Source organism: Ceratotherium simum, chromosome 5 (genome assembly GCF_057802395.1).
Source record: "Ceratotherium simum simum isolate JZ-2026a chromosome 5, ASM5780239v1, whole genome shotgun sequence".
NCBI classification, from domain to species: Eukaryota; Metazoa; Chordata; class Mammalia; order Perissodactyla; family Rhinocerotidae; genus Ceratotherium; species Ceratotherium simum.
The window spans coordinates 86,063,148-86,207,326 of record NC_141904.1 but is presented as its reverse complement, the minus strand read 5'-3'; the positions used below and the strand labels follow the sequence as shown (position 1 = coordinate 86,207,326).

At 42.0% G+C, this 144,179-nt stretch overlaps 2 protein-coding genes across 11 annotated transcripts; one reads left to right on the top strand and one right to left on the bottom strand.

The window, feature by feature from the left end:
* The first annotated feature begins 30,868 nt into the window (after positions 1-30,868).
* Positions 30,869-105,753, top strand: RAF1 (Raf-1 proto-oncogene, serine/threonine kinase). 7 transcript variants are annotated; one of them, XM_087431531.1, is made up of 19 exons: positions 30,869-31,195; positions 31,923-32,027; positions 77,351-77,583; positions 84,206-84,318; positions 86,226-86,328; positions 86,642-86,799; positions 88,440-88,538; positions 90,941-91,094; positions 91,933-91,992; positions 94,446-94,473; positions 94,581-94,708; positions 95,059-95,176; positions 99,874-99,958; positions 100,731-100,907; positions 102,199-102,245; positions 103,529-103,647; positions 104,048-104,179; positions 104,322-104,456; positions 104,702-105,753. In XM_087431531.1, exons 3-19 carry the CDS (start codon positions 77,377-77,379, stop codon positions 104,843-104,845), a joined length of 2,007 nt encoding a protein of 668 aa, XP_087287657.1. In that variant the 5' UTR covers positions 30,869-31,195; positions 31,923-32,027; positions 77,351-77,376; the 3' UTR covers positions 104,846-105,753. The 7 variants fall into 7 exon arrangements, with proteins under 7 accessions (XP_087287657.1, XP_087287656.1, XP_087287659.1 ...); XM_087431530.1 differs by lacking the exon at positions 31,923-32,027; XM_087431532.1 differs by lacking the exons at positions 30,869-31,195; positions 31,923-32,027 and adding an exon at positions 75,691-75,783.
* MKRN2 (makorin ring finger protein 2) lies at positions 105,647-141,897 on the bottom strand. Of its 4 annotated transcripts, XM_087431538.1 has the most exons (9): positions 141,765-141,873; positions 140,280-140,338; positions 123,253-123,381; positions 122,018-122,199; positions 120,506-120,810; positions 119,002-119,216; positions 116,398-116,508; positions 107,347-107,491; positions 105,647-107,192 (listed from the first exon to the last, which is right to left on the bottom strand). In XM_087431538.1, the coding sequence occupies exons 3-9, from the start codon at positions 123,372-123,374 to the stop codon at positions 107,055-107,057; spliced, it is 1,218 nt and encodes a 405-aa protein (XP_087287664.1). In that variant the 5' UTR covers positions 123,375-123,381; positions 140,280-140,338; positions 141,765-141,873; the 3' UTR covers positions 105,647-107,054. The 4 variants fall into 4 exon arrangements, with proteins under 4 accessions (XP_087287664.1, XP_004443209.1, XP_087287662.1 ...); XM_004443152.3 differs by lacking the exon at positions 140,280-140,338 and having other exon boundaries at positions 141,765-141,897; XM_087431536.1 differs by lacking the exons at positions 140,280-140,338; positions 141,765-141,873 and adding an exon at positions 131,936-132,017 and having other exon boundaries at positions 123,183-123,381.
* Positions 141,898-144,179: the final 2,282 nt, after the last annotated feature.

Genomic DNA, 144,179 nt, shown 5'->3' with positions numbered 1-144,179 from the left:
ATGTCTAATATCTGTGTTTCAGTGATCTTCTCTTACTCCGTGGCTCATGTTTTCACTTTTTATGATGTTAAAATCCCTAATCTTACACTCTACAATCTCTTTCCTCTGAAGGAATAAATGAACACTGTATTAGATTGATCTTGGGATTGAAAATGATGCTTTGGAGCACAGCATCACTTCTATGATATTCCTGCCTCAGCGTATAAACTGAATCTGATTGTGAAGAAATATCCGACAAACCCAGATGGAGCGACATTTTATAAAATAACTGACCCAGGGCCCGGCCCCTTGGCTTAGCGGTTAAGTGCCGCGCGCTCCACTGCTTGCGGCCTGGGTTCGGATCCCGGGCGCGCATCGACGCACCGCTTCTCCGGCCATGCTGAGGCCACGTCCCACATACAGCAACTAGAAGGATGTGCAGCTATGACATACAACTATCTACTGGGGCTTTGGGGGAAAAAATAGATAAATAAAAATTAAAAAAAATAAATAACTGACCCATACTCTTCAAAAGTGTCAATGTCATACCAAAAAAAAAAGACAGAGGAGTTGTTACAGACTAATGGAAGCTAAAGAGATGTAAATGAATGTAAACATGATCTTGAATTTTCTTCAGTTTCAGAGGACATGATTGGAACAATTGGCAAAATCTGAATAAGGTCTGCGGATAAAACATTAAATGTGTCACTATTAAGACACTATTAATGTATCAGTGTTAGTTTCCTGGTTTTGACAATTGTCCTGTGGTTATGTAAGAGAATGTCCACGTTTTTAATAAACACACTGAAGGATTTAGGGTAAAAAGGCATCATGTCTGCAACTTGCTTTCAAATTCAGAAGAAAAAAGTTACTTACAGAGAGAAGGATAACATAAATGTGGTAATATGTTAACATCTGGGAATCTGGTGAAAGAGATACAGGATTTTTTTTTGTTATATTCTTACAACTTTTCTATAAGTCTGAAATTATGCCAAAATAAAAAGTAAAAAAAAAAAAAATCTGGACTGCTGAAATTAGAGATTAGCCAAGAGCAGGAACTAGAGGTTTCTGCTACAAACACAAACAACCCAAAAGAAAATGGACAAAAAATTTCAATAGACACTCTGAGTAAGAGGAACTCCAACTGGCCAATAAACATATGAAAATGTTCTTGATCTCATTAATTATTAGGAAATACAAATTAAAATGACAACGAGATACCACTACACACCCACTAGATTGGCAAAAATTAGTGTCTGACAATAGCAACTGTAGCCCCATGGAGCAGTAAGAATGAACATCCGATGCTGTGTGGGACCGTATACTTATTTGTTCAACCACTTTGGAATATTGTTTGGCATTATTTAGTAAGGTCAGAGATACACATTCTGTGGCCCAGCAATTTCATTCTTAGATACATAACCTGGAGAAATGCATGCATATACGCAGCAAAACACAGGTGCAAGAATGTTCATAGCAGCACTGTTCAAAAGAGTCCCAAGCTGGAGACAGCCCAAATATCCATCAACAGGAGAATGGATAAACTGTGTACAGACTTATACAGTCACGCCTCACTTAAGGAGGGGAGTAGGGGGCCAGCCCGTGGCTTAGCCGTTAAGTGTGCGCGCTCCGCTGCTGGCGGCCCGGGTTCGGATCCCAGGTACTCACTGACGCACTGCTTCTCCGGCCATGCTGAGGCCTCGTCCCACATGCAGCAACTAGAAGGATGTGCAGCTATGACATACAACTATCTACTGGGGCTTTGGGGGAAAAAATAAATAAATAAAATTTAAAAAAAAAAAAGGAGGGGAGTAGATTCTGAGAAATACTGCATTAGGCAATTTCGTCCTTGTGCAAACATCATAGAGTGTACTTACACAAACCTAGATGGTATAGCCTATTACACACCTAGGCTGTATGGTACTAATCTTATGGGACCACCGTCGTATATGCCATTCATCATTGACGAAACGTCATCACGTGGTGCATGATTGTAGTGGAATGTCGTACATCAGTGAAAAGGAATACACTACATCTGTATGCAACAACCCAGATGGACCTTAAGAACATAATACTGAGTAAAACCATAGGGTTTTATTTATATAAAATTCCCAGGCAAAAACCAAAATTATATTGTTTAAGGATACAGATACCTACAGGTAATAAAACCACGGAGGAAAGCGATAAAGGGATACCCTAAGCATTGGGAGAATGTTTATCTGCAGAACAGAGGGAGGAGTGTGATGGGGGTGGGGGATCTGAGGTTCTGGCAGGGCTCTATTTCTTTACCTGGGTGGTGGTTCCACGGGGATTTACTTTATAACTATTTTTGAAGCTGTGTGTATATCTTGGATACTTTTCTGTATATTATATTCCACAATAAAAATGATTGAAATCACGTACTGTATTAAAAACAAAGGGTAATCTTCGCTCTTTGCTCAACTGAAGGTGCTTTTACAGGGCATGGACACAAGAGGGGGCTCTAACCAGTGAGCCTCGGTGAAGCGAGGTTTCCTAGCAACGGAGAAAAATATTGAGGAGGAAACTTCCTGAGCGGTTAACTGATGCATTCTGGCTCCCGCACCTGCCAGGTCCGCCCAAGGTCCGCTTCTGGCACCTGGAGCGTCTCTGTTGGGTCTAAGAGCGTCCTTGACCTTTCCTGATGAGAGGGGCTCTTCTTCCAAATGCAAGGTCGGGTTTGCAGAGCCGGGGAGCTGCGCCCTCGCATCGCTGAGCTTTCTTTTCCTGCTAGGGTCAGATAATGACACCCTCAGGCCTGGATGGAGGGCGCTTCTCCGTAAAACTCCAAACTCATGGTAGGGTTTTCCTCAAAAAACGGAGGAAATTAAGAAGGGACTTTGCCCACAGCCTTCTAAGGCACCAGGTCACAAAAAAAAAAAAAAAAAAAAAAAAAAAAGAAGGCTTTTAAGATTTGGGATGTGGTGCAAGTTTTCTGGATTGTTGACAAAACAGAGCGTTTTGTAATAAACAGATAACTATGTAGATTTGAGGCTAAGCAGTGTGTGGGGGGGTTAGCAGTAACTAATACCTGCAAAATACACTGTTAAAAAGAGCTTTCCCATACTTTCTCTCACGTGATTTCACACTCTGGTATCACTCCATTTTGTAGATGAAGAAACTGAAGCTCAGAGACGTTAAATGGTGAGAAGTCCAGAGCTTTCCTCCCAACCCAATTTAAGAAGAATAACTGTCAACTAGTTTATTTTTAAAGGGAGAGAAACTGTTAATTGTCTCTAATAAAGAAATGAAAATTAAAACAACAGGGAGATAAATTAGCAAAACCATTTTAAATCATAGCACCTCATACTAGGGAGGCTGCTTGGGAACTGTTGGTCTTGTATACTGCTATTGGCAGCGGAAACGGCTAGTGGCTATTTGGGAGAGCAGTCTGGCAACACCTAGAAGGAGCCATAAAAATGTTTCTACCCTTTTATCCAGCAACCCCACTTCTGAGAACCTATCTGAAGGACATCATTTGAAATTTGAGAAAAGGTGTGTATGCAAATATTGGTGGCAGCACTATTTATGATGGCAAAAAACTGAAAACACAGAGGAACAGTTAGGTGAGCAAGGGAACAGCCATATTAAGTAACATTAATGCCTCTGTTTAAAAAATGTTGATCCTGAAGCCTGTGGCATCATGGGAAATGCTGCTGTCTAATATTAAATGAAAGAAAAAAAGCAGCTACAAAATGGCCTAGACACTAATCAAGCTTGTAAATATATAACATCTCATGGGGGGGGGGGTCGAAGTAAAGTGGGAGAAGGGAAAAAAAACATTAGGAAGGTGAGAATGCTTTTTTCTGTTGTTTTTTTTTCATCTTTTTTCTCCCGTTTCACTCCACTCAGAGTTTACTTTTTCTTCTTTTCCATTTCTTTTCTTTTATTAGGTATTTTTCTCACATCAGTTGGCAATGTAGTGCTTACTCACTCCAGGAAAGTCAGAAAATATAAGATCATTAAAACACTCCCACTCACAAAGAAACAATCCCTTGGAACACCTCGGAGCAGTGGTTCTTGAACTTGAACATGCATCTTCATCACCTGGAGGGCTTATTAAAACCTGGTTGCCTGGGCTCCACCCCAGAATTTCTGATTCAGTTGTGGGGTGGGGCTCAAGAGTTTACGTTTTTAGCAAGTTCCCAGGTAACACAGATGCTGCTGGTCCCCAGACCACACTTGAGGACCACTGACTTAGTGTATACATTTATCAAGTCTTTCTATGGGTCACACCTAGAGATTCCTCCCAAAAAACGGTGGACATTTAGGTTGTTTTTCCAGGAGCATTCTTGTACCTAAATCTTTGGTGCATCCTTAATTATTAATTATCTGAATAATTAAGATTGTCATAATTATTAACTCATTATCCTAATTATTAAAATTATTAGGATTAAGTTTCCAATTCCAGAAATGGAACTGTTGGGTCAAAAGACCTGTGTGTTTTTCAAGCTTTTAATATGTATTGTCAAATTGCCGCCATAGAATCTAATGTTTGCCATGTGCTATGCAAATGTGTCATCTCATTTAATCTTCAAAATTCTTTCATTCATTCAGTATATGTTCACTGAACGCTACTTTGTGCCAGGTATTTTTAGGGACTCAGAGATGAACAAATCACAGCAATCCTATGAGGTAGGTGCTATTATTATTCCCATTGTATAGATGAGGAAACTGAGACCCGTGAGCTGACTTTCTTGTGAAGACTCAGAGAGTAGCTGTACCTTGGGGCTGCTTCATCACTGGCACAAGAAAGTCACTGCCAGCTCTAGGCAGCTTTATGCTGCATTGTTCCATGTGGAAGGAAATATTTTCATTTTGGGTGGCAACCCTTTTTCCTCTTTTTTTTTTTTCCCATCACGATCCTGGAAAAATCAAATGAGGAAACATCCTGGCATATAGCTTAGGAAATAAAGCTCATGCAAAAGCTGCCAGGAATAAAAGCTAACCAAACTTTCTCAACTGAGTTTGATTTCCTACTCTTAAGAAATTAGGCAGAAGTCACTCTCTTTGATCCCAAAGTTAGACCTGTTAGGAAAACTTCTAACAAAAAGCATGATAGCTGTGTGTGGACATGTAGCAATTCAGTCAGATCTTGTTTTTCACTTTCCTAAATTAGCTCTAAATACAACTGTTGGCTGGGTAGTCTAGTGGTTAGGGGCAAAAGCTTGTGAATCAGATTTGAGAAAGCAGAAAGTTTTATAATAAATAAACTATTTTTATAACCCTCTAAGTTTCAGTTTCCTCATCAGCAAAATGGGTATAAGAATACTTTCTTCAGAGATCTCTATGTGATAGTGGGTAGTCTTAACCATCGATCCCCTTTTGAATTCACTAGTCTGACCCATGCAAAAACCAGATGGATCCTGGAGGCTGACAGTGGATTGCTGCAAACTCAACCCAGTAGTAGCCCCAATTGCAGTTGCTGCAATGGATGTGGTAGCTTTGCTAGACAGATTAACATAGCTCCAAGTTCATGGTATCCAACCATTGATCTGGCTTAGACATTCTTTTCCACCTATAACAGGAAAAAGGACCAGAAACAGCTCAGTTTTATGAGGGGCAGACAACCATTCACATTTATGATCCATCTCAAGGCTATGTTAACTCTCCTGTCCTCTGTCATAATATAGTCTGAAGGGACTGGACCATCCGGACATTCTGCAAAACATCACATTGGTCCACTCTATTAGTGAAATAGTGTTAGTAGGACTGGATGAACAAGACATCATTCCGAAGAGTAAGAGATACACCCTACAAGAATTCAAGGATTCCAGAGGATAGTTGATTAACCCTATTAACTTTCAGAGACTGACCACATCAGTGTAGTTTGGTGGGAGTCAGTGGTCTGAGGCATGCTGGGACAACCCCTGTTGTCCCAGACACATGACTGCATCTTTTACTTCCCCCTCTTTGGAAGGAAGCACAACACCTGGTAGACCTCTGCATGCTGGAGTCAGCAGATTTTATACTTGGAAATACTGATCCAACCTGTTTTCTTACTGACGTGGAAGGCTGCCACCTTTGAGCAGGTCCTGGGCAGAAAAGAGCTCTGGTGTAGATCCAGGCTGTATTATTTGGGCCATTTGACCTGGAAGACCCTATGGTATTAGAGGTACCTGTGGTGGGAAAAGATGCCACGTTTTTACGGCAAGCCCCAAAGATAATCACAATCTAGACACCTAAAAGTCTGGAGCAAGGCCATTGAGAACTATCGCCATTTGAGAAACTCCTCCTAGGTTGGGCCCTGGTAGAGATGGAACCCCCAACCATGGAACATTAAGTGACCCTGCAGCCCGAAAAGCCCATCACAAGCTGGCACCTGCCAGACCTACCAAGTCATAAGGTCAGGTGGGCTCCACAGCAATCTACAGTAAGATGGTACATCCGGGATCAGGCACAAGTAGGGCAGAGGTCACAAGTAAGCTGCACAAGCAGGTGGCCCAGACCCTCATGTCACCCACCACTTTGCACCAGCACCTCTCCTTCATCTCCGTCTATGGCTGACTGGGGCTCCCTTATGGTCAGCTGACAGGGAGGGCAAAGGCCAAGCTTGATTCACAGACGGGTCTGTTTGGTATGCGACTATAAGCTGAAAATGGAGGACAACCACACTACAGCCTCACTCCAAAGTGACCCTTAAGATAATAAGAGGCAGAATCTTCCCAATCGTCAGGGCTGTGGGCAGTGCACCTGGGCATCAACTTTCTGGACCAGAGAAGTGACCTGAGGTAAAAATAAATACAGACTTATGGGTAATGGCAAAAACAGGAAGGATAAATGTTGCAAGATTGGGAACAAGGAAGTCTGGGAAAGAGGGAGGTGTGTGGACCCACGGGGATGGGAAAGGGTACAGATCTTTGCACCACATGTTGCTGTCCACCAGAGAGCATTTGTCGTGGAAGAGGCACCAACCAACCAAGCAGACAGAGTGACTCAGGCAGGTCAGCAGCCAGCCTCTGTCATTGGCCACCCCAGTTTTGGCACAATCGGCTCATGAATGGAGAAGCTATGTGGCAGGGATAGAGGTTCTGCATTCACTAAAAAAGATCTAGCTACTGCCACTGCTGAAAGATCCAATTTTCCAGCCACAAAGACCAACATGGAGCCATCAATGTGGCACTATCCTTCAAGGAGCCCCATCAGCCACTGGATGGCATGTTAATGACATCGGACCTCTTCTACCTGGAAGAGGAAGCAATTCATCTTGACTGAGACTGACACATATTTCGGGTGTGGGTTTACCTTTCCCATCTACAGGTCTCAGCCAATCTAAAGACTTGCAGAGTGTTTGATCCACCAACATTTGGTCTCAGATAACATCACGTTAAACCAAGGGACTCACTTGACAGCAAACGAGGTGCAGCAGTGGGCACAATGACTGTGAGATCCACTGAACTTATGACACACTGCATTGCCCAGAAGCTGCTGCCTTTGGAGGGCTTTGGACTTTGGAGGGCTTTGGGGTGGTATTCTACACTCAAGCCAGCCTAACTGGGTCCCAAAGAGAGAACAGGTTTTGAGTCTCTCCCAGCTACGGCCCAGAAGGAGCATTTCATTTCTACCCCACAGACTTGTAAGAAGCCTAAATTCTAGGCTAAAGAAGAGGCTAAAACTAAAGAAAGCATTTTCCTTAGTTCTTAATTCTCTTTGACTTGTGTCCTTTCTCTCTTCCACACATGCAATAAATTCTGCCTGAAAGCTATTGTCCCGCCATGCTCCCTTGAGTACCACTGGCCAAAAGCTGCTTCCCACAGACTTCCCTGGCTGGCCGGGAGGCTTTCTTGGTCAAAACCTGGCAAGGGTCCAGCCCTGTTGGGTCAAAGGCTCTGGCATTCCTTCCCCTTCCCAAACATTTAAGCAGATCCAAGACTCTAGCTTTCTAGAGTCATAGGCAAGGAATCCTGGTAGGACATAGTTCAGAAAACTCTATTCTATGCCCCAAAGTTGTGATCAGCAGAATAGCGAGGAATGATAAGGTTTCTCTCAGTGACAACCACTTTCCTATTGTCTCCTAACTGGATCTGGCTTTCCCCAGAGGTGGCGATGATGTCATATTGGAGGGGCCTACCACACTCAGGCCACCTTAGAGCAGGTTGTAAGACCACTTACGTCTCTGGCTGCCCTGACTTTCCTCTGCTAAGACCATGTTCTCACGGGCAACAAGAGTGATTGTGAGTGAGGGAAGCAATCAGGGATCTGAAAACCTGCCCTTCCCCCTAATAACAGCCTCCCCCCCACCCCACCCTCCACTGTTCTGTGGATGCTATTGTGATTGAATTTTGTATACTAAAGAATTTTTGTATTAAAAATGTTTGTTAGGTCTAAAACTAAAAAGCACTTTAGCTAGAAAAAAGAGATGCAACTGAGGCACCAACTTGGAAATGATTCTCTGCGTGGATGGAGCATCATCTTCCAGGATGCAGTATTCACTCTAAACCAACAACTGTGAATGGGTGCTGTCTACAATAAGTGGAATAAACAGATCTGGGAATGAGGGGATGGAAGTAAGAGTGACTCCTCTACTCCCAGTGAGCCACTGGGAGAATTTAGGCTTCCCATCCCCATAACTCTAGGCTCTGTAGGTCTGTAGGTCCTGGTTCTCAGAGTGGGGATGCTGCCACCAGGAGACACGAGAGTCCTATTAAACTTTAAGCTATAGCTGCTGCCTGATTGCTTCAAGCTCCTTGTGCCAAGAGACCAACAGGCAAGAAGAGGAGTCACCTCCTGGAAGGTGAATTTACCATGACATCAGGAGGAGACAGGGCTCCTGTTACACGACAGGACAGGGAAGAATACATTTGACACTCCAGGTGACCCACCTGAGTGTTTCTTGGTTCTTCTCTGACCAATTTTGATGGTAAATAGATAGATGCAGCAACCACGACTAAGACGAGCATGGTGACCAGGGTCTCAGACCTCTCAGGGATGGAGGTCTGGGTCATCTCACTAGGTAAGCCACCTAGACCAGCAGAGGTGCTAGCTGAGGGTGAGGGGGTCTAGAATGGGTAGTAGAGGAGGAAGATAACAAGTAGACTAGCTGTAGCATGAAAGTGGTAGCTCATTCTACTAACCCTCTTAAATTTCCCCCAAAAAAGAGATGAATCAGAATCCTAGAGGAGCTGTTCTCAGATGGGGTTAACTTATTTTATGAAGCAGAGGATCCACATAGCACAGGACTGTAGTGGATGCTGCGGTGTGTGCCCAGATCTCCTTCTTCAGGACCAAAGCACACAATCCCCAGCTCCAGGAGCTTTGCCCCTCTAATGGAGCGGGCTGCCTTGCGCAAGGTCACAACCCCTCCTTGGGGGCAGCCCCAGCCAATGACTGGCCAGTGCAGGGGTACAAAGATCCGGCCCCCCTGTCATCAATTCAGGACAACTCTGAAGGGCCATCCCATTTTCAGAACTCCGGGTGACTGAGCTCTGTGTCACAACTCCATTGCAGTTGATCTTTTCCCTATGTGAAATCTGCTGTCCTCGCTCCCTCGCAGGTGTTGTTCCTGAGAGCACTGCATGCAAACCTCCTCCTCAGAGTTGTTTCCCAGGGTACTTGGCCCAGCACACTGTGCACATCTTCAACCACACTAGTTAATGTCAAACCATTCCCAAGACGGCTGTAGCAACTTACATTCCTACCAACAATGCACGAGAGTTCCATTTATTCAACATCCTTGCCAAATCCTGGTATTGTTAAGCTTTTTATTTTTAGCCAATCTGGTGGGTGTGAAATGGAATCTCATTGTGGTTTGAATTTACATTTCCCCGATGACTAATAAGGCTGAGCGCCTTTTCATGGGTTTACTGGCTGTTTGGATTCACTCTTGCCCCAGCTCCTTTGCCAGTTCTGGTTTCACAGACCCGCTCATTTAATGCTGTCTACTAAGGGAGTGAGTGCAAGAGTTAGCCCAAGTACAATTTAAATGGCCTTCCTGAAGGCCATCAATCTCGATGAATCTTTTAGTCCTCTTCTGAATTGACATCTGAGCACTGTGGGATTTGGTGGACCACTCCCTCCTCCTGTCACCTTCTTTCCTTGGCTGCTTTGACACTGCACAATCCTAGTTTTCCCCTACCTCCCCGGCTGCCCCTTCTCTGTCTCCTTTGCAGGCTTGACCTCCTGCAGAGGCTTAACCATTAAATGTTAGGGTTCCTTAGGGCATAGTCTTTGGCCACCTTCTCATCTTACTCTCCGGGCAAACTCAGCAGTTACTGTCATTATACACTGAGGATTCCCACATTCCTCTCCTTTGACACTTCCACACGAATGTCTCAGGGCCTCCCCATCTCAATCTATCCAAAATGGAAATCATGATTTTCCCTCCCAAACCTGATTGTTGTCCAGCATTTCCTGCTTCAGTAAAGGACTCACAATCCTTCCAATTCTAAACATCAAACACCTAGGAACCCCTCTCTTAGACCCTATTCAAGCTATCACGTTCAATGTCGGTTACCTTCAGTTTGCCCCTCCAGATCCACTCTCCACTCTTCTCCATTCTACTCTCTGCCTCAGGAAGCTGATTATTTGGACACCTTGAGTGGGCTTCCTTGTTCTTTAGTTTTTAGTTGGGTTGGACCAATGTTTTAGTTATTGCTGCATAAGAAGCTATCCCGCAACTTAGTGGCTTAAAAACACCATCATTTTATTATCTCTCACGATTCCGTGGGTTGGTTGGGGTCATCTGGGGTCAGTTATGCTCCACCTGATGTCAGCTGGGGTGGTAGTCCTCTGGGGACTCAACTGGAACATCCAAGATGGTTCTCTGATGTCTGGCAGCTTGGTGGGGATGGCTAGAAGTCTGGCCTCAGCAGGACTGGGAAGGCTGAAACTCTCTCTTTCCCAGTCCTTTCAGGGCCTCTCCCTCTCCCTAGGGCCGTTCCCTGTGGTCTTTCGAGCACAAGGTAGCCAGACTTCTTATATGGCAGCTCAGGGTTCCCCAAACTGCAAAAGCTGAAACTTCCAGGCCCTCTTAATTCATAGACCTGGCGTGGCATCACTTCTGCTGCCTTCTGTTGGTTAAAGTAGGTCACAGGACCAGCCCGGATACAGTGTGGGAGGGGACTACACAAAGGCATGAACACTGGGAGGCACGATTCATTGGGGTCCATCTTTGGAGACTATCCACCATAGTTTGCTATCTGGTCCCCAAGTCTCCTCTCACATGCCAAATTAACTCCCCCCCCAGTTCCCATAACCCTCAAACTCTCATCCAATTGCAGCCTTAGTTCAGTTTCTCATCAACTAAATCTCACCCAGTTATTGATGAGGCACTTGGGCATGGCTCCTCTTGATGCGAAGACCTGTGGACTAAAGAGAGAAGTTATCTGCCCCCACACACCCAACATATAGCGATGAGACAGCAACTGCAGCACCACAGTATACACCCCCATTCAAAAAGAAGTGACACAGGGGCTGGCCCGGTGGCATAGTGTTTAAGTTCACGCACTCTGCTTCAGTGTCCCGGGGTTCGTAGGTTTGGATCCTGGGCACAGACTTACACACTGCTTATCAAGCCATGCTGTGGCAGGCGTCCCACGTATAAAGCAGAGGAAGATGGGCACGGATGTTAGCCCAGGGCCAATCTTCCTCAGCAAAAGAGAGGAGGATTGGCAACAGATGTTAGCTCAGGGCTGATCTTCCTCATCAAAAAAAAAAAAAAAGAGGTGACGCAGAGTAGTCACAGGTCCAACACGAGTCTGAAATTCCGCTGGGTATGAGTCTCCCTGCTCCAGGGGTAGGGAATGTATGCCGAGTAAGATGCAAGTCTGCTCCCTGGGAATGGTTCTATTTGCCTCTTGGCTCTACTCTACCCTCTAAGTGTTCCTTTTCCTTAAGAAATGGCCCATGTTTGCCTGCTTCCTGCCCTTGGGCAGCTGGGGGGCACAAAGGCTGCTTTTTGTTTTATAATGTCTCTGTTCCTTTCTCTTTTTTTTTTAATTTTTAAATTTTTTTTACCTTTTGACCCCCTTCATTTATACACACACACACACACACACACACACACACAGACAAACACACATAATATCTCTATTCCTTTCAGTCCAAGTTAGTAAAACGAAAACTTTTGTTGAGTTTCCTATGTATCAAATTATCTACTCCATTAGACAAAAGCCACACTTACATTTCTTCCCAAAACATGCCCTTTTCTACTTTGGGTCATGTGCAGGCTGATAAGGGACAATGCCTCAAGAGATTCTTAGGGCCGGCCCCGTGGCTTAGCAGTTAGAAGTGCGTGCACTCTGCTACTGGTGGCCTGGGTTCGGATCCCGGGCCCGCACCGACGCACCGCTTCTCCGGCCATGCTGAGGCTGCATCCCACATACAGCAACTAGAATGTGCAACTATGACATACAACTATCTACTGGGGCTTTGGCGGGGGTGGGAAGGAGGAGGATTGGCAATAGATGTTAGCTCAGAGCCGGTCTTCCTCAGCAAAAAGAGGAGGATTAGCATGGATGTTAGCTCAGGGCTGATCTTCCTCACAGAAAAAAAAAAAAAGAGAGAGAGAAATTCTTAGAAGCCTCTTGTCTAGCTGAGAGGATCTACCTGACATACCCTTAAATCCATCTGAGTCTCAATAAAGGGGCTTATGGCTGCAGCTTTGATCTGAGCTGGACCCCGGGGCCACATTTTACTGGCAGCCCCCTGGATTTGATCTTTGCCATCAGGTTTCTTGCCTCCCCTCAGGTTTTTATTTTCTTTGAGAATCGTTATTGGGCTGTAGAGATTGGGGATCAGAAACAGTTCTACTTTGCAACCCAGCAAGCTTGAGGTTAGAAGCTTTTCCTTTAGATTCCACTTGAACAGTGAACAGTTCTCTCCTCAGTTCATCTCTCTCCATCCACACCTCAGCTCAAATGAACCAGTTGGCTCTTTCAACATTCTGCCTTGAAATCTCCATAGCCCAAGCAACAAGTTCATGAACTAAATTTTCTATTTTCCACCTATTACAGGGAACAGTTTTACTAAATTGTTCTGTCAATACCTAAGTTGGGTCCCATTTACTCAGCGTACCGTAACAATTTCCTCACACTCCTTCCAGGTTCCAATAACAGTCTCTTCAAGGCCCTCCTAGCCTCTGCCCACTGCTGTATTCCTAAGCCAGTGTCCTACGTTTCCAGCGTTGTTTATTGGAGACCCCGCTTTTAGATAGCAGTTCCTGTATTGGTTATCTATTGCTGAATAGTAATCATCCCAAAGTGTAAAACAGCAGCAATTTATGATCTCTCACAATTCTATGGGCTGACTGGGCTTAGCCCCACATGATGTTGGCTGGGGCAGCAGCCGTACGGGGGCCTCAGCTGTGCTGGAATGTGCAAGATGGCTCACCCACACAACTGCACCTTGGTGGGGGCAGCTCGAAGGCTGGGCCCAGCTGGGGCACTGGGACATGGGGCCTCTCTCTTTTCATGCCATCTCCGGGCCTCTCTCATTCTCTCTACTGGGCTTCTTCGTGTGATGTCTCCTGGTGGACTCTGCAACAGGGCAGAAAGACAAGTTTCATAAATGCTGTCCCTGGCTGTGCCCATTCCTCAGCTGCCCCTCTTCCCCGATGAAGCCTCCAACTCTGTATCCTTCTGACAGAGCAGAGGTCTTTTTCGAGCCACCATTTACTGACCACGTGGGATTTGTCCGTTCTGTCCTGTGCTGAGCCCCGTGTGAGGAACTAGACATGTCTTTTCCCTCTTAATCCTCAAGATGATTCCTGTTAGGTGGGCATTGCTTCCTTATTTTATAAAACTGAGAAATGTTAAGTGACTTGCCCAAGGTCACGGGACTAGATATGGGACTGGAATCCAGGTCCATCTGACTCCACAGTCTTTGCCCTCTTCAGTCCACTGCCCAACATCCGGGGTCAGTCAGTGAACCCCAGGGCAAGGTCACTGTTGGCTGAGGAGTTTCTGGATTTTTTAGGTGTAAGGTACCCATGCTGAAGGGCATAAAGTGCACTAATCTTCCATGTACAGCTCAGTGATCTTTACATATGTACACACCCATGAAACAACTACCCAGATCAAGATACACAACACCTCCAGCACCCTAACAAGCTCCCTCATGCCTCTCCCCGGTCTATACTCCTCTGACTTCTATCGTCATCACTTAGTTTTGCATTTTCTTGAACTTCATAGAAATGGAATAATAGAGTATGGGCTCTTTTGTCTATCAGCGAGATACATTCTTGTTAGGCAGGTAGCAGCAGCTCCTTTGTATTGCTGTGTGGTATTCCATTGTATGAACACACCACAATTTATCTATCTGTTCTCCTGTGGATGGATAGTTGGGTTGTCTCCAGTTTGGGGCTATTATGAATAAAGCTGCTATGAACATTCTTGCACATGTTTTTGGATGGACTTAAGCACCTGTTTGTCTCGGGACAAACGCAGGAGTAGAACGCATTATCACAGGGTAGGTATAAGTTCAACCTTCCTAGAAACTACCAGTTTTCTAAAGTGGTTGCTCCATTTTACAGTCCTACTAGCCGTGTATGAGAGTTCCAGTTAGCAGATTGAGATATAATTCATATACCCTAAAATGCACTCCTTTAAAGTGTATAGTTCAGTAGTTTTAGTGTACTCAGAGAGTTGTGCAACCATCACCACCAATTCCAGAACATTTCATCACCCCAAAAAGAAGCCAGAAATTCATTGGCAATCACTCTCCATTCCTCCCTTCTCCCCTCCCCACCCCAGCCCCTGGCAACCACTCCTCCACTTTCTGTCTCTATATGCCTATTCTGGACATTTCATGTAAATGGAACCATACAATATGTGGCCTTTTGTGTCTGGCTTCTCTCACAGCATAATGTTCTCAAGGTTCATCCACGTTGTGGTATGTATCAGTACTTCATTCCTTTTTATTGCCAAATAATATTCTATTACACGTAGATGCCACATTTGGTTTACCCATTCATCAGTTGATGGCCATCTGAGTTGTTTCCACCTTTTGGTTATTATGGATAATGCTGCTATGAACATTCGTGTGCAAGTTTCTATGTGGACGTACATTTCCAATTCTCCTGGGTAGGCACCTAAGAGTGGAATTGCTGGTGTTACCGGGGTCTTATAGATCCAGGGGAAAGAATCCCTGGTAGAGGAATTTGCAGCATGAAGACAGTCCACCTGTACACCTGGGCCTCATCTTCTACTCTGCAGAAGACCGTTCATAGCCGGGAGGCATCTAGAATCTCATCACGATCAGTGGCCAAGTTAAAATCTAGCTGTCTTGGAGGTAGTGTGTAGAGCATCCTCCTGGGGTTATAAAGGAAGACAGACCTGAAATCAGTTTGCCATTTCCTAGTTGTGTGGTCAAGTTATTTAACTTCTCTGAGCCTCAGTGTTCTTATCTGCATAACAGGCACAAATAACTGACTTCACAGGTAGCGTAGCTTCTGGCACTTGTGTGCTGACCAGCATGAGAGGCATGGACCCTGTGAGGGCTAGTCCCTTCCCCTTTTTCCTTCTTTCAGCCAATTCTTCATGTTCCTGAAAAATGTGCTACTCAGAGCAAAAAATAACTTTAGGCAGGAACATTGGCTCTCAACCCTGGCTGTGCATTAAAATGACACGGGAGAATTTTTTTTTTTTTTTTTTTAACAAAGTAGTGGCCAGGCCCTACCCCCAGAGGTTCTGATTTAATTCATCTGGGTTAGTGAGCAGGCATCCGTTTTTCGTCAGAGCTCCCCAGGTGATGCTATGGTGCAGCCACGGCTAAGAACTACTCTGCTAAAGAAATTACCTGTGTTTGAGAGGATGATAGAGGGATATGGCGACCAACCATCCCAGTTTGCCCAGAACTGCTCCAGTTTTAGCACTGAAATCCTGCATCCCAAGAAACCCCTGAGTCCTGGGCAAACTGGGATGGCTGGCCACCTGTCAGGAAGATATATGCAAATGTTGATACGTGGTACTTATATTGAGGATTTCCTTTCCTGTCAAGTTTCAGGTGTGAAGCCAAAGTACTTTTGAACCTAGGGAATAAAGACCAGAAGCCTGCTTACTCCACCTCAGCTCATTTGGGGCATCTCAGCATCAAGTTTAAAATGCACAGGGAAGCTACCAGCTCTGCAGCCCCACCACAAGGAATAGAGAGGTCAGGAGGGAAGCAGTGAGTCAGGGCAGTACTTCTCAGACTTTAGTGTGCATGAGAATCACTGAGGGGTCCTGGAAGATGCAGCTTCTGATCCAGCAGGTCTGGGGGGCGCCTGAGATTGTGCATTTCTAACAGGCTACCAGGTGACTCCATTGCTGCTGGTCCAGGGACCGTGCTTTGAGTAGCTAGGGTCCAGGGACAATTCTTCGAGTTCAAGCTTTGGGTGTGAGATGTGATTTCTCTCTTACAATCCACATGACCTTGGGGGAAATTCCTTCTTCTTTCTGATTTATCAGCTATAAAATAGGGATAACAACAACATCACAAGTAATACCCAGGAAGCTTCACAGTAGTTTAGAAGGCAGGTTGTTGTGAAGTTTCCATGTGCCTGGCATGTAGCAGGGACTGACTGAATGTTAGTTCTCTTTCCATCCCTGTCTCCACTCAGCTTTAGCCTCTCCTGCTTGCCGGGCTCTGGTCGGTTTCTGAACAGTTAGCACAGTCCCTCATGCAGAGTGGGCACCTGTAGAAGTTGCTGAGTTGTTCAGAGAGATGCTGAGTGGAGACAGATGACTGCAAGCCAGTGCCAGGGCGTGGGGCCAGCTGCGCCTGTAATTCAACCATTTGTGCGCCCTGCGGAGAAAAACCTCACTTCATTTAGAGATGATGTTGGTAGTCAACAGTTTTTATTTCAAGGCAAAAAATAATAATAATAGTAATAAGAGAAAGAAACACCATGAGGAGAAATTTTTTTCTTAATTACTGGTCTCAGAATGCTGAGGTTGGAGGAACTGTTAGGGAAAGTACTAGACTCATAAATAGGCCTATGAGAAGCACAGGCCTTGGAATCAGAATTTCCTGGGTTTGAATCCTGGCTCCATCAGTCACTACGCTGTATGACCTTGGGCAGATCACTACCCTTCTCTGAGCCTCAGTTACCTCATCTGTAAAATGGAGATGATCCCTACCTGGTTAGCTAGTTCCACCTCCCTTCAAACATGGGCATCCACGACTCATGCCCGCCTCTCACCTGTCGGCTGCTGGGTGTCTAGGTTCCTCTGGGGAGACAGAGGCTGCAGCCTGGCAGCCTGGGTCCAAAGGGCTCTGGAGACCCCTCCCAGCCTTGTTGTTCAGTTTGAGCCAACATTAAACTTTAAGAGACTTCTTATAAGATCCTGGAGTTACGGCTCCTTCGGAAGAAGTATTGGATCTAAAACCTCCGGCACCCCCTCCAGCCACCCCCTCCAGCCACAATTTTGCACTCTCCAGTTCACCACAGGCCTTACTCCTCGAGGACTGACAGCTGCGTCTGCTCTGCCGTCTCCCCACGCCTGCTGGGCCCCTGGGGGCCTTTGCCTTGGCATCTCCTCCGCTCTGCAGTCTGAGGTGTGGGATGATGGCAGGCTCTTCTGTAGTCCCTCCTGGGTGCCAGGCACTGCCTCAAGCACTTTTTATGTGTTAATCCTCATGCCCACCCTATGAGGTAGATGCTATTATTAGCCTCCATTCCAGGCACAGAGACACTAAACGAATTACCCAAGGTCACCCAGCTAGGAAGTGGCAACGCTAGGACTTGAACTCAGGCGGCCTGACTCCCGAGTGTGTGTGGCATTAACCACTACAAAACACTGACCCTGCCAGAGACTCTGAGGGCTTGCTCCTATTTATTTTTCTCAAACTATCTTTTTTTCCTGAAAATAAAAAAGATACATGTAATTTACACAATGTTATAGGCCAATATGGCCTCAATAAAATAATTTTTAAAAAAGGATACACGCACATAAAAAAATACAGGAAAGTTTAAAGACGCAAGTAGAAAATGTCTCAACTTTCACTCCCCATCCCTCTCTAGAAGTAGCATTTTGGGGTCATGACTGCAGATTTACACAAACATGTTATACAAAATGGGATAATATTTGTCCATAGTAAAAACCTACAATGAGAGAATGATCTAGAGCTCACACTTGGGAGCCATTCAGCCTGGGTTCAGATCTCCCAGCTCATCCTCTGCCTGTGTGATCCCCAGCAGTTCACCCAAGTTTCCGTTTTCCCTTCAGGAAAATGCGACTGATGATAGTCCAACCTCATAGAATAGGCCTAAAAATTCAGTGAGATGATACATACACAAGGAGTGCTCAGCATGGTTCCTGGCATCCGGTGAGCACTCAATAAAAAGTTAGCCTCGCTTGATTATTCAGGGCTGATGTATGCTTCTGAGGTTGGTGAGCCGCTGGCCCAAGGAAGATCCGAATTCTGGCTATGGAGAGAAGCGAAGGGGGAAGGCGCAGACGGCAGAGGGCCGAGGTGAGGCCCCCGCGTGAAAGCACGGCCTGTGGCCAAGAACTGGAGGTCCAGGAGCAGTTGAGAAAGTGAGGCGCACGGAGGGCCGTGACACGGATCCTGTACTGCGTGGGGGTGGGGTAAAGGCCGGAGATGCTGCAGGAGGAAAGACCAAACAGAAGCGGCCCTCTGATTGGGAGCTTGCTCTCCTCTGCGGAGTGCGCGCCTCCCCCCGGGGCCGGAATAAGCTGGGGCTGAAACTCGCCCTGGAGTCTCCTCCCTCCGAGTAAATAGGTGTTGCTATTCTAAGCAAGGCCTGTGATAAAAATACTTGCTTTGCTTTGGAAGGATTTTTTTTTAAGCCGTGAAAATAACAGGGCAGTAGGCTGTCTATTTTAGGTTGGGGCCTTTGGCTCGCTTTCAAAGTCACGGCCCAAATGAGATCTACTTAGAAACAGGTCACTGCACACTTTGCGCGCGTCGCTCGGCCGGTAGAACAAGCCTGCATGGAGGCCTCTAAGGGCCTCGGAGGCCTGTACCCGAGGGACGGAATTGCGGGCCATTGTTTTTCGCAGAATGTAAACGTGAGCCCTGGCGTCTCTCCCCGGGCCTGCCTCAGAGCCCTTCCACCGCCCCTGAGCCCTCGGGAGGCGGAGCCGCCAGGCCGCCTCTCTCTCCGCTTCAGGAGTCCTGGGTCAGGGTGGGACTGGAATATGAGGAATGCTCCCCACCTTCTCTATAAATCAGCGGGAAAGTGTCGGAGCCCTCAGGAGCTCCGGTTGGGGCCTGCCACCTGGAACTGGGGCGAATTTTCCCATCCTCAGTGGACCAAAGGTGCCTCTGGGGACTGAGAAAGACACTCTGGAGGGGATGGCCTGAGATGGAGTGGAAAAAACCTGAGCCGACTTAAATTTGAATCTTGGCCCTGGTCCCCATGAGCTGTGTGACCTTGGGCAGGTAACATCACCTCTCTGATCCCTTGTTTTCTTATTAGTGAAATGGAGATAATAAAGCAACCTTACAGGACTATGGGGAGGATTAAAGAAGACAATGTACTTAAAAGCATTTAGCACATATAGAGCGGCCATGAAATCTGGAAACACAGAGGAATTTTCAGAATAAGTGATTTATTGATAATATACAATAAAATTCTTTGTATTTCCAGACCTTAGGGCCACCCTGTGGTAATAATAATTGCTAGCACTTATATGGTACTTACCATGTGCCAGGCGCTGTTCTAAATCCTTTACATATATCAACACATTAAGGGCCGGCCCGTGGCGTAGTGGTTAAGTGCCTGCGCTCTGCTGGGTTGGGATCCCTGGGGCGCACCAAGGCACCGCTGGTCCGGCCATGCTGTGGCAGTGTCCCACATAAAGTGGAGGAAGATGGGCACAGATGTCAGCTCAGGGCCAGCCTTCCTCAGCAAAAAGAGGAGGATTGGCATGGATGTTAGCTCAGGGCTGATCTTCCTCACACACACAAAAAAAAAGTAAAAAAAAAAACAACCCTTAATTATTTATAACAACCCTATGAAGTAGGCACTATGTCATCCCCCATTTTACAGATGAGGAAACTGAGGCTCAAAGTTAAACAACTACCTAAGGTCACACAGCTAGCAAATGGCAGAACCAAGAATCAAACCCAGACAGTTAATCATTACACTATAGTTAGCCATTGTGCTGTAGTTGCTTTTTCTAATCCAACTCATGTCTTGACACTTGGGTAATGCTAATAGGTGAAAGTAATAACAAGGACAATTATGATGGTCAGAGTCCGAGTCCTGCTGCAAAGAATCTTAAGAGGTCACCCAGTGACCGTGGTCTTAATCTTCTGCCTTTCTCAGTCAAGGATACACCAAAAACTGCCTTGGCAGCTAGTTAGCAAACGTTTTTTGACTTTGCCCTCTCTGATAGGTGAGAAGTGGTCTCTCAGTGTAGCTTCCCTTATTGGGAAGGTGCCTGTCTTTTTATATGTTTGATTCATTTGCTTGTTCCTTTCTGCGAATCGTCTGTTCATATTCTTTGACTATTGTTCTCTTGGGTACTTGGTCTTTTCTTATTAATTTTTGGAGCTCTTTTTATATTAGAGAAACCAATCCTCTGTCTGTGAACTGAATTGTGAATATTGTTTCCCAGTGTGCCATTTGACCTTTGATTTTGCTTAGGGTATTTATTGCCATGCAGAAAGTTGACTTTTATGTGGTTGAATTTATCAACCTTTGCTTTGACAGCTTCTGGCATTTGTATCATGCTTGGAAATTCCTCCCCTGCACTGAAAAAAACCTTTTTTTTAACTTGCACATGTTTTCCTTTAGTCCGGCTGTAGTTTGATTTTTCACATTTAAATCTTTCAGTCATTTGGGTTTTACTTTGGTGTAATTTGCCAGGTAGAGATCAAACTTTCCCCTCATTTCCCCTCCCCCCTTTCTTTTCTTTATCCTTTTTCAAAAGAAAACAGCATTTTGGGTCCTATTCTTCTACATGCCTGGCACTTCCACATTTGTCATGGGATAATTTTTGTCCAGCTCTCCTTGATTCCAATTTTAATAGGAAAATTTGGCCTTAATTTGGTGTATTAGTTTTCCAAGGCTGCCATAACAAAGTACTACAAGCTAGGTGGCTTAAAACAACAGAAATTTATTCTCTCACAGTTCTGGAGGCCAAAAGTGTGAAATCAAGGTGTCAGCAGGGCCATGTTCCCTCTGAGACTCTGGGTAGAATCCTTCCTTGCCTTTCTCTTAGCTTCTGGTGGTGGCCGGCAATCCTTGGTGTTCCCTGGTTGGCAGCTGCATCACTGCAGTCTCTGCTTCTGTCGTCACATGGCCTTCTCCCTGTGTGTCTCTGTCTTCTCTTCTTATAAGGACACCAGTCATATTGGGCTAGTGCCAGCACTACTCCGGTATAACCTCATCTCAGCTTGATGACATCTGCAAAGACTCTATTTCCAAATAAGGGTGCATTAGCAGGTCCTGGGGGTTAGGAGTTTAACATATCTTTTGAGGGGGACGTAATTCAACCCATAACATTTGGTTCCTCAAAATTATCTAACCTCCAGAGGGGACAGCTTAAAAGTCATTGAATAAATCATAAAGAAAAACATTAAAAGGCAGATGAACGATTTCTGTGGCTTAAAAACTTCCAAAACTACTACAACAATAATAACAATCATAAAAACAAAATCACTAAAAATAAACGAAACAGCTTCAAAATAAAAAGGCAAACAAAAGACTAGGAACAAACATTTGCAGTCAATATATAAGGAGTTAATTTCTTTGTCATAAAAATGTAATTCACACATATTTGATAAGAAAAAACACGAGGGGTCGGCCCGGTGGCGCAAGCAGTTAAGTGCGCGAACTCTGCTGCGGCGGCCCGGGGTTCGCCGGTTCGGATCCCGGGCACGCACCAACACACTGCTTGGCAAGCCATGCTGTGGCGGCGTCCCATATAAAGTGGAGGAAGATGGGCACAGATGTTAGCCCAGGGCCAGTCTTCCTCAGCAAAGAAGAGGAAGATTGGCAGATGTTAGCTCAGGGCCGATCTTCCTCACAAAAAAAAAAAAGAAAGAAAAGAAAAAACACCAATACATCACTAGTCAAAGGGCATGAGCAGATAAATCAGAAAACATGGAACATATATATGGGGAAATAGTCACCTGCACGATTAATCAGAGATACAACTTAAAACAGTGGTAAAGTACTTTTATTTTTCTAATAACCAACAGAAAAAAATTATAATATTTTGTGCTGGCAAAGGGATGTGTGAAGCTGACAATCTCGCATGCCACCGGTGGCAGCACCATTTTGGAAAACGAGTTGGCAATATAGATCAAGGGCCATAAAAATGTTTATTCCAGTTGATCTAGGAATTCTACTTCTGAGACTCTAGTCTAGAGAAATAATGTGAAGTATGGAAAAAACCATTTATTTGAAAAGGCAGAGAAAAGGGACATTTATTGGAGCCCTACTAGATGCCAAGCTCTTTACATATCTTATCTCATTTAGTTCTCTCAATAACCTCACGAGGTTGTATTCTTTGCTCCATTTACAGATAAGGAAACCAAGGCTCTGTGAGGTTAGACCCCTGTCCAAGGTCACACAGCGTGTAAGTGGCAGAGCTGGGCTTCCATCTGAGGTGACCTAGTTCTAGGGCCACTGGGCTCCCCATGGCTGCTGGGGAAGCAGAGCACCCCATTACCTCCTTCAGGCCAGCTCACCCATCTGCCAAATGCGGGAGGTGGCGGGGTTGCACTGAAGGATCTCTAAGATTTCTCTAAGCTCAGAGCTTTTGTGAGTCTATTGCAGCAAGCAAACCTCAGGAAGAATAAATACAGAAACAAGTAAGAACTGTGCAGAAAATACTAGACACACTTCATTTCCCCCTTCAGCTTTGGGACTTTCAGCCAAGATTAATCTTTGTTTTGGATTTTCATTTTGGGTATATTGGTGTTTTCTTAATCAAGATTAGCTACTGTCTATGTTTGAGTACCAATTTATTCATTGAACAAATACCCAGTAATGATTAAAAGTGCAGGTTCTATATACGGGAGTTCCTTATAGTATTATTGCAAATTTTCTCTTCATTTGAAATTATATCAAAATAAATAGGTTTTTCTTTTGTTTTTTTGCTGAGGAAGATTTGCCCTGAGTTAACATCCGAACTTAACCACTAGGCCATGGGGCTGGCCCCAATAGTTAGTTTTTCTAAATAGAGGGGGGTGGAGTTGGACTGCTTGAATTTGCTCCAGAGCTTACCTGCTCTTAGCTGTGTGTCTTTGCCTCAGTCCCTCATCTGTAAAATGGAATGATAATGGGACCTATCTCAGACAGTTGTTATGAAACTCAATCATATGATTTACTACCATATGCCTTATGGCATTATGTCTGATAAATAGTTAGCTCTCAATCACTGTTAGCTATTGTTGTTAATATTAATTTCCTTTCTATGTTAACCAACTTGCTTTGGAGTGGTTTGGCTTCTGAAATTGTTTCTAAAAGAAAACATTGACTTTCCTGAGAGAGCAAATGTGGACAGGACACCAACATTACTAGAAGGAATCTGATGAGGAAGATAAAACCACAGTTGTCCAGAACCATAATGAGAAAATGAACTAAGAGAAAACAATCTCTAGAATTTTAAATGTGCAAATGATGTCTGAGGCTGAGAAAATGGCTGCACACACAGCCCTGCTTTCAATTAATCTGGTGTCAGAAGCATCTAGCTAAGTTTGACCTCTTGTATCACGTCTAAGTCCTTCCCTTCTAGAAAGGTAGGTGAGGGAGTACAATGTAAGCTGAATGCCGGAAGATCTCATCCCCACTACCGAACAAACAGCTTCCCAGTTCTCACCTCCTCACACTTACAGGCCAGTGTCTACTTGTAAAGAATGCGAATATTGCTAATAACAATACCCCAGTTCTCACACCACACTGAACTTAGCCTGGTGAAGGTGGCCAGTTGGCCTCTCCAGCACCAAACTCTGAATCCACAAGAGGCTTAGAGGCTGGTGGGTGAAGCAGGCCGTCTGAGGGCACAGAGCTGCAGAGGGCAGGCTGAAAGGCACTGGGTAGCCTTTTCCCTTGGTGGTCCTCTCCCTCTGGAAGTGTGCTTAGCCCCCCAGGGATTTCCATGTTCTAGGAGCCCCCACCAGTGGCTAGCTCAGTGCATGGCTCCCAGTATGCAGTCCATGCTCAGCAAATGTTCATTGAAATAAACTGAATTGAAGATAATGGAGAGTGACCTGAAGAAGTGAGATGATTGTCCATATGACTTACGCAAAACAAAGAACACAAGCACACCTTTTGCCTTGATTATCTGGCTTTCATTCTCTCTTTGGAATCAGCCAGCCCAAGCCCATGAAGGAAACTGTACCCATTTTAGAGTCTGGATAGCAGCAACAATGAAATAACCTGACGTTCAAGTTTTAGTCATCCGACAAGTCTTGTTTCTTTAGAATTTGCCTCCAAGTTGGAGCCACAGTTTCTCTTCTGTCTTAGCTAGTAGTGAAATAAGTGTATATTAAGCACCAACTATATGCTGGGGATTGGAGTAAATAATAAGGGACTTGCCAGTCCCTCTTCAAGAGATGGAGTCTGTGTTCCCTGCCCTTGAAGCCGGGCAAGCTTGTGACTGCTTCAAACAGTAGAGTACACTGTACGTGATGCTGGGTGACTAGGTCATAAAAGATTGTGCAGCTTCTGCATTGTTTGCTGGTGCTCTGAGCCACCAGGTAGGAATTCTGACTACCCTGAGGCCGCCATGCTGGTGTTGATGCAAAATAACCAATAACCATTCTACAGATAAGAGGAATAAGGTGAGTTTGCATGAGCCAGAGTGAGGATTACAACCCAGGAAGGCCTTAGAAAGCATTCCAGAGAAACATGGTTTTCAGTACAGCTTTATATCTTTTTCGAACAAAGAACATACATTAAACACACCCAGGATACATTTTCGTCAAAATTCCAATGAGGTATCCAGTTGCAAATTAGTGGGTCAACATGACCGTGATATCAGGAGAGGGACTAACCTGGGCGTTACCAATAGGGCATTACCAATAGGGCGTAAGAGGGGAAGTATGTATTCTTATCTTAAAAGAGTGCATTCTTTAATGGCTAAGCAGATGTACAATGTATGTTTGATAGGCCATAAGTCAGGCTTTCTAGTTCAAGTCGAGTCAGTTTTGAACCCGAATAGTTACCCCATATACCTCAATATGTGGGAATCTCTTGTTACTGGAAAGACCAGGTGGAAGTGCTCTGGCAGCCAGTGCCAGCTACCCACCCCCTACCGCCACACACACACCCCTTCCAGCCATCCCCATGGAGGTACCAGACAAAGGAGTGAAGTAACCATCTTGGAGGTGGATTCTCCAGCCTCTGCTGGTCCAGCCGTACCCATTCAGGTCACCTCCAGCCATTGGAGTCTTTCCTCCTGAGGCCCCAAACACTGTGGGACAAGCCATCCCTGCCAGGCCCGGTCTGCATTCCTAACCCATACAATCTGTGAGCATAATCAAATAGTTGATATTTTACACCCCTAAGTTTGTGGCGGCTTGTTCTGCAACAATGGGCAGCTGGAAGACTAGCCTGGTGACAAGGCTCCAGGTTAAAATTATATTCTAATTTTTTATTCTAATCAATGTACCTCTATAACCTTGTTTGGGAAGAACTGGCAAATTTTAAGATCCTTCCTGGGCCATATAACCCTTCTGGCCTCTCTCCAGGGTCATCTACGTAATTTCTAGGGCTCAGTGCAAAGTGAAAATGTGGGGCCCCTTGTTCATAAAGCAGGAAAAAGTGCCATTAAAGGTACTAAAATGTAGAACTTTTCCTTTCTCTTCGACCTGTCATGGTGTTTTGTACTTGCTGTTTAACATCGGGCTCCCTAAGGCACAGGGATACCCATGAGGCAAGCACAGACCCCAGTAAGGATGCCTGTGTGCCTGCCAGCTGCTGGGGTCCCTCCCAGGGCCAAGGACAGCGAAGGTTGCTGGGTGGGCCTGGAGGGGGGAGGCTGGGCAGGACCTGGTGCAGGTTGGGGTGGAGGGAAGTCCCAGAAAGGAAGGGGAGCAGGCAGCCAAGAACCCCCGGAGGCAGGACCACGCAAGCAGAGGTTCCAAGCCGCTGGGTGCACGCTCCATTGTCCCATTAGACTTCACTTTCCAAAACACAAATTCAAAGATAAAATTATCAAGAATTTCAAGACAGAAACCACAGAGCATTAAACTCCAAGTGCTGGGCCTTCTGAGTGCAGGGGTCTTGTGTGACTGCCCTGATCTCACAGCCATGAAGCCCACCCTGCCTCTCACCAACACAAGATGAGAGGCTTTAATAAGGATCTCAGCCTCACCGAAGCCCTGTGAGGTGGGCGTTATTATCCCCATTGCACAGATAAGAAAACCTCTCAGACAGGTGGATTAGCTTGTTTGCCTGGCCCAGAGTCACACAGCTAATAGGATAAGGAGATGGAAATTCAATGTTTGATTCCAAACCTCTTAACTTTTCTGCCAGTTGAAACAATGAGGCCGATAAAAGGCAGCGCAATGAGGTGTGTGCCGAAGCGGGGGATGCACGAAAATTCAGAGAAAGGGCAGAACACTGTAGGTCGCAGCTGCCAGAGGAGGCTCCATGCAGGTGTGGCCCTTGAGCTGGGACTGAAAGTAGGGAAGAGCATCTCCAGCAGAGAGAATAGCATGAGCTGCTTTGCCAGGTGGGCCTGAGAGGAGAACAGGCGCGGTTCCTGGGACAGGAGGAGTCAGGCCAGTGAAACAGGAGAGAACCGCAGAGGCAGGACTTCCACTGGACGGGGATGCCCTTGACCAAATGTCATAAAGGACACTGAGGCCAAGCTTGGGAAGCCCTCCTGGAAGGACGTTTTGGTGAGAAGGAGAAGCATTCTGGTGGTGGCTGCAGAAGGCAGACTGCTGGGGCTTAGTGGAGGGATGGGTGAGAAAATCGAGCCTGGGTCTAGACCATTTTGGGATAAATTTGGCCCCAAAAGAGAAGAAAAAATTAGGGGGGTAACTGGAAGAGGGAAAGGGACATTTGAATGTGCTAGTGATTTTCTTCTTCAAGACCTGGCTGACTTGCCCTTTTAGGGCAGAAAGCAGTAAGTCTGGGAGAGGTGCTGGAGAGGGAGAGGGCGAGGAGCAGCTCCCTGAGCACCTATTGCATGCCAGGGCCTGTACTTTCCCGTTTCATTTCCTCCCAACAACCCCTGAAGGCAAATATTCCTGCTCCTACATCACCTGAGGGAGAGGCCAAGAATCACAGCGGTGAGGGCAGGGCTGGGGTTTGATCTCCTATTTGTCTGACTTCAGAGCCCATGCCTACTCCTCTGTGCAGAGAGGGGAGGGGTTGGGTTTATCAAGGAGAAAATGTCTGTTCCAACTGCCTAGAATGCTCTTCTCCTGGCTCTTTCTCATCCTTCAGTGCCCAGCTTAACTATCACCTCCTCAGAGAGGCCTTGGCTACTGAGTCTAAAGGCACACCCCTTCCCTTCCCAGTCTATCATTCTCTAGTCCTTTTCTGCACTGATTTACCACAATCCTAATTTTCATGTTGATGTATTGGTTTACTTGTTTGCTGTTTGTCTCCCCTGCTAGACCTTAAAGTCCTTGAGGGCAGACACTTGGGCTTGGTCACGGCTACGGGCCCAGGGCTAACACAGGGCCTGGCACATATTCAGCACAACAGAAATCTTCATCAACTGAATAAGGAATGAACAAACGAACAGGTCCAGATCCCTGCTCCACCACTTCCCAGCTTTGTCCTTAGATTAATTACCCTCTCTTAAAGGTTCCCCATTTGAAGATCAAGACTTTCAAGTCGTGATGATTGTGTATTGGAGATTGTGTAAAATGCCTGATTACATGAAGAGGCTTCATAAATGACAGGTATTTTTTGTGCAGTTCTTCTTTCCTTCATCTGAAACACGTACTTTTTTTGGCCTGGCTTAAAGACCTATTGTCCATGTTTCAAAATAATTTTTTGAGATATAACAAATGTGCAGAAAAGTACACACACCAATTTTTACATATATATGTGTGTGCATATATATATAGCCATACACATAACCATGTAACCACTTCCCAAATTAAGAAGTAGCACATTCTAACACCCAGGAAAGTTTCCACGTTAGCCTCCCCCATCCCCTCCCTCTACCAATGACACCTCCCATTCTTCCCCTCCTCTGTTTGATCTGAGATCATGGCATGTCCATTGTCCCTTCAAGCCATTTCTGATCATTTCTTTTCCCTGTTCCTCTTCTGAGACCTTCCCTAATAACTCTAGCTCTTACGAGTAGGAGAGCCTACCACCAAACCAGAGGTCTCCAAAGTACAGGACATGCAACCCAGTGGAGTACAAGATGATTCCTGCAATTCCACTCCTGGGTATATGCCTGAAATAACTGAAAACAGGTACTCAAACTAGTGCATGTACCTGCATGCTCATAGCAGCACTACGGATAATAGCCAAAAGATGGAAGCAGCCCAAATGTCCATCCACAAGTGAATAAACAAATTGTGGTATATACTTATATATTCAGCCATAAAAAGGAATGAAGTACTAATACATGCAATCACATGGATGAACCTTGAAAACATTTGTTAAGTGAAAGAAGCCAGACACAAAAGGTCACATATCGCGTGATTCCATTTATACGAAATATCCAGAAGAGATAAATCCATAGTGATAGAACACATATTGGTGGTTGCCAGGAGCTGGCTGGTGGGGATTGGATGCAGAGAAACTGCTTAATGGGTAACGGATTTCACTTTGGAGTGATGGAAATGTTTTGGAACCAGAGGTGGTGGTTCCACAACATTGTGAACATGCTAAATGCTACTGAATTGATCACTTTAAAATGGTTAATTTCATGTTATGTGAATTTTACCTCAATAAATTATTTTGAAAAAATGAAGTAGTCACTTGTACTGGTGAGCTGAGGTTTGAATAAGGCACAGACTCCTTAAGCTTTCTTTTTTTTTATGCAACATTCTTTTTTTTTTTTTTTTGTGAGGAAGATCATTCCTGAGCTAACGTCTATGCCAATCCTCCTCTTTTTTTGCTGAGGAAGGTCAGCCCTGAGCTAACATCCACTGCCAATCCTCCTTCTTTTTTCTCTTTTTCTCCCCAAAGCCCCAGTAGATAGTTGTATGTCATAGTTGCACATCCTTCTAGTTGCTGTATGGGGGACTCTGCCTCAGCGGGACAAGCAGTGCGTTGGTGCGTGCCCGGGATCCGAACCCGGGCCGCCAGTAGCAGAGCGCATGCACTTAACCGCTAAGCCACAGGGCAGCCCCTCCTTAAGCTTTCTAAGCTGTGAAGTGCTGGGCAAATACCAGCTGGGGGCGACTGAAGGAAGGAGTGGCCTGGGGGTCAGCAAGTGTGGCTTTGCTGCTCTGCCCTAAGTAGTAATGATATGATAAGAGACAGCTATAATAATTACAGCTAACACTTCTATAATGTTTAATATGAGAGGCACTGTTCCAAGTGCTTTACATCTTAAACTCACCAAATCCTTACAACTTTAAGAGGTGGGTAACTATCCGGTTTTCATTACAGATGAGGAACTGAGTGTTTAATGACTTGTCTAAGTTGCAGAGGAGGAAGTGACGGAGTCCGAATTTGAACCTACGCAGTCAGGCTCCAGGTACTCAAGTCTCAATCCCCAGGCTCTGTGCTAAGTGCTTTCCATGTTTTCTCTCATTTAATCCTGTGAGGTAGGTGTTATTGTTATTATTCCTATTAAAAAGAAAATCCCCTCATGGTCCCTCCATATTCAATGTCTTCCAGTCTTTCCCCTGAATTTATCTTCATGTTGGTCTACGTGCCCCTGTCATCTTATCTTGCTTCATCTTCATTTTTCTTTATACTGCTCATATTACTACCTGAATTTATTATTTATGCTGTCTTTCGGTCTCTCATCACTAGAAGGCAGGGCTTTTGATGATTATTGATTTCCCAATACACAGAACAATGTGTGGTACATAATAGGCTCTCAAAAATTTAAACGAAAGAATGGTGCCCACGGTATTGGGTAATCTTGCATGCCTGTGTTCAAGTAAATAAAATCATACTGTACATGTTCTACTTTTTTAAAAAATTTAATGTCTTGGATTTTTAAACATCAGTACATAGATCTAACTCATTCTTTTTAACAGATAGATGATATCCTCTATTGTGGAGGTAGCACCGTTTATTTACCCAGTTTCCTACTTAATCCGCATTTTTCGCAGTGATTCTCTAATGCAAATAATATGGCAATAAACACCTCAGCACGTCTTATTGTGGGTATGTGTACACATTTCCCTAGAATTAGTGCCTAGAAGTGGAATTGCTGGACGGAAGGGTATATATACATTAAAAATGTCAACAGATAACGCCAAATTGCCCTCCCGATATCCATTCCTGCCAGCGCTGAATGACCGTACACAACAGGTTTTCATATACCTAGCACCAGACTTGATATTATCAGTCTTTTTAACTTTTTGCCAATCTGATGGGGGAAAAGGAACCCCCAATTTACAGATGAGGAAACTGAGGCTCAGGAAAGTTTAGACACTTTCCTACATAACCGGTAAGTAGCGGAGCGTGTCCGACTCCGGAGAGGACGCGCCAAAGCTGGACACTGTTCTCTATGCTGTGCCTCCTCGCGTATGTCTGGTTATCCCTAGGCCTTGATGCGGGCAGGCTGGCCTTCGTTCCCCCTTGAGGCCTCAAGCCCCTTCCGGGCGGCTAAAAGCCAACCTTCTCTCGCTTCCCCACCGCCTGTCCGGGAGCCAGTCAGCACCCGCCTTGCAGCCTCCACAACTCCAAAATGGCGGCCGGCAAGCTCGCGAGGCCACGCCCTTCCACGCGAGGCGGGGCTTGAGTTCAGGCCAGAGCGATGGATGCCCGAGCCAAGTTTGAAGTCGGTTGCCAGGCGGGCTCGCGCAGAAGCAAAGAGCCAGTGGCGCCGCAGGTCGGGAGGAGGAGCACCGAGTGGAGGGCTCGTTTGCCTGGGCGGCTCGAGAGTCTCTTCTTCGCGGGCGCTGGGCCGCCATCTTAGATGGCGGGAGTAAGAGGAGAGCGAGAGTGAGACGGGGAGGCTCCCCTGCCGCTCTTCTTGGGCCCCGAAGAGGGCCAGCAGGCCGGGCTTGGGGCGTGTGCCCTGAGGTGCGGAGCGCGAGTGCAACGATGCGAGGGCTGCCCGGGGCCCCGTCCCCTGGGCTGGGGACGCGCCGAATGTGACCGCCTCCCGCTCCCTCACCCGCCGCGGGGAGGAGGAGCGGACCAGACGCCGCAGCCGGACGACGGGACACGGAGGCGGCCCGGCTCCCTCAGGTAGGCGGCAGGGCCGGGCCCTGGATGCCGGGGGAGCCGGGCGGCGGGGCTGAGGGGTTGGTTCCCGGGCGGCGCTGACGGAGCAGCCCCGCGGCTGCCGGGCGCCGGGCCCGGGCCAGGCCGCTGTCACCCCAGGTGGCGCTGGGCGGACGGGGGCTCGGGGCCCGGTGTCATGGCCGGCGAGCGGAGTTCCCACATCCCCACTCAGATTTCCTTGTGCTTCGGGGAAACGTGCCAGCGCCACCCCTGTACCCGGTGCACGTTCCTCATATTTGACAATGCGAAAATCCGCCTGGAGCTGCCCCGTTTCTGTGTTGTCACTCAGATGGGCTAATTCCTTTTCTTTCTGGCCGCGGAGTGGGGAACCCGGGCTTGCATCTTCTCTCGGTGTCCGTCACTCAAGTGACACCCTTTTAGGGAAGACGAGAGGAGTCGGGCACGAGAGGAGGAAATGGGTACAGTGCCCCACCAGAAAGGCATAGGGGCCTCGCCTGGGGTTTCAGGCCTCTGTGGGTTACTAATGAAAGGTTTGGGATGCTTTTACTGACGAGTGCCCCGGGATGCTTTGGAATGACGATCCAGGGCTGTCTTTTGTGTGAAGTGAGAGCCACCAGGACGCTTCAGTTCTGCAGCTGCAGACGCTCTGCAGAGTCGGTCGATGCCCCGAGAAGAGTTTGGACATCGTGAGAGGCGAAGCTGTTGTGTTCATTCATTGTTCTCTTTCCAGGGCTCTGCGTGTGCCCTCTGGTATTCATTCTTTGGTGGGAAGAATGATAGGATCTCCCGTGTTTCCTTGGGATGTGACTGGGTTCTCGAGGATTTCTTAATCTAGGTAGGGAATGAATTCAGCGCACGTTCATTGAGTATTTCTGCCTGCCTTGTTCTCTGTGGGCTGAGTGGAGGGAGTCTGCTCTCCGTTCTCTTCCGAGGCGTGAAAACAATGCTCTGTGATAAGGATAAGGTTGTGGGAACTTGGAACTGGCTTTGCCTGGGGGAGTTGAGGAAGCTTGTCCACTGGAGGGGACTTTTGCGCTGAGTTTTGTAGTGATGAGTAATTACTCTCCAGGTGAGGAGGAGGGGAGAGCATTCTAAGCTGAGGGAACAGCTGGTACAAAGGCATAGAGATGTGCAGGAGTTGGGATGAGTTTGAGGAGCAGCAAATAATCCGGGGTGCAGGGAGGAAGTGGTGAGAGATGAGGGTCTAAAGGAAAAGTTGACTAGATCATGAAGGATCTTTGTCGACGATAGTGAACTAGTTGATTTAATTTGGATTATTTTAAATGAATGTTGCTAATTCTTTTTTCATGCTGATAATTAATTTCCCCCTTTTCTTGATGATGTTGAAGCTGGTAGTAATTGAAAAGATTTACTTTGTTAAACCCAGTTAAGAACATTTTTTTTATTGATGTTTTAATAGTTTTTAACATTGTGAAATTTTGGGCTGTACATTTTTGTTTGTCCATCACCGTATATATGTCACCCTTCACCCCTTGTGCCCACCTCCTACCCCCATTGCCCCTGGTAACCACAATACAGTTTTTCTGTCCGTGTGTTGGTTTAAATTCCACATATGAGTGAGATCATACAGTGTTTGTCTTTCTCTTTCTGGCCTATTTCACTTAACATAATACTCTCCAGGTCCATCCATGTTGTTGCAAATGGGACGATTTTGTCTTTTTTTATGGCTGAGTAGTATTCCATTGTATATATATACCACATCTTCTTTATCCATTCATCAGTTGAGGGACACTTGGGTTGCTTCCACTTCTTGGCTATAGTGAATAATGCTGCAAGGAACATAGGGGTGCATAAGCCTCTTTGGATTGTTGATTTCGGGTTCGTTGGATAGATTCCCAGTAGTGGGATAGCTGGATCATAGGGTATTTCTATTTTTAATTTTTTGAGAAATCTCCATACCGTTTTCCATAGAGGCTGCACCAGTTTGCATTCCCACCAGCTGTGTATGAGGGTTTCTGTTTCTCCACAGCCTCTCCAACATCTGTTGTTTTTTGTCTTGGTGATTATAGCCATTCTGACGGGCGTGAGGTGATATCTTAGTGTGGTTTTGATTTGCATTTCCCTGATGATTAGTGATGTTGAACATCTTTTCATGTGCCTATTGGCCATCTGTATATCTTCTTTGGAGAAGTGTCTGTTCGTTTCCTCTGCCCATTTATTTATTTTTTTTTGTGAGGAAGATCAGCCCTGAGCTAACATCCATGCTAATCCTCCTCTTTTTGCTGAGGAAGACCGGCCCTGAGCTAACATCTATTGCCAATCCTCCTCCCTTTTTTTTTTTTCCATTTTTCTCCCCAAAGCCCCAGTAGACAGTTGTATGTCATAGTAGCACATCCTTTTAGTTGCTGTATGTGGGACACGGCCTCAGCATGGCCGGACAAGCGATGCGTCGGTGCGCGCCTGGGATGCGAACCCTGGCCGCCAGTAGCGGAGCGCGAGCACTTAACCGCTAAGCCATGGGGCCGGCCCCCTCTGCCCATTTTTTGATTGGATTGTTTGTTTTTTTGTTGTTCAGTTGTGTGAGTTCTTTATCTATTATGGAGATTAACCCCTTGTCAGATATATGTTTTGCAAATATTTTCTCCCAGCTGGTGGGTTGTCTATTCATCTTGATTCTGGTTTCATTTGTCTTGTAGAAGCTCTTTAATCTGATAAAGTCCCACTTGCTTATTTTTTCAGTTAAGAACATTTTTGATAAGTGTTTTATGTCAAATGTTTTGTGCTTACACAGTGGTGAATGAACTGAACTCATATTCCTAGGGATTCTTGCAAAAAAATTCTTCTAAAGTTGCTCACAAAATGTTGACTTTATAAATGTAGTACATTCTACTAACACTACGTTTTAAATGGCTGTTGACAATGAAACTATGCTCTTCATTCATATAGAAATTGGCAGATTATCTAAAACATCTGAAAAAGTGTAGAATGCAAGTAGATATTTTTAAAGTAAATGTATTTTATGTAGTAAACTGTTTCTTTGGATTGGTTTCATGGATTCCAATTCTGTCATGAAGTCTTTTAACTCTGTGAACATAATTTTCCCAGAATAGCTGTATTGTGATTAATCCTTATGCTAAAGTGATTATTGTGATATTAACAGACTTCAACTAGCAGTTCCTAAATGTTTCTTGGGTTGTGGTGATTAGATACTACTGAAGAACCTTAAGATTCTTCTGGCTTGTTTTCACCTTATCACTTCAAGGGCTAAGCTGTTTAAAATGCAACAGAAACATTTGACCCAATTGAACACTAGATAACCTGGGAAAATAAACCTGTTACTGTTTCTGTTGTAAAAACTTATTTTTTAGGTATGTGGTGTTTGTGATTATAAGTTGAAGTGGAATTGCTTAGTCTTGTGAAACTCGTGTCAATAGTTGAAAAAACACGTATGCCTTCAAAGTAGAAGGCTTGAGTGAAATATATTAGAACATATTTTATGGGTTTTGGTTTAGCAGAAGAAAACAGTGAGAAGCAGATTAAGCTGGTTATTCATGATGAAAAGTATCTAAAAGATGAAATGGAGAATGGTTAAACATTAAGTATTGTATCACAACTACTCTGAAACTAGTTGCTTTTAGTTTAAAATATGCCATTTGTGAAATTCAAAGTAAGGGGTTTGCTCTGAAGATTAAACAGCTTCTTGAAAGTTAAATTTGACTTTTCCAGAAGCGCTAGATTACTTACTAAATGGAAAATATAATTAATAACTTCAAATTACTATTTCAAGTAGTCTGTTACTAGTAGATATATGATTCTATTACATTGTAGTTTCAGATAAAACTTTGTTAGTAACCTACTTCCTAAAAATAGAAAAATGTTACATGAAGGAGTGCTTTTTTGCATTTTAGGAACATAATAGACCATACATAATACTCCTAGTCTTGGGAGGAGCTTGTTAGTCCAACAGCATGCCTTAGTGTTGACTTATACAAGAGAATTTTAAATATTGCCTTTGAAAGGCAGTAGACTAATGTGGCAGTCGCGGTTTATGAAACGAGAAAATCGAGCTTTGATTTGAAAAAATTTTTTGTTTTTTAAATTGTGCAGATTGTGGAAGTCATTTCTTCCAAACAAGTGACTGTAGTTGGAAAATTGCTCGCCTTGACTAAATTAATTGGAAAATCCAGAAACACTAGGATGAGGTTTGTTTAGGATTTAGGTTATCTTAGTGTGTGTGTGTGTTTATGTTTGTTTGTGGGGCCGGCCTGGTGGCGCAAGCGGTTAAGTGCACACAGTCCGCTTTGGCGGCCCAGGGTTCGAGGGTTGGGATCCCGGGCACGCATCGACGCACTGCTTGTCAAGCCATGCTGTGGCGGTGTCCCATATAAAGTAGAGGAAGATGGGCATGGATGTTAGCTCAGGGCCAAGCTTCCTCAGCAAAAAAAGAGGAGCATTGGCATTGGACGTTAGCTCAGGGCTGATCGTCCACACACACACACACACACACACACACACACACACACTCAAAAAACATTGTAAGTATAAATATATATGGGCTGGCCCGGTGGCGCAAGCGGTTAAGTGCGCAAGCTCTGTTTCGGCAGCCTGGGGTTCGCAGGTTCGGATCCTGGGTGCGCACCAGTGCACGGCTTGTCGAGCCATGCTGTGGCGGCATCCCATATAAAGTAGAGGAAGACGGGGTTGGATGTTAGCTCAGGGCTGATCTTCCTCAGCAAAAAGAGGAGGATTGGCAATGGATATTAGCTCAGGGCTGATCTTCCTCACACACAAAAAATAAATAAATAAAATAAACTTAAAAAAAAAAAGAATTACTATTTGCTAAACTGACTAGGTTCAAAATGTAATGCTAGATATTTGTGTTACAATTTAGTTAGTATTTCTGGTATAGGGCTAAACTACTTTGCCTGTAATCCTCATGATAGTAATGGCTGGATATTTTATTCTTGCCTTTAAGATTGTGAGTAAAAATTCCTTATTCCATATTAAAGTTTTCTTATTTAATTTTATAGTGGTTTAGTCATTCTGTTCCTCCATTTCTCCCAGAATACTTGTGTAGCTCTCAATGATTTTAGTAGTTAACTTCAGATCTGTTAGCCTTTATTCTAAAATTACTCCTAAATCTCGGTTTAACCAAGGAAAATGTCAAGTTGGTGTTGTTTCTTTGTTATTGGTTTTGGCCCAGGGTAGCCAAGTCTCTTTGGCAAATCACTCACAAGGTGTGTTAATTGCTTCACATTCCAGTCAGTGTACATAGTTTTTCTTGGGGAACACTTGACACGTAGTTTTATTTTTAGATCAGATTCTAAGGGAATTTACTGGGTGGGGATTAACAATCCTAAAACTAGTTTAGAATTTTAAAACCTTTGTGATTTAGAGATTGTTTACATTTTTGGTTAATGAATGGGCAGCAGGCAATGACAATCAGTGTTTTAGGGGAAACCAGAATGTCTAATTGCATCTGAGAATCCTTGTGGACTATACTGGTGTCATTTTCCTCCTCTTTCTACGTGTTGGATTTCATTTACTGTCATCCAGTAGCAAGAGTAAATATATCTTTACTGTTTCAGTCAAGATGTTCTATTTATTTTCTTCCAACCTGCTATGGAAAGCAAAAGTGGTCTGATTTCTTTGAAGCCACTTAATACTAGGCATCACGTTTGGACAAAGTATTCAGCTTTCTCCATCCATGTATATTTCTGATGGAAGAGTCAGGCTAGTTAATGTTTAACTATATTAATATATCTTTAAAATCATGAGTTTTCATTCTTAATCTGGGTATTTTGGAGGCATCGTTTTCAATCTCAGATAGCTTTTAACATCTGTCCTTTACCTAAGTTTGGGATAGATGAAATTCTGAGTTTTACCTGGAAGAACATGACTCTTATTCTCTGTGGCAAATCTTATTAGGAAGCTCAGAGTTTCTGGGAGAGGCATTTCCCTGGATCCAGATAGATCATTCAGAAAGGATCTCCCATTTGCATTTAAGAAAGTTTGTTTACAATAGAAAAAACTGGAAAGAATTCAAATGTCCAACAATAATAAAATGATTAAGTAAACTGTGGTACAGCCACTTGATGAGGCACTATGCTTTTCATTAAATATGGCATATATGAAACCTTTTATGACATGGAAAATGCTGAACACAAAATTATGTATCTGGAATGATTACAGTTGTATTAAAAATACTTAATACAGTGGAATATTATTCCATAATAAAAAGAAATTATTACTGATACATTCTCCAACATGTATAAACCTTGCAAACATTGTTAAATGAAAGAAGCCTGTCAGGAAAGACCACTTTTTTACTGTGTGGTTCCATTTATATGAAATGTCCATAATAGGCAGATCCACCAAGACAGAGACAGAAAGTAGATTAGTGGTTGCCAGGAGCTGGAGGGAGTAGGGAATGGGCAGTGGCTGTGATAGGGGTTTCTTTTTGGGGTGATGAAAATGATCTGAAATTGATTGTGGAGATGGATGCACAACTCTGTGAATATAATAAAAGCCATTGAATTGTATACTTTATTTTATTTTTTTTAAAGATTTTATGTATTTATTTTTTCCCCCCAAAGCCCCAGTAGATAGTTGTATGTCATAGCTGCACATCCTTCTAGTTGCTGTATGTGGGACGTGGCCTCAGCATGGCCGGAGAAGCGGTGCGTCAGTGCACGCCAGGGATGGGAACCCCGGGCCGCCAGCAGCGGAGCGCGCGCACTTAACCACTAAGCCACAGGGCCGGCCTTGAATTGTATACTTTAAATGAGTGAGTTGTATGGTATGTGAATTATATTGCAAGCTGCTAAAAAAAAAAAAACTCTCAAAACCTACACGTAGGAAGAAAACACATGTAGATGTTAACAGTGGTTATTTTTTTTATTGATGTCTTAATAGTTTATAACGTGAAACTTTGGTTGTACATTTTTGTTTGTCAGTCACCATATACATGTCTCCCATCACCCCTTGTGCCCACCCCCCACCCCTCAACCCCCAACCCCCAACCCCCTTGCCCCTGGTAACCACAATACAGTTTTCTCTGTCCATGTGTTGGTTGATATTCCACATATGAGAGAGATCATACAGTGTTTGTCTTTTTCTTTCTGGCTTATTTCACTTAACGTAATACCCTCCAAGTCCATCCATCTTGTTGCAAATGGGACGATTTTGTCTTTTTTTATGGTTGAGTAGTATTCCATTGTATATATATACCACATCTTCTTGATCCAGTCATCAGTCGAGGGACACTTGGGTTGCTTCCACTTCTTGGTTATAGTGAATAATGCTGCAATGAACATAGGGGTGCATAAGCCTCTTTGGATTGTTGATTTCAGGTTCCTTGGATAGATTCCCAGTAGTGGGATGGCTGGATCATAGGGCATCTCTATTTTTAATTCTTTGAGGACTCTCCATACCGTTTTCCATAGAGGCTGCACCAGTTTGCATTCCCACCAGCTGTGTATGAGGGTTCCTGTTTCTCCACAGCCTCTCCAACATCTGCTGTTTTTTGTCTTGGTGATTATAGCCATTCTGACGGGCGTGAGGTGATATCTTAGTGTGGTTTTGATTTGCCTTTCCCTGATGATTAGTGATGTTGAACGTCTTTTCATGTGCCTATTGGCCATCTGTATATCTTCTTTGGAGAAGTGTCTGTTCATTTCCTCTGCCCATTTTTTGATCGGGTTGTTTGTTTTTTTGTTGTTCAGGTTATTTTTTTTTTTCTTAACAGTGGTTGTTAAACAGTAGAAATTAGGATAATATTCCTTTTTATACTTTCCATATTCTCTGAATATGTTGCTTTTGTAATAGAAAAATATGTTTAATAAGGTTAGATTAATTCTATTCATGGTATCGACTCTTACATTACTGCAAACGTTCAGCCACTGTCAGATTACTTTTTTTTTTTTTTGTGAGGAGATCAGCCCTGTGCTAACATCTGCCAATCCTCCTCCTTTTTTTGCTGAGGAAGACTGGCCCTGGGCTAACATCCGTGTCCATCTTCCTCTACTTTATATGGGACGCTGCCACAGCATGGCTCCCCAAGCGGTGCGTCGGTGCCTGCCGGGGATCTGAACTGGCGAACCCCCGGCCGCTGCAGCAGAGCGCGCACACTTAACTGCTTGCGCCACCGGGCCGGCCCCTCAGATTACATTGACAACTATATTTTGGAGCTTCTTTCAACTATTTTCTACTTCCTCCAGATTGGTGCAGGCTTTTATTATTTTTGCCTTGACTGTTGTTAGAACCTCTGAGTTGAATTCCTTTTTAAATTTCTTCTGGGCCGGCCCCGTGGCTTAGCGGTTAAGTGCGTGCGCTGCACTACTGGCGGCCTGGGTTCGGATCCCAGGCGCGCACTGACGCACCGCTTCTCTGGCCATGCTGAGGCCGCGTCCCACATACAGCAACTAGAAGGATGTGCAGCTATGACATACAACTATCTACTGGGGCTTTGAGGGGAAAAAATAAATAAATAAAATCTTAAAAAAAAAAAAATTCTTATGTCAGTGCATTCTTCACATTACTGCCAGATTCACTTTCTTAATGTGTAGATTCTTAAAAATTAAATTTCATTAATTTTTTGAATAGACAATACAGTCACATGCCACAAAATTCAAAGGATACAGAAAATTATGCTGTGCAGAGTAATTCTATCTTCACCTTTGTGCCGCAGCTACCCAGCTTTCATGGACGGAAATATTTTATGGGGTTTTATGTATCCTATTTTGTGATGATACAAGAATATTCAAGTGTATTGTGCTGGCCTTACTTCCTTGCACAAATCTTCCAAGAATCTCCATTGCCTGTCCACACTAAGCATGCAGTTCTGCCTTCTCTGTCTTGCTAACATGGATTCCTCATACTATCTGTTGTGGAGTTCAAAAGCCATTTTTTTTAGCACTTAAATAGGTGCAGGCTACTTCAGGGTGAATAAGGCAAGTTCCTGCCTTTTTTTTTTTTTTTTGTGAGGAAGATCAGCCCTAAGCTAACATCCATGCCAATCCTCCTCTTTTTGCTGAAGAAGACTGGTCCTGGGCTAACATCTGTACCTGTCTTCCTCCACTTTATATGGGATACCGCCACAGCATGGCCTGACAGGCGGTGCATCGGGGTGAGCCCGGGATCTGAACCCTGGGCCGCCAGCAGCAGAGCGCGTGCACTTAACCGCTATACCACGGGGCTGGCCCCAGTTCCTGCCTTTAATGACCTTACCTAATGAGGAGATATTGACATGATTTCCTCACTTTGCTCTGTTCCTCTTTTAAGAGCCATTTTGAACACCATCTTCTAAATATCATTTTCTGATTTTTTTCTCTTCTCATTATTATGTTTTCTGCCTTGAGCCCCGCCTTAAAACCCTTTGCATTTATTTTTCTTACATGTCTTACATCTCTCGATAGACTTAAACTCCTTGAAGGTGGGGCATGTTTTACTCTTGTTTATAAATCTCCAGTTCTTAAAACTTTGTCTACATTAAATAACAAACATTAGTTGAATGAGTGGAGATTCAGAAATTAATCACCTGTGGATTTAGTTCCTACTGCCCCTCACACACACACAAATGCTCACAATTAAGAGGATATACTTACTAAACTCATACTCAGAACTTTGTAACTTAGGACATCTGTTGAAGGAGTTGCCTTGCTTAGCTTCCCTCTCTGTTGGGCATTATCTGGAGAGTGCTCTGGGTTCTCACTGCCAGCTCCTTGAGGATATTTGCCTGCTTTTGCAGCTCACTGACTCGTTGGCTCAAGCTGCTCTTGCCGTGCTGGCTATTTCCTTCTGCAGTCATAGGCTTTATATACATGGAAGAAAGTTTTAACCAGAGAGCATGAGGGGATAAATGATGCTCTTCTACCTTCCTTGACCTTAGTCTGGACTGGAATTAGAGAATTGTGAATTGTGAGAGTAGAGTTCATGACCTTCATGACTAGAATTTATCTAGCTGTGTAACAATGCAACATGGGCCCCTTAGGCTTTTTTGGGGGGGAGGGTAAAGTAAATATAACATAAAATTTACCGTTTTAACCATATTTAAGTATACTATGCAGTGGCATTAAGTGCATTCACGACGTTGTGCAACCATCACCACTAGTCTGTTTCCATAACTTTTTCATCATCTCAAACAAAACCCTGTACCCATTAAACAATAACTCCCCATTCCTTCCTACCCCTAGCCTCTGGTGAACTCTATTCTACTCTCTTTCTGTGAATTTGCCTAATCCACGTATCTCATATAAGGGGAATCATATAATATTTGTAATTTTGTGTCTGGCTTATTTCACTTAGTGTGTTTTCATGGTTCATCCATATTGTACCATGTATCAGAATTTCATTCTTTTTTTTATGGCTGAATAATGTTTCATTGTATATGTGTGTGTGTGTATATATATAATATTTTGTTTATCTATTCTTCTATTGATAGACTCTTGGATTGTTTCTACCTTTTGGCTGTTGTGAATAATGCTGCTGTGAACATTGGTTTACAAGAATTTCCAAAGCAACTGCACCATTTTACATTCCCACCAGCAATGCATGAGGGTTCCAGTTTTTCTGCATCCTTGTCAACACTTGTTATTTTCTGTTTTTTGATAATAACTGTTCTAATGGATGTGAAATTTCCCTAGGCTTTTTTCTTACTGCTAATTAGATACAAAGGGCAAACCGGAAGCTTAGAAGTTGACTATATTTGCATCTGATGGACTTTTTTCTTCCTTATAAATGTGTTTGTGTATAATGTTCTTCAAAGAGATAAATTAATTACACAATTAGTGACTCATCTTTTTTGAAAAGAGTAAAGTTTTTTGATAAGCTGGTACATGTAGTTGTTGTAGTTACCTTCTTTATACTTTATACTCATACCCTTTGTTTTTTTGGTGAGGAAGATTAGCCCTGAGCTAACATCAGTTGCCTATCCTCCTCTTTTTGCTGAGGAAGATTGGCCCTGAGCTAGCATCTGTGCCCATCTTCCTTTACTTTATATGTGGATGCCTGCCATAGCATGGCTTGATAAGCAGCGTGTATGTCCACGACCAGGATCCAACCCTGCGAACCCCAGGCCGCCGAAGCAGATGCGCAAACTCAACCACTATGCCACCAGGCTCGCCCCCTCATACCCTTTTAATCTGAAATATATTCAGTCAACAGTGAAAGATGATTTCAGGTAATCCTAAGTGATAAGATATATTAAGTGAAAAAAGTGAGGTACTAAAATATGTACAAGAAGATCCCATGTTTATGAAGAAAAATATTTACAAGTATGTATTTATGCATAGAAAAGAATGGATACATACATATGTCCACAAATGTTGGCAAGGACCGTCTATAGGTTTTTATTTTTTATATTTTACCATATTTTTCAATGCCCCTCCTGTGAACATGTATTCTGTAATTAGTCTGTCTTTTTAAAAATTAGTAGATTGGGAAATAGACATTAGTGCAAAAACCCTCTATATGTATGTGTATATGACATCTTTATGGGATTATAAGCATGGAGGAAAAACATCAAAGAATAATGTTAGGTTGTTAACATAACTTAGTTGGTGGGGTTAGACAGGGGAAGAAAGGGAAGGGTAAAGCAAAGAAGGGGTGGGAAAAAAGACCACTAATTTATGTATCATCTAGGTGCTTTATTTATTTTTTTATAATTTTATTTATTCATTTATTTTTTCCCCCAAAACCTCAGTAGATAGTTGTATGTCATAGCTGCACATCCTTCTAGTTGCTGGACGCGGCCTCAGCATGGCCAGAGAAGCGGTGCGTTGGTGCACTCCCGGGATCCGAACCCCGGGCCACCAGCAGCGGAGCGCGCGCACTTAACCGCTAAGCCACGGGGCCGGCGCCTAGGTGCTTTAAAACAATATATAATGGTAAAAATTTTAGAGGCTAGTGAGGATGGGGAGGGGTTGCTATTTATAAAGTTTGTGTTTGTAAAGTCACTAAATATGAAGATTCAAAATAAAAGGAAAGCGAAGTTGTGTGAAAAAGGCTGTATTCTTCATCATCAGGCTCGTTTCATTTCTTTCCAGACCTTTCCTCTACTGTCATTCCCTGGATACACTTTGGCTTTTGTTTTACCTCTGCATCTGTCTATTGAAATGCTACCCCTTCAAGTTCAAATACTACAGTGAAATCATCCTTTATTGTCCACCTCTTCCTCCACTCAAGTTCGAAGTGACCTTTCCACACTCTGAATTTTTATAGTAATTTTCTTTTTTCTTTTTTTTTTTTGGTGAGGAAGATCAGCCAGGAGCTAACATCCAATGCCAATCCTCCTCCTTTTTTTTTTTTTTTTTGTGAGGAAGATTGGCCCTGAGCTAACATCTGCCAATCCTCCTCTTTTTACTGAGGAACACTGGCCCTGGGCTAACATCCATGCCCATCTTCCTCCACTTTATATGGGATGCCGCCACAGCATGGCTTGACAAGTGGTGCATGGGTGCGGCCCCAGGATGTGAACTGGTGAACCCTGGGCCGCCGCAGCGGAGCACGCGCACTTAACCGCCTGCGCCACTGGGCTGGCCCCCCTCCTCCTTTTTGATGAGGAAGATCGGCCCTGGGCTAACATCTGTGCCCATCTTCCTCTATGTGGGATGCCGCCACAGCATGGCTTGACAAGCGGTGTGTTGGTGTGCGCCCGGGATCCGGACCTGCAAACCACAGGCTGCTGCAGCAGAGTGTACATACTTAACCACTGCGCCACCGGGCCAGCCCCTATAGTAATTTTCTTAAGTCACCCCCTGGCCCCCCAGAAAAGGGCTGCCACATTTTGTTGTAGGCCTGCCTGTCATCCTGAAAGCTCTTAGAATAATGGCTAGCATGTAGTCAGTCTTTGGTAAATGATGTTGTTTTTTTCCTTCTGCTTTAAAAGCTCCTAGAAGGCAAGGGCCATCTATGTCGTTCTGAACTTTATATTCTTCAAAGCAGCTAACAGTTGAAAGTAGATTCTTAGGAATTGTCCAATGAATAGTGCTCCTTATTCTTCTTTTCCTCTCAGTTCTATGCCAGGTTGCAGTATATAGAGGAGCATTCTGGTTCTTTAGATTATATGTCAGTATTTTTATGTGGTAGATAGTGATTCAATATCCATGAAAAAAGGTTAGGATAAATATTGTAATTATATCTTTTCTCCATTAATATTTTACTCAGCAGATGTTTGAGCACTTAATTTTGTGCAAGGTACTGTACTGGATGATGGACTATAACAAGATGTAGGAAATACATATAGTTCTTTTCTTTTATTTATTTATTTTGTTTTTGTGAGGAAGATCAGCCCTGAGCTAACATCCATGCTAATCCTCCTCTTTTTGCTGAGGAAGACTGGCTCTGAGCTAACATCTATTGCCAATCCTCCTCCTTTTTTTTTTTTTCCCCCAAAGCCCCACTAGATAGTTGTATGTCATAGTTGCACATCCTTCTAGTTGCTGTATGTGGGATGCGGCCTCAGCATGGCCGGAGAAGCGGTGCGTCGGTGCAGGCCCGGGATCCGAACCCGGGCTGCCAGTAGTGGAGTGCGGGCACTTAACTGCTAAGCTATGGGGCCGGCCCCTAGCTCTTTTCTTTAAAGCATTCATACTTTGTTGTATAATTACATAGGTTACACTTGCATGTTTTGTTTTTTTAATCCCATTGCAAAGTAGCTGGGTATAATTTAGAGCTTTAATGAATTAATGATCTAATTTACAGAGAATACTTCTGCACATGTCTTTTTTTTAAGAAAATGATTCTTGAAAAGTTGATTTAAAATATTTTCTGAAAAACAAATGATACTGTGAATTTTACAGGTGCCTTATTGTAATTCTTATAAGGTCTTTTTTTTTTAAACTCTTTTTTTTTTTTAATAATTTTATTTATTTATTTATTTTTTCCCCCAAAGCCCCAGTAGATAGTTGTATGTCATAGCTGCACATCCTTCTAGTTGCTGTATGTGGGACGCGGCCTCAGCAGGGCCGGAGAAGCGGTGCGTCGGTGCATGCCCTGGATACGAACCCAGGCCGCCAGCAGCGGAGCACGCGCACTTAACCACTAAGCCACCGGGCCGGCCTTCTTATAAGGTCTTAAAGCACGAAAGGTGCTTACCTTTGGGGGCACCACTAAAGACTGGGGAGTCTTTCTATATGAAAGCCATTGACTCCAGAAGGAATTATAGGAGAGATGGCTGAATCAGATGGTTACTTCTTGAAATTGCTTTGGCAAATTGTAAACATGGAGGAATACCTGCTATCTTAAGGATGCTTCCCAGTGTCTGCCCAAATGGGAGATGCCACTGTGCAGAATAGTGGATTCACTTGTTTTATATTTCATGTCTTTATTTTTGAGGAAAGCTAATGCTATTTTTTTTTCCAATCTTTTTATTTATTTATTTTTTTTATTTTTATTTTTATTTATTTTTATTTTTATTTTTTATTTTTATTTTTTTGTGAGGAGATCAGCCCTGTGCTAACGTCCGCCAATCCTCCTCTTTTTTTGCCGAGGAAGACGGCCCTGGGCTAACATCCGTGCCCATCCTCCTCCACTTTATATGGGACGCCGCCACAGCATGGCTTGCCAAAGCAGTGCGTCGGTGCGCGCCCGGGATCCGAACCAGTGAACCCCGGGCCGCCGCAGCGGAGCGTGCGCACCCAACTGCTTGTGCCACCGGGCCGGCCCCTAATGCTATTTTTTAAATCACTTGTTGCCTATACAAGATTTGCCACTAAAATTCATGCCTTTTATGTGAAGCAGAAGTTAGTGGTACAAGGTTAAGTCAGTGTTTCCAGGTATTAACTTAGCAGGTTTGAGATATCTGGGTGATTTTTGTTTCCCCTCCTTTCCCTTTCACTATGTAGCCATTTTTTACCTCGTTATTACCTGGCCATCAGAATGATCATCCCTAAACCATATTTTATTTGTGCATTGTATATTTTGGTACTTGTGTTAATGGTATACTTTGTAAATGGGTTGTTCATTTTAAAATTAGCAGTTGCTGCCTAAATGAAGAGACAGTGACTGATTTAGAGATGAAAAGTGAAACGGGTTAAAAAAGAGTTCAGACAAAGTGACAAAATGAAAATAATGAAAAACTAATTTGTGGCAAGAGTTAAACATGAAATTGCCTCCAGACATCTTTCACTGTGGAACTGGTTGCTTTAACATAATTATTTTTTGAGCTAGCTGATTTTTAACTTTATTTTTAAATTAATTATCCTTTTAAAAAGTTAGAATCTTTTCTACTTGGGCAGCCCCAGCTTGCTAACTTTGAGAAGGTTAGATTGTCACATTTCTTCATGTGCTTTTATGCTGGCCAGTCATCTGATGAAGTTACCAGTTTGTGGTCAGAAATTGAGAAAGAGGAGTGATGAAACTCAAAAAAAGTTGACACACACATCACCTTGCAGTGCATCAGGGTGCCCTTTTGAACTGGTTGGGAAACTGTAGCCTAAGCCTTTTCCAAACTAGGTATAGTATTGTTTCCTAGCTTGGATGAGATGACATTTGACTTTTAAGTGTTTGAGCATGTCTGTTCAGCAGAAACTTTTCATGTGAGGGTGATTTTTTCCAGTGTTGTGTAACCAATAGAATTGAAAAATGAACAAAACACTTATTCCCTAAAGGAAGCTTGGGGTAATCTTGAAAAATTGAGCACCCAGTCTCTCAGATGGACCAAGGCTGGACTGAAGAAAAGAATGAGCTAGCTTAAAGGAGAAATGAATAGTGAAGTCACATGATAAGCCTATTAAAATAGGGGCATTCAACTATGTTTTTGCCCTGCCAAAAGAATGTATTTTTTAGTAGTGCAGGCAATTTCAGCCACCATTCCTTATACTGAGTATATGTTCTTGTAAGATTTTAATTGCAGTTGAAGAAAGTGAATCTATTCTTTCGTCATTCTCAATTCTCACAAGCCTTATGGTTTGGCCATCTCACAATTGAGTGTGATTCTTTGGTCTAAAGAAACATTTTTTTAAAAAGGTGGTCCCTAAAGATAATAGCTTACCTTTATTGACTGACTACTTACCTGCCAAGTTCTTTTAAGAGTTGATTTAATTTATTTAATCTTCCCAACAACCTGGTGATATATAAGTAGATTATGATCCTTATTTTAAAGAGAGAGAAGAGAGATGGAGTAAATACCCTAAATAACAGGCCATCTACTTACTGAGAGATTAAAGGGATTTTCTAAAGTAATATTTACTCTATGCTATCTTCACCTTAGAATTTAACTCCTAGGTGTGATACAGACTTAGTGTTTTTGTTAGGTTTCTGGGAATGCCCTCTGCTTCATAATTTTCTTTATGACATATAATAGTTCCATTTTCTTCTTATACACCTTATGTGATTAACCCCACCTAATCCCTGCATTACTTCTTCAACTAAATTATAAAATTATTTGACGGCAGGGGGTCAAGTCTTAAACTAATTTGCCTCTCCAAGTACTCATTTTTCATAGAGCCCTCAGGTATATCCTCTTTGAAGAGTTGTCTTTCCTAAACTTTTGTTGACCTGAGTAGAAATACTTATTCCTATTACTCTTTTCTTCTGCAAGATGATAATGAATCATTTTGCTATTACTTTATATGTGAAATCTTTTCTTCAAATCTTAAATATTTAATTTAGGGATTTAGGGGACCGGCCCCATGGCTTAGCGGTTAAGTGCGTGCGCTCCACTACTGGCGGCCCGGGTTCGGATCCCGGGCGTGCACCGATGCACTGATTCTCCGGCCATGCTGAGGCTGCGACCCACATAAAGCAGCTGGAAGGATGTGCAGCTATGACATACAACCATCTACTGGGGCTTTGGGGAGAAAAAGGAGGATTGGCAGTAGATGTTAGCTCAGAGCCGGTCTTCCTCAGCAAAAAGAGGAGGATTAGCACGGATGTTAGCTCAGGGCTGATCTTCCTCACACACACACACACAAAAAAAAATAATAATAATAATTTAGGGATTTAGTTTAAAAAAATGCTTTTAGCAATATTCTTCTTTCCAAAATAGGTTTCTTTTCACCACTAATCAATATTTCATAAACTTCTAGAAAACTTCCTATCACTTATGTATGTATAAAACGTACCCAGTTTATGCTGGCACTTTGGGTGAGATTGGGGGCTTTCCCTCCTTGTAAAGTTTTCTGTGCTAATTTTGCCAATTCTTATGAGAGTGTTTAAGATGCTTGGAATTTTGTATGATACGTAATACTCTGAAAAGTGAGCTTGGTGGAAGGATTTCTAAAATGGTTATATTGGCTTTTGTAATTTTAAAGGTTCATTATACAATTAAGTAATCAAAACTGAGTAGACACAAGTCTTTGGAATAGTGTTCTGATCAGAATAGCCATTGGAGTCATTAAAAATTATGTACTTGGTTTATTTCATTGCTACCTCCTCTATATGCCCAATCTATTTTCTAATTTTCTGATTTATCAGAAAGATAGTGTTAGAGTATTTTAAATAGTTAACTGATTAAAATATAAACTGACATATACTTCAAATAAAATTATATACAATGTGTTAATAGAGCTACTTTTACCTGTATTTTACTTAAAGAACAGTGAAATAGGATATTTTACGTTTCTCTTAAGCATTAAGTAGCTATAAGTTGTATATGTCATTTAGTTTATTTTCTCTTATCTTTGATGTTAAGTCTTGTTTTATTTCTCCTATCCTGGAGAAATAAAAATAAGAAGCTTTTTTTTTGGGCCGGCCCTGTGGCTTGGTGGTTAAGTGCGCGCGCTGCGATGCTGGTGGCCCGGGTTCGGATCCCGGGTGCGCATCGAGGCACCACTTCTCCGTTCATCCTGAGGCCGAGTACCACATACAGCAACTAGAAGGATGTGCAGCTACGACACACAACTATCCACTGGGGCTTTGGGGGGAAAAAATAAAATAAATAAAATCTTTTTTTTTTTTTTAATTTTTTGTTTATTGCAGTAACATTGGTTTATAACATTGTAAAAATTTCAGGTGTACATCATTGTACTTCTATTTCTGCATAGATTACATCGTGTTCAAAATAAATAAAATCTTTAAAAAAAAAAAATAAGCTTTTTGAGGAAATGATTAATCCAGGCAGAGAGAGAGGTGTTTTCCAAAAAGTGGCATTGGTTAATTTTAGGTGATTTAGAAGTGTGTTGATGTCATTCACAGGTTCCAAGTTATAGACTAATGGGTAGAGCATCTAGAATTGCCCCATGCAGGCTCCGCAGAGGATCTCTAGGAATATGGAGACAATTTATAAAGAGCAAATGAGTAAGATAGTATATAGCCAGTGTTATTCCTCCAAGTAATGTGAGAGCTAAACAAGGTCTTCCACAGTTGATCTGTACTTTGGAACCTTCTGGAGCACAGTAACATAGTGGTTAAGAGCTTTATTTGGGCTTTGAACTCAGAAAAACCCAGGCTGGAGGTTTAAGGGCTATCTAGAAGAATTCCTGATTATCGTAATCAATAGAAGCATCATTGCTTGTATAAGAGATGATAATAGATAACATTTACTATCGCAGGCTAACACTATGGGCTTCCCATATATTATTTAATCCTCATGTTATAAAACATGCCAAGTAGAGGAGAAAGAAATACAAGTAAATCTTAAATTTAGATGTCAGTAAATGAAAGGCTATTTAAAAATACAGGCACCGTAGTGTACGCAGGTCATTTATGCCAGGTGTAGACGTTTAAAGCTGTTGCTGCCAGTTCCTCCTCCTCTCTGCTTTTAAACCAAGGAGAAACCCGGGGCAGCTAGAGCAGCTAGATAATATTACAACAGAATTTTAACTGTAGGGCAGTGCTGAGAGTATCTTAATATATAGGAGTTCTTTTGTATTGACTAATAATCAGAATTAGTAAGTCATGGTTTGTAGTTCAGCAGTCTTCTAATTACATGGAGATTTTATTTTATCTAACCTGTATTACCAACTCTGAGGAGAAAATTTGAAGAATGAAGGTAAAAAAGAATGACTTAAATTTATAGAATCTTCATTGTATTTGTCTTAAATCCTTATTCTGCTGCAGATTATGCGTTAGCTTTCTGAATAAAAGATATATATATATTTTTTTGAGTGAGGAAGATTGGCCCTGAGCTAACATCTATTGCCAATCCTCCTCTTTTTGCTGAGGAATATTGGCCCTGGACTAACATCCATGCCCATCTTCCTCTATTTTATACGTGGGGGGCTTGCCGCAGCATGGCTTGATGAGCAGCGTGTAGGTCTGAACCTGCAAACCCTGGGCTGCCGAAGCGGAAGGCACCAACTTAACTACTACGCTACCAGGTGGGCCCTATATTTGTTTTTTAAATCAGTGTGTTATAATGGACCTGTAATTTAGAGTCTGAGGATCTGAAATTTTTTTTTGCTTCTCTTAAATTGTCACTAAACCTTTTGAACTTCACATTGTCTTCATCTAAAAAAGAGATAGGAATAATACCCTACTTTAGCCTGTTCAATTCTGACAGTCCTTTGAGATAATGGAGAGGAGAGCTGAATAAACTGTAAAGTTCTGTAAAATTTTAAGTTCTCTTGCCTGAACTAAGCTTTCTGGAATCAATATCAACCATACAGAATGCATTGCTGCATTCTCAGAAACTAGGGTTTAGGTAGATTGTTGAAGAATCTCCTAAAACCTCATTTAACACCAGAGTGCTGCCTACCTTAGATATTTTTGCTTGCCACTTAAATATTTTTAAGTGAAATACAAGATAGTATTTGAAGAAAAACTCAAAAATGAATTTTTCAGAGTGTCTGATGATAAATAGTGATTTGCCGAGGCATTTTTGAGGAAGATTTAAAAAGTCTGTGTGAAATATTTACATTGTTTGGTGTTTGTGCATTTTCCCTACTTAGGACGATAGTAAGATTTGGCTGCTTGGCTGGTCTGAGGTAGGAAGAGGGTGAAATGAAGTCAACCTTAACCCCTAGTTTGCCAACTCTTTCTTGACTTTTTTAGGTGGAAGTTTTAGGACTTTTTGGTTCTTGCACACTGAACTCCTGAAAACCTTCCTGGTTTGATCAGGATTGCTATAATTGGTTTTTCTAACCATGATCCAAAGGAATCTAACCCCATCTTTCAGGAGAGGAGCTATGACAAGAGAAGCAATGAGAAATGTTGAGTGAGTGCTTCAGTGTGGTCTTTATCTCCAGAAGTTGGTAGAGTAGCATTTCCAGTCAAACATTTATGCCTCGGATTAGGCTTTAAAGTGGCATATGGACCATAAAGCGTAGGACTCAGATCACTTAAAATTATGCCCTAAGTACTGGTAGTTACATTTTCGTAATTGTAGTCTTATCAGATTTGACTTGTCCTCAGGCTACTTAATAGTACTGTGTGTTTGCTGCTCCCTAATAATCTTGCACCTTAAACATAGTCGTGCTTTCAAAACATTTTTTATAGCTTCTGGTAAACTCAAAAAGCAGAAACAACAACGAGACCCTCCCAGGATATTTGGAAAGTTTATTTTGTTTTCTAACTTATATTTTATTAATCTGGCACTATTTCTTTATTTTTAGAAATGTCTCCAAATGCAACAATTCACTGAAATTATTGCTAGTGCTAGGCCACAGGGTGAGAAGGCTGAAATGAATGTGTTGAGTTTAGAATGCCTGTATCACAACCCAATATTCTCGTGGATTATGAGTGTCAGAATAAATTATACAAGTGTCCTTTGTAAGATCACTTCTCAACAGCTTATTAGGAATTGTGCTAGGAAATAACTTGATTTCTTTTAAAATTTTAAACAAGTCAGTTTTCACATAGTGTGGCCCCTATATTTACTTTACTCTTAAACTTTGTTCGATCCTTAACATGTTTGCATGCCCAAGAGTGTTCCTACCTGCTATAACCGGTTTCTCAGCCACATGCTGCTATGTGTGGATTGGGGCATGAGGATTGTGAGAACAGTTCTCAGAACTCTGCAGACTCTCCGGAAGTACAATACAGCTTTTTGCCTTAGCCAACAGAATGTTTGTGACTTTGCTGATGCCTGCGGGCTGAGTGGTAGGTACTGTGCCCTTATGGGCCGTTTGATTTGTTGCCTGAGGACAGAAGTGCAATATTATGGGGAGGACTTGTACCTTGCCTTACCAATGTTTAGATTTAAAAATATATTTAACCTCCTGCTTCTATTCATCTTTTTTTTTCAGAGCTTTCCCCTTGGTGTATAGCAGAAAACTCATTGGCTGTACTGGTGCATGTTGTTCATGGAAACCCTCAGGAATGTATTCCTGATTTTAAAAATATGAATTTACAGTGAAAGTTGAGTTTTTCTTAACATTCCGATATTTTTGAACTATTCAAGGAGTTTGACAAAGTTATGTTGAACCATAGAAATCAGCTAATTAGCTGTAGCCTGTAAAACTTGTTAACATTCAACAGGCCCTTGTTTTAATTCATTGAGAAATTGGCTTCATCCTTTTATTAAAATGAAGAATTATTCTTAGGGCTACAACATTGTGGCCTATGGTATTTGGCCCATAGCAAATACAGAGAAAGTAGTGACTGCTCTCTGATTATTTGCAATAATGAATCTTTATTTGCAATAAAGAATCATTTACAAACATGATGTGAAAATGTTAGCAGTTTTCCCACATTTTAGCTTTTGCATGTTCTGGAAATTGCTGGGAAGAGTAACAAAATTTTAAGTTTGTTTTTTTCCTTAATGTTGCTGAATGTCTGATTGGTTTCATGTTTGACAACTTATGTAATGAACAGTATTTTAAACTAACATCCAAGAATCTAAACTATAACTAGCATTATTTGGTTATGCTTAGGAAAGCATTCTCGTTTTGGGACATGTACCCGAAATATTTGGGAATCACTGTATTTCCTTTAACCTGAACTATTTCTCCCCTCAATCTTAAATCCTTCTCTTTCTGCACATTCTTTTTGCATTCTGCATGATCTTATGCATGTTTAAAAATGCATTTCTACATTTCTTTAGTAGGGGCACTGTGGTTTAAAACCACTTTTTATTTTCAGCAGTGTATATTTAGGACAAATTTGATATGTGTGTAGGTGGAAAATGTTTACGGTTTAGTGTGACTGAGCAGGTGAACAAGAATGATGCTTGGTTTTATTTTTAAAATAGAACAACTATGAAGGGAAATGCCAAACAATACTAGTAAATCAAACTTTGGAAATAACTCCAGCGTAATAGAATTCCATAATGGCTTCAGTTGGGTATCATCAGCTGGTTTTTGTCTGTTTGAGGTTTATCTGATGATCTGTTATATGGCGTATAGCTGACTGCCAGTCAACAACTCTATTGTGCTGATTCTACAGTTGTAGAATTTCACGGTTGTCGATGTTCTAGTTCTGGAGGGTAGCCCCACTGCATAGTGTGGTTCATAAATGACTGCACTGATAATTTCTGTTAGAGCTCAACACTCATTGGACCCAGATGCCAGCATTTGTTATTCATTCAGGAAATGTCTTAAGGACTTACTATATGCTAGACACTGTTAAAGGTGATAGGGTTATTAGGGTGAAATGAACTTAGTTTCTTGGAGCATACTGTCTAGCGAGGTAGGCAGACGATAATCACTGGGTGGGCAGATACTAATATGATTTCAAAGTATTATATAAGATGGTGTAAAGTGTTATGAAAACCATAAAGCTGAGCAAAGAGAGAAGCATGGTGGGGAGGGGCAGGATACACTTGAACAGGATGGTCAAGGAGGTCTGCTTTGAGGAGTGACGTTTGATTGGAAACATGATTGACAAGAAGTGAGCTAGCAGCAAGAAGGTCAGTATGACAGAAATAAAGTGAGAGAGAGAGAAGATAAGGTAGAGAAGGGAGATAGGGGCCGGGTCATCATGTAGGCCCTGTAGGTCATAGTTAAAGAATTTGGGTTTTGAGTGTGGTGGAAGAACTGATGAAGGATTTTAGCAGAGGAATAATGTGACTGGATTTGTGTTTTAAGATCACTCTGTAGAGAATAGGTTTAGAGGGATTGGGAGTGGATATACTGACACTTTGAGTAATCTAGGCAAGAGATGATGGTAGCTTAGGTTAGATTGGTTGGGGTTACGTTAAAGTTGTTGAATTTTGAAGGAAGAACTGACAGGGCATGATGGATGAATAAATGTGGTGGGTGAAGAAAATAAAGGAATCAAGGATAATATCTAGTTACTTTGTTGTGCTGATAAGCACTTATATTATTAATAATAGTAATATAGCTATCATGTAGTAATAGCTATCATGGATTAAGCACCCACTATGTACCAGACATTGAGTTTTGCATTCTTTGTAGTTTTTCATTTACATCTCAAAACAACCTCTTAAAATATAGTGCTCATTTTACATATGAAGAAATTAAGGCTTAGATGTGATTTGCCCAGGTCCGCACAGCCAAGGTTATTCAACTACAGGTCTCTTTGACTTCAAAGCACATGCTCAGTTTATGTAGTCATTCAACAACTACTTGCCAAGAACTCTTGTAGGAGTTAAGTGTACAGAGGTTAACAAAGCTGAGTCACTGCTCTCATGGAGTTTAGAAAATTTATAATTTGTGTGTTAAAAAAAGTCTTACCATAACAGTTTATGCAGTTTTGTGGTCCAAGTGTGTAGGAGGACCTTGCTTACTGGAATGTTGGATTTTTGGTAGCCTTAATCTTCTGGAATACAGCTTTGACCTTGCAAGTAAGCCTGTACTAAAGCCTTTTCATTACTCAGTAAGGCTAAGTCCCTAGGCTCTTTATCTTCCTGTTGTGCTCCTTAATGTACAAGCTTGGTGATCTCTTTTTGTCAAATCAGGTTGTCAACAGCAAACGCTGAGGAGTAGGGGAGTTAATAGAGGTAAATACAGTGATAGAAGTGGCGCTGGCCACCAGAGTGTAAGAAGTGTCTGAAGATTACAAAGGAGACACAGAACTCAGTTGTCACATTCATTATCGTTGTTTCTGAAACTTTTCCACCAAACCACCACCAATATTAGAGAAGATTAAATGCCTACTCTTTAAGTCTGAAAGTTCTTTGAAGTCATGTTTTATCTTAAATCTTTGGTTTTTGAATTTTACGTCATAATAGGTGTATTATAAAAGTATTTTAAAATATTAGTTACCTTATTAACTTTCCTCACTCAAGTCTGAGTAAAACTGTTGTTAAAACAACAGAAAATCTGTTATATTTATGTTCTGTCAGTAACAAGAGGTTACTCATTATAGTGATTTATAAATCATTAAGAAAAGGTTGCTTGGTGTAGTCTATTTGGGAAGCCAGGGAAGCATGGTCTATATTAGAAAATTATGATATATGTTAGATTTTCATGGCACTAGAATCATCATATGATGTTAGAGCTAGAAGGATCATTATAGGTCATCTCATCCAATTTCATATTTTGCAGAGGAGGTAACTCGAGGTCCAAAAAAGTAGTGAGTTACTTATGGTTACATTTGTAGTTGGTTGCAGTGCTTGGATTTAAACTCAGGTAAGGCGAATTATGTAACTTTTTTGAGTCTTATCCTTAATTGGGATTAAGAACATCTTACCTCAGTTATGTGGATTAAATGAAATAGCATATAAACACCTATATACTCTGCCTACCTCATGGTAGATGCCTAAAAAAAAAAAAAAGTGTAGTTTTTTGTTTTTCTTTATCTGTCAAGTCTGTCCCTTTTCTAGTATGTGTCATATTTCACTTTGTGGAAGTTTTATTTCCCTAGTCCTAGTGACAGACGTGTTCCAGAGAAGCAACTGAACAAGAAAACTTCTGGTATCATGTCCCCTGCCTGCTCATGGGGGCTACAGTCTGCTAGGGTTCTTCTCCTGAGATTTGCTGTTCTTTAGCAAAGAACAGCTTGCTTGGTTTGTCATGGGTGGGTGTTGTATGAACAGTGGCAATGTGTGAGAAGCTGGAAGTTAAGTGTATCACCTGAATTTTGATTGTATCATTTAAGAGTATACACAGTAGGCCAAATTTAAGGATATCTGTCTAAGCTTCCTCCTCCAGTCTTTTGATCTTGGTGATTGTCATCTGTAAACCAGTGAAGTGGACACCCCTTATTTGTTTCTGTTCCCTCTATTTCGTGGTAACTGTATCCCATATTTTTCTCTGGGGAAGTGTCAACCCTTATTCTCTATTACATTGCCATTCGATTTTAATGAGATTGACCCCTGCCTTAGCTCTAGGTGAGAGCCTGATTCGCTTAAACCAGTCAATAAAGCCCAGCCATTTGGACATAATGATTCGTTCACAGTAACTCACTGAAGGCCAGTGAGATATGAAGTCATGTTTGGGGCTTCCTTACTACAAAGAGCTTCTCTAAGAAATGCTGTTTACCTTCTAGACTTAAATGAGGACACATGTAACTGTCGGAATCTGCTTGTGGTCACCCACATTGTGACTTGGGGTGGGGGCTTGCCAGCCTTAGAATGAAGCAAACACCAAGGAAGACAGAGAGCAGAAAACAAAAGAAACCAGATCTTTAGTGACATTGAGCCATTGGACCAAGCCTTCCTGAAGCCATTCTACTTTTGGTCTTGTCAGTTAAATGAACTAGTAAATTATTTTTATTTATGTAGTTTGAGTTGGGTTTTCTGTTACTTACAACCTCAAGACTTTTAAATAATAGTACCCAGCTTACCCCTAAACCACCTGTACTTCCCTTCAAATATTCAGGAGCCTGTACCTAGGAAAATTAGTTCAAGGAACATGCTGCCTGGTGAAGTAAATTTGTCAGCAAGCATTGGTTAAGCTGCTTATCCGTTCATTTATTAAGTATATTTTGGGCATCTGTGCTGAGCCAGACTCCATGCAAGGTGAGGGAGCTGAAGATTGGTTCCTGTCCTCAGGGAACTTAACAGTTTATAGAGGAGGCAAGTCATATAGGTACATTCAAATTAAAGTTACATGTCTTTTTTCTTAAAATAAGCCCCCCCCCCCGCAATTGCTTTAATTTTCTTTGTTTTAGAATGTGCTACTGTATCTCATTTGTGTTTCTTTATTGTAATATTTCTACCTTACAGTGTAGTATATAGTTTTACTAGAGTTGTGTAATACATATGTATATATTCCCTACCTCATTTGTTACAGTGTCCTTATTGGTATAATGGGTAAATATACTTGGACTTTTTTTTTTTTTTTTTTTTTTTTGTGAGGAAGATCAGCCCTGAGCTAACATCCATGCTAATCCTCCTCTTTTTGCTGAGGAAGACCAGCTCTGAGCTAACATCCACTGCTAATCCTCCTCTTCTTTTTTTCCCCAAAGCCCCAGTAGGTAGTTGTATGTCATAGTTGCACATCCTTCTAGTTGCTGTATGTGGGACGTGGCCTCAGCATGGCCAGAAAAGCAGTGCGTTGGTGTGTGCCCGGGATTGGAACCTGGGCCGCCAGTAGTGGAGCGTGTGCACTTAACCGCTAAGCCACAGGGCCAGCCCTACTTGGACTTTTTAAGTGTTAAAATATGTTACTGGCATATAAAACAGCAAATCAGAAGTGAGCAAAGGAAGAGCTGATCAGAGGGTTTCCAGTTGCTGCTGACCCTTATCCTGGTGATACTTGATTCTTTTTGGATCATGCATTGCTTTCAAATGTTGATAGAAGCTAAGGTCTCTCCCCAGAAAGATGTAAATATACGCATACCTAAGATTCTGTATTCAGTTTCTGGGAGTTCTTGAATTCACTGGAGCTCTCAGAAGTTAAGGGTCTCAACTTAACCCTGATGCCTGCCACTAAATGATGCTCTAGTTCTTAAGCTTACTGATGAGTATGATACACTTAAAAAAAAACTGGATAAGTTCAGCTTCCTTCCTGAAGAATTTATAATAGGAGAGGTACATAATTTTTCTAGCTTTCAGAATGCTTTTTTTTTTTTGGTGAGGAAGATTAGCCCTGAGCTACTCTGTTGCCAATCCTCCTCTTTTTTGCTGAGGAAGATTGGCCCTGGGCTAACATCCATGCCAATCTTCCTCTATTTTATATGTGGGACGCCTGTCACAGCATGGCTTGATAAGCAGTGTCTAGGTCCGTGCCTGGGATCCAAACCTGTGAACCCCGGGCCACCAAAGTGGAGCATGCGAACTTAACTACTACGCTACCGGGCAGGCCCCTCAGAATGCTTTTTGTGTGCTAGACTCTAAGCTAGGTACTTGACATAGATTAACTTATTCATTCTTCACTGCAATTTGGTAACGTTTGTACTATTATATCTTAATTTTACAGCTGAGGAACTTGAGACCAAAGGGAGTTTAAAAGTCAGTTGCCCAAGTTTAGACAGCCTGTAAGTAGTGAAATTGGATTTCAAACCCATTACCTGTCATCTTACCCACTAAACTATTCTGCTTCTTTTTGTGTTGAGGAAGATTGGCCCTGAGCTAACATCTGTGCCCTACTTCCTCTATTTTGTGTGTGGGACACTGCCACAGCATGGCTTGATGAGAGGTGTGTAGGTCCGCACCCAGGATCTGAACCAGCGAATCCCGGGCCTCCAAAGCTGAGTGCACGAACTTAACCACTACGCCACCAGGCCAGCCCCTGTTCTGCTTCTTAAGTACTGTAATTGATAGCAAGTGCTCAGTATAGTCCCCAGGATGTAATAAGGAATCAAACTCGTGATGCTGCTGCTCTTCATTTATTTAGCAAATATTTTTTGACCAACTGCTCTTTGTATCTTTAGTTCTTAAGGATAGAAATGTTCTTTCTTAGTACTCTTAGATGCAAGGAACAGAATCCATTTCAAGTTAGATTAAATATAATAGTGAATCTCATGGGTGGAAATGGGGCAGGAAAAGTTCCGGGATTGATGAGGGAGTAGAACCAGGAATTAGAAAGTTCAGAAAACCAGATAGCCCCTACCAAATTACTGCAGACCTGTTTTTGTTTTTTTTTTTGTAACAGCTTTATTGAGATATAATTCACATAACCATGCAATTCATCCATTTAAAGTATATAATTCAGTGGTTTTTTTGTATATTGACAGAATTGTGCAACCATCACCACAATCAATTTTAGAACATTTTCATCACCCCCAAAAAGAAATCCCTTAGCTATAACCCTCCAAACCCACTAATCTACTTTCTATGTCTATGGACTTGCCTATTCTGGACTTATATGAATGGAATCATGTAATTTGTGGACTTTAGTGACTGGCTTCTTTCACTTAGTGTGATGTTTTCAAGGTTCATCCATGTTGTAACATGTATTAGTACTGGATTCCTTTTCATGACTAATATTCCATTGTTTGGCTAGACCACATTTTATTTATCCATTCATTCATCAGTTGATGAATATGGCATTTGGGCTGTTTCCACCTTTTGACTATTAGGAATAACGCTGCTGTGAACATTCTAATATTCTAAAGTTCTAATAACCTACAGGTCCACCCTAAAGTCCTGTAATTCCAGTCTGTAGGAAAGAGAGAAGCTTGATGTTCTTATTGCTCTGGCCAGGCTTTTGGAAAGTAAAAGAATAATTTTAGTAGGTTTTACTTGGAAATATTGAAAGTAACCAGAGAATCTTTTTTTTTTTTTTTTTTAATTACATTTGGAGTCCACAGGGATCCTGAGACTCCAAGCTGGAGTAGGATTGATCTAGTCCTACCCACCTCGTTTTTAAGGTGAAGACACAAGGTCCAGGGAGGTACATGGGCCTCCTCAGTGCCTCCAAATTTAGTATCAGTGACTTGAATAGTGTTTTGACCTGTAATGATCAACATGCTATCTCTCTTATTTTTCAATGACATGGTAGGCTTAGGCAACTATAATCTTTTTTAAAATTTATTGTAGTAAAATATACAGTCATGCAGCAAATATTGATGTTTTGGTCAATGACAGACTGCATATATGACGGTGGTCCTGTAAGATTAGTACAATATAGCCTAGGTGTGTAATAGGCTATAGATCTAGGTTTGTGTAAGTACACTCTGTGATGTTCACACAACGACACAATCGCCTGACGTATTTCACAGAATGTATCCCCATTGTTAGGCAACACGTGAGTGTACATAACATAAATTTACCATCTTAATCATTTTTAGTGGTTGACACTGTTGAACATTGACACAGTTGCAACCATCACTGCCATCCGTCTCCAGAACTTTTTCATCTGTACCCATTAAACTCCCCACCCTCTCCTGCCCCTGGCATCTACCATTCTACTTTTTTTCTCTATGAATTTAACTACTCTAGGAACATCATATAAGTGGAATCATACAATATTTGCCCTTTTATGACTGGTGTATTTCACTTAGCATAATGTCCTCAAGGTTCATCCATGTCGTAGCATGTATCATAATATCCTTGCTTTTTAAGACTGAATAATATTTCTTTGTCTGTATAGAGCATATTTTGTTATCAGTTCATTGGTCTATGAGCACTTGGGTTGTTTCCACCTTTTGGCTATTGTGAATAATGCTGTTATGAACATGGGTGTGCAAGTATTTCTTTGAGTAACTACTTTCAGTTCTTTGGGGTCTATATCCAGAAGTGGACTTGCTGGATCATATAATAACTATTTTTAATTTTTTGAGGAACTGCCATACTGTTTTCTGTAGTGGCTACACCATTTTACATTCCCAGGAGCAATGCACAAAGAGTTTCCATTTCTCCACATCCTTGCCAACACTTCTTTTCTTCCTTTTCTTTTCTTTTTTTGATAATAGCCATCCTAAATGGGTGTAAAGTGGTATCTCATTGTGATTTTGATTTTCATTTCCCTAAAGATTAGTGATGTTGAGCACCTTTTCATGTTCTTATTGGCTGCTTCTGTATCTGCTTTGGAAAAATTTCTGTTCAAATCCTTTGCCTGTTTTTAAATTGGGTTGTCTTTTTTATTTTTGAGTTGTAAGAGTTCTTTATTCTATATTCTATAGAATATTTATATTCTAGATGCAAGTCCCTTCTCAGATATATGAGTTGCAAATATTTTCTCCCATTCTTTGGATTGTCTTTTTACTTTCTTGATGGTGTCCTTTGAAGCACAAAAGTTTTTAATTTTGATGAAGTCCAGTTTATCTGTTTTTTCTTTTGTTGCCTGCGCTTTTGCTTTTGCTATTATATCTTAAGAAGCCACTGCCAAATTCAAGATCATGAAGATTTACTCCTGTGTTTTAAGTGTTTTATAGTTTTAGCTCTTGGATTTAGTTCTTGATCCACTGGGTTAATTTTTGTATATGCTGTGAAGTAGGGGTCGAACTTGATCCTTCTGCATGTGGATATCCAATTGGCCCAGCACCATTTGTGCTGGGACTGTTGAATTGTTTGGCACCCTTCTCAATTCTTTTCCGTTGATCTATATGTCTATCCTCATGCCAGTACCACGCTGCCTTGATTACTGTAGCTTTGTAATAAGTTTTGAAATTGGAAAGTGTGAGTCCTCCAACTTTGTTCTTCTTTTTCAAGATTATTTTGGCTATTCTGAGTCCCTTGAGTTTTGGTATGAATTTTAGGGTCAGCTTGTCAGTTTCTACAAAGAGGCGAGCGAAGAAGCTGTTCTGGTAGGGATTGTGTTGAATCTACTAATCAGTTTGGAGAATATTGCCATTGTAATAGCAAACATGCTTTTACTGCTTTGGACAAAGTGGACCAATATTCTCCTCTTATAGCTCCTGAGTTGACATAGTCTCAGTTCAGAGAACCGTTCTGTCTAGTCTCAATTTTTTTTTTTTTTTTTGTGGGGAAGATCAGCCCTGAGCCAACATTCATGCCAGTCCTCCTCTTTTTGCTGAGGAAGACTGGCCCTGGGCTAAGATCTGTGCCTATCTTGCTCCACTTTATATGGGACGCTGCCACAGCATGGCCTGACACGTGATGCCTCGGTGTGCACCCGGGATCCGAACCCGTGCTGCCAGCAGCGGAGCGCGCACACTTAACCGCTACGCCATGGGGCCGGCCCTCTAGTCTCAATTTCTTTTTTATTTTTTAATTTTTTTAATTTATTTTTTTTTTAAAGATTTTATTTATTTATTTTTCCCCCAAAGCCCCAGTAGATAGTTGTCTGTCATAGCTGCACATCCTTCTAGTTGCTGTATGTGGGACGCGGCCTCAGCATGGCCGGAGAAGCGGTGCGTCGGTGCGCGCCCGGGATCCGAACCCGTGCCGCCAGCAGCGGAGCGCGCACACTTAACCGCTACGCCATGGGGCCGACCCTCTAGTCTCAATTTCAAATCGAGTTCCCGGTTTGGATTCTTGCTCCATTCAGTTGTAGTGGGGCCTAGAGAGGCAGGATCATGAATATAAACATATAAACATCGCTGCTTGGGGCTTACTCCTATGGATGAAGGAGAGAAGTTCTCAAAAGAGGAGTGTGGGTTTGAGAGACAACATAGAGTTGTCCACCACACTTTTCACTGATGGAGGCAGTAGTTCAGAGTAGAAAGGCTGTGGAACACTTGGAAAATACAGTGAAACAGAGCCTTGAAGTACATCCATGGTTGGGGCAGGAGAAAGAATAGAAGCCAGCAAAGCAGATAGAGGAGATACAGTTGAAGACAGAAGAAACCCCTGGAAGTGCAGTCTAATGAAAGTCTCTTTAGGAGGAAGAGAGAAGGAGCGTTAGGCTGAGACAAACTCTAGATTTGACTGCTAAGATTTTGTTGGTGATCACACTTGCCTAAAAGCCTGACAGATAAGTAACGGCAAAGTGCAAGGTCATTTATGTAAAGAATGTCTTTGCTAGACTAGTGGTTCACCAACTTCAGTCACTTAGGTACTGCCTTCCTGACTTTTACTAGAACAGAGAACCACCTGCAGTGCTGCTCACTTAACATTTTCTCTTAAAAAGCTCACTTTTAAAAATTAAATACATTTATTTTTAAAAGGAAGCTTTAAAACACTACCATATATATGGAAAACCAATATGGGCATTTCTGCCGTAATGTGATAAATGTTCCTGAAAATCCATACATTTTGCCAAATCATACACCAAAAAATAACAGGGTCATGGGAAAAATGAGGACAGACCACTTAATATCTATGCAACTTAAGACTCCTAATATAAATATAATATAAATTCTAATATAAATATTAGCATAGTTTAAATGCCTTAGTTTAGACATAGTTTAGACACCTTAAATTCTTTTTTTGTTTGTTTGTTTTTTGGAATCCAACATTTTATTGAGCTCTCCTCACACCTCAGAAATCTGTTCCAGCAAATGTTCTCTTTGCCATGGGCATCACAGACACGGGGGTGTGACCAGCACTCCTCCCGTCCCCAGCTACATGATCCACCCAGGAGAGGAAGGCTGCTCCTAGGACAGGCCGCTGCAGAGTGGGCTGGGGCCAGGAGAACAGGCCCAGCCAGGCCTTGGCACAGGCAGTTAACCAGTAACAAGACACCTTATATTCTTTTTTTTTTTTTTAATTAATTAATTAATTAATTAATTTTTTCTCCAAAGCCCCAGTAGATAGTTGTATGTCATAGCTGCACATCCTTCTAGTTGCTGTATGTGGGACGCGGCCTCAGCATGGCTGGAGAAGCAGTGCGTCGGTGCGCGCCCGGGATCTGAACCCCGGGCCGCCAGTAGCGGAGCGTGCGCACTTAACCGCTAAGCCACGGGGCCGGCCCTACACCTTATATTCTTAATAAATATATACTGTAGTAAATACAGAACTTGAACTTAAAAAAAAGGTGAAAGTAGTTTGAAGTGTTGAGTTATAGAGATAAGGGCTGAGTGATAGCATCATCCTAAATTGCAGGGGCAAAGCAGGTGCAAGCTTCTTTGCTGGAAATGTGATGTATTGCGAGTGGATGGCTGTGACTCATTATCTTGTATTGATTTCTTTTGCACATCATTGGAGGTAACTATGTTATAAGCACTTCCAAAATACATAGTCAAAGCAAATCTAGAAGAAGCTGCCAGGAGAATAGAAATCACGTATAGTACTAGATTCCTAAAACACAAACAACAGTTTTAGTTAGATATTATGGTCTGCCAGTGGCTTTGAGTTTGAAATCTGTTCTTTTTTTTATTAAAAAGGGAGATTAGGAAGTGTTCAAGAGGTATTAAAGATACCAAACTGAGACTTTTTCCTTCTCATAATCTTTATCTGAATTGATTCAATGTTATTTTGTCATGTCTACAAATCCCTTAAAATCATTTTGTAAACCATAAATAATATATGGCCCATGCTTTGGGAAACCCTATGCTGCTAGACTATTTTATTCATGTTTTTCAATTACCTAGAATATCTCAAGACCCAGCACAGGTCTCACTACCCCCTCTATAAGGAAGAGTGTACTTAAAGGAGTATAGGATCAAGTAAAACTTTTAAAATGTGAGCTGTTTCCTTCTCTCCCTTCTCTCCCTCTCTCTCTGAAGAAAAGAAAAAGCCATCGTATAGGTGAGTGTTGGTGGTGGCAGTTTGAGGTTGCTAGAAAGGGTCACATAATTAGGGATTCTTGTTCCCGATGCACACTTGTCATCCAGGGATTTCCCTCCACTGGCCTCCTGCAGATTTCGTTTGCTTCTTTCCTGTGTTGGATGCCCTGTTTCCTATATCCCAAGTCTTTCTCTTTCTTGATTTACTCTTATTCTTGTAACAAATCTCTTGAGAAAGGGATCATGAAGGGTAAATTTTTAAATTATGAATGTCAGAAAATATCTTTTTTCTTGATCAGTTCAAGAAAATCGGTTTTGCTGATTATTCTAAGTTGGAGATAATTTCCGTTCAGAATTCAGAAGTTTTTGCTCTATTATGTCTTCTAGCTTGCAGTGTTGAGAAATCTGAAGCCATTCTTATTCCTGGTCCTTTGTATTTTTTTCTCTAGAAGTTTATAGAATCTTCTCGTCCCCCATTACTGTAAAATTTAATGTGCTAGGCATTCAGTGGGCTCTGTTCTGATAAATCCAGTTAATCTGATAGCTCAAGTCATCCAGTTGTGTTTTTTTTTCCTGTGTGCTTTGGTCTTTATCATCCATGTTAAAGGCTTTCCTAAAATGTCTGGTAATCTTTGGCAGTCTGTTTATTTTTAAAAGAATAGGATTAAACAGCTGATTGAAATCTTTGAGTGTGTAGGTTAGGCTTGTTGTCTTTGAGCTTCTTTGTAAGGCAGGGGAACTCATGTCAGTTTCTTTGAGCCTGATTGCCCAGCTATGGAAGAGGCTGTTGGTCTTTGCATTCAAGCATTCAATTAGCATAGTTTTCAGAATGGTATCCAGGCTCTCAACTGTACCTGGAATCCTCCAGTCTACAGACCCTCTATTTTACCTTTTCCAGGAATAAAGAGCTGTGCCTTATTAGAATGGTTTCAGAAAGCTCTTTGGGAAGTAGGCTGTTAATTTTACTTTTCTTTGAAGGAGTATAAAAAACACAGAGCAATCTCACTCAACACTTACTGTGCTGATGGAAAGCTGACCTAATGTGAAATTGTTATAAAAGTTACACTACCCACTAGTGTTGCCTTTATCAATCTGTATCTTTACCCTCTCTAAACTTTTAGAAGCCTTTGTCACTTCTAAGAAGATGAAGTAGCAGCACAACCCTCCTTTTCCTGCTTAAACCTACCCCCTTCCCCCCCCAAGAAAAATCAGAAAAAAATAGCAACCAATTGCTTCAGAAAATAAGCTTATCTTAAAAACAAAAATTCACCAAGTCCAGTTTTAAAATATTAAAAACATTACAGTAGCAGCACTCACGCATAATTCTTACGTTTGACCCAGTAATCCCACACTTAGGGTGTTAATCAAAATACCTATATATCTGAAGGTGTTTATTTCAGGTTCTTTGTTAGGACAGATAAGGCACACACCATCGTTTGTAAGATGTGTTCTGATTTCAAAGATTTAAAAAATTTTAAAAATGCGTGGCTTAAAAATAGGTAAGAATAGAGCGAGCCCTGATGGCCTAGCGGTTACCACAGTTCAGCGCTCACTGCTTTGGTGGCACCAGTTTGCTTCCTGGTCGCAGAACGACACCACCCTTCTGTCAGTAGCCACGCTGTGGCGGCAGCTCACATAGAAGAACTAGAACTACTTACAATTAGGATATACAACCATGTACTGGGGCTTTAGGGAGGGGAAAAAAAAGAGGAAGATGGGCAACAGATGTTAGCTCAGGGCAAATCTTTCCCTGCAAAAAAAAAATAGGTAAGAATAAATTCCATTCAACACAATAGAGTATGATTAGACAAATAATCATCAAATACTTAAAATTAAATTGGAGGAGAATAAGGTAGCATAGGATTTGGAATGAGAGTGCAGATCTGCCTACATATGGACAAGGATTAAGGCCACAACTAGCCCCAAAGGCACCATTGCTAAACAGCAAAAGGTCCGTAGCTCAGCCAGCAGGACTGTGCCTTTCATGTGAATTAGGAGAAGCCCCTTCTTCCAGGCTGATGCTGTCTATGTACCAGGCACATGGCTTAGCAAGTGAAGCATGGGCTGAATTTCTACCCTCTCTCATTTCACACTATGCTACGTCTCCTTGTGTAAGGTAGAAGCTATAGCAATATCATTTACTATCAGGCACAGTACTAGGTGCCTTACAGACACTATTGAACAATTTTCATTACAACTCAATGAGGTGAGTATTATTATCCCCTTTCACAGTTAATTCTTCAGCCCAGACATCTTCTGAACTCCGTAATTGTACATCTACTACCTATGTAGTTTATTTGCAATATAGCATCTGGAGCAATCCTTTTAGGACCTAAGGCAGATTGTGTGTCTCCTCTGCTCAAAATCTTTCAGTGACTTCCCATTTCACTCAGTAAAAGGCAGAGTCCTCCCAAGTGACCTACAGGGCAGTATGTTATCTGCATTGTTCCCTCTTCCCCCAACTGTACTCTCACTTCATTGAACTCTATAATCTCTTTGCTATTCTTGTCCACAAAACACTGCTGCTTTAGAGTTTTCACTGGCTGTTCTGCTACCTTGAATGTTCTCTCAGCTCTCTGCAGGTCAAACTCCCTGACTTCCAAATTTTGCCTCAGCTGATAGCTCCTCATTGAGGCCTACTCTGACCTCACTATATAAATTGCAACCTGCTTCCCTTCCCCCAGCACTTATCACCCACTATCATATTATATAATTTACTTTGTTGTGTGTCCCACCGCTAGAAGATATGCTTCTCCTGAGATCAGAGATCTTTGTCTCTAGTTCACTGAGGTAATCCCAGCATCTAGAACAATGCCTTGTACATAGTAGGTACTCAGTAATGTTTATTGCATGAATGATTGAGTGAGAAAATTGGTGTGGGGGAAGTTAAGCAATTTGGCAAAAGGCCATACAGCTAATAAAAGGTGGAGGTAGCTTTTGAACTGATATCCATGTATTGTGCTTCTAATATTAGAAGATGATATCCAAAAAATGTTGTGTTAGGATAAGATTATGGGTAACTTTTTTTCTTTATCCCCTTCCCCAAATTTAATTCTTTTACATAAATATTTTACATAAAAGTATGATTAAAAACAAGTTACCAGTGTGGAAGGAAAGAGCCAGCTATGAGGAAGCTAGAGCAGGCAGCCGCAAGCCTGAAATCTGGCACCTCATCTGAGCAATAGCTTGTCCCACAAATGCACTGATCTTATCTGCCTTAAGAATAAAGAACGATGATGTGATAAAACTCTGGTAAAACTTGTGAGTGCTTTTGACCTTAGATATTCTGTCAGTAATCTTGGCTCTCTATCTTACTGTGAAATCTTGGACAATTTTATTTAACCTTTTTGTCCTCAGTTTTCTCATCTCCAAAATCAGGATAATAGTCTCTCTCATAGGGTTGTTAGGAAGATTAAATGAGATGTGGTATGTAAAGGACTGATAGTTAATATGTACATACTGAAATGTAAAGAACTCAATAGCTATTAGCTAATATCATTATTATTATTGTTGCTGCTTAGTTGGTACAGAATTTTAAGAAATTTCTTTTTTGGTGGATATATCTTGTTGCCTAGTGAGATTTGGCAGGTGTCAAAATAGAGAGCAAACCAATATTGTTATTGTTCAGATAGCCAAACAGTCTTTGTTAAAATTTCTGTTTTTAATGGACGCTTGCTTGTGGTTATAATTTTATATTACATCTTAAAAATAGCCATTTTTTCCTTAATAATTTACATAAATTTTAATATGATTAAAATATTTACTATATTTTGGATTCTGTAATTACCATCCCATTGGGTTTTTTTTCTCTTTTTTTTTTTTTGAGGAAAATTGGCCCTGTGCTAACATATGTTGCCAATCTTCCTCTTTTTCTTTTTTCTCCCCAAAGCCCCCAGTACATAGTTGTGTATCATAGTTGTAGAGTTGTCACTCTTCTGTGTGAGACACTGCCTCAGCATGGCTTGATGAGTGGTGAGTAGGTCCGGGCCCAGGATCTGAACCAGCGAACCCCGGGCTGCCAAAGTGGAGCACGCAAACCTAACTGCTAAGCCACCAGGCCAGCCCACCATCCCGTTGGTTTTGAAGTCTTGGTTGAGTAACGCCTATGGGTCAGGTGTCACGCTAAGTTCTAGGAGAACAAAGAAGTCATGTACTCTATCCTCAAGGAGCTTACAGTCAGGTAGGGAGACAGACATGTAAATAAATAATTACAGTACACGGTGGGAAGTGCTGTTAATAATATATACGTGAATAATATAAATATGAAAAAGAGGAGGGAGTAGTAAATTCTTTTTGAATAGGGCACAAAGAAGGGAGGTTTTATGAGAGAGAATTTCAGGTGCTTTACCTGAAGAATGTCACAGAGTACCTAAAGCCTCAGTAGAGGCATATAGAATTCTACTGAGGGGCTGCCCTCAAAGAAAGACTTTCAGAAACCTGCTTTGTACATTTTAAGGTTTTAATACTGCACAGAGACTGGATCTCTCAAACCATCCAGAAGAGAGAGTTAAAAAAAAAAGTTACAAGATTGTAAATGAGTACAATCTTTGTTTTGTGTGCTTTAGAGAAGGATTTAAATTGGGGAGGGAATCTATATTAAGTTCTGTGAAATGGAGTTGAGATCACACTCTCATTTGGTATTTTCTTTGAAAGCGGAAAAGCATCATCTCAACAGGCAGGAAACAGAAGGCCTCACAGCAACAAAGATCGTTATAAGAAGTGATAAATGAGGAAGGGCTATTTTGAGAGAGAGACAAATATTAGAACTTCAGCATAGGGCAAAATAATTTAGTAAATGAGACAATATAGTATAAGAACCATGGGTATATAAGTTCTGTGCCTTTAAAATGTCATGTTATTTAAAAGTTAATAAACCATGTAACCTAATCAGCCCTGGAGAATGGTCTCAGGTTACTGTCAGTGTATCCATTGAGGTAGATATCTTCACGGTGAATTTGAATGAGGATGATAAATAAGGTCACAAATAACTTATGGTACCTGAAAAAAGAGTGAAAACTTAATATACTGAGTTTTTTTGAGTCTGCATAGCAATGAAATACATGAAAACTAGAAGAATTACATGCAGTAAGAGAAATGACTATTTTTAAATGTAACGCAAGGTGGAATTAGCACACACATGGAGAGAGTTCGTCAGTAGGACTAAGAAAGATACTTTAAGACTAGATGGATCCTTAAAAAAAGTGATCAAGTGCAGGAAAATGTATTTTGTGTGAATAAATGCATTTGGAGAAATCGATGCAAGCTCTCCTAGGGATTCTGGGCTTTAGAATTACACCAGTAGCTTTCAAACTTAGTAGTGATCCACAGTAAGAAATAACATTTTATAATGTGTGTATACCTGATTTCTCAAAGATTTCTCAAAATAGTACTTCTCTGTACAATGTGTGATACGTTCTGCTCTATCTTATTTTTTGAGAAGCTGGTCATGACTCACCAAAATGATTTCCTGACCACTAATGGGTCATACTCTACAGTTTGAAAAAGTTCTGAGTAATAATCTAGGAAAGAAGGAGACGTGAGTTTTTTAAATCTCTTCCCTAAAGAAGCTGGCTGTTAAGAAACTACCTATTGGGGTCCGGCCCTGTGGCGTAGTGGTTAAGTGCGCACGTTCTGCCGCTGGTGGCCCGGGGTTCGCAGGTTCGGATCCTGGGCATGCACCACTGCACCGCTTGTCAGGCCATGCTGTGCCGGCGTCCCACATAAAGTGGAAGAAGATGGGCACAGATGTTAGCCCAGGGCCAGTCTTCCTCAGCAAAAAGAGGAGGATTGGCAGATGTTAGCTCAGGGCTGATCTTCCTCACCAAAAAAAAAAAAAAAAAAAGGTACCTATTCTGTCCTTGTTTGAAACCATATTGGGTGCTATTTTAGGTATACCACAAAAAGGGCCCAAAGAAGGCAGCAGAAATGGATCTCAAGGTAGAGACTCCTGTCAGATTGTTCAGGGGCTTGGCCTTTGACTCTTCCTTGAGTCCTCTTGCTGTGGAGTTCAGGGCCATGTGTCTTTCTACTATAGTTATTTTGTTTGCTCCTAAACTCAGTACTATTTAGAATTTATAAACCATCTTTTATCTTGGATATAGAAAAGGTATCATTCTCTGACTTTCTAAAAAGGAATATTCATATAAAGAATAAATGAAGTTGAGCGATTGTGACAAGTGAACTATGATAAAAGTGGACATTTTGGTATAGAAAGATACAGCTTTGAAAACAGTTTAGACATGAATTAATGACTAAAGCGAACATATCTTTAAACTCCAGTATGGCAGAATGAAGCATGAAGCCAATAAAAGGCAAACTTTTTGGTGAACTTATGAAACATAGCACCCTCAGAAATAATGTAGACTAGAAATAATAAATTTGGAGAAATTTAGATAAACTCATGATTGACAAATATAGAGTGGGTGACTACAGAAAGCTAAGATATCTAGCAATTAATGAATTGTCCCCTTTTTCTATCATAAAATATTCATCCCTTGGTGTCTTTCAGAGACTGACTTTGCGATTAAGCGCATTGTGGCAATTCTTTAATGGAATGGTAGCCAAAGTGGAGGAAGCAGAGTAGGGTAGGATCTAGTAGGCTTTTTTTATTTCTGAGGTTTTCTGTGATGCTGGGGGCAGGGGTGGAGGGTTAAGGGGGTCTGGAATGCAGAAGGAAGCAGAGGTTGAATCTGAATTCTAGAATAGGCTAGAAGAATTCTTATTAAGCAAATTGTAGGCTTCCTAAATAATTTATAGAATTTAGCTATCATAATAAATGAAATTATGAACATGCTGTCTTATAAAAGGTAAATGTTTAGTCTGTAGAAGACAAATTCTCAGGCTCTCTCACTAAGTAAGTGTTTAAGGTCAGAGAACTTTTGTGATAATAAAGCTACTATTTTGTATATGTGAAGAGAGTTATCAGAAAAAGATTTTTTTTTTTTTTGGACAGAAATGAGCTTTTAAAATTAGATTTCATATAAACTTTTTGCTACAAAAGTTATCTTCAAATGGCATATATAACAATTCTCTCTTAAACAACTTTTATATAAGGATGGAAACAGTTGGATAAATACCAAGAAATACTTTATGAACATTTTTAATTTATCTTTTTTTGATGGTTAGTTTACTTTTGATATTATACAACACATATAGTCCTTTACAGTATTTTAAAAATGTATTAGTGACAGATAGATGGCATTGGCCCCATTCTTGTATTATGGAGAATAATTTACAATTTTAGCAGTGAAATCCAATAGTTTTTCTTTTTTTTTCCTTTTTTTCTTTTTTTTTAATTATTTTATTTTTTAAATTTTTTTGTGAGGAAGATCAGCCCTGAACTAACATCCATGCCAATCCTCCTCTTTTTTTTTGCTGAGGAAGAGTGGCCCTGTGCTAACATCCGTGCCCATCTTCCTACACTTCATATGGGACGCCACCACAGCATGGCCTGACAAACAGTGTGTCGGTGCCTGCCCAGGATCCGAACCTAGGCCACCAGCAGCAGTGCGCGCACTTAACCGCTACACCACGGGGCCGGCCCCTCCAATAGTTTTTCTACTTAAATATAGAAGTATAAAATACTCCCTAGTTAAAGCTTAAAAGTTTTCTTTTTAAAAAGTTTGCTCAGGCAAAACAAAGTAGGGTTTTTCATAACTTTAGATAGTATTTTTTCTAGACAAAAATGTCTGGATAAATATTTTAAATTAGACCTTTAGCCAGTGTGTTGGGGCAGCATCCTTTCCTGGGAGGTCTTGTTTTTGTAAACCAGTCTTGCTTTAAATTGTTCCTGGTTTAGTTCCATGGCTTTGACTCTGAAGTAGTTTACAGTTTATGGATGTTACAAACAACACTGCAGTAAATATTCCTGTGTGTTTTTGTAGTGCTCAGTGTTTTTTTCTGCCTGTAGGATAGATGGTCAAATGGTATGTGAATTTAAATCTTTAAATAGACATTATTACATTGTTAGACTGTTGCAGTTTACACTCTTTTCAGCAAGTATAAAGAGAGGTAGATTTCCTCAAATGCTTGTGATGGATGTTTTCAGTCTTTTAAATTTTATAAATCTGATATTAAAAATAGTATTTTATTTTTAAAATTTGCATTTCTCTATTTGTATAGATAAACATAAATGCCCTGGTTTTTCTGTGGCATTTTTCATCTTTTTCTTATTAATTCTCAGAAGTTCTTTGTATATTACAAATAGTAATCTTGTTTTTTTTTTTTTTTGATGAGGAAGATTAGCCCTGAGCTAACATCTGTTGCCAGTCCTCCTCTTTTTGCTGAGGAGGATTGGCCCTGGGCTAACATCCGTGCCCATCTTCCTCTACTTTATATGTGGGATGCCTGCCACAGCATGGCCTGATTAGCAGTGCGTAGGTCCGCACCCAGGATTGGAACCTTTGAACCCCAAGCCGCTGAAGCGGAGTGCAGGCACTTAACCACTATGCCACTGGGCCGGCCCCAGGAATAGTAATCTTTTATAGGGAGATATATATGTCTTTTTTTAGATGAGTGATTTCTTCCAACATAGTGAATTTCTGCATTCATGAGAGAATGCATTTGTTTTGAAACTTTTCTTTGGAACTGTGAAAGACCTTTCACATTCAGAAGTTGATTTCTACTTTGGACTATCTAGTTTTAGTATGTCTCTAGATGTGTATGTGTGGGTGTATATATATATATTTTAACTTGGAGCATTTGGTCAGCGGATCAGAGGGAGAGATCACAACATTAGAAGCTAGATTTACATTTATGTTACACCTCCGTTTACATTTGAGAGTAGTATCAAGGGGATTTCTGAATGTCTCCATTTAAGGTTGAAGTACATTTCTGCTGTATGGTTTTTAGAAGATGCTTCTTTCTTGTTTTGGATGTGTACCCTTTTTTTTTTTTTTTTTTTAAAGATTTTATTTATTTTATTTTTCCCCCCAAAGCCCCAGTGGATAGTTGTGTGTCGTAGCTGCACATCCTTCTAGTTGCTGTATGTGGGACTCGGCCTCAGGATGAACGGAGAAGTGGTGCCTCGATGCGCACCCGGGATCCGAACCCGGGCCACCAGCATTGCAGCGCGCGCACTTAACCACCAAGCCACAGGGCCGGCCCAAGGATGTGTACCCTTTAGTAAATTGATTAAAGAATGGCTTAGCATAGAGCCTCCTGTGATGAACAAGTTAGAAGTGTACCCATCAGCCCTGGGGCAGCTGGTAGGGCCCTTGGCCTTCCTGGGCTTGTCTGGTTACCTTAGTATGCCTTACGGATATGATCCATCCTTTTGTATGAGTGACGTGAAAAAGGTTGGCAAGCGCTGACTTAGTATACTTCTTAACCTCTAAGTGATCTTGATATAGACATGGAAAAATAAAAATTATGAGTGATAATCTAAAATTGAGAAAATGGATTTGCTTTTATTTTGTCACTTGTTTATTTTATTTTTTTTTTTAATTTAAAATTTTTGTTTTTTTGTGAAAGATCAGCCCTGAGCTAACATCTGTTGCCAATCCTGCTCTTTTTTGCCAAGGAAGATTGGCCCTGGGCTAACATTCGTACCCATCTTTCTCTACTTTATATGGGACACCGCCACAGCATGGCTTGATAAGCGGTGCCTATGTCCGCGCCCGGGATCCGAACCTGCAAACCCCAGGCTGCCGAAGCAGAGCACGTGAACTTAACTGCTACACCACTGGGTCGGCCCCTTGTCACTTTTTTTTTTTTTTTAATTTTATTTATTTATTTATTCCCCCCCCCAAAGCCCCAGTAGATAGTTGTATGTCATAGCTGCACATCCTCCTAGTTGCTGTATGTGGGACGCGGCCTCAGCATGGCCGGAGAAGCAGTGCGTCGGTGCACGCCCGGGATCCGAACCCAGGCCGCCAGCAGCGGAGCGCACACACTTAACCGCTAAGCCATGGGGCTGGCCCCGCTTGTCACTTTTTTATTAACGGTTATTGTAGTATGTTCTCTACTAAGCACCAGCGCTGTCTTAGTGCCTACAAGACTTAGAATTCATTATAAAACAACCGTGTTCTTGGACTTAGGCTACAATTAAGTCTTGTAAGTGGGTTCTTTAACCAATAGATTAGAATACAGTCTTCCCCCACAATTAAATACAGAATGCAATTTATTGCAGTTTGTCTTTTGCTGAATGGTAGATATTTTTTAAAAGCGTACTACCAAATGGAGATTTAATTCACATTTACTAGTTCTTGACAGGTCTTTTCTATTAAAAAATTATATTTTTTGCAGCATTATTCTGGTTCCTAACTTCATTTAATAAATATCTGAGTGCCTTCATGTTCTAGGTACTATATTAAGGACTAAGAATACAGCAGTGAACAAGATTGGCAGAGTCCTGCCCTCATAGAGCAGAAGGAGGGTGGAGGGGTACTGACCAAAATCTGTAAACAGTCTAACATAGTAGTAAATGCCATGACGAAAATAAGATGGAGTTATTTCACGGTGGTAGGGGGAATATGGAGTCTTGTGGTTAGGCTGGCTAGGGAAAGTGTCTCTAAAGAGATCTTTTAGGTGAGACCTTAATGATGTGAAGAGGCCAACTTGCTTGTTTCTAGAGGTTTCCGTCTTCTGGGTGAAGGGAACAGGAAGTTGCAAGTCCTGAGGCGTGAAGCTTGGCATGTTCAGAAAGGAGTTTAGCTTTTATTCTGAGTCTTAAACGGGAGGAACACAATGAGTTGCATTTTGGCTATGCTCTATCTATAGATCATAGGAGCCACATCATTTCAGGCTAGTGAGATACGCAGATGAGTCTTCTCTCTCTCTTTTCATCTTTTCCTCTCTCATCTGGTCCTAAACTCCTTCATCTCTTCCTCTTTAGTTGGGAAAAGGGATCTAGGGAAAAGAGGAGCTGTAGGTGCCCCTAAAAAGTGACCTCGTGGTAACCAAGGGATAGTGTTAGGAGTGTGTCAGGGCTCAGCTTTAGTTGCCAGAGGCGGGGAGGCAGTGTGTCATGGCCCTGCCACTTGAAGGCTGTGGGATCTTGTCCCACCCTTCGTTCTCACAGAGATAAAATAGGCTTATAGGAGTTTAGAGTATAACAGTAAAATATAAAAAGCAAAAAGTAAATAGATAATATATAAAAAGTAAAAATTCCTCACAATCCTGCTGAAATAGTCAGTTAATACTTTATTATTCTAGATTTTCTCACTTCTTTATGATTCTAGATTTTCTTCCTTCTTTCTAGATTAATATAAAAGAGGGTCAAACTATATTTTTCATTTTTTGCTTTGTCGTGGATAGCGTTTTACATCTCTGCACATAAAGATCTACTTCATTTATCACACAGATATTAACATGATTTGTTTAATTCTCTATTGTTAGGTATTTGGTCTTTTTCCTAATTTTTCAAGGATGTGAACAATGCTGTGATGATGCTTGTACGTATCTCTTTACATACTTGCCTTATATTTCTGAAGGATAAAGTCCTAGAGTGGAATTGAATGACTAAATCGATCTTTAGGAACATTTCAAAATTTTAATAATTATTACCACATTCTCCTCCAAAAAGGTCGTGCCAAGACTGTGTGAGAGTAGCACCATGCTGTGATCTTGAGAAATTCTCCAAACCTCTCTGGTTTCCTCAGTTTTCAACTAAGAATAGTTAATATGTATCATCCCCTCTTGATTCAGGCATGTGATATGAGAAAGGGCTTTGCACATAGTGGATATTCAGACAGAAACTTCTGGTTGAAAACAAGAGGTTTGGATTAAATGGTCTTTAATTCTAGGCCATTTCAGTACTGACTAAATGATTTCAAGTGTCAGTGTTATGCATGAGAAGGTAAGGGCTCTGGAGTCAAAGCTGCCCAGTTCTGAATCCCAGCTCTGCCACCTAAAGCTGTGCGAGAATTTTCTCAACTGTAAAAAGGGGGTGTAATTTCTACCTAGAAAATCACTCTAAGGGTTAGGTTGGATTATATGAGTGTGATGTATGCAGTATATACTGCCTCTTAATAGTAGGCACCTAGTAAATGGTAGCTATTATTAATAATAAGACAAAACAAGTTTCTGAAGCAGGAAGGCTTGAGGAGGATGGGATTCTCTGTCACCCTCACTGTTTTATAAAGGAGGAAACCAACCTCTCACTTCTGCTTGGTTGCTGACTCCTGGTCAGTGCCAGAGCATTGCATGTCCTCACTGCAGAGTATCTGACTGACTGTCATTGTGGGACTATCTGTGGACTCATATTGCAGGTTTTTTGTTGCCTGATTAAAACATTTGGTTATTTTTGGTTAGGTGACTGTCTCTGCTTGCTTCTGTTTATACGCTTTGTTTCTTCACCAAAACTGAATGTTGAATGTTATGGGAAAGTTCATGGACTTTAAACAAATATAGAATCTAGTTATGTTACCTATAACCTGGGTGTTCTTGGACAAGTAGCATGATTTTTCTATACCTTATTTGTTTAAAAAATAAAAGGTGGATGGAGGAAGGGATTTAAAATCTTTGGAGTCCTTATTACAAATTAAATGAGATAATTTATATATAAAATGTCTCATACGCATCCTAGAAATACTACTTTTCCTTCCTTGAAGGCACAAAATTATGGCTTACACTTTAAAAAAATTTCTCATAGTACTAACATGTTACTCATTCTCAATAATAGTCACTCATACTTAATATACAATAACCAAAGAAGAGAAATATAATTGAAAACGTATTAGACTAGAAGTCAGGAGACCTGGGCTCATGTTCCAGGTTGGCTTTTAACTGTTGGTATAACCCTTAATGAGTCTTTTGATCTCTAGTCCCCATTTTGCTCATTCTTGAGTTGTCTATAAAATATTTCGTGGAAATATACTAATATAGAAGGTTTCTGATTAATTTATGTAAGCAGAAGGCATCACTTATAAGAAAGTACCGTTTTCATTATTATTCTGTATATTGTGTTGTTGAGTTAATTGCTTTTGTTCTAGAATTACAATTATTTGTCTGTTTTACCAGGTTTAAGTATTGTGTAAGCTGCATCAATGGAGCACATACAGGGGGCCTGGAAGACGATCAGCAATGGTTTTGGATTCAAAGATGCAGTGTTTGATGGCCCTAGCTGCATCTCCCCTACAATAGTTCAGCAGTTTGGCTATCAGCGTCGGGCGTCAGATGATGGCAAACTTACGGACTCTTCTAAGACAAACAGCACTATCCGTGTTTTCTTGCCAAATAAGCAAAGAACAGTGGTACGTGAACTTTCCTTTCCGAAAATTAAGCTGTCCATCTGCCTACAGAAAACATTATAGATCCTATTGCCCACCTTATAGACAGGCAAAATCTTCACTCTCACTTAGAGTCTTTATTAATTGGCTTTTCAGTTGCAGAGTTTGTTGCTTTATATTGCTGTGTTCCTTCCACAACCCCTACTTTTCCCACCCCTTGGCCTTCCTTCTGTTATTAGTCTTGCCTGGAATGTCTTCCTTTCTGCCGCTTCATTCAAACAAATAGTACATTCTTATGGGGATATATTTCAAAAACTTTTCTTTGAAAAGCTCCCTTAGACCTTTCCAGCTAATTAAAAACATTTTTTTATTGTTTTCTTCTGAGTATTAAAGCAAAATGTTCACTTAAGGTGTTTTTGGATATAATTAAGTATAAGGAAGAAAATAAAATTTACTAGAAAAAATTATTTTGATAAATTTCATAGGCCCCAGGCAAAGCTGGAAATAGCTTAGAAATCATAGCATCTTCCTCTTTTCCAGGGCACTGGCACTATTTCTGCGTAGTTTATTTTTCTAGTACCAGCAACAGCTTCATAGTGGCTTCATGGCAGGACACTGCCACTCGGTTTTCTGACACAGAACCCTAACTTTTCTAAGAAATTACTGCTCAAAAAAGTTTCCTGCTATCCTAGAAAAAAACCTACCTGGTTGAAACAGAGAAGTGAAGTTGTACTGATTTTGCTTGGTGGGACATTTGAGAAAACTTTAGTTCAAAACTTCTGTGTGTCCTCCTTTCCCACCCTCCATTCTTTGTGTAAAATCAGTGGGTTGTGTTTAGTCTGTGTATCTAGATGAGGCAAGGTTCTGAGGCAAGTCCAGGCCAGAATTTTCTTATTTGTTTCTAACAGTTCCACTCTCCCTAGTTTACTAACAAATTCCTTTGTACTTGTTTTGTGAACCTAAAGAGCCTCCCAGTTATAGTGTTGTACATTTAGGTAGATTTTGAACTGAAGGCAAACCTCAAAAGGCTTGAGTAAAGTTTGAGTGAATTTATTTTTCTTCCCCTTTCTAAAAATGAAAGTTTAATGGTTGGCAAAATAAATAGTAATAATCCCCTTATATTTCAACAGTGGTCTTTCATTTGTAAAGTGATTTTTTTCCTACTTTTTCTCGTTAATTTTCTTTCTAACCTTAAATGGAGAGCCCAGGTGGGAAGTGTGAATGTGACGGGAAGCTCAAGACCATCTGGTGCTGCCTCTGGGTGTTACTGGAGATATATTCTCCATCCCCATCTACTACCAGTTTGCCTGGAAGACTGGGAGACTTAGTTTGGCATAATGATTAAGTGTATGGACCTTTAAGACAATCAAGCCCCAATTTAAATCCCTGTATTGCCCTTTTTTGTTGTTGTTTTTCAGGATTGGGTGGCTAAAATTTTGTCCACTAACATATACCCTATTTTTATTTTTGTTCACAGTACTGTTTACTTGACCAACATTGACTGACATATTTATGGAAGGATAATTCCAAATTGAATTGAGGCTTTGGCAGTCAACGTGTGGACCTTTTGTGGTTGTGTTTGTGGTGCTGGTGGGCTCCCTGTCTTCCAGAAAAGAGACTCAGTGGAGTTCTGTCCCACTTGAACTAGAAAGTCTCCTAACTAATCTCTCTTCCTTTTTCCAGTTTCTGTAACAGCAGCTGCCACATCACTTTTCCTGAAAAACAGCTCTGAGCATGTTACTTCCCTGTATAGAAAAGTGGTTCCCCAATTTACTTTATGTTAAAAAGTTCAAAATCCAGCACCCATTTATCTTTCCAGCCTTATTTCATGTTCTTCCACTTTATTCATGATCCGCTTCAGCCAAACTGATTTCCTCATTTTTTCCTTGTTGAAGAAATTGTTCATGTACAGCTACTGATGATCATTTTACCTCTTCCCCTGCCTCCATATTTACCTGGCCCTAGTTCCCACAGCTGGCAGTAATCTCTCTTTTGAATGCCCATAACCCTTTACATCTATCTTTCTTACAGCACTTATCATTTCCACTTATATTCTGGTAGTTGTGAATATATCTTACTTCCCCATTTCCTAAAAGGCTCTTTTTTTTTTTTTTTTTTTTTTTTTTTTTTTTTTAAAGATTTTTATTTTTATTTTTTGCCCCCAAAGCCCCAGTAGACAGTTGTATGTCACAGCTGCACACCCTTCTAGTTGCTGTATGTGGGACTCGGCCTCAGGATGGACAGAGAAGTGGTGCCTCGATGCGCACCCGGGATCCGAACCCGGGCCGCCAGCATCGCAGCGCGCGCACTCAACCACCAAGCCACAGGGCCGGCCCCTAAAAGGCTCTTGAGGGAGGATTTATTATTCATGTTAGAGCCCTCACAGTGTCATCCTGAGAGTTCATGTTGGATTGTCTTTTTTTTTTTTTTTCAATTTATTTAAACTAAACAAAAACAAAAACAGTCTACTCATTTCTCCCATCTCATCACCCCGCTGCCCTGGCAGCCACCAGTCTGTTTTCTGTATCTATGAGCTTGGTTGTGGGTTTTTTTTTTAAGATTGCACATATACGAGAGATCATATGATATTTGTCTTTCTCTGTCTGACTTATTTTGCTTAGCATAATGTCCTCGAGGTCCATCTATGTTATCGCAAGTGAAAAGATTTCAGTCTTTTTTATGGCTAATGTTCCATTATGTATATACACCACAATTTCTTTATCCACTCATACATCGATGGACACTTAGGTTGTTTCCGTATCTTGGCTCTTGTAAATAATGCTGCAGTGAACATAGGGGTGCATATATCTTTTTGAGTTGGTGTTTTCATTTTCTTTGGATAAATGCCCAGAAGTGAAATAGCTGGATCATATAGTAGTTCTATTTTTAGTTTTTTGGGGAACCTCCATACTGCTTTCCATAGTGGCTGCACCAGTTTACATTCCCACCAACAGTGCACAAGGGTTTCCTTTTCTCCACATCCTCACCAACACTTGTTATTTCTTGTCATTTTGATAATAGCCATTCTCACAGGTGTGAGGTGGTATCTCATTGTGGTTTTTTTGTGTGTGTGAGGAAGATTAGCCCTGAGCTAACATCTGTTGCCAATCCTCCTCTTTTTGCTGAGGAAGATTGGCCCTGAGCTAACATCTGTGCCCATCTTTCTCTATTTTATGTGGGACACCTGCCACAGCATGGCTCTATAAGCACTGCATAGGTCGGCACCTGGGATCCAAACCTGCAAACCCCGGGCCGCCAAAGCAGTGTGAACTTAACTGCTATGCCACCGGGCTGGCCCCTTGTGTTTTGATTTGCATTTCCTGATGGTTAATAATGTTCAGTATCTTTTCGTGTACCTGTTAGCCATGTGTATGTCTTCTTTGGAAAAATGTCTGAATAGATCTTCTGCCCATTTTTGTGTGTGTCTGAGGAAGATCAGCCCTGAGCTAGCATCCGATGCCAATCCTCCTCTTTTTTGCTGAGAAAGATTGGCCCTGGGCTAACATCCGTGTCCATCTTTCTCTGCTTTATATGGGATGCCGCCACAGGATGGCCTGAAGAGCAGTGTGTCAGTGCGTGCTAGGGATCCGAACCTGCGAACCCTCAGGCCGCTGAAGCAGAGCGTGTACACTTAACCGCTCTGCCACCACTGCCCATTTTTTAATCAGATTTTCTTTTTGCTATTTGAGTTGTATGAGTTCTTTATATATTTTGGTTATTAGCCCCTTATCACATATGTGACTTATATTTTCTCCCATTCTATAGGTTGCCTTTTCATTTTTTTGGTGTTTTCCTTTTTTGTGCAGAAGCTTTTTAGTGTGATGTAGTCCCACTTGTTTATTTTTGCTTTTGTTGCTTTGTGTATTGCCTTTTTATTATTTATTTATTTATTTATTGGTGAGGAGGACTGGCCCTGGGCTAACATCCATGCCCATCTTCCTCCACTTTATATAGAACGCCACCACAGCATGGCTTGACAAGCGGTGCGTTGGTGCACACCCAGGATCCGAACCTGCGAACCCCGGGCCGCCACAGTGGAGCGCGCGCACTTAACCGCTTGTGCCACCGGTTCGGCCCCTGTATTGCCTTTTATTAGCTGTATCATCTAGACAAGTCACGTAATATTTTGAACCCCTGTTTCTTGACCTTTATGAAATGAGGCTCATGCTGAATACAGTGGCTAATTCATAAGTAAAAAGGTAGCTATGATTATTTCTGAGTTTGTCTACATCTGTGTAGTCTTTGACAGCCTTCATTTGAGCACAGCTGGTGCTTGGGAACTAGTGATTTGGAAGCTTGACTTCTACAGCTTATGAGAAGGTTCTAGCAGAGAAAGTTCATTTCTCCTATTTATTTGACCAGAGATGGACCATCTAGCCCTGGAAGAACCAGCTTCTTTCACCAGGCACCCAGCTTCGGGGGAGCACTGAAGGAGGAAGGAGTCACTTGCTAGCCAGCACCATCAATCAGCTGTTTCTTTTTGTTGTTGTTGGTTTTTTTTTGTGTGTGTGTGAGGAAGATCAGCCCTGAGCTAACATCTATTGCCAGTCCTCCTCCTTTTTTTCCCCAAAGCCCCAGTAGATAGTTGTACGTCATAGTTGCACAACCTTCTAGTTGCTGTATGTGGGACACCGCCTCAGCATGGCCGGACAAGCAGTGAGTCAGTGCGCACCTGGGATCTGAACCCGGGCCGCCAGTATCGGAGCTCGAGCACTTAACTGCTAAGCCACGGGGCCGGCCCCTCAGCTGTTTCTAATTATTCTCAGGTTGTTTCACTTTTGGAACCCAGAATGATTTCCATAATCACTTAATGGGCTCCAGAAATTAGATTTAACTGATTTCAGCATGTATCCGTGGGGAGTTATAGAGAAGAGTGACAGAGAGGATGTATATCTGATCTAAATAATTTTAGAAGTAATAATTAGTAGTTGGTTGTTTTTTAAATTTTTATTGTCATTTGTTTTGTTAACATGTGTCTCTGACTAACTGTTGCTGCTTCATTTTGTTTTTATTGGATGAGTGATTGGACTGTAGCTGAGGACCGTTAATTACCATTAGAATCACCTGACAAGTTAAAATACAGATTCCTGGGCTTCATTCACGATGAACTGAATCAGAATCCTTAGATTTGTTGGAGGCTGGAAATGTGTATTTTCACAAGCTCCTCAGAGGATTCTAATGCCAGCCACATTTGGAAGCCCCACTGGATCAGAGGATATTTAAAGAGCTGTCTAGTTCTCAGAGTCTGTGACTTTTAATGAAGATTAATGATATAACACAGCTATCACTTTACAGGTTTCAAAGCACTACTTACTGCACAGTATTTGATGCAGGTCATGATTCTGTTAGGGTGTGTATAATTATTACTCTTCATTGTCCCCATTCTGGTATCCTATCTTCATAGTTCTGATCAGTATATCTCACTTGACTTAGTTGCTTTGTTTTTGAAAAGCTGGAAGTTAGTGTGATCTTGCTAAGGGTATTTCTGCTTCAAGAAACCTTTAAAATAAACTTGTTATGGAACATTGTAAATGAATATTTAAGAATATTTTAAACCTTTAAAATAGACACAAACATACACTCACCTCCCTCTGGGAAGGGGCTGGGTTGGCTACTGTCAGCTGTCACGCTTTCACACAGTGGAGGAACTCGACTGTAGGCAGTTCCCAAGCCCCGCACATCTACATTCCTCTCTCCTTACTGACCATACTGACTCTAGTTGCTTTACTTTTGATTAACTTTTTGGCTGTAAAAACAAAATGTATAGGGCTTTTATCAAAACCCTTAGGATCTTAGTTGACATTTTTATATAGCTGCTATAATTAGTACTCTTGGCACTCATACTTCCTACTAGGCCTCTGAGTGCCTGCCCAGCTTTTGAGGATTAGGTACAGGGGAATGTGGAGGGGCGTTTACTGCTAAGGCTACCTAGAATGGTGTGTATTTATTTAAACTAGCAGTGGTGTTTGTCATTATAGTAGGACAGAAGCTCTATTTCCTCCACTTCCTGCTTGTCCTCACTAGTGTGAAGTGCATGTGAGTTGGAATTTTTGTTAGGAAGATCAACCATTTTGTTGAAAGTAGGTTGAAATGCAGATTTTTGATCAGAAAAACTAATGTTTGTAGATTAGATTGGCTTATTTTCCTTCCTGGTGGATGTTCATGCTCACATGCACATTTCGGTGAGTCAAACAAATTAAAGATGTATAAAGGAAAAGTTGATCATTTTATCTGTCTCAACCAGTCTCTCCTGATGTTCACAGATAGCTGTATATCTTTTCACACTCACATAACATATAAAAACATATACAGGTTTCTCACCCTTTAAATAATCTTGCTCTTTGTATTATTCTGAAAAATATTTTCCCCCAATTAACATATCATGGACACCCCTCCCTCCAGGTCACAATAAGTAATATAGTAATGGCATAATGTGATATATATGGATGTTCCATATTTTATTTAAGCACTCACCTATTGCTGGACATTCTGGTTGTTTCCTGTGTGTGTGTTTACCATTACAAGCAGTGCTGTCATAAACCTTCTTCTGCATACACCCTTACAGACTGCTGCATTTACTTCTATGCTCATCTTTCCAAAGTGTTTGCAGCCTGTGTTGTTCCTAAAGGTGGTCCTTTGTTTGTAGGTCAATGTGCGAAATGGAATGAGCTTGCATGACTGCCTTATGAAAGCACTCAAGGTGAGGGGCCTGCAGCCGGAGTGCTGTGCAGTGTTCAGACTTCTCCAGGAACACAAAGGGTAAGAACTCAAAAGTCAATCAGCTCTTCCTTCATACCAGTAAGGATCTCCTAGCTTCAAATAGTAACTTTCCATTTAAAAAAATTCTGCTAGTTTCCTATAGAATATTGTGTATTTGTGTACGCTTGTTTATAAAGAGACAATTCAGAAAAATAAAATACTAAGAACTTGAAATTATTGCTTGAATATAACGTTGAAAAATAAAATAAATGTTAGATGTTGATAGGGTTTCCACAGATGGAAACAGTAATGTCAGATGCTATGTTTCTTGAGAGCAAAGATTTTTGTGTTTGCTATACTAGAGTGCACAGAGTGGGTACCTAGAAAGTGTTTGCATTATTGTTTATAGTTAAAGAATGTTATCTCTAGAGATTGACTTTCTTGTAATTTACTCATTTTTTATTTAGTTCGTGTTTACTGAATCCCTGCAGTTTGATAGACACAGGGCTAAAAGATGCAGGAGAATTTCTGCTTCAAGGAAGATCCATAGTTTGTCCTATTTCTGATGGTGGCAAAATAGAGGCATTCCCTCAAAGGTTAGGAATATTACCCCATAGCATCAGAGCTGTCATAATTATCCATTATCTTTTATCCCCCCCAAATCTGGGGAAATAACCTTAACTTTACCTTCTTCTTGGAAAGTGCTAGTTCTGTTATTGATCTTCAGCTTACATTTTTTATGTTTCAAGGAGTTCCCCAGTTTGAGAGGATAGCCTAGAGAATGAGTCTACTCAAAAGGGTGAGAATAAATTCCTCTACTAATGTTATTCCTCTCAGCTTAGGCGGCAGTTTGTTGAAGTGCAAATCTTTGAAGCAGATGTCAGCTATATCTGGGTATAGCCGCAGGTTGGTCCCCAAGCCAATCTATAGTGCTCCTTAATGACTAGAAAGATTCTGAGACAGTGAGAGGCTTGGTCCACTCTCATCCAAGGCTGCATTGGTTTGGAGCTACCCTAGATTCTCTCTTAGACAGCACCTGAAGACTGATCAGAAAATAGGGCTGCCCCTCTCTCTCTTCATTAGAAGGCAAAACAGGACTTTGTAGTGACATGGAGTTTCCCAGACCTTGTATAGGGAATTATATTAAGGGATGGATTTTTTACCATTGGGTCACCAGAAAAATGGCTGTAATCGGCTTCTGGTGAAGGGAGAGGTTTGAATGGTGCTGTATCTGTGTTCTCTCCCTACCTGAGAATACTCCTCCTTCAAGAGATGGGCTGGATTAACTAGACAAGACCTGAGAAAGGAGCTGGGCATTAATTTTTACTTAAATGTATCTGTTTTTCTGTCGTTTACTCTAGGCTTAGAAAGAGTGGTCTCAGAGTAAATTTTAAGACAGTTAAGTCTCCCATCAACTTATATTTATAGCCCCTGCAAACAACTCTACAGATTTGAGCCTATTATTAATAGAAAAGTGCATTTCATTTGTGATTTCCTTTGTATTTATGTATTTTCTAGATTGAAGTAAGCTAGTAAAGATTAAATTTTGCTTCTGTAGCAATATTTATAACCCATTTTATAGTATTTTAGGATTTTTATAAGATTTTAATGTCACAAAGTCCACTTTATTGCATATTTACTCTATCGTGAGATTGTTATATTTCACTTTATTCTAAGAGCATAAGCTTTGGCATCCAACTGACCTAGATTCCAACATAGGCCATTAGACTCGCTGTATAGCCTTGAACAAGTTACCTTCTTAGGGCCCCAGTTTTCTCATTTTTAAGATGAGGATAATAATGCCTACTTCATAGGTTTGTTGTATAAATTAAATAAGTTAGTGTTGTATGGGATTAATTTTATGTTTATATAGCACGAGATAAATGGTAGCTGTTATTATTGGTATTAAACTCTTACTTTGTTTAAACATTTCTCTTTCATATTATGTTTTTAAAAATCCCCTTTAGTAAAAAAGCACGCTTAGATTGGAATACTGATGCTGCCTCATTGATTGGAGAAGAACTTCAAGTAGATTTCCTGGATCATGTTCCCCTCACAACACACAACTTTGTAAGTTACAGGTCTCCTCTCTCTTTATGGCACGTTGGGTGCTTTGGCTAGCATAATAGGAATTTCTCAGAGCTAATAAGCATATATATTGTTGGATTGTTTAAAGCTCTAATTATGCTATTGTTTACAATAAGGCAATTTAGGTTTCATTAGTCACAGATGTACTTTAATTTCTAGGTATGAATTTTACAGATGTTAGAAGTATGATTCTTCATTCTATAAAACCTATGGGGGCTAAGAACGAAATTATTTTGTCCTTTGTTATTTTTCCTTTATTTCAGCATAATTTATACCTGTGTTCTTGTTGTTCCAGGCTCGGAAGACCTTCCTGAAGCTTGCCTTCTGTGACATCTGTCAGAAGTTCCTGCTAAATGGATTTCGATGTCAGACTTGTGGCTACAAATTTCACGAGCACTGTAGCACCAAAGTACCTACTATGTGTGTGGACTGGAGTAATATCAGACAACTCTTGTAAGGCATCATTGTTTCTTCAAAGAATATAAGGGGGCGGGGAAGTGTAAACTCTTTGAGGGTACTTGTATATTTGACTGACAAGTCTGGGTTTTAGACTTGTTAAATGAATTGTGATCTGGAAACCATCGACTTTAGAAACATGACATTTCTGAGACTAGTGAGTTTTAGTGTGGCATAACTCTCTAAAATGAGCAGGCAGGACTATTATCTGTCAAACATGGATTGATTTTCACTTGATTCAGTAACAAAAAACAAAGTGATGTGAAAACCAGGAAGACTTTTTGGCTTTTCTCTCTCTTTTTTTTTTTTTGTGAGGAGATCAGCCCTGTGCTAACATCCGCCAATCCTCCTCTTTTTTTTGCCAAGGAAGACGGCCCTGGGCTAACATCCGTGCCCATCCTCCTCCACTTTATATGGGATGCCGCCACAGCATGGCTTGCCAAAGCAGTGCGTTGGTGCGCGCCCGGGATCCGAACCAGCGAACCCCGGGCCGCCGCAGCGGAGCGCGCGCACCCAACCGCTTGTGCCACTGGGCCGGCTCCTTGGCTTTTCTCTCTTAACAGTGTTGTCTACTAGGTTGCTAGTAGACACTACTCTGTATTTTGTTAAATATGCTGAATAGACCTTTGACATTGAGAAGGAGCAGAAAGCATACATAGTTGGTGCTATTTTCTTCACCTCAAACTGGAGAAAACGTTAGTCTTGAAACGATTTGAATAAATTCAAAAGACACTTGTATCCCTCAGGAGACAAACCAGTTACTAAAATATATTTCATATAGACAAAATATTTTTTAGTAAGGTTTAAATAGAAAGTACATATTCCAAAGTGCCTTTAAAAAATTGTTAACAGGGATATGAAAAGTCAAACTTGAAGTTTTATCTTTTTTTGAAGGCACTAGAAAAACTAAGGGAGTGTAATCATGAAACCACAATGGAACATCTTTTTCTTTCCTGGTAGTCACATGTTGCTTTTGCAGAGAGAGTGTGTGTAGCATAAGTGGCTGGCTTTGGAGTCCAGCAGACATAGGTCAAAATCTCAGTGTTGTCATTAATTAACTGTACCACCTCTGAGCCTCAGTTCACTCATCTGAGAAAAGGTATATTATCTTCTTTGCGTTGTTCTTATGAGGATTAACTGAAATAACACGTGAAATTGCTCAGTGCAAGTGCTCATCTTGTGGAAAGAAGACCCCCAATTAATGTTAATATCTCTTTTCCTCTTATTTATGCCTTCTGGTGCTGAATGTGACTTATTCTTCATATTTCAGTCTTTTCATCTATGCATTTCCTAGGCAGAATGTTTCCAAGAAAGCTGTATGTGGTTTAGGTTATAAAGTACGCTACTGTGGTTTTAAAAAACATTTTGATATAACTGGACTTTGGACCAGTATTTCTTAGAAATGCACACTAGAGTCTGTATGTTTATTGGCAGGTCAATATTGTTCACATTCTGTAGTCATTCAACCTAGCCATTTGGGTTGCTGGTCCCTTTACTCTGGGTAGCCTGAAATGGTTGGGGAAAATGTGACTAGGAAAAGTTCAGTTTGAGTAGCAGTAAGTTTGCAAGGCAAGACAGGCTGTCTCTGTGAAATTACTGCAAGTCTGTAAACCAGTCTTTTCTCTGATTTCATTTAGATTGTTTCCAAATTCCACTATTGGTGATAGTGGAGTCCCAGCACTGCCTTCTTTGACAATGCGTCGGATGCGAGAGTCTGTTTCCCGGATGCCTGTTAGGTAATTTTTTTATCTACAGCTTTTCTTTTGGAAAGTTATATTGGAAGGGGGATTGAAAGCTTGAATACAAAAGACATGAGTTCCTTTGCATTTCCTCCTCTCTCTGTATAAACCCCTTGCTACTTCTGTGGAACTTAATGTTGGTGTTAGAATAAAATGTAGAACTTTCTCTTTGTGGTCCTGTAGTTCTTACATTCTGGAAAGTGACTCTGACTACAATTTCTTCTATTATCATAGCATGCCCCTTAGTATCTCCTCACATTTTAAAGATCTTGAGGATTTGCCTTCCTCAGTATGTAGTGAGTTGAGCCTCAGGGAAAGGGTCCCAAAACTGTATACAGTGATTCAATAAAAATAAAATCCTCAACTTTGAAATGCTTATTATGGTCTTGCATTGCTAAAACCATGGTATTTAATAGACTGCTATCTTAAAAAAAAAGAATCTAATTAGATTTTTAGTATAAATATCCTTTCTAGTGTGCCTGTGAATTTACACATAACTTGTCTTTACTGTTTTTCAGATTTAAAATGAGTTTCGTTGAGTTCACATGTCTCGCTCACGTCTTGCTCAGTGTTACACATGAATTTGGAACCTAAAATAAAATCTACATCTTTGTCCAAAATATCTGACTTTAATGTATATATAATTGTATAATATCTAATGGCCTTTGTAAAACTAGCATGGAAAGCAGCATATCTCAGAACAGGGAATTTGTATTGAAATGATATCTGGATATATATTTGTGTATGGTTTTATTTCCTTGATGATTTGAAAAGCAAGTCTGACCAAAAAACTGTACTTGCTTCTGAAGGTTTCTTCTTAGGCCTCTGAAGGCATAAACATTGAATTACCTGAGAAGGCAATTTTTCAAGGCAGTAGAGCAATTTGTCTTAGAACGACTCGCCTCTACCCCTTGAATTCATGCATGGTGTTAGTTGAATCTGAACAAAACTCAAAGTAATCTTTAGAGCTTATAATGAAAATGTTATACTTAATGCCTGTTCCCAGTTTGCTTGGTGGTGGAGTGGGGTTGGCTGAGAGAGGCCAGTGGTTAATTTCAGTTGGTATTGCAACCTAAAAACTGAGTTCACATTAATTGACTTCGTGAGTGGGTTATGGGGGGAGAGGATGCACAGGGGATAAATGCTGGCCGTTTTGCAGACATGCTCAGCAGGTCCAACCATCTGTTAAAATATCTTGCTTAGAGTTCTCTAATTTAGTCTCTAAATTTTTATTTTATTTATTTATTTATTTATTTATTCATTCATTCATTCATTCATTTATTTATTTATTGTGAGGAAGATCAGCCTTGAGCTAACATCCGCAGCCTTGAGCTAACATCTGATGCCAATCTTCCTCTTTTTGCTGAGGAAGATTGGCCCTGGGCTAAAATTCGTGCCCATCTTCCTCTACTTTATATGGGACGCCGCCACAGCACGGCCTGACAAGCTGTGCATCGGTGCGCGCCCGGGATCCGAACCGGTGAATCCCGGGCCACCGCAGCGGAGCGTGCACACTTAACCGCTTGTACCACCAGGCCAGCCCCCTCTAAATTTTAAAGATTTTATTTATTTATTTTTCCCCAAAGCCCCAGTACATAGTTGTCTGTCATAGCTGCACATCCTTCTAGTTGCTGTATGTGGGACGCGGCCTCAGCATGGCTGGAGGAGCGGTGCCTCGGTGCGCACCCGGGATCCGAACCCGGGCCGCCGGCAGCGGAGCGCACGCACTTAACCACCAAGCCACGGGGCCGGCCCATCCCCCTCTAAATTTTAAACTGGGCAGGTTCCAACTAGTTTACTGGGTGGTAGTGTGGTTAGTAAATGCTAATCTGTTCTTTGCCAGAGATAGTCTAAGAATTCGGAGTGTTCTGTAAAGATGATTTATTAAAAAGAAAACTTATGTATTGTTCATTTCATTTGAATTCTAAGCACATATATTATTTCCTTTTCAAAAATTTGCATGCAAAAGCACCTAGACAGAAGATTTTTTTTTTTTGCTGAGGAAGATTCGCCCCTGAGCTAACATCTGTTGCCAATCTTCCTATTTTTGCTGAGGAAGATTCTCCCTGAGTTAATGTCTATTGCCAGTCTGCTTCTGTTTTGTATGTGAGCTGCCATCACAGCATGGCCACTGATAGACGAGTAATGTAGGTCCGTGCCCAGGAACTGAACCCAGGCCGCTGAAGTGGAGCCTGCCAAACTTAACCACTAGGCCACTGGGGCTGGCCTAGAAGAAAATTTTTAAATGGTGCCTATTGAAAGAAAGGAACATTTTGTCAAAGATTGTAGTACAAGTAGAGTTTGCCCCTGAGTATCTTAATGCAGTAGTTGGTTGAAAGACTTTATCATGGGGAGACCTGAGTGTCAGTCATGGAATTTTCTTTCTCTTCCTTGCCTAGTTCCCAGCACAGATACTCCACACCCCATGCCTTCACATTCAACACCTCCAGCCCCTCCTCTGAAGGTTCCCTCTCCCAGAGGCAGAGGTCAACATCCACACCTAATGTCCACATGGTCAGCACCACGCTGCCTGTGGACAGCAGGATGATTGAGGTAATAGGGCCCCTCGGGGGTGGTGATGAGTATTACTCCGTTATTCGGGTGGGATTGACTGTTGTGTCAGAGAGTTTTGGGTTTCAAACCTGATAAGGAATGTTGCAGCACTTTCTCGGGTGCCTGTACTTTTTGAGTTTCTTTTTTATTCACTGCATCTTTAGACTGGTTGAATAATCTGGTTGGTATATCATTCTAGTGAAGAACTAACATTTCCTGAAGAAATGTTAATGTTTGAACTCATTCTTTCAATGTCAGATTTGAATAGGATTTTAGTGAGCTAGTGAATAACATACATAAAGAGTAGTTTTATTTTGGTGTGGGAAAGAAAATAATAGTGATGGAGAACTACAAACTCTCTGAAAGACTTTAAATGATTTTATTTAGAAATAAAAGGGTAGAGTCATAGGATTTTTTTTTTTTTTTAAAGATTTTATTTATTTTATTTTTTCCCCCCAAAGCCCCAGTAGATAGTCGTATGTCATAGCTGCACATCCTTCTAGTTGCTGCATGTGGGACTCGGCCTCAGGATGGACGGAGAAGCGGTGCCTCGATGCGCACCCGGGATCCGAACCCAGGCCACCAGCATTGCAGCGCGCGCACTTAACCACCAAGCCACAGGGCCGGCCCAAGTCATAGGATTTTAATAAGCAGATATTTAGGGAGATGTAAAAGTGCCCAAAGCTAGTGTTTTCAAACTGCTTTTTCTTTTCTTGGCTTTTTGGTATGTTCTATTTGTTTGGTTTGCTTTTCTAGTTCATCTTTAATAACAACTGAATACAGTTAAAATACTTCCTTTGTTCTTTATTCTTCTTTATTTCTCATTGCTTTGGACTAGAATAACAGCCTGAAAGCTTCTCCCAGGGCGTGGTCCAGACGATTTTGTTTGAGGGAAAGAGTAGGTATTCTTCTTCGTGCCTTTGCTTTTTTGTAAATTAACAGGATTGCTAAGACTGTCAGACAGTAGACTATCAAAAATGAAACAATCACTAAATTAAATTTAATATTTCTTGTCAGACTTGTTTTCATTTTTGGCAATAGAGTATATAGGAGTAAAAAAATTACTGGTATGTGGTATTGCTGATAGGTGAAATAAGTTTCTCAAGTGAGATTTTAAGGCCACGGGCACTAAAATTTTTAAAAATCAATTCCAGCCAAAGACTAATGCTAGATTTATTTAGTTGGTGCTCACAGCATCACTATTCTCTTTATACCCCATTTAGAAACCAAATGTGTCAGTTTGGTTGATATGCCCTGAAAATCCTTTGTTAAAATCTTATCCGAGATAGCTGTGCTCTCTCTACATCATGAATTGTTCTTTGAAAAACCTCATGGACCCTGCCACCTCAGGCACAGCTTACCTCACTCAAACCTCAGATCACTTTCGACATACTTGTCCTACCAATCAGAGGCGGCAGAAACTCAACAAAAAGTTGGCTTCTGAATGTGGGGCCTAAACTAGTCACTTGGGGGGCACGTTGAATATCACAAGATTATTGTGAGGAGGTCATGTGTATGCAAGCTATGAATTGTATTTCTGTTTTATGATTAGCCCTGATAATAATACAATAACATACCAGTTACTTTTCTTCTATTATGTGATTAGTTCCTGTGTAAACACTCCAGTACTTAGAGGGAACATTAAAAATGAAAATTCTTTAATTTTTATTATAAAATAACTAGCACTACTGTTGTGCTTAATCCTCTCTGTACTTTAGAGGCAGAGCAAATTTTGATTCCTGTTTTTTTTTTATCACATATGATTCAGCATTTTTAAAGTACACGTTCTTGCTTTGTTTAAACCATTTGTAATTTTCTTTAAATAATATTTAGATTCCAAGATGATTAAAAAGTTCCTTTTAAGAATAACTCAATCCAACTGTAGAAATTAGCACAGCAAATATGAGATATATAATGGATACAGGGAAGAAAATTACTGTGACATTAAGAAAAAAATCCTAGTGCCTGGGAATGTAATTCTGGTCAATAAAAATACATTGTGCCGTGCTTTGCCTAAAAACAAAGAATGGATTAGTTGGATAATAAAGCTACAGCTACTGAATATTCTGTTGAAATTCAGATTATTTTTGGCCAAAGTTTTGCCCACCTGGCAGTCATCCTGCCGTACTTAAAAACATACAGATTCCTGGGCTTCCCACCTTCCCTCCCAGGCATGCTTAATACTAGTGGGGGGCAGAAGGGTGGAGAATCTGTATTCTTAAACACCTCTCCTGGTGATTCTGAAGACTGGCCAGGTTTGGGAACCCTAGAACCAGGCTTTATTGGTAAACTCTGAAGGTGCTTGGGTGAGGTTGCCAAAGGAGGGCGAGGGGCAGCTTGGTTTATGATTCTTTTTATCTTGTGAAGATGTCATGGAGTGGGAGCATCCAATAATAGTTCTGTGAGAAAAGCATTTTGTTTTTACTGTGGTTGCATAAAGAAAGTAGACCTTCCCAGAAAAATATCCTTTTTGAAGTTATAGGGGCCAAGTGGTTTTATATTATTATTTTACATACTCCAGTGAGGATTCGTAAAAAGAGGATGTCGGTCTCATGCAGGGCCCTGTGATTTAAACTATTCCACCCAAACAGTTTCTAATAAATGCTAAAGGCAGCCTTTGCCTTCTCACCTAAGTAGAATGTAACTGATATCAGAGCTTACCCATAAGGTCTGAGGAACATTTTGTGGTGAATGAGCTCAGGGCTGAGATCCATGGGTGGTGGTTTCTGGTTCTATTTCTGCCACCTACTGGCTGTGTGACCTTGGCCAAGTCTCGTCACTTGTTCAAATGTGTTTTCTTATATGTAAAGTGGAGGTTTTGGACTAGGAGATTTATGGTCCTTCCAGCTTTCCATGATTTTAGGCTTGGATAAAGTGTGGAGTCATGGTACTTACCCTTATCAAATTCACCTTCTGGTTAGTGTGCCCTAAACTCCTAGAGGAGTATGAGTGAGCTTGCCACCGAATCTCCAATTTTTTTTGAGCCTCAATGGAGCAAGATCCCCAGTCATTGGAAAGATGTCAGCTGATAGTAACTTTGCTAGCCTTCCTTAAAGAGTATGAGTTTGCTGTGTGCATTGCTTTCTTCTGAGAAAAAGAATGTGGTTTCCATTGTATATAAAGAGTTAACATCAGTGCTCCTAATATTTGATGATAACAGTCTTGGAGATATTGACTGCTGACATTTGGCAAATTTAATCAAAGGAAAGTTAGAGTATGTAATGAGACTTTTTGTATTTTAGAGGTTTTATAATCTACTTTGTTCCTGCAAATCTTCCTCCTCCCCTTTCCCTCCCCAAGAGAAGATCTTTTCTAGTGTGTAAACTGACCAGCTTTCCTTTTCTGTTGCAGGATGCAATTCGAAGTCACAGTGAATCAGGTACTTGTCCAGAGCCATTTAGCACATAGTGATAGGCTTTTCTCTTTATGCTATGTATCTTCTGTTGGCTTATCCATGTGTGGATTCTGTTTGTCTTGTCTGTTAAGCCTCACCTTCAGCCTTGTCCAGCAGCCCCAACAATCTGAGCCCAACGGGCTGGTCACAGCCTAAAACCCCTGTGCCGGCACAGAGAGAGCGGGCACCAGGATCCGGGACCCAGGAGAAAAACAAAATTGTGAGTAGGGCTAACAGTACTTTCTGCAGATTAGGGTTCAGTAAGAAAAACCTAGTCATAAATGAGAATATTTTTAATTTGGTGGGGAGGGTTTCTAATAAAAAATAGTTAATGAATATGTTATAAATGTCATTGCCATTTTTGGCATGCTTACATTGGAAAACCTGTTAGTTGTAAAGCAGAGTACAATTAAAATGGTGTTTTCTCAAAAGACAAAAATTGGAATTACAGTTAATATCTCTGTCTTTGAAAGATATGGGAATGGATGGAGTTGATCTTTTCCTTGACACCCTCGCTCAACAGACCTTTACCGTTCCATGGAGGATATTAATGATCTCTGCTTGTTTCAGAGGCCTCGTGGACAGAGAGATTCAAGCTATTACTGGGAAATAGAAGCCAGTGAAGTGATGCTCTCCACTCGGATTGGGTCAGGCTCCTTTGGAACTGTTTATAAGGGCAAATGGCATGGTAAGTTCTGGGCCCTCCCTTTATTGTGAGGCTTGGGATGAGGTGGAGTTTCAGTCCAGAGAGGGATAAGATTCATTATGCTCCACGGCTCACAGCAGCACTCTCCAGGGATACCTGATTACATCTGAAGATGGAACTTAATAATATCTCAGTGAAGTTTCATAGCATTCTTTTTAGACTCAATGATGCTGTAATTGGTAATGATTAAAGTTCCAGAATAATTAGGAATTGGTGAACAAAAGTTGAGCCCTATAGTCAAATGTCAGGGTCTCTTATAAATTGATTAAATACAATGTGCCCCTGGGACATGCTGTAAGCCCTATAAGTGAGTAACAGTCTACTGCTATGAGGGGAGCATGGATTCTAGAAACTTAAAGCTGGAAAGCACCTTAGAGATTTTGCATGCAAGAAAACTGAGGTCCCGAGAGGCCAGCAGCCTGGTATAACCCATGTCCTGGGAGCCCCATCACATAAACCTAAGGCTGAGGTTTGTAAGTTTGACTAACTCAATAAGAGGAGGAGGAATGGTGTTCATCCTGTTCTGTTCTGGAAAGCAGGGGTGTGTATACTAAGTTTTAGACAATCCCAAATGGTTAAAACAAGGAAATGAATTGGTGTTTAAAAAGGTAAAAACATTCCAAATTCACCAAGTGATAATAGCTCTTCCTTCTTCAGTGGTGGATGAAGATGATACCAACTCAATATCTTATTAAAAAAATGATAACCAATAGGAATGTGTCTTAACTTGTTTGTATTACATTTGCCTCTGACTTTACTATTAAGGGAAAGTAAGTTCTGGTTTGATGAATAATTACTTCATGTACCATCTTTACATGTTGTAAGATTGCCAGCTATAAGGGTATTTGGATAATTCCAGAAGGAAAAGAAAAAATATTACTATAAATTTTATACTCATCTGAGAAACAGGTTTGAAAGGAGAGATTAGCAATAAGCAGTGTTACTGAACACATGTTGCACAGAGTGCTAGAGAGGTGGACTTGGGGTGATGCACTTGGCCCCCAGGACTACTGGGGGCAGGTTGGAGAGCAGCCTTTGTTTGGGGCCCAGACCTAATTCTACAGACTTGTGGCCAGGCAAGGCCTGGGGGCCGCAGGCTGGGCACTGAGTCCTGACATTCCCTGCCAGAAACTAATTCTTGACCTGTGCGGCAAGCAACTAAGTAGCCAGTATTCCCCGCCAGAGGCTGTGCCCACTTCCCACTCCAGAGCCTCAGACAGATGGCTTGTCAATTTATAACTTGCCTTGCTGACAGTTACATCTTAGAATTCATTCATTTCTTCATTTCTTGAGCATTCTCTAATACCAAGCATTCTTTTAGGGGCTAGGAATGAAGCAGTGAACAAAACAGATAAAAATTCTTTCTCTTATGGAGTTTATATTCTGGTGGAGATAATAACCAAGAAAAGTCAAGTATTATAGTGTGTTTTAAGTGCTGAGGAGAAAAATGGAGGAAAGCAGGTATGGAGTGGCAGTCCGGGCTCACAGTTTTCAGATTGGTAGAGGAGTTGTCTTCTGAGGAAGTGGCATTTGCGTGAGGCCTGAAGGTGGTACGGTTACCTGGGGAAGCAGCAACAGCAGATGCAAAGTGGGCCACTCACCTGGCCTGTTCTAGGAGCTCAAGGAGGTCTGACTGGCTTCAGTAGAGTGAGTGAGGGGAGAGGGTAATAGGAGTGAGGTCCGGGGGTGGGGGGTTGCAGGGTCCCATAAAGACTTTGGATATCTTTTGGGTGAAATGGGGTCTCACTGCAAGACCCTCAGGAGGTTTGGCCAGCCTTGGCCTGAAAACCAGGGTGATGGGCACTCGTTACTTGTCTGAGAACTCATTCTAGCTCTGGGCAGTTCCTACCAGTAGAAAACCATTTCTTAATATGAGTTAAATAAAATTTGTTTTCCTGTAACGTTTGCCCATTGTTCCTAGCAGATTGAATCCCTATCATGGCAATCCTCAGAGTATATATACATAAAATGTGGGGAGTGCTGTAGCATAGAGTATAGTCCCTGGGTTTCACTAAGAAATTGCACGTTATCTGTTATTGTAACCGTTAACCATGAGCTGGCTGGCAGGTGGTCCTTGCAGGTGCCGTAGGGCTCTGCCTTTGGTTTGACCCTGTTCAGTCTTCCCATCAGTGACTTGCATGAAGATTCAGGTATTGTGGATGACTTAAACGGAGGTGTATGCAGATTTGGATAATAGGATTTAGAAAGATGAGAGGATTTGAACAGACTGTGATGATGGGACAAAGAAAAGATGACGTTTTAACAGGGATGAGGCCTGTGCACTGTTCCCAAAAGTAGAGGCTAGAGGTGGAGGATATTCAGCTGACTGCAGGGTCAGAGTGAGTCACGTGAGCAGGCTTTGGCTGCCGGTGAATCCTTTGAGCTTTGAGGTTGCATTACTCATCAGGTCCTAGATGAGTGACACTGACGGTGAGTTCACTGACAACTAGAGCATGCCCAGAGGAGAGCTATGAGAAAGAGAAGGGATTGCAAAACTAGGCTCGTGAACTAGGAAGGTCTTGAGAGGCAACCCCTCCTGAGGGACCATCCAACATCTCCCCAAGCCTTCCTCCTGCACCCCTACCTTCAGTCTGTCCCTTTAAAGCCCTGCCCAGTGCCACCAGCACTGCCGTCCTCTGGCCCCGCCACTCAGTTGACTGCCATGTTGGGTCAGTTCACCTTCATAGGATTTCTTGCCTCCATCCCCTCCTTTTATTCCCATTGTCACCACTATGCCTGCATCTTGCCTAGGCTCTTGCAGCAGACTCTTCCCTGGCCTCCCTCTTATCCTGTAGGTGCCCAAATCGCATGCTCGAGTTTCCCAAACACAACTCGTGTTTCTCTCATCCCCCTTACCTCACCTTTGTTCCTTGTGTACCTAGTCTGGAAGAGCCTCTTCTCCTGTTGAGTAAAATCCTTCCCTTGGCTTATATCCTATTTCCTTCAGAAAATCTTTCTACATCCTCTCTGCAAAGAGATTTATTCCCCACTCTGCACATACCACCCTCTCCCCCCAGACTCCTTTCTTGGCTCAAACTGTTCCAGAATGAGCAATTATGCAAAAGACTCTTGTCTTCCTACTCATTTATAAGGAACTTGAGGTTGGGACTCCATGGTTTACCAGCTCCATCTTCTTAGATAGAAGGAAGCTCTGAATATAGTGTGCATCTCTCTCATCCAAACTCAGCAGCACCTTCACAGGCAACCCTGGGACTTGGGTAAACACCTGTGCCAGGGAATTGGATGAGAACTAATTTGGAGGCTGCTGTTAAGTGGGGACTTCAGCTTTTTTTTTTTAATTTATTTATTTATTTTTTTCCCCAAAGCCCCAGTAGATAGTTGTATGTCATAGTTGCACATCCTTCTAGTTGCTGTATGTGGGATGCGGCCTCAGCATGGCCGGAGAAGCGGTGCGTTGGTGCGCGCCCGGGATCCGAACCCGGACCGCCAGCAGCGGGGCACGCGCACTTAACCGCTAAGCCACGGGGCCGGCCCGGGACTTCAGCTTTAGATGATAAAACCAGAGATCACAGGGCAACAGTTTGGGACCTAATATAAGAACCATCTCTCTACCAGTTGGTGCTCCCCTAAAATGAAATGAGGAGTGCTCCAACAGAAGCTGCCAGGGGGACATGGTCGATAGATGGAGGAACTAATTTGCTTCCAAGTTGAACTAATTCAACTAACTCTACTTTGTTTGATCCTCAGAAGGCCATGTTTTAGTAAATTCATTTGCCATGGAAACCTGAGGTCCTAATAGGGCTTCAAGTAATTGATTATAATTACTGTTATAAATATGACATAAAATCACTTCTGAAAGTGGCTTCTCAGTTGGTAGCGTGTATAAAGTAGAATATCCCTGGATGTTTCTAAAATTATATCAAGAGGCTGGTTTTACTCAGAGTGATTGACAGTCAGTTGTCAGTACTGTAGTTAGAAGTGCAGCCATTGCAGTCAGACTGGGGTTCTAATCCTGGCTCCAGCACTTGTGTTTTTTGGCTCTATGACCTTGGGCAAGTGACTGAACTTCTCTGTTTGCTGCCTGTAAAGTGAGGATAGCAGTAACTTACATCATAGGGCAACTATGAGGATTAAAGGAGAGAATGCCTATGAAAGCACACACAGTGCCAGGGTATAGTAAGCAATCAGTATTAATCATTAGGATTACTTTTAAATGCTATTGAAGGCAAAGAAGCTTAATTTCAATATGTCTGTGACTCTGTACAAAGGACCATCTCAGGTCTCTTGAAATGTGGCTGCTGAGTTTAACATCAACTGCTTGCTAAATGGCCTGCTTCCTGGCACCAACCTTCTGGCTCCCAGTATTCAGTATCTTTTGGGCCATTCATATCCACCACAGCATCATCTTCACAGGCCCAGGTTGTCACCTGTCACATACGACCTCACTGCTGGGGATGCCAGGCTTCATAGGAATAGTTTAAACCAAGCCTGTTGAAGGCCTGTGGGGCGATATTTTAAGGATAGTAGTATAAATTTAAATTTAGTACTGTTTAAATTTTTTCAACCACTTGAATAATTTAGAAATTTGCATATTCCATTTGTCTAGGGATATGATTTTTGAATAAGTGATTCACTATACCTTCCTCAGCACTAGGGTATGTGAAAAATAACAAAGTAAGATCATTCAACTGATGCACTGACTGCAAACTAATTTGCAGGAGATGTTGCAGTAAAGATCCTAAAGGTTGTCGACCCCACACCAGAGCAGTTCCAGGCCTTCAGGAATGAGGTGGCTGTCCTACGGTAAGTAGACTTAAAGCTGACCTCGAGTGGTAGGGGCAGGGTGTGGGTGGTGGTACAGGAACTAGAGAGTAAGCAGGCTGCACGGCACAGAGCTTTCTCTGAGGGCCTGTGGCTGGGACGGGTGCTTAGTGAGTGTTAACTGTGGAGTCCTGTGGTTGAAAATCCTCCCTTACTAGTGATAGGGAGTGGAAGGTTTCCTTCCAGCTTATGTGGTAGAAGGGCCCTTCTCAAAGGCCCTGTGATGAGCATACCCCCTTCCACTGCTTTAGGTCTGTGGGTACACTACACTCAGTAGCCCAGGTTCTGTCTCTAGGTTCTGGTTTGAGGTAGGGAGAAATAGGGTCTATTTTCACATTTATTTCCAAGAACTCTTTTTATAGCCAAGTTGCCTTATTCTAGACTTCAAAACCTTCAGCTTTCAAATCTTTGAGTCACTATTTAGACTTGTAGGAATAAGTTGAATAATGATGGATTCCCCACATGAGGGGTCCTTGTGACCCCTGTGGGGAGAGTTGTGTGTACACGGATTAGAGAATGTCCTCTCTATAAACAAGGCCAGCACTGACGTGAACGACAGGTGGGCTCCTTTGTCAGCTCACAACAGCAACTGGATTATCAGCAGTTGCATGTTTGCTTTGCCAGCTACCCAGATTGTAAGCACTGGTGGCATCAGGAACACACAGGATCAGTGTCAATGGGAAAGAAGAGTAGATCTCCCTATTTTGCAGCAATGGAAAGTTCGTTCAGAGACTTTTCTCTCCTCCCCCCTCAGCAAAACACGACACGTGAACATCTTGCTCTTCATGGGGTACATGACAAAGGACAACCTGGCAATTGTGACCCAGTGGTGCGAGGGCAGCAGCCTCTACAAACACCTGCACGTCCAGGAGACCAAGTTCCAGATGTTCCAGTTGATTGACATCGCCCGGCAGACTGCTCAGGGAATGGAGTGAGTAGATGACCTGACGACTAGGTCTGGGGTCCAAGCATCAACTTGTCCCTAAATCGGAACCAAGATTAGGAAAAGTCAAGTCTGTTAAGTGATTTTTGTGATATTTTTGCACAGTTGAAAATGAGCCTCTGGGGTGGGCTGAAGGAATGAGAAATTTAGGTTCCTCGCTCAAGCTGAGGCTGCCGCCTTGGGGCTCAGATTCAGGTTCCAGCCACTGCCCTCAGAATTCAGCCAGACACCTAAGAACAGCATAGTGCAGGTTGGTACCTTCTGCTTGGACTGTCATGGCAGTGCTTTCTGGAGGCATTGGATATCTAGGCGTGGCCCATCGACAAGTGTGCTGCTTCCACATGAGGGTTCGATCAGATGTCATCTTTTTGCATAATTTATTTTCCTTTTTGAGAACACTTAAAGGGTCATCTTTAGCACCTCCATTAAATGCTACCCTTTTGGGTCTCTGTGCTTGACATATTTCTCTATGAAAGAGGTATGTCTGTGTGTGCATGTGTGTGCACATGTTCCATCCTTGGCTAGCCCAGGGCAGTACTACAGACTTTTCCTCTGAAATACCCCTTATGTGGAGGAGTAGGAATTCCTCATACCCCCAGATGTCTGAGAGGCTTAAGCTACAGCTGTGCTTGTAAGTGCTATATGAAATCTCATGTTCTACCTTTAAAATTCATAAGGACATTTTAAGAAATTACTAGTGCATTCTGTATATTTTAAGAAATAACTAGTCAGACTTAACTTTTTAAAATTTGAGATATAATTCACATATGAAATTCACCCCTTAAAAGTGTACAATTCCTGGGGGGTTTTTTAGTATATTCACAGAGTTGTACAACCATTACCACTATCTAATGTTAGAACATTTTCAAAATATAAGATGAGGTCTTTTGTGTCTGGCTTCTTTCACTTAATGTTTTTGAGAGGTTCATCGATGTGGTAGCATGTTTCAGTACTGCATTCCTTTCTGTGGCTGAATAATATTCCATTGTATGGATATGCCACGTTTTATTTATTTGTTCACCAGTTGATGGACATTGGGTTGTCAGAATTACTTTTTAAGTACAATTGCTTAAAGACGTGTCGCCCCATTTGTGCTGTGACCTCACCTTCAGGTAAGGTGTGATGTGGACCAGGCTGAACCAGCACAGGGCCAATCCCCAAATGTAACTCCTCACTGGGAGCCAGGCCTTCACATGCTTTACTTTTTAGCTGTGGTTTGAAGCTGCTTTCTACCCATGTCCCTCAAACTGTTTTTAATAAATTTATTTTCCCTTCACAGCTATTTACATGCAAAGAACATCATCCACAGAGACATGAAATCCAACAGTATCCTTTGGTGATGGTTTTATTTGCTCAGTTCTAAATTTAGGAAAACAGAAGAGAGACTTTTTATCTCAGCAAAAGTGACTTTGGAGAGTTCCGTAAGAGTTGATATGTGTTTGGGTTATGCTTGAAACAGGTCTGGTTTTATTAAGCTATTTATTGCTCAATTTAACTTAGGGGGATGGGGCTTTTGTAATTTATGTTTATTTCTAGTTTGTGGACAGTGTGTGTATCTGGTCAGAAAGTAACTGAAAGCCAGATGTTGCAAGATTTTCAAAATTACTATATAACATTGTCTTTCTTAAATGTACAGAAGTGGTTTCCTTAGAGGTCACTGTTGGAATCGACCCTTTCCCTTTCTAAGACTGAACATGTTTTTATAGAAGGGAAATGAATAAAGGTATTTTGCATGCTATAGGGCATAAAATGTAACAATTTTACATCTGCCTCCCTCCCCCAGTCATTCTCTTTGAAGAGCGTGGCATTACAGCTGAACTTTGCTTCTTGGCCAGTGAGAGGCACGACAGTTGTGTTGAGTTGGATTATGGGACATGGCCTATTTGGGGCACATGCCTGAGGCATGGAATACCTTTTAGTGATGGGTTTTTTGGGACCAACACATTATGCCCTGAAAGCAGACACCACAGATTTTAAGGAGCTATGAATTAGTAGGCATCAGCAGATCACAGGTTGGCCTTAAACTGCCTGACTTCTTTACCCAGAAATGAGGCGAGTTTGGTTCTGATTTTCAAGTCACCAAGTGGTACCTATTCTAGTGAAAAATATCTTAGGACAGCATTCAGCGCTCAGCGAGGGATTTGCCATTTTGTTATTCACGTGTGTTTCAGTTAGTCACGTGAGGGTCGAATGCAGGCGGGAATGAATATAAGCAATCAGCAGGCCATGCTCAGCTCTGAGGAGCACCAGAAGGCAGACTGTGCTCTTAGAGTCTTGGGGTTTAAGGCACCTACATTATGTGGGAAGGAAGATCACAAGGCCAGGGACCTGGTACCTAGATGTGTAAATGGGGAGAAGCAGGAGGAAAACTGGCTTGTTTTTGGTTCGAGCCAAATAATCTGGCAACCTGAGCAATCCCTGCGTGCCTCCTGGAAGAAGGGGCATTTCAAAAGCACTTAGTAAAACTTCAGAAATACTAGGGAATCCAGTGTGGGGAGGGCTGGGGCAGATGGGAGGCAGAGAAATGCTGTGCTAATAAGAACTTTGGGAAGTTTTTCAAAATTCACTTGACCATTCTTTTGAAACCAGAGTCCTTAACAAGCATTGAGATATATTTCTCCATGAAGGCCTGACGGTGAAAATTGGAGATTTTGGTTTGGCAACAGTCAAGTCACGCTGGAGTGGTTCTCAGCAGGTTGAACAACCCACTGGCTCTGTCCTGTGGATGGTGAGGAGGCTTGGCTCCCACTAGCAGGGTACAGGGCAGAAGGGGTGCCCTGGAGGTCTATGTGCAAACTTAACAGCATTTCCACTTCCCCAAAGTCCAGACCGCCTCAGTGGTGCCTTTAGTGACATCAGACCACCTGGGCAAATTTGGGTTTCCTGGGAGAAGCTGGTGATGAGAACTATGCTGAAGCATAGCTTGGAGGAGTTAGGTGATAGGAAGTGCTGGATCCCAGAGACTAGGACTCCTGAGCTCGTTTTAGCCTGACCTAAGAGTCAGAGCCCTTTGGGGAAGAGCTATAAAGGCCTGAGGAAAGGACTCGTTCATACCCAATGGAAGGGACAGCCTGGCTGCTGGATGTCTGTGAGGCCCAGCTTGTGACAAATGCACTTTGTCCCTCTAGGCCCCAGAGGTGATCCGAATGCAGGATAATAACCCGTTCAGCTTCCAGTCTGATGTCTATTCCTATGGCATTGTACTCTATGAGCTCATGACAGGGGAACTGCCTTACTCCCACATCAACAACCGAGATCAGGTACGTGCACTGGTGCTTAAGGACCTAACGTCACTGTGGAAGCCCCTGGGCCTCCTGCCAGTCTGAGCAGCAGGAGAGTTAGAAGTTGCTACTTTCACTGTTGTTCATCCACCCATTCCCTCAACTGTTTTCTTTGCCTTAGATCATCTTCATGGTGGGCCGAGGGTATGCCTCCCCAGACCTTAGTAAGCTATACAAGAACTGCCCCAAAGCAATGAAGAGGCTTGTAGCTGACTGCGTGAAGAAAGTTAAGGAAGAGAGGCCTCTTTTTCCCCAGGTAAGGCTTAGCTCAAGGTGCTGGAACTGATTAAAGCAGGAGTTCTTAATTAATGATAGAAATAAGGAGGGAAGTGTTTTGTTTTTTTTTTTTTTCCCTCTTAATAGGGAGGGAGTCGTGTTCTCCCTAAGATGTTGCGGGTGGGATGGGGAGAACAGCCTGTGTCTTTAGGCCCCTGATTGAAAGCTGCTGCTGTGGAAACACCAAGCCCCAGCTAATGAGACCATTTTCTGGCCGTGTTTCAGATCTTATCTTCCATCGAGCTGCTCCAACACTCTCTACCGAAAATCAACCGGAGCGCTTCTGAGCCATCCCTGCATCGGGCGGCGCACACCGAGGATATTAATGCCTGCACGTTGACCACGTCCCCTAGACTGCCTGTCTTCTAGCTGACTTCACACCTGCGCTCAGGCCACCAGGGGAGGAAGGGAAGTCAGCAGGCACCACCTTTCTGCTCCCTATCTATGGGGACAGAGCTCATCTTCAGAGAAGCTGCTGCTAAGGACCTTCTAGATTACTCACAGGGCCTTAACTTCATGTTGCCTTCTTTTCTATCCTTTCTGGCCCTGGGAGAAGGAAGCCATTCGCAATGCTGGTTTCTCCTGCTCCCTCCCTGCATCCCCACACTCATGAGCCAAGCCTTCTCCAGATGCACCAATGGCTACTGATGGCAATACATGATCTGGGGCCCCAGCTATTGGCTAAATGAGTATTTTTAGGGCAGGAAAAAGCACTCGGAGGGGAAATGAAGGTAGCAGGGCAGGCAAACTAGCCCTGATGTGGGGACACATGGATTTTGGAAATCAGCTCCTATGAGGAATGCTTATCACAGGAAGGACTTTTCTTCAGAGAGAGTGGTGTAGCACCAAACAAACAGGTAGTTTTGCACATAATGCACTAAACAGCCCAGGACTGTCAAGACCATGGCCGCCTGAAGAAGCCTGCTTTGGTACTATGGAACTTGACTTTGGGGACACTTTTCTTTTCTTGGAGGTCTCCAGTGCATTGGGATGGTTTTCCCGAAGAGGCGCTTGGCCTGCCCCTCCCAGTCTCCGCCCTCTCAGGGAGCAGTCTTCCATCATGCTGAATTTAGTCTTCCAGGAGCTGCCCCTATGGGGCGGGGCCACCAGGCTAGCCTTGTCTCTCTACAGTCAGTCACATCATGTATACAAGGAAGCCAGGAATACAGGTTTTCTTGATGATTTGGGATTTAATTTTGTTTTTATTGCGCCTGACAACACCACAGTTATCCAATTGTTCCTCAATTATGTTATTTTAATAAAATAAATTAAATGTAGGTTTAATGGCCGTTCCCTCCTTTTAAAGTAATACTGAGCTCACAGCTTGAACTCTCCATGCGTTCATCCCTTCTGGAGCAGAACTCAACTCAAGAAGCAGGAAACAGGCCCAGAGCCTCCCCTGGGAATGAATTTAATTCAGCCTTTCTCTGTGCTCTTCATCACCCTCACCAAACAGTTTACACAAAAAGCACTCTAAACCCATGTAAAAGTAGATAGACCTTTTTCTACCCACACTTTAATGCATTTTATAAAATATTTGGTATCTACACCTGTTTATAAAAATAGGTAATTCAGGCTTGGAGTGAGTTTGTTCTGATTCAGAGTTATGCTCCTTCACTTAAAAATCACAACTGGTGACAGAAGACTTGTGCTCAGATCTCTTCAGGACCACTGCTGGGTCAGAACCAGAAACTTTCTTGGGTGCCATTAAAATTTTTCCAAAATTTCCAATCAAAGCTCAGCTTTACTGATGAGCCTAGATGGCTTGGGTAGGAGGGCATACATAACAGCACGTGTGCACTGAGCCACCAGCACGATTACCCTGGGGGCATGAGCCCACAAGTGAGAGACGGGACGTGTTTCCCTCGAGGCATGTGTGCAAGGCTTCCTCCAGTTGTGGCCCCAACAAATCAGAAATGTGCGGCCGTGCCTCTATTTTGCCACCCCATACTTCCTGCTACTTCAACAAGGCCCCCTTATGGGGAAAAAAGTTGAACTTTGTTTCTTGAACACATGGTAGCAAGACTCCTGCTCTGATTTGGGACACTGAAGAGCCCTAAATAAAGTTTTATGCTAAGGTGACTGCTTCTTGAAAAGTTCTGTATAAATCAAGTTTTTGACCACCCACTATTTAAGTACACTAGGGAAATGTATGATACAGGAATCCTTTATACAGCTGAAGACTCCTTTGGTAAGAAAAATGCATCTGCTGCTTTAAGTGCAGCTGCAGGTTGACTGTTTCTAGGGAGTCAAAGCTCAAGACAGACAGGAGCCAGGGGTGTTTTAAAAGCAGTCAGTCAAAATTCAGGCTGGCTGGTTAGCTGGTCCCCCCAAAGAGCTTGAGGTTCAACTAAGCTATCAACTATAAAAGTAGTGATTCCATATGCTCGTTAGGTTATTTTATATCCTTCACTCTTCCCACGGCTGTAATAATGGAGAGTGGATGACACCAAGGTTAAAAGTACAACCCCACTCAAATCACGCCACCTTGGACTGTATTAAAGGAAGCTCTGCACACCATAAACTTGGGGAAGGCTTGGCCGGCGGAGCCTAAGATGCAGGGGCGACCATCTACTCTTCAGGGTTCTGACGACTCCACTCCGGACAGGTGCATGAAGAGGTCCCCAAGTTCTGTCACGTCGACACCTTCAGTGTTGGGGACATGCTGGCTTTCTCGGTTCGCAATGAAATCCCAGAGCCGCACTGAATTAAAGAACTGCAAAAACAGCCAGTGAACATGCCTGGTTATTGCTAAAGGCAACATGAAGGCTGGGGAGCTTTTTTTTTTTTTTTGCTTACCCATCTCTGCTGCCACAGCCATCAGCAATGCCCATAGGTAAGTGTCTGATTAGAGATGGCCAAGTCCTTACCCTCACAGTGCCTTCAGAACTCAGCTGTTTCCGAGGTTTCTCCGGCTCTGCTAGCCGCCCATCAGGGTAAGCATGGCGGTAAAGGCATTTGCTTCCAAATGGGCAGGTCCCCTTGCCTTGCTCAAAGTATTTACAAGCTTTTTTTCTGAAAAGCAGAAAGAAAAAGTCGAGGATGGTGGGAGAATCTGGAGTCCAGATGAACCACTGCTTTCCTCCATCCCTGCCAGAGCTAGGTCAGCCTCATGTTACAGGTGGGAACTGAGGCTCAGAGAGGTTAAGATGCCGATTTCTAAGCTGGATAATATTCCCACTCTGACATACGGCCTCATGCAGAATTTTACGTGTGTGGGGATTCTGCTGTGTTTTGAGCCTGCGGTGCTCCAAAGGCCTTCAAGGGAATGTGGGCCTGACTGCCCCTCTGGGCCAGCTGTCTGGGTTCCTTGCCTCAGCTCAAAGTCCCAGTAGGAGCTCCACCCAGAAAAGCTTCCCTTCCTCCAGGCCAGCAATGATGTCAAGGTGACCACAGGAAGCCATGACTTAGGAGTCACAGGGAAAGCAATGAATTTTAGCAGCTGCCTCAAGTTACAGGTCTCCTTCCAATTTTCCTTGGTCCCACCCTCTAGAGCAGAGCTTCTTAACTCTATGTGCTATGGACTCCTTCTCAGAACAGTATTTTCAAATGCAAAAAATAAAACACATAGGTCTACAAAATAGTTGTCAAAAAGTTAAAAATTTTTTCCCCTATCTTCGAATTCTACCCACAGACCCTTATGTTAAGAACCCTTGCTCCAGAGGAAACTCATAACCAAAAAGAATTCCCATTCCTTCTTGCTCACATAGAATTTGGCTTATATAGTCATAAATGATCCCGAGTTGAAGAGGAAGAGATGCCCAAGAATCCAGAGGGCCATCTGGGAGAACTGAGGAAGCGGCAGTTGCAGAAATGAAGCTAAATCACAGCAGAAAGGGCAGGCTGCTACCAGGGGCAGCTGAGGTGACGGTGGCAGATGACATGCGGGACTCCTTGACTCCAGTATTTTACTGTCTTCTCAGACAAGGAGACGGCAGAGACCCTGTGGTGAAGATCTCTGAGAAAGAGCTCATTGTTAGTGCCATCTAGTCGATTCTGACTCCTAGTGACCCTGTGTATGGCAGAGCAGAACCCTGCCCGGTCTTTTTTGCACCATCCTCTCACCTTCCGGCGCCATATCAGACAACGCTCTGCTGCTGTTCATAGGGTTTTCATGGGCAGTTTTTTTGGAAGTGGGTGGCCAGGTCCTTCTTCCTAGTCTGTCTTAGTCTGGAAGCTCTGCTGAAACCTGTCCACCATGGGTGACCCCGCTGGTATTTGAAATACCGGTGGCATAGCTTTCAACATCACAGCAACATGCAGCCGCCACAGTATGACAATCAACAGACAGGTGGTGTGGTCCCTGACCAGGAAACGAACCAGGGCCACAGAGGTGAGAGTGCCAAATCTTAACCACTAGACCACCAGGGCTGGCTGAGACAGACCCCGAGCAGCACGAAGAAAAGCTCCCTACCAGCTGTCCACAGAGGGAAGGAGCCTCCTTGCCTGCCTGGGCGCCTACTCTCACCAGGTCTGACTCAAGCCCAGGTGACTGGGGAGTTGTCTGAGCAGAGGTGTGTGGACCAGATACCTTCCAAGGCCCCTGTGCCCCTGCAGCTGTGAACAGATTTTCAAAGGATCACTCAAGCAGTGAGTTCTTACCAGAGTCTGCTGGACACTGGCTTTAATAAACTCATCAGGTTCAAAAACTTATTCTCTAGTCCCCACTCCCAAAATAATTGTTCTTTTTCTTCCCCCAGCCACTCCCTCTTTGTTCTCAGCTCTCACATCCAACTGTTATCTGCTTATAGAGCACCTCCCAAATTGACCCACAGTTCCCAGACTGTTGACCAGCAGGGGCGCCATCCTCTGCTGCCTGCCTGCCACAGTCACTTCTTAATTGGCCTCCCTTCCACCAGGTTCTAACCTCTTCACACTACCACAGAGGAGATTCCTTAAACTGTGTCACTTGTCACCCTGTTCTTCAAGACCATGGTCAAGCTGGGACTCAGGACCCCCTTAGACTTGACTCCAGTCTGTCTTTGTCTCTGAAGGTCCCACCATATCCTTCATACCTCTTTCAACCCCAGGGACCACTCCCACTGCTCCCCAAACACAGAATTTGCACCATTCTGTACCCATGTCATATCATAGGCTATTCATGCTTCATGATTCAGGGTTCCCATACTGCTTTCCCTGACACTTCCAGGTGGATCTGAGTGCTTTCTTTGTTGTGACATCTGGCTTAGGCCTCTCATGAAGAATTTGTCACCAAAAAACCTGTATCATAATTGTCTTTTTGCAGTTTCCCATGAAATTATCTTACTAATCTCTATATCTCCTATTGGTACTTAGCTTGAAGGTGCCTGGCCCGTAGTGGGTGCTCAGTAAATGTTTGTGGAATGCATAAAAACACCACCATCAGTGGAAACCAAGGCCAGCAAAGACCCAAACAGCAATAACATGAGAATTTGCAGACAACTCCAGCAGAGCTCCCATCTACCTTGCCACTCCTGCCCTCTGGTGGACACACAATGACACCACATAAAAAAAGGGTAAAACAGGAAAATAACAAGCCTTCAGTAATTGATACGCAACTTAAAGGAACCATTTAAAAAGGTAACATACAGTTCTGCTTTTAGTATGGCCAAGTAAACTTCTACTGGACCTGACCTCCCTGCAGATATCTAGAAACACAACTATTTCTAAAAGACTTGAAGGCCCTGGAGAACGAACAAAAGCAGGATTCTTCAAGAGATTAGACACCTGGAAGAAGGGGATGGCAAAAGGTGAGTTATCTTTTTTAGAAAAAGTAGCTTTTAGCCTAGAGCAGGACCAAGTCAGGTGTCTATGCAGGGTGGCTAAAACTCCAGTGGAAAATCCAGTTTTTCTGGCCTGAAGAATGAAAAGACAGATTGAGGAAATCAGCCATTGGAAAGTGAGGAAGCAATCCCACAAAGGGCCTGAGAGGGGAGAGCTCTAAATACTGGGTATCAACCCCACCCAAACCTCTGAACAACCCCTGAACTGCACATCACCGTGGCAGGCTCATGGCAACTCAGCTAAGGATAAGAGAATTGAATTAAGATTTGAACTGCTGCCCAAAGAGTTTGAGTCTAAACAATTTACCTGCCTATTAAAACAAAAACGTCAGTGCTTTACAGATGAACCTAACAGAATCCAGAGTCTCTATCAGGTAACACTTACAATGTCTATGCTACAATCCAAAATGACTCAACACATGAAGAATCAGGAAAATGTGACCATTTTTAAGAGAAAAGACAATCAATAGAGACTAACTTCAAGAGGACAAAGATTTCAAAGCAGCTACTATAAAATGTGTTCAAGAAGATGAACAGAGAGGAAAAAAGATTGAAAAAAAATGAACAGCCCACGACCTGTGGGACAATATGAAAAAATCTATCAGGGGCTGGCCTAGTAGCATAGTGGTTAAGTTCGTGTGCTCTGCTTCGGCGGCCCGGGGTTCGTGGGTTCAGATTCCTGGGTGTGGACCTACGCGCCACTTATCAAGCCATGCTGTGGCAGGCATCCCACATATAAAATAAGGGAGATGGGCATAGCTATTAGCTCAGGGCCAATCTTCCTCAGGAAAAAGAGGATTGGCAATATGGATGTTAGCTCAGGGCTAATCTTCCTCACCCCCCAAAAAAAAAAAAAAAATCCCCTGTAATTAGAGCCCCAGGAGAAGAAAAAACTGGGTAGAAAAAATATTTGATGAAACAATGGCCAAAATTTCACTAAATTTGGTGAATGACAAACTTACAGATTCAGAGAAAACCAAGCACTAAAATATGAAGAAAACCACTCGTAGGCAAAATACCAAACTGCTGAAAACCAAGATAAAGAGAAGATCTTGAAAGCAACACCAGAAAAATGATGCATTACAATTTAAATTACTACTGACTTATTAGAAACAGAGGCCAAAATACAGTGAAATAACATTTTCAAAATGCTGAAAAAAAAGAAAAAAAAAAAACAAACCATTAACCCAGAATTCTATTCTCTGAAAGAGAAGGCAAAGATGGAAATAGGACTGATCAGACCAATATATTCAATAAAAATATCCCTCAAGAATGAAAAAAAGCTATTTCTGATAAAAAGAAAACTAAGAATTCCTTATCAGCAGATCAACAAAATGTTCAAGGCAGTTCTTAAGGCCGAAGGGAAATTATACCAATTGGAAGAGCCCTGGAAATAATACCTGAGTAAACATAAACAACTTTTTCCTCTTAAAAAAAAAAAAGTTTTTTAAGGCAAAAATTATATTATCACCTGTGGGGTTCCAATGTGTGTAAATATCACATCCATAACATTACAAGAGAAAAGTTGCAGGATACAAAATCAATATACAAAAATCAGTTGCCTTTCTATGCTAACAACAAACTGTCAGAAAGAGAAATTAAGAAAATAATCTCATTTACAAATGCATGGAAAAGAATAAAATACCTAGGAATAAATTTAACCAAAGAGATGAAAGACCTATACACTGAAAACTATAAGACACTGTTGAAAGAAATTGCAGAAGACACAAATAAATGAAAAGATATTCTTATGCTCATGATTGGAAGAATTAATATTGTTAAAAGGTCCATACTACCCACAGCAATCTACAGATTCAATACAATCTCTATCAACATTCCAACAGCATTTTTCACAGCAATAGAAAAAACAATCCTAAAATTTGTATGAAACCACAAAAGACCCAGAATAGCCAAAGCAATCTTGAAAAAGAAGAACAAAGCTCAAGGCATCACACTCTCTGATTTCAAACTATATCACAAAGCTACAGTAATCAAAACGGCATGGAACTGACATAAAAACAAACACAGATCAATGGAACAGAACCGAGAGCCCAGAAATAAACCCATGCATATACAGTCAACTAATTTATGACACAGGAGCCAAGAATATACAATTCTGGGGAAAGGACAATCTCTTCAATAAATGGTGTTGGGAAAACTGGACCCCTATCTTATAGCCATACACAAAAATCAACTCAAAATGGATTGAAGACTTGAATGTATGACCTAAAACGATAAAACTCCTAGAAGAAAACACAGGCAATAAACTCCCTGACATTGGTCTTGGCAATGATTTTTTTGGATTTGACACCAAAAGCAAAGGCAACAAAAGCAAAAATAAACAAGTGGGACTATATCAAACTAAAAAGCTTTTGCACAGCAAAGGAAACCATCAATAAAATGAAAAGGCAACCTACCGAATGGGAGAAAATATCTGCAAATCATATATCTAATGAGGGAGGTTAATATCCAAAATATATAAAGAACTCATACAATTCAATAGCCAAAAAAACAAACAATCTGATTAAAAAATGGGCAGAGCATCTCAATAGATATTTTTCCAAAGAAGACATATAAATGGCAAATAAGTACATGAAAAGGTGCTCAACATCACTAATCATCAGGGAAATGCACATCAAAACCACAATGAGATATCACCTCACACCTGTCAGAAGAGATATCTATATTCTCATGTTCACTGCAGCATTATTCACAATAGCCAAGATATGGAAACAACCTAAATGTCCGTCAGCAGATGAATGGATAAAGAAGATGTGGTATATGTATACAATGGACTATCATTCAGCCATGAGAAAGAATGAAATCCTGCCATTTTCGACAATATGGATAAACCTTGAGGGCATTATGCTAAGTGAGATAAGCCAGACAGAGGAAGACAAATACTGTATGGCATCACTTATATGTGGGATCTAAAAAACAGTCAAACTCATAGAAATAGAGAGCAGAAAGGTGGTTGCCAGGGGCGGGGGTGGGGGAAATAGGGAGGTTGGTAAAAGGGCCCAAACTTTCAGCTATAAGATGAATAAGGATCTAATGTAAAACCTGGTGACTGTGGTTGATAACACTGTATTGTATAACTGAAATTTGCTAAGAAAGTAGAACTTAGGGCCGGCCCCGTGGCTTGGCGGTTAAGTGCGTGCGCTCCGCTGCTGGCGGCCCAGGTTCGGATCCCGGGATCGCACCGACGCACCGCTTCTCCGGCCATGCTGAGGCCGCGTCCCACGTACAGCAACTGGAAGGATGTGCAGCTATGACAGACAACTATCTACTGGGGCGTTGGGGGAAAAATAAATAAATAAAATCTTTAAAAAAAAAAAAAAGAAAGTAGAACTTAAATGTTCTCATAAAAGAAGATAAATAATGTGAGGTGATGGATGTGTTAATTAACTAGATGGGAGGAATCCTTTTACAATGTATATCAAATCCCCACGATGTACACTTTAAATATCTTAAAATTTAATTTGTCAATTATACCTCAATAAAGCTGAAATTAAAAAAAATTATATTATTACCTTGTGGTGTTCTAATGTATGTAAACATAATGCATATGCATTATATCTGTAGTGCAAAAGATGGTAATGAGGAAGTAACTGCATATTGTATAAGGGAGCAGGCATATCAATTCTGACAGCGAAAAATAAGAGTATATTGTAATCCCAAGAAAAACTATTAAAAAAAACAGGAAAGCTAAAAAGCTTTAAGTTAAAATGGAATTCTAAAAAATATTCAAAATAGCCAATAGTTGGAAACAGCACAGGTATCCATCAACAGAATAGATGAACTGTGGTAAACAGGCAGCCCTTGCTTTGCACAGTTCTGATATCCATAAATTTCAGTTACCATGTGCTATGGTCTGAATATTTGTATCCCCCTAAAATTCATATGTTGAAATCCTGATGCCCCATGTGATGGAATTAGGAGGTGGGGCTTTTGGGGGAGGTGGGGCTTTTGGGGGTGATTAAGTCATTAGAGTGGAGCCCTCATGAGTGGGATTAGTGTTCTTATGAAAAAGACCCAAGAGCTCCCTCGCACCTTCCACTACGTGAGGACACAGTGAGAAGGCTATGAACCAGGTTAGGAACCAGGAAGTGAGCCCTCACCAGAAGCTGACCATGCTGGCACCTTGATCTTGGACTTCCCAAGCTTCAGAACTGTGAAAAATAAATTTCTGTTGTTTATAAGCCACCCAGTCTGTGCTATTTTGTTATAGCAACCAGAATGGACTAAGAGACCATGGATAGTGAGTTGAACAGTGGCCCCCAAAAAGATATGTCCGAATCCTAAGCCCTGGTACCTGTGAATGTGACCTTATTTGGAAAAAGGATCTTTGCTGATGTAGTTAAGGATCTCGAGATGAGATCATCCTGGATTAATGGCGGGGGGTCCTAAAAGTAATGACACCTGTCCTTACAAAATACAAAAGGGGGAGAAAGACCCAGGGGAGAAGATAAAGGCAGAAATTGGAATTATGCCACCACCAGCCAAGGAACCCCAAGAATTCCTGGCAGCCACTACAAGCAAGGAGAGAGGTGTGGAACAGATTCTTCCTCAGAGCCTCCAGAAGGAGCCAACCCTGCCCACACCTTGATTTTAATTTCCAGCCTCCAGAACTGTGAGAGAATAATTTCTGCTGTTTTAAATCACCCAGTTTGTGGTAATTTGTTACAGCAGCCTTAGGAAACTAATCCACCTTGGTTTAGTTAAATAACACTTGTCCTCCAACAACACAGTTCAAAGTTCAATTACCACAGTACATTAACTGTGAGTAATCGCATAAAGCACAAACTTTGCTATTAGCTGTTCAGTCCGAATCACCACATAACAAGCATGCACCATGGTGAGTGACCAATCACGTAACTTTCTTCCCAAGTCTGTTAGGGACTCGTCACTGCACATCTGGTACTCAGTTTAGACAGAGAGCAAAACGTGTACGTGCGTTGCCTTCTTGTTTCCCAGTGATAAACCCTTAAGACCTTTTATAAAAATGGATAATTGAAAGAGGAAACTGGCCACCAAAGATGGAAGTGCAGCAAAGACATCAAAAGTGCTAAGACTCTAAGTGAAATGTGAATCCTTAACCCCTCCTCTCGCACATCGGCACCACATTCAACGCATCAGCAAATCCATCAGCAATTCTTCTAAACAGGTCCAGAATCCGACCACTTCTCACCACCTCCACGCCTACTCCTCTGGCCCACGTCACATCTTGCCTGGATGACTGCAATAGCCTAACTGGTCTCCCTATTTCCATCTTCGCCTCTTCTTTCAATACATTCTCAATGGATCAGCCACAGTGATCCTTTCAGAATATCAATCAGATCATGTCACTCCTCTGATCAAAACCCTATGATGGCTGCCCATCTCACCCAGAATAAAAAGCCTAGTCCAACCAATGACCTGCAAAACCCTACCCAATTTGCCCTCTCCCTGCCCTCGTCTCCACTATTCTCCCCCACTTGCTCCTCTCATCCAGCTACTCCTTGCTCTTCTTCAAATAAGACAGACATGCTCCAGCCTCAGAGTCTGCAGCAACTATTCCTTCCATCTAGAATGTTCTTCTCACATCAACATGGCTCGCTGCCTCACCTCCTCTAGGTCTTTGCTCAAATGTCACCTTCCTGAGGCATTCTTTGTCTCCCACACTAAAATTGCAACCCCCTCCCTTCCTATGCCCCGTTCCCAGGCTTACTTCACTCCTTAGCCCTGATCACCATCTAATATATATTTTCCTATTTATCTGGTTTGTTTCTTATTTATTTTCCTTCACTAGAATGTGAACTATGTGAGGGCTGGGATTTTTGTCTGATTTGTTTAGTGCTGTATCCCCAGCAACTGGAAAAGGCCTATCATATAGATCTTCAATTGATATTTGTTGAATGAATGAATAATCCCAGATGACAAGTTGACCTTAGCACCTGAAACAAGATTTCTAGGGGATATTGCTCAGCTTAAAAACTAAAGAGTCCACCCACCATGACCTTGCTCATGTCTGCATCCCCAAAGACCACATGATGCCATCCGAGTGGCCTCAGGACCCCAACATCACATTCTTGAGAGGGAAGGGGGAGGTAGCGATGGCAAAGACTGAAACGAGAGCCGGGCAGGCACCAGGATCACACCTGAACTCAAAGCACTTACCCCATTCCCTGTTTGAAAGCTTCAATCAATTCGTTCTTTTTATTCTGATCTTCTACCCAATACACACTTGGAATTACAAACTCTGATATCACACGGCATTCTGGACAAGACCTGAAATAAGAACCAGGTTAGTAAGGGAGAGATTAAGTTACAAATCCTGTACACACTCCACCACTAACCCTTTGCTCAAATGTATGACTACTCCAAGTGTTTCCTATCCAAAAATTCCAAAAGGTATAATCACAATCATCTAAGAACCCGTACTTACTGTTAAAAACATGTTCTTCTCAACAATAAAAAGACAACCCAATTTTAAAATGGGCAAAGGATTTGAGTAGGCATTTCTCCAAAATTGCCAATAAGCATAGAAAAAAGTACTCAATGTCATCAGTTATGGCACTGGCCTGGTGGCGTAGTAGTTAAGTTCGTGTGCTCCACTTTGGCAGCCCAGGGTTCACAGGTTTGGATCCCAGGCATGGACCTACACACCACTCATCAAGCCATGCTGTGGCAGGCGTCCCACATATAAAGTAGAGGAAGATGGGCACAGATGTTAGCCCAGGGCCAAGCTTCCTCAGCAAAAAAAAAAAAAAAAAAAAAAAAAAAATCATTAGTTATCAGGGAAATGGAAATCAAAACCACAATAAGATATCACTTCAGAACTACTAGGATGGCTAACATGAAAAATAAAGACAATAACAAGTGTTGGCAAGGATGTGGAGAACCTGGAATCCTCATATGTTGTTGGTGGCAATGTAAAGTGGTTCAGCCACTTCAGAAAACAGTCTGGGAATTTCTCACAATGTTAAACATAGAGTTTCCAAATGACCCAGAAATTCCACTCCTATGTTATCTACCCAAGAGAAATGAAAACATATGTCCACATAAAAGCTTGTGCACAAATGTTCATAGCAGCATTATTATTTTTTCAATTAATTAATTATTTATTTTTTGTGAGGAAGATCAGCCCTGAGCTAACATCCATGCTAATCCTCTTCTTTTTGCTGAGGAAGACCGGCTCTGAGCTAACATCTATTGCCAATCCTCCTCCTTTTTTTCCCCCAAAGTCCCAGTAGATAGTTCTATGTCATAGTGGCACATCCTTCTAGTTGCTGTATGTGGGACACAGCCTCAGCAGGGCCGGAGAAGCGGTGTGTCGGTGTGCACCCGGGATCCGAACCCAGGCCGCCAGTAGCACACACTTAACCGCTAAACCATGGCGCCAGCCCAGCAGCATTATTCATAACCCCACAGCGGAAACAACCCAAATGTCCATCAACTGGTGAATGGGTAAATAAAATGTGGTCCATCCACACAATGTAATATTACTCAGTCATAAAAGGGAATAAAGTACTGGGACATGCTACAACCCCGTGAACTCTGAAAACATGCTGAGTGAAAGAAGCCAGACACAAGAGGCCACATATTGTATGATTCTATTTAGAGGAAATGTCCAGAAGAGGCAAATCCATAGAGACAGAGAGTAGACTAGTGGTTGCTAGGAGCTGGAAGGAGGGAAGAATAGGCAGTGATTGCAAATGGAAGTTTCTTTTTGGGATAATAAAAATGTTCCAAAATTAGACTGTAGAATGGTTGCACAAGTCTGTGAATATACTAAAAACCATGGAATTATACATTTTTATCTCAATAAAGCTGTTATTTTACCACACAAATGGGTGACTTTAGGCAAGTTACTTGACCTCACCATACCTCAGTTTCCTTATCTAAAACGAGGATGATGATCATAGGGTCTCTGAGAGAACTGAGTTAGCTGTTCCCCTGTCCCACTGTAGAATTTTAAAACCCTGTGGGTTTTTTTATAATTTTTTTTTTTTTTTTTTTTGTGAGGAGATCAGCCCTGTGCTAACATCTGCCAATTCTCCTCTTTTTTGCCGAGGAAGACTGGCCCTGGGCTAACATCCGTGCCCATCTTCCTCCACTTTATATGGGATGCCGCCACAGCATGGCTTGCCAAGCAGTGCGTAGGTGCGCGCCCGGGATCCGAACCGGCCAACCCCGGGCTGCCACAGCGGAGCACGCGCACTTAACCGCTTCCGCCACTGGGCAAGCCCCAGAACCCTGTGTTTTTATGTCAATTATATCTCAATAAAGCTGGAAAAAAAAAAGAATCCTGTGTTGGCTCCATGGAACACATTCCATGTATCAGACATGATGTGAAACGAGTTACACGCATTATTCCATTTTCCTCAAATAACCCTTTTTTACAGATGGAAAAAAAAAATGAAGCTTAAAAAGGTCAATAGGTACTCGGCCTAAGGGCAGACCACTAGTGACTATTAGTGATGGAGTCAAATAGGTCAGTATCATTAACACCGTCTCACACAGATGGTCCCTTCTGAGTGTCCCCCAACACCCTGAAAGCTTGGCAAGAATTGTTACCCATATTTTAAAGGAAAAGGCACTTCAGCCCAGGAAGGGTACGTGATGAGCCCAAGTTCCTGCAGCCAGGAGCCAGAATTCACCACTTATCTCTGCACTGAAATGCCTCTAGAGGACAGGGGAAGGCTTAAGAGTGGATGGAAGAAGGCCCCAAATCAAACTTTCTCCCCAGCTCTGATAGCCAAGACTCCTTGCTGTACTTACTTAATGATTGGGTTCTCAAACTGCTTGGCACACCTCCACTGTCGGATGCAGGACAAGCAGTACGTGTGATTGCAGTTGGAGAGAATCCCAAATCTCCTCTCAGAAGCAGACGCCTTCTCGAGGATCACTTCCATGCAGATACTGCACACTTTGTCCTGACTTGCCTGGAAGGCAAAGGCCTCTTCCATCTCGTGTTCGAACGTCGACATGCAGATCTGAAGTACAGACAGGGAGAAGGGAAACCTTAGGTTCTGGGCCACTGCGGAACAGGGAGAGCCCAGGAGCAGCTGCCACAACCAGATCAAGAAGGAACACGGGCCAGGGCTGCTTTAGGCAGGCCCAGCAGTCCCTGGACTCAGAACACAAAGCTCTCCTCCACCACGAAAAGGACTTCAAACCGTCACTGGCCCAGCCCCTTGCTTTCCTAGCATGACCATGTCACCTCCAATCTAGAGCCAAGACCACAGAAGTCCAAAAAGGTTAGAGGACCACTGTGGGGTCACAGAGTTCACTAGGACTGGGACCCTGGTCTCCTGGCTCCTCTGGGCACCGCCTTTCCCCACTCTAAACCACACCAGTATCAGAAATGCTGAATAACCCTGAACTTGAAACATCACGCTGGCAGTCCTGAGTCTGAGGGAAGCAGCACCACTTCTCCCCAAGAGAACAAGTTACGTAATGAATTCATTCATCCCATAAGCAGGTGCTGAATACCTCCCATGTGCAGCACTGCATATCAGGCATTAGAGTTAGTGCAAAGGATATGAAGACCTCAGCCCTGCCCACGGTGGACACAGACATGAGACAAACCAAAACGCACAGCACAAAGACCTCGACACACAGGGGCAAAGAGGAAAGCTCTAATTCTGTGCTACCCTGGACACCCCCTGGGAAGACAATGGAGGGTGGCAGACTCAACCTCCACATACCACAGCCTCCTCCTCCTCATGGCTCTAACACTGTAGTATGCGCTCCTCCCCATCTCTCTTGCTCGTCTTCATAACCCGGTACTGAGCACAGAGCCTAGCGTGAGGCAGTGCCTCCATAAACACTGGGACCTAAGAACTTGAAAGGCCCGTTCCAATTTTGCTGCTCAGATTCTATGATTTGGGCTCCTCAAAATCTCCAGAACTCAGTCTTGCTGCCTGGATCCCAACCACAGTGATACATAAACTAGGGCGAGAGGACGTGTGTGTGTGTGAGACAGACAGACAAAACACACACACACACACACACACGCACACCCATGCTGCTGAGCTAGATTTGTTCTCTGAACTTTGCACTGCTTTATGTTTCCGATGCCTCTTTTGTTTCTTTATTGTAAATAGTAAAAAATTAGCAAAATGACAATAGGAAAAAGGACTTGAAAATAGGGTATAAATACGCCAGGTATATAAGGCAGGTATTATTGGCAGAAAGATTCTTGCAGAAATACCAACAATTTTGCCACTTAGAGCATTTCAAATTTCTTAAAACGAGTTCACATAAAGGCTTGCAACTTTACCTTCTCATGAGCCTTCCTCTGCTCTGGGTCGAAGGGGTGCAGGACTCGTAACCTACAGATTTCACACACTTCCCCATGCAGGTAGACACAAGCATCCCCAAATCGGCACTCCCCAGCAGCTGCATAGGGGCACAGCTGCTGCTCAGTGCTGTAGGCGCTGCTGGCTTCTAGGCCATCACGGCCACTCCTGATTGCATCCAGGTAGGAGTGTGGCTTCACCTCTGGGCCATTCTGGTGCTCACTGCAGCCTCCTGGGTTATTCAACACACTTGGGCAAGTCTTTTCTTCAGCCATGCCAGAGAGATCTTAAGACAAAACACACAGCACACACAAATGAAAACTGGCCCAACCTTTCTCGTAAGCAGTTAGCCAAAACCTAACAAAGTAAGCAATGCCGACCTCTGGAATCTCACTCTGGCAACATAGGGACAAAAACAGGCCAAGAAGGAAAAAAAAAGAATAGCATAAAATGTTCACAGCGACATTACTTATAATCATAATAAAAACCCAAAAAACATAAAGGCAACATAGGGAAATAGCAAAACAGACCATGATATATTTATACAAAAGAACACTAAAATTGCTGTTTAAAAATAGCAAGTATGGAAATGTCAACACATGGACCAGTTAACACTAAAAAAACTAAAAATTAAAAAGAAAACAAAATATAAGTCAAAAGGAATTTAGAATGAGGTCAATAGAATACAGCGGTTATCTTTACACCAGTAAAGTTACCAATCACTAAGTGAACTAGAATGAAAATCCAAAGTGAGTCTTTGGGCCCTGAGGCCAGTGCTAAATCACCCTATGGCCACCCTCTTCCCCCACCAGGAGCTGATGCCTTTCCATCACACACTCTTCCGGGCTTTTTTAGGGAGGAGATATTTGACTGGATTGATTACTTGTTTCCTTAGAATGGAATCTGCCTATCTTACACTGCACAATTCCAATAACTAGAAATCCCTTCACCTGATAAGGACTAGCCAATAAAAACAACTTACGATTTATAGCCTTCTTCCTCTCCAAACCTTGTTCCAGGATACAGACCACTCCCCAAACCCCAACATACTACTCTATTTCCAAAGGCGCAACCTAAAATACCAAACACTGGCTCAGCGTAAGAACTAAGGCTATGAACTGACCTAGAAGTCAAACAGAGAAACATGCTCTTTATCGAAATATGTAGCTTTGAAATGAATACCTTGGTGCTTCTCAGAATTGGGCAACCACTCTATGCAGACAACAGTTACACGTTGACAAAAAGGTCACTTTTTATGTTTTGCCAGGCCAAACTTGGGGCTCTGCCCCGACTGGGGCACGAGGCTGAATGCATCATCTGAACGCTCTGCAGCCAAATGAAGCCTGTTCTCAGGACGGTGCTGGTGTCTCTATTTGGACAGCTTGGAAGAGTATTAGGTTAGGAGCCCTCCGAACAACAGAAGGCCAGAAGAGAGCATCAAGAAAAGTAAGACTGCTTTTCAAAAAGGCAAAGAAAGGATTCTGCTTACTCACTTCGGTCTCTAAGTACCAGTGTTCTCTTTTCACGTTTCCCAGGCTCGTGTAAGTTAGTTTTCACAATAGATGCAGGGAGGTCGGAAGGAGGGTGAGGACTGTGGAAACCCGGGGATGGCACACTGTGGGGCACGGTGCCCACAGCACCACCAGCTGCAGCAGAGGGCCTCGTGTGATCATATCTAAACAAAACACAGCAGACGCATTACGGACACACCACACACATGCCTCCCACACTCCCCAGACGTGCAACATGCCTCCTTCTGCTCCATTTGTGGAAGTGGAGAATGAGACAATATTTGCCGATATTTTAATTAATAAAAGGCTTATCAATTAGTAAGAACTGCCTGGCAATTCAGAGTGAGTGGTACATTGCTGTCTATCACCTACACTTAAGTGTCCTTGTGGGACTTGAGTGAGACAGACATACTGCCCTAGACCACACAAAGACAGCCTGAAAGTTCCAGATAGATGTTGAACTGAAATCTCCTGATATCAATCCAGTGTTCTTTTGGGCAGGAGTCCCCAAAATGTTAATGATGGCCAATGTAACAGCTGGAGACTGGCCTCTCCTGGACTGTCTTTCTGGGACACCCAATGGCAGGAGGAGGGCAGGGTGGGCCAACTTCATCATCCACCAGAGAGCACAGAGGAAGGACTGAGATTTGCAGTCCAGAAAAGAACAGATTAGCTCTTCACTACAAAAGCACAGGAATAGGTTTTTGGAATGTTTCCCAGTTAGAAGTTACGAAACTTGCCTACAGCTGTCAGTGGAACAAAGGAAGACTCTATATAAATGTTCACTACAGGGGTACTCATAGCAAAAAACTAGAAGCCACTTAAATATCTAACAGAGGAATAGTTAATAAAATGATGGTATATTACCATTACGAAACATGGTAAAATTACAGTTAGGAGATAAAGCAGCAGCATAGGGAAAAGCTTATGACATGTTAAGTGGGAAAAAAAGCAAGATATAAAATCTCATATATACTTTGAGTGCAATTTTATAACTGTAAACTCATAAGAATAGGCCTGAAAAGTGGTTTTGAAAAATTAAAATTATTTTTAGGGTACTGCAATTAAGGTTTCAGAATTATCTGCTGTACTTTGTAATGCTGTCATAGTACTGTCAAATTAACATTCTCCCCTCATCAAGACGCACGCTACAAAAGGATGTGGATTCCTGCTAGTGTTCAGCTCAGTGTAGCAGTGGGGACAGTGCAGGGTCTTGCCTGCATCGGCTTCCATAGGCACAACAGCCCTTCTGATAGTATTTGCAGATGGTGGACGGCTTGCTGTTGGCCAAGTCATGTGAGAACAGGCATTGGTTTCCTTCCCGACACACACCATGCATAAAATACCTGAAGAGACAAGCAGAGGTATAAAACTTTTAGAAACACCTTTTTCTTTATAAAATCACCGTATTCTTGAACTTCGCGTATAAATACTTATTATGCATATATTATACATCAAGGCTCTATTAGGCACTGGAGATATAGATATTTCTTTAATTGTAACAGTGATTTTATTTTATTTTTTTGTGAGGAGATCAGTTCCGTGCTAACATCTGTCAATCCTCCTCTTTTCCTTTTTTTTTTTTTTTTTTTTTGCTGAGGAAGACTGGCCCTGGGCTAACATCTGTGCCCATCTTCTTCCATTTTATATGGGATGCCGCCACAGCATGGCTTGCCAAGCAGTGCGTCGATGCGCGCCTGGGATCCGAACCAGCGAACCCCAGGCCATTGCAGCAGAGCGTGCACACTTAACAGCTTGCGCCACCGGGCCACCCCCAACACAGTGATTTTAGATGCACTACATCTAATTGAATGACAGGTTTTCTGGAAGAAAACTGATCCTATACATTTCTATTTTAAGATACATCCTTCTACTTTGAGGTTACACATGTAAAATGTGAGCCTTATAACTGAGAACATGCTCTCTGAAAAACTGCTCTCTCTGCTCTCATAGTGCTTAAAGGATATGGTTTTAATGGAGTAGGAGAGACCTGGGCTCAAGATCCAGCCCTGCCACCTACAAGCAGGTATAACTACAAAACCAACTTCCCCGGGCCTCACTACCTTTATCTATAAAATGAAAATTACACTACCTACTTTACTGAGCTGTGGTGAGGATCAAATAACATAGTGTAGCACCAAAAGATATATATAAGAATGTTCCACTGAGAGGTCCAATTCTGGCCCTGAAGGAATAACTCAGAGGCATTCTAATTCTGTCCAGCCAGAGCAGAGAGACCTGGTTGAATACTCAGAGAAAGTCATAGAGAGATCACAGAAGGACATACCTTGTATTAAGGGTAAATGAATCCTAAAGTGAAGAGTATTTTAGACTCATCCTAATAAAGCCTTTTTAAAAACAAGCTTCAAAAGGATCAAGCTGATAGCAAATAATGTCAGCCAAAACAAAATTTAACCCTCTCTGAAGGAAGACAATAAAATCGAAATGCTCAAAAACACTCAATGTTTGGCATCCAATCAAAAATTCCTAGATATACCAAAAACCAAAAAATGTGACCCATAACTAGGAGAAAAATTAGTCAATAACAGGAATGACAGATGATGGACTCAGCAGACAAGGACTTTAAAAACAGCTATTATAAATATGCTTGATATGCTGAAGGAATCAAAAGAAAGCATGAATACAAGGTAGAGAAAAATGGAAGATATAAAAAAGAACCAAATGGAACTTCTAGAAATGAAAACTATAACATGTGAAATGAAAATTACACTGAACAAGCTTAACAGCAGATTAGACACTACAACAGAAAATCTCAGACAACTTGAAGACATAGCAACAGAAACTATCCAAACTGAAGCACAAAGAAGAAGAAAGAAAATAGATTATTTTTTTTATTTTTTTTAAATTTTATTTATTTTTTTTCCCCCAAAGCCCCAGTAGATGGTTGTATGTCATAGCTGCACATCCTTCTAGTTGCTGTATGTGGGACGCAGCCATAAGGCTGGAGAAGCGGTGCGTTGGTGCGAGCCCAGAATCCGAACCCCGGCCACCAGCAGTGGAGCACGCGCACTTAACCGCTAAGCCACCGGGCCGGCCCTGAGAATACATTTTTGATTCTTCCATATGAAGGAGTATGGAACTTGCCTTCCCACTGTAAAAAACTAGAAAACAGAACAAAAAATGTAAAACAACTGCTTTCAGACGTGGACAAAAGGCAACACAAGAGTGGTCCTTGAGAGAAGGGAAACAAGGGAGGTGAGCCCCATGTTCAGCCTGGCCTTCTTCCTGGAGGCATATTCTAGACCTTAGTGCAGGGAGGGGAACCCCAAGCAGAAGCAGTCCTGCTGAGCTGAAGAGACAGAGATTGGAATTCAAGGAGGCTGAGGGAGGCTCTTCAAAGAGCCTGTAAATAGGATCACACATACATGACCAACTGACTTTTGATAAAGATATCAGGTAATTCAATGGGGGAAAGAATAGTCTTTTCAACAAATGATGCTGGACCCAGTATCCATATGGAAAAAAATGAAACTCAAACATTATGTGTCTGCTGATGTGATCCAATATCAACAAAGTATACAAACAACCTGTGATGTATTCTAGCCAAAAACATTTAACTTGAATCCAATAAAACTCTAGATCTAACTCCCAGTTTACAGGAAATACAGGGGACTGAGTACAAGCTAAGGGCATCATGAAGAAGCAATCAGAGAAACACAAAAGAGGAAGCAGTATGTTGGCCAGGTCTTTTTAACAAGGAAGTGTCATGGAAAAGAAGGGGGGTGGTGCTGAGTTTGGAAAACAGTTTGGTGGTTTCTTAAAAACTTAAACATAAATTTACCTGACTCAACAAGTCCACTCCTAGGTGTTTACCCAAGAGAAACAAAAACATATGTTCATACAAATACTTGTACATGAATGCTCATAGCAGCATTATTCACAACGGCCAAAAAGTGGAAACTTTTACAATTCCATCAACTGATGAATGGATAAACAAAATGTAATACATCTATAAAATGGGATATTATTTGGCAATAAAAAGGAATAAAGTAATGATACATGCTACAACATGGCTGAACTTCAAACACACTATGGTAAGTGAAATAAGCCAGACACAAAGACCACAAGTTGCATGAATCCATTTATACGTAATGTCAACAAAAAGGGAAATCTATAGGGACAGAAAGTAGATAAGTGGTTGCCTAAGGATGGGAGAGGCGGTACCAGGGAGTGACTATACATGGGCACAATGGGTCTTTCTGGGGTGATGAACATGTTCTAAAATTTAATTGTGGTGATGGCTGTACAACTCTGTAAATATACTAAAAATCTTTGTACACTTGAAATAGGTGAATTTCATGGTATGTAAATTATACTTCAATAAAGCTGTCAAAAAAAGAATAAGAGGAGGAGGACACTGAACTAGGTTAGTAGACAGAACATAAGATACATGATAACCAAATGCAATATTTAGTCCTGGATTATATTCTGGTTTGGACAAACCAGATGTAAAAGACATTTTGGGGAAAGATGAGGAAATCTGAGTATGGACTAGATATTAGATAAATGAAAAAATTTTTTGACAATTAACTGAAAAAAGCAGATTATAAAACAGCATACACAGTAAGATGGTGCAGCCAGTACATAAAATAGTATGGCAGTTCCTCAAAAAATTAAAAATGGAATTACCATATGATCCAGCAATTCCACTTTTGGGTATATATACAAAAAAACTGAAAGCAAGGACTCAAGTATTTTACACCCGTGTTCATAGCAGCATTATTCACAATAGTCAAAAGGTGGAAACAACCCAAGTGTCCAACAATGGAGGAATGGATAGACAAAATGTGGTCTATACATACAATGGAATATCATTCAGCCTTAAAAAGGAAGAAAAATTCTGACACACGGACAACATGGATGAGCTTTGAGGTCATTATGCTAAGTGAAATAAGCCAGTCACAAAAAGACAAATACTGTATGATTCCACTTATATGAGGTTCTTAGAACAGTCAAATTTATAGAGAGAGGAAACAGAATCCCCAGGGGCTGGGGGAAGGCAAGAATGAGGAATTGTTTAATGGCTACAGTTTCAGTTGGGGAAGATGAAAAGAGTTCTGGAGATCGATGGTGATGATGGCTGCACAACAGTGTGAATGTACTTAATTCCAGTGAACTGTGCACTTAAAAATGGTTAAGACAGTAAATTTATGTTATGCGTATTTTACCACAATTAAAAATTTAAAAAAATAGCATACACAGTGTGCTCTCATTTGGGTAAAAATTAATTAAAAAATATATATATATACACACACATACATGCATTTTAAAAATCTGGAAAGATATATATAATAGCAAGTGGCAATCCTTGAGGGTAAGATATATGGTATTTTTATTGTCTTATTTTTGCTGATCTTACTTTTTAACATTTCTCCCATAAACATATACTGCTTCTGTAATAATAATGGTTGTTTTACTTTTAAAAAATTATAGACTGTTGAATACTGGTGAGGGTATGGTTAAAAAAAATACATAAAATGCTCAGTATAATACCTATCTTACAGGAGTCCCCCCAAAAGTTAAGCTCTTATTCAGGTCTAGTAAAGGACACAGACAGTTAGTTACAAGTGACCTGTGCCTTATCACAACGTACGCAGAGTGCTGAGGAGACACATACATGGACTGAGGGAGGGCAGCAGGGGGCAATGTCCCAGAGGAGGTTATGCCCCAGCAGTCTGTGAAATGGAGGGGGTGCCAGCAGGAGGGAGGAGTATGTGCCAGAAAAGGACAGCAAGAAAAACGGTAGAGAAGGCAGGGGTATGAGGGGTGCAGGCAGGCCTGCTGAGAGAGGAGACTAGAGTATCATTACCCTGACTGTGCTCCAAGATACCGCGGTGTCAGCTGAAATAATGATGAGTGCACCTCAAAACAAGGGATAAAGGGCCCACAGTCAAGTCAGCCTAGGAAACCACATAGTCTGGTCTTTCTCAGAGATTTACAACAGACCGTAGCAGAGGAAAGGTTCTGAGTGTCCGGTTGGTCGTAAAGAAAACTGTTTCCTCTTATTAGACACACCCCTTCCCAGAAAAAACACACCCCTTTTTTTAGAAAGGCCACTTGAGCTCCAGGGTGGAAGACAGCTTGGAGAGGGCTGAAAGTGTAGGTGAGGAGCCTTTAGGAGGTTGATTTTTAAAGGAGCTTTATCTGTGAACTCATGTTTTAACTTATTTAAAAAACATATTATAGAAAATTTCAAACATATACAAAAGTAGACAGAATGGCAGAAGGAACTCTCAAGATGTACCCAGCACCAGCTTTCATATTATCAACTCACGACCAATCTGGTTTTACCCATTTCTCCCCTCTCCTGTACAGTTTTGACAATTTATCCTTTTTAAAGAGGGATAACTCACATACCTCCTGAAAGAACACTTTTGGACACGGAGGGCCCTCCATCTGAACAAGTATATTAGGAGAAATATATGAAATGAGAAAAAATACAAAAGATCTGATGAACAGTACTGTCAATACTCCAGGACTTTCATTTTATCTCATTTAATCCTAACAATACCATGAGGAGTATCATTACTACATCCGTGATGCAAATAGGAAAGCCGAGGCTGAGAGAGGTGGCAGATCTAATAGATCATATAGAGAAAGTTACAGAAGATCTAATTGCTAGGTACGGGACCCCAACTCTGGTCTTCCCAGACAGCCCTGACCTTTTCCCACCGAAATTGACTTTCCCTGTCACTCTGCCTTTGTCCATACTGTGGCTCCTGTCTAAAACACTGTACCCCATCTGTCACTCACTGAATTGTTATAACCTGCCTTCCTTCACGGACCACATGAGTCCTGGCTGGCCCAAGAACCCGTCTCACCCCTCTAGCCCACAGTGGGCTCTTCCTCCAATCCCACAGACCTACTCGTGGCAGCCACACTGTATGGTACTTCCCAATCTGGGGCCCCTAACCCAAGAGAGCTAGTGCTTTTGAACAAGTAGTTGGGAACGTCTGGCCTCTAATGAAGAATGCCTAGGAATAACTTCAGGAAGGCACAGTTGGAACATCACTAAGTGTGACTAAACGTAGAAAAGCTAAACCTAACCAGTGGCTCTGCCTGGAACTGGAAAAAGGTTTGACAACAGAAGGAAGGGAATGGTCTCTAGGAAGGTCAAGAGGCCCAGACTGTCCTCAGAGAAAGGGTACCAGAGAACACAAGTGACATTCATGCTGCACATCTGCCCCTATGATGGGCCTGGGAAGCTGCCTCAGCTGGAGGCCACAAGATTTGAAGACCTTCCATCCCTCCCTGCTCACCAAGCATAATCCTAACTTTCTTCACCTGTTCATCTTCCCCAAAGCAGAGGAAACCAGGCCCACCTGACAGTTTCTTTTCTCTCAGGAAGATGATAAAAGAGTACAGTCATGCATTGTTTAACGATGAGGATAGGTTCTGAGAAAAGCATCATTAGGCGATTTCATCGTTGTGAGAACATCATAGCGTGTACTTACACAAACCTAGATGGTATAGCCTACTACACACCTAGGTTACGTGGTGCTAATCTTACGGGACCACCGTCGTATACGTGGTCTGTCGCTGACTGAAACGTCCTTATGCAGTGCATGACTGTATTCTAGTTTATGTGTCAGCATCTCCTGAGTTTGGCTAGCATGAGCCACCTCTGAGTACACCAACAGAATCAAATTTCTGAGCCTACAAACATGAGAACTGGACCCTGGGACTTAAGTGACTATACTGAGGTGCTGTCCTATCAGGTCTTTTCTAGGTGGTCAGCTAGGCTTTTCCCAGGCAACACCCCCTAGGGATCTTCCATTAAATCAGAGACTGTACTGTAACTTGCTATAAGACTGTTGTAGGTTTACTTAAAAAGAAAGAAAGAAAAAAGGCACAGAATCTGACAAACTAAGGGTATTCTTAGAAACAAAAAAAAAAGGCCTATACCAAAGGGATCTAGTTATGCATAATACTGATTTTAAAAGTGCACAGAAAAGAACTAATATAGCAGGTTTGAGCTGCTATCCTTTGAAAGGCCTGCTTACAAGGCTGGCCCCTGCTAGCAACTGGGACTCCGCTGGTCAACAGTTCTCTACACTGGTGAAAATTTTCACTAAATGATAGGAGTGGCTCATTGTGCCTAACTTGTCTGTACAAACAGTGTGGTTTATGCTGACCATCTGCTTTCCTTCTGTGAGTCTGGAATTTTGGCACATGCTAGGCAAAGGGTGACCAGCCTGGGCACTTAATCTCTAATGGGCTTCCCTGGGCACACGTTGCTGCATTTTTGTTGCTGAGGGAAGAGTGTGCTGTGTGACCCTTTATGGGAGGGAGTGAAGGCGGGAAGCCTACACATGGGTTCCTCCAGATGCCACCTGTGTCTTTTTCCCTTATAATCCAGCTGTGACTCCTTACTACATCATTGTAAAAAATCCTGAATACAAGTATATGCTGAGTCCTGGGGGTCCTTCTAGCCAATTTCTGAATTATAGGGGTGGTCTTGGGGATCTCAGACACAAAAGCATATTATACTTCTAAATATAGCCATGCGCCACATCATGACATTTTGATCAACAATGGACCGCATATACGAAGGTGGTCCCATAAGATTAGTACCATAGGTGTGTAGTATAGGCTATACCATCTAGGTTTGTGTAAGTACCTTCTGATGTTCACACAACGAGGAAATCGCCTAACGACGCATTTCTCAGAACGTGTCCCTGTAGTTAAGTGATGCATGACTGTAGTTTGATAATTCTTTTTGAGAAAAGCTACTCAAGACCGCAACATTATTTCAATCATCCTCAAATATGGTAATCCTTGATCTTTGAAGGTATAAAAGTAAAAAAAAAAAAAAATCAGTGCCAAGACCCAAGTCTAAATGACAAAGAGGCATCAGGATTAGTAAACTCATAAATTCTGGAAGAGAATAGGTTCAAAGCGGCTATATTAACAGTTCCACAAAAATGAGATCCAACAAATACCTCATTAACAGTTTCTTTTGGAGAAACTAGACAAGATTTCCTGAAAAATCAGAATAGGAGACCCCCAGAGGTCCTCTACCAGATATTAATTTGTTAACGAGGCACGCAAGAGGAGAGATTTTTAGTAGTGATCCTACAATGATGCTTTTTATAATTCTACCACAATTCCCATTAAGTCCTATCCAGAAAGCTTGCCTTCTAAACTGCACTCAGTAATTATCTCTCCCATTAAAAAAAACAAATATTTAACCATCAACCAGAGCTTCTAGTTAGTTTTGCCACTTATAAGCTGGTGACTTCATGCAAGCCATTTCACTTCTCTAAGTGACTGAGCTGAGATTCAAACAGGTTCAAAAATAACTTCTAGACCACCATCACTGCCTTTAAGAAAGGCGGTGAAACAAAGGTTATATAAGAGGTGAAGCCACAGAGAAGTCAAGAAGGCGGCGTAGGCAGACTCTGAACTCACCTCCTCCCGCGGACACAGCCAATTTACAACTACTCGTGGAAAAATTACCCCTGAGACAGAACTGAAAACTGGATAAGAGGAACTCCTGCAACAACGGACAATCCTAACTGAGGTGGAAGAGGCAGAGACTCCCTTCTGGAGAGGAAAAACGCCGCCTTCACAAGCCGCAGCGCCTCACGGCCGCCCGGGAGCAACCCACAGGTCCACAGCCTCCCTGGAGGTGCGGGGCCCTGAGCTGGGAGCACCCCCGCTGTGGGCATTTTGTGGACCCAGCACAATCGAGACGAGTGGCATAATATCTGACTTTGCCTGCTACTAAAACATTGGGGAGCACCCCCAGAAAAGCTGGTTCACAAAGAAACTAAAACCGGCTCTTAAAGGGCCCGCACGCAAACTCACCCGTTTCAGAAAGCAACCTAAAATCACCAGAAAGAAAGGTGCACAGTGCTTTGGTGAAAAGAGACTCACCTAATAGGCCCTGAGTGCATCTCGGTGAGGGGTGAGACCTCTCCAGGGACTGGGACATTGGCGGCGGCCATTGTTGTGGCCTGGTGTGGGCGTGCTGACACAGACGCCATTGGAGTTCTCCCTGAGGCCTGCTAGCCCAGGGTCTGCCCCACCCTCTAGAGCACCGATTTAATCCAGCTCAGCCAGGGCGAGCAGCCCACCCTAGAGACTGGCCCCACCCAACAACAAGCCCTCAGGCAACATGTGGGCCTGCATAGATTGGTGACTGGATTCTCTGCAGCCTGGCAACTGAGCCGACTTCAGTGGGACAGGGCATGCACAAGGAGCAGGTGGAGAGTGTGGGGTGGTCATGGAGTGTGTGGGGCTCCCGCCGTGGAGAGACTGGGTCCGCTTCGGGAGGTCGGGGCGCGCACACGGGGCAGGACTGTGTTGACTCTGTGTGTGGACCTGTGGGCAGCAGGGCTTGTCAGCTGCAGAAGACTTGTGCTTCTCAAAGACACACATAGGGGGTTTGCCCCACATTCCAAAACCTGAAACAATTGGGTGCTCCCGTGCCTGAGGCCAGCCCCACCCAGCTGCAATCCTCAGAGAACTGACAAGAGACCTAAAGGCTGGAGGCTTATAGCAATTGTAAGGCCCTGAGCCTAACAACCTGCCACGCTGGGGACCTACTCACTTAAAAGAAATACTGCAACACAAATGTGGTATTAGAACTTGCAGCCAACTGTGCTGGGGCTCCCCACACCTGATAAAGAGACTGAAGGGCTCACAACAACTACAAGCAGCTGAGCATTACAACAGCTGGCCAGGAGCATAACTCTGCCTCCCTGGGCGCCTACAGGGAGAGCAAACAGGCCACAACAGAAGGACACACGTAGCCCACATAGGGGTCACCCCTGGAACACTGAGAACTGAGGGAAGCACACGGCAGGCCTCCTAAGCCATCACTTACATAAGGTCACCTATCCAAGAGCAGGAGACGTAGCTGACCTACCTAATATGTACTCACAAGCACAGGGAAAGAGGCAAAATGAGACGGCAAAGGAATACATTCCAAGTAAGGGAACAGGACAAAACCCCAGAAAAGGAACTAAGTGAAACAGAAATGAGCAACCTACCTGACAGAGAGTTCAAACAAAGAGTGTTAAGGATGCTCACTGATGTGGGGAGTAGATGAACTCAGTGAGAATGTCAACAAAGAAATGGAAGATATAAAAAAGAACCAATCAGAAATGAAGAATACAATACTGGAAATGAAAAATTCACTAGAGGGACTCAAAAGCAGAGTAGAGGATACAGAAGAACAGATCTGTGAGCTGGACGAAAGACTAGAAGAAATTACCCAAGCTGAACAGATAAAAGAGAAAAGAATTAAAAAGAGTGAGGACAGTCTAAGGGACCTCTGGGACAACATCAAGCACACTAACATCCGTGTTATAGGTGTCCCAGAAGGAGAAGAGTGAGACAAAGGGGCAGAGAATCTATTTCAAGAAATAATAGACGAAAACTTCCCTAACCTAAGGAAGGAAACAGACATCCAGGTACAGGAAGCACAGAGAGCCCCAAACAAGATAAATCCAAAGAGGCCCACACCAAGACATATCATAATCAAAATGTCCAGAATTAAAGATAAAGAGAGAATCCTAAAAGCCACAAGAGAAAGTCAAGTTACATACAAAGGAAACCCCATAAGGCTCTCAGCTGACTTCTCAGCAGAAAGCTTACAGGCTAGAAGAGAATGGCATGATATATTTAAAGTGCTAAAAGGAAAAAACTTACAGCCAAGAATACTCTACCCAGCAAGGTTATCATTCAAAACGGAAGGAGAGATCAAAATTTTCCCAGATAAGCAAAAATTAAAGGAGTTTGTCACCAAGAAACCAGTGCTACAAGAAATGTTAAAGGGACTGATTTAAGGGGAAAAGAGAAGACCACAAATAGGAAAAATTATCTATTTCCATGATAAGAGGGAAATGGATACAAATGCACAAAAAAGAGGTTAGATATAAGGACTATTAAAACACTGAGAAAAAAGTTAAAAAATGGCAGTAAGTACATACTTATCAATAGCTACTTTAAACGTCAATGGACTAAAGGCTCCAATTAAAAGGCATAGAATGGCTGATTGGATAAAAAAACAAGACCCATTTATATGCTGCCTACAAGAGACACACTTCAGACCTAATGACACTCACAAACTGAAAGTGAAGGGATGGAAAAAGATACTCCATGCAAATGGCAATGAAAAGAAAGCTGGGGTAGCAGTACTCATATCAGACAAAATAGACTTTAAAACAAAAACTGTCAAGAGACAAAGAAGGGCATTACATAATGATCAAGAGAACAATCCAACAAGAGGATATAACACTTGTAAATATCTACGCACCCAATGTAGGTGCACCTAAATATATAAAGCAATTATTAACAGACATAAAAACAGAAATAGACAGTAACACAATAATAGTAGGGGACTTGAACACTCCACTTACACCAATGGATAGATCATCCAAACAGAAGATCAATAAGGAAACATTGGCCTTAAATGATACACTAGAACAGATGGACCTAGTAGATATATACAGAGCATTCCATCCAAAAACCGAAGAATACACATTCTTTTCAAACGCACATGGAACACTCTCCAGGACTGATCACATATTAGGCCACAAAACAAGTCTCCATAAATTTAAGAAGACTGAAATAATACCAAGCATCTTTTCTGACCACAACGGTACGAAACTAGAAATCAACTATAGGAAGAAAATCAGAAAAGCCACAAATATGTGGAGATTAAACAAAATGCTACTGAACAAGACTGGGTCAATGAAGAAATCAAAAATACCTGGAGACAAATGAAAATGAAAATACGACATGCCAGAATTTATGGGATACAGCAAAAGCGGTTCTAAGAGGGAAGTTTATAGCAATACAGGCCTATCTCAACAAACAAGAAAAATCTCAAATAAACAATCTAACAATGCACCTAAAGGAACTGGAAAAAGAAGAACAAACCAAGCCCAAAATCAGTAGAAGAAGGGAAATAATAAAAATCAGAGCAGAAATAAATGAAATAGAGACCAAAAAAAAAAAAATAGAAAAAATTAATAAAACCAAGAGCTGGTTCTTTGAAAAGATAAACAAAATTGACAAACTTTTAGCTAGACTCACCAAAAAAAAGGGAGAGGGCACAAATAAGTAAAATCAGAAATGAAAGAGGAGAAATTACAACAGACACCTCCGAAATACAAAAGATTATAAGAGAATAGTATGAAAAGCTATATGCCAACCAATTCGACAATCTGGAAGAAATGGATAAATTCTTAGAATCATACAACCTTCCAAAACTGGATCAAGAAGAAGTAGAGAATTTGAATAGACCAATCACCAGTAAGGAGACTGAAACAGTAATCAAACACCTCCCCCAAAATAAAAGTCCAGGACCAGATGAATTCCCTGGTGAATTCTACCAAACATTCAAAGAAGACTTAATACCTATCCTTCTCAAACTCTTCCAAAAAAGTGAGGAGAGGGGGAAGCTCCCTAACTCATTCTATGAAGCCGACATTACCCTGACACCAAAAGCAGACAAGGACAACACAAAAAAAGAAAACTACAGGTCAATATCACTGATGAACATCGATGCAAAAATCCTCAACAAAATACTAGCAAATCGCATACAACAATACGTTAAAAAGATTATACACCATGATCAAGTGGGATTTATTCCAGGTATGCAGGGATGGTTTAACATTCACAAATCAATCAACGTGATACACATTAATAAAATGAAGAATAAAAATCACATGATTATCTCAATAGATGCAGAGAAAGCATTTGACAAGATACAGCGTCCATTTATGATAAAAACTCTGAATAAAATGGGTATAGAAGGAAAGTACCTCAACATAATAAAGACCATATATGAAAAACCCACAGCTAATATCATCCTCAATGGTGAAAAACTGAAAGCTATCCCTCTAAGAACAGGAACCAGACAAGGATGCCCACTCTCACCACTCCTATTTAACATAGTACTGGAAGTCCTAGCCAGAGCAATCAGGCAAGAGAAAGAAATAAAAGGGATCCAAACTGGAAAGGAAAAAGTGAAACTCTCACTATTTGCAGATGACATGATTTTATATATAGAAAACCCTAAAGAATCCACCAGAAAACTTTTAAAAGTAATAAATGAATATGGTAAAGTTGCAGGATACAAAATCAACATACAAAAATCAGTTGCATTTCTATACACTAACAACGAAGTAGCAGAAAGAGAAATTAAGAATACCATCCCACTTACAATTGCAACAAAAAGAATAAAATACCTAGGAATAAACTTAACCAAAGAGGTGAAAGAGCTGTACACGGAAAACTATAAAACATTGCTGAAAGAAATTGAAGAAGACACAAAGAAATGGAAAGATATTCCGTGCTCTTGGATTGGAAGAATTAACATAGTTAAGATGTCCATACTTCCTAAAGCCATCTATAGAGTCAATGCAATCCCCATCAAAGTTCCAACAACATTTTTCACAGAAATAGAACAAAGAATCCTAAAATTTATTTGGAACAACAAAAGACCCCGAATAAGTAAAGGAATCCTGAGAAAAAAGAACAAAGCTGGAGGTATCACACTCCCTGATTTCAAAATATACTACAAAGCTATAGTAACCAAAACAGCATGATACTGGCACAAAAACAGACACACAGATCAATGGAACAGAATTGAAAGCCCAGAAATAAACCCACACATCTATGGACAGCTAATCTTTGACAAAGGAGCCAAGAACATACAATGGGGAAAAGAAAGTCTCTTCAACAAATGGTGTTGGGAAAACTGGACAGCCACATGCAAAAAAATGAAAGTAGACCCTTACCTTACACCATACACAAAAATTAACTCCAAATGGATTAAAGACTTGAATGTAAGACCTGAAACTATGAAACTTCTAGAAGAAAACATAGGCAGTACGCTCTTCAACATCGGTCTTAGCAACATATTTTCAAGCACCATGTCTGACCGGGCAAGAGAAACAATAGAAAAAATAAACAAATGGGACTACATCAAACTAAAAAGCTTCTGCACAGCAAAGGAAACCATCAACAAAACGAAAAGACAACCTAACAATTGGGAGAAGATATTTGCAAACCATACATCTGATAAGGGCTTAATTTCCAAAATATACAAAGAACTGATGCATCTCAACAACAAAAAAACTAACAACCCAGTTAAAAAATGGGCAAAAGACCTGAACAGACATTTCTCCAAAGAAGATATACAGATGGCCAACAGGCACATGAAAAGATGTTCAACATCATTAACTATCAGGGAAATGCAAATCAAAACTACAATGAGATATCACCTCACGCCGGTCAGAATGGCTATAATTTACAAGACAGGAAACAACATGTGTTGGAGAGGATGTGGAGAGAAAGGAACTCTCATACACTGCTGGTGGGAGTGCAAACTGGTGCAGCCACTATGGAAAACAGTATGGAGATTCCTCAAAAAATCAAGGATAGAACTACCATATGATCCAGCTATTCCACTGCTGGGTATTTATCCAAAGAACTTGAAAACACCAATGCATAAAGATACATGCATCCCTGTGTTCACTGCAGCGTTATTCACAATAGCCAAGACTTGGAAGCAACCTAAGTGCCCATCAAGGGACGAATGGATAAAGATGTGGTATATATACACAATGGAATACTACTCAGCCATAAGAAACGATGAAATCCAGCTATTTGTGACAACATGGATGGACACTGAGGGTATTACGCAAAGTGAAATAAGTCATAGGGAGAAGGTCAAATACCATATGATTTCCTTCATTAAGTAGTAGATAACAACAACAATAAACAAACACATAGGGACAGAGATTGGATTGGTGGTTACCAGAGGGGAAGGGGAGAGGGAGGAGGGTGAAAGGGATAATTCGGCACATGTATGTGGTGATGGGTTGTAATTAGTATTTGGGTGGTAAACGTGATGTAATCTATGCAGAAATAGAAGTATAATGATGTACACCTGAAATTTATACAATGTTATAAACCAATGTTACTGCAATAAACAGAAAATTAAAAAAAAAAAAAAGAGGTGAAGCCAGCCCAGTCCTATTTTTGTAGCATATGTCACCCTTTCCACTCTCCAGTGACAAACACAAAACTACCTTGAGCGCATCCAACCCGTCCTTTGGGGCATCTTTGTCATCCGCTTATAGCCATCCCTCCCCACCTATGTTATACTAAACTTAATCCAGGCCTCTTGCATGTTGTACCTTATAATGAATTTCCAACTGCTCACCCTTCCTGATGGCCGAACCATCCCTTACATCTTCCTAGAGAGCAGACTGAGATGTGAACTGGGGTGGGGAGTGACGGGTGGGTAGTATGATGGGACACGTGCATAGCTGGAGACTCGGACTAGGGAGCTTCTTTCTGGAGGACACTCCAAAGGGGCCTGTTATCCTGCGTGACCCCAAAAGACTGTTTCCCACAGTATGGCTATTGTCTGCTGCCAGGGGTATCAGGTTCACTACCAGCACAGAACTGCCAGCAGCTCTAGCCGAGAGGCCGAGGGTGAGCCGAAGGGAATCAATTTGCTTTGCTGCAGGCCTTTCAATGGTTCCTGCTTCTAGGAAAATGCTTCTGCAAATCATTTCCCAGTATATGGGTAATCTGCATTCTCAGTGTCACCTTCCTTTACATTTTCCTGCATATTTAAACAGGCTTAAATTTTATGGCTGTACTGCTTGTGATAACAGATCCATCAAGGGGGAAGGGAGCTAATGCTGGGCATGGTGGTAGGCTTGAAATAAACTTATTAGAGGTGGAGATGAAATAAAGTATAGTGTAGTGGTTAAACAAAGAACCTGAAGTCAGGCAGCTTGCTATGCGACCTTGGGCAAATTATTTAAACTCTAAGCCTCAGTTTCCCCATCTGTAATATGATTATAATAAAACTGTACTTCATAGACTGCTGTGATAGAGTCCTGTGAGGTTTAACCGAGACAATGCATGTAAGTGCTTAGCCTAACACATCGTAAATGCTCTAAGAGGGTTTGCTGTTATTACCTAATCTCTCAACCAGGCCTGCTGTGTTAGGCATACTATCCCCATTTTACAGATGAGGAAATGGTAGCACAGGTGGTACCAGGGTCAGAATCCAAACTGCCCAACTCCGGAGCTCAAGCTCTTCCTACCACTTACTGGCTGACAAGATCCCCCATGTTTTGTGACTTTCAAAGAATCAAAGGCTCTAGGCTTGACCTTCAGAAAACTAAAATTCTGGGTTTTCTACTAGTGATTATAAAACGAATGGACCTCTATCACATGAGGAGGAGGACAAAGAAACTGGTTACCAAGCTATAATCAAGGCCTGCACCAGGGCTATGAAAACAGATTGGAAGACATAGGGAGATGGTTTGGAAAAAGAATCAGCAAAAAATGATGCCCAGATTGAGAATGTGGATAGAGCAGCATGTCACGGAATCAGGAGAGAAGACTGACAGCACAACACTGTGAGCAGCCATTCTTGCCATTCCAGGCAATAAACATATCGAGTGTTTCTGTCATTAAGTTTGGGAATCCTAGCATTTCACATTCATCTCTTGGAGAGAAATAACAAGGATTAAAATGGTAGCAAAATGAACACTTTGTACTGCTGCCATTCAGAATAAGCATGTACATCACATTCCACAGACAGGAAAACAAACCAAAAAACACTTTGCACCCAGAGATAAACCAAAAACAGTTGAGCACCTTGTTTAGGTTTGGTCCCCAAAATAAATCATACCTTGAACATTTCCTGTAAGTTACCAATGTCTGGAGATAAGACTGTAGTGAATAAGATAAAGTGAAAAAAGCGTTTCCACCATGAACACACTTGGTACTCTCAGTAATATTGCAAGTTTTTCCATTTAAATAAATATATGTTGTTTTTCATTTGGCGACGCAGTCCTTGTGAGGTCTGACTCCTTCACATCCCTTTGCAAGTAAATCTCTGTTATTTTCTGTATGTTTTTGGATGAATTTTCCTTTCATATGAGCATATGAAAAGCACTGAAATTCCTGCAGTAAAGAAACTTTAGCATTTCCCAAACTTATTTGGGGGCTATACCGTTTACAAGAGCATGAATTTTGACGCCACACCTCTGCCACTTGAAAGTTGAATAACCTTGGGCAAGTCACCTCTGAGTGACTAAACTGAGGCTTAGTTTCATGATCTGTGGACTCCAGTTTCTGGATTACACGCGATGTGGCTGATACGGCCTGTAGAGCACCTAGCACATTGTAAGCCTCCCAAGAAACATCGGTCAGTTAGTACTTAAACAGAACTTACCCCTTCCCAAATTCCAACCCACTCAGAGTTCATATGCAACAACATCCTGTAGGACGCGCCTGTTTGGGAAACAGAAGTACAGCTTTCAGGTCAGACCATCTCCCGATGCAGAAGGAAAAAGCAAGATGATCCTGATTTAAGTTTCTGTTTCTGCAGTTAGATGTGAAGTTAGGGGCAAGTCTCAAGTCTTTCTGAGCATAAGGTTTCTTTATCGGTAAAAATAGACACTACACACAGCTGACATCCAATTATAAAGCATTATATAAATGTGCACTGTCTTGTGGACACATCTTAGGAGCCATAGCCAGAATTTGCTATACAGTCCACAATGACTAAGAATATCGCTCCAAGAGGGGAAACTTTATACAAATAAAAATAAACACACACACACCAGGTCTTCACAAAAGATCTTCTAGTACAAATAACGTAGTAAAATTCTTTTCTATAGACATAAGTGCACCTTTCTGACAACTGCTTAATATAAGCCACCCGGGCCTTGGATAAACTGGTTGAACAGGTAATACAGGCTAATACCAACAGAAAACTTTTTACACGGTCACTTCTCAGTTATTCATACTAATGAAAAGAAGTAACAACATAGATGATACTTAAATAAACTATTACATAATCAAACCACACAGTTTATCTTTTTTAGCAATGTTTCCCACACAAGTTCAATAGAAACCAATTACTAAAATAAAATTTGTGCTTTCCAAGTATCAGTTCAATAAGACCAGGATCCCAGCCACGAGCTTACCAAGCAATGAGGGTGTTATACGACCAAGCTATTTCTATTCAACCCGAGCAGTCACAGTGTAGCCATCCGGTTTTGAATTTTCTACAAGCATCCATTAGCGTTGGATTTCTCCAAATAAATGGGTCTCTCATTCAGATTAAGAGCATCACTTAAACCTCTTTCAGGCTGAGTTCCCTGCACTGTAAAATGGAAATAATATCTGCCTAGCAGCGTTACTGTGAAATCTAGTGACGACTATCAGAGCCTTGGAAATATGTGGGGCACTTAACAAACTTGCAGCGACTGCTACCTGCCGTTCTTCTCTTCCGCACAATTCTCACTTGCTAACTCCCTGCAAGCTTAGGTTGCAACGCGCTTCTTCAAACTCGTAGGAGACGAAGGCGGCCTGCGGGGCCCCAGCTTCTCCGAGGCCCTTATCATCGGCCCACGACCTGCTCCTGCGCAGGCAGCATCCCGTCTGGAAACGCCCTCGGCGTCCCTGTACTCAACCGCAAGCCTCCTCTTCCCGCGACACTGCGAGCCCCACGAGCCCTGCCCGCAGGGCCCGAGCCCCCCGCACGGCCCCGGACTGCACGTCCTTCCAGCCGGGCGGCCACACGCTTCACGCTCGCGGCGCGGCCCCCGCGGCCCGGCTCCGAGACACGGCCGCGCGCCGGCCGCGACGCCCCGGCCTCGCTTTCCTGGGCGGCAGGACAGGGGCTCGCGGCCCCGCGGCGCCGCGCACTGACCTGCAGGTGATCTGCTTCGTGCTCATGATGGTCAGGCTGCAGGGCCGTGGTCCCAACGCCGCCTCTCGCTCTCGCCGCCGCCGCCTGTGCCCTGCCGCTCCCGCGCGGCCGCGTCACGCCGACGCACGCCGCCTCTCCCGTGTGTCACCTTTGCAGCGCCGGCCAGAACCCTCGCCGCCGTCACAATTGGTTCCGCGCCAGGGCTAACGCAGTGCGGACCCCCAATCCCCGCATTCCCTGTCCAGTATTTCCAAGCCTCCTGGGCGGGGCCTAACTAGCAGCCCAGTCCTGCCAGTCTCGTCCCGGGTGCCGCTGCTGCTACGGGTCTGCCCCCATCACCCAGGGCATCCCGTGGCGACCTCTCGCGTCCCCAGAATCACCTCACCGCTCCAGAGGCCAAGCTCCCGCCTTCCCTCTGCGCGCCTTAATCCCCAATACCCCTACCCCCAAGCTTGCACTCCCCAGGCCCCTTTCTCAGGCCCTGCCTCACCTGTTCCCGCCAGACCGCGCCCCCCACTTAAGCAAATCCTTAGCCCTCTCCCAGCTGCTCTTTTTCCAAGTCTCGACCCCCATCCCAAGTGTTAGTCCTCGTTTTCTTTCCTGGCATTCCTCTGCTGTTCGTCTTTCGCTTCCTGTGGTGGAACCCCAAGAAGATGTTCATGACATTTCCTCTGGCTCTGTATGTCCTGCAGATCCTGCTCTCACACCTCTCTCCAGGGCCTCTTCTCTCATCTGCACCGTCGCGGTTCCAGTCTCAGCAACCGTCACTCTGTGAAAATTAATCAACAGACACCTCATTTAAAATGGAGTCGGGGGCCCAGCAGGAGAGCTCTCAAGCCCTCCCACTCGGGTCAATTGCAGACACAGCAGGGAGACGCTGGCTCCGCCACCCCAGCAGAAGGAAAGAAGATTTTCTCCGGGCCTGGCAACAGCCCAGCCAATGAGAGGCTCTCACAACTCAGCCCTGGAAAAGCCATCACCCTTAGAACTCCCAGCCATCCTCCAAGGGACTCTGTTTAGAACAGCCCCTCCCAGCTCGCCCTTCTCCTCTGTAAAAGAACGTTCCTCTGCTGTGTTCTCCAGACTTGCCTGTGGTTCACCATAGATTGCATGTCCTTAATAAACTCATTTTTTGCTGGTAAAATGACTTTTATTTTTAAGGTCAACAACTCCTTGCCTGGGCCCATGCAATAGCCTCTTAACTGGTCTTCTAGCTTCTGCTCCTACCCGCTTCTAGTCTGTTGTCACACAAACCCTGTTTTTAAAACATAAATTGGATCAAGTCGTTCACCTCCTTTAACACTTCTAATGGTTTCCCATTGCTTTTTTATTTCTCTTTAAAAGTTTTTAAAAATTGAGATATAACAAACTATAGTAAAGTGCATAAAACGCATATATGCCTCTATGAAATTTTACATATGTATACACTCATGAAACCACCACCCAGATCAGGATACACAACATTATTGACACTCCAGAGGGCTCCTTTATGCTGACTCCTGGTCAATACTTCCCAAAAGTGCTTGTTCTCACCTCTATCACCATAAATTAGTTTCAATTGCTCTTGAGCTTCATATAAATGAAATAATTCAGTATGTACTCTTTTGTCTCTCTTCTTTTGACGAACATTATATCTGTGAGATCTATCCATGTTGTTGTATATAGATGTGTGCTGTTCTCTCTTTTACTTTGCTATAAAAATATTGAGTCTTTCAATGAATAAGCATGGTATGTGCTTCCAATTACTTAGAACTTTTTAAATTTCTCTCAGAAATTTAGGGAGTTTATTGGAAAATTTGTAGTTTTCAGTATACATGTCTTCATAAATCTAATAAACTTTTTATTAGATTTATTACTAGATACCTAGTGGTTTTTTTGATGCTGTTTTAAATGATATTTTTTAAAATGTCCTAATTGTTTGTTGCTTGCTCCATGCTAAATTTATATATTAATTTTATTTTTTAATTTTTTTGTGTGTGAGGAAGATCGGCCCTGAGCTAACAATTATTGGTTTGGAGGGGGAGTGGCGAGATTACCCAGGCTTTGTTCTGCTGAGTTATTGGCACAATGGGGGATTCAGTTTGAATTAGTCTGTTCTGCTGTAGTAAAGGAAGAATTTCCATCACGATAGACTGTGTTAAAGGTGGGACTAAGAAGGAGGCAGGCCCATAATGTGGATTACTCCTGTGTACATCGTGCAATACCGAGAATTAGCTTTTCATAAAGTGGCTCCTAGATAACTTGAATCTGATTCACGTTGATTCAAATTGTTAAATCTAAATTTATTAAAAATGTAGATTTCGCAGAACTACTTGTGACCTGTTAAATCAGAATCTATCTTGGTGGAGCTCAGGAATCTGCATCTTGAGCTGCTTCTTATTCTTGTGTGCACTAGTATTTGAGAACCACTGCCCA

What these genes read in the sequence shown, in the direction of transcription:
- RAF1 (XM_087431530.1), top strand. Translation starts at nt 77,377, where the DNA reads ATGGAGCACATACAGGGGGCCTGGAAGACGATCAGCAATGGTTTTGGA. An exon ending in CCCTCACAACACACAACTTT is followed by an intron (nt 86,329 to 86,641) that starts GTAAGTTACAGG and finishes TTGTTGTTCCAG; the next exon opens with GCTCGGAAGACCTTCCTGAA. An exon ending in TTATAAGGGCAAATGGCATG is followed by an intron (nt 95,177 to 99,873) that starts GTAAGTTCTGGG and finishes ACTAATTTGCAG; the next exon opens with GAGATGTTGCAGTAAAGATC.
- MKRN2 (XM_087431536.1), bottom strand. Translation starts at nt 131,993, where the DNA reads ATGTCCCAGTCCCTGGAGAGGTCTCACCCCTCACCGAGATGCACTCAG. An exon ending in AGAGGAAGGCTCATGAGAAG is followed by an intron (nt 119,217 to 120,505) that starts GTAAAGTTGCAA and finishes TCTGTACTTCAG; the next exon opens with ATCTGCATGTCGACGTTCGA. An exon ending in GCTTTCAAACAGGGAATGGG is followed by an intron (nt 107,492 to 116,397) that starts GTAAGTGCTTTG and finishes TCTGCTTTTCAG; the next exon opens with AAAAAAAGCTTGTAAATACT.